Here is a 118,637-nt window from a genome sequence, read left to right as displayed (position 1 = left end):
CAAGGCGTTGATGTGCGTCTCCATCTTCCTTGAAGAGAAACATAGCTTTGTTTGATTGGCATTCTTGACACATTCAGGGCTGCGTGGCCCTCAACTGGAAGTGAACCCCTGACCCAGGGAGAGCTGGCAGACCCTCGCCACACAGGATGGCATTAATAAAATGACTCTTCAGCTGCAGGCATCAGCTGCCGGCAGTGTGCGCCAACAGCTGCCCCAGCACTGTCATTTTGTGTGCGTAAAAAAAAAAAAAACAAATAAAGACTGATGGCAGCAGGAGCCCATCGGGGCCGCCGGGCCGGGTCGGAGCGGAGCAGACGGTCGTGTCATTTGGCTGCAAGCATATGGTGAAACTCAAGTGTGTAATTTAGCCCTGACTACGGGTGGCCCGGCGTAAGCATCCACTCACACATTGCCGCTTGTACACACAGTGACAGGACGTAATTTACCTGAAATCTACGGGTGGCCAAGTATCCTGTTGCGCTTGTCATATGTGCTGAAGGCTCAAACACCGTGTGCACCCTACTTCTGTGTAAGAAAGCACACAACGGCTGATGCTATGTTTATTTGCACTGTTTAGGTAAGCTGCTGCTGTAGCTTGCACTGTCCCAATATACATGCACGGAAGGGTCATGGGCTGATTTAAGTATGTGAATGGGCAGCTGGTGGTTTACTTTGTGTGAATGCGAATGGACGGACAGATGCTTACATGTTGTGGGTAAGCAAATGGACAGACAGTGTGGGGGGTCAGGCAGATGCTTTTACATCTACTATGTACATGGATAGACACGGCTGGTTTACTTATGTGTGTAGATGATGTGTGTGAGTCAATGGACAGTCGGATGTTTTCTATTATGGGAATGGACGCACTGGAAGGTCAGAAAGATGTTTATGTTATGTGTTTGTTGGCGATTTGTGTATGCCATTGCCAGACTGGCATTTAAAATATGTGACTTGTTAATGGACGGACAGATGTTTACCTGGTGTGTATGCAAAAGGACAGACACGTTTGCTTTGTGTTTGTGTATAGATCCGAAACTTTTTTTCATCAAGGGCCACACACTGGATGGACGGGCCACTATGATGTTTTACTACTTCTTTTTTTTTTTAACTACTTCATTAGTATACATTTTTTATTAGTTTTTTTCCATTTCTGCTGATGTTTTTTTCCAAATATTTCAACATTTTCTTGTAATGTTCTGATTTCATTCCCGTAATACTTTGACTTTATTCTCATATTATAACTTTTTCCCAACCTAATTTGCCCAGAACTGAGTGTGCCACGGGCCAATAAAAAATAGCCACGGGCCGAAATGGCCCCCGGGCCGCACTTTGTACACCCCTGATACAGATGGATGTTGTGTGTATGTAAATGGACACACGGTATGAAGGATCAGACAGATGTTTGTGAATGGACAGGCCGATGCTTACATTGAAACAGTATGCAAAATGTTTACATTATGTGTGTATGGGAATGGGTATTTACACCGTGTACTTGCCAGACAGTGTGGATGGTAAAATAGACAATTCATGATGTATTATGTGAATGGACAGACTGTTTAACTCAGCCTTATTCATCTCATTTTGGTTTTGATGAACATAAGCAAGAAGTATGGTGGCTTTAAGGTGCATCTCAGAGGATGAGGGTACCCTCCTTCACAACCCAGCGCCCACCTTCATTGCGCCACCATCATGCCGGCCCACCACGTTTTGCTTGCACTTGTTCTTCAACAAGTTATGTCAAACAAACCTGCATGCCCCGCCCACCGATCCCACGGGCAAGCGTGAATGGACCGTATCCGGTTTCATGACAAGACAGGCCGAGCCAGACGTTTACAGTTGAAGTTGTTCGTGTCTGTCTGTCTGCAGAGGCTGATATGATAGCCTGTCTTTGAGCTGTAGTGTGTGTGTGTGTGTGTTTGATCTGCTTTCCCAGCCTGGGGGCTTTAACTTCACTCCAGGTGCAGAGAAGTCAACCTAAGGGCATGAGAGGCGCACACAGTTGAGCTATAGCTCTCTTCCACACAGAGGAACTCTCCTTGAAGCAGAAACTGTGTGCTTTAAACTGGTTTGCCTGTTGTGGTATGCTTATAAAGATACTGTACTTGGCAGCGTGCTGCAGGATGAACATCCCGTTCCCGCCTCTGCACGTGAACATCAATAGGGGAGAGAGTAAAAAAGCAAAATAAAGAGACGTGGTGGTGGAGGAATGAGAGCATGCAGGGTGATTTACTGTACACAAAAGCAGCTGCAGATCCAAACAGTTCACTTTTAGGCGGTTTGACAGGTGCGTATTTAGGAGGAAAACATTCCTCGAAAGGCCGTGTGTACCATAATGCTAAAAGTGCTTTTAAAGCCGTTAACTGTCACAGCACATGATCACCCTCGTCATGCATCTCCACGCGGCCTATCGGTGTGGTCCGTAATGAGCTGGTAAACATCTGCTACTCCCGTATTAAAGGCCATTTTCTCCCGGTCTCATCCTGTAATATAGAGAAATTAGAGTGCAGGCAAGTGTTCAGTGTGTTTATACACACATTCGCTCAGAGCAGACATAACATAAGGAGTCTAAGTGTTTTTTATACTTGCCGAGTGACGCGCTAACATACCTTCTCAACACCACAATTTTCCATCCACAACAGTAAAACACTACTGGGTGTCCTTGGTGCATTTGCCCTGAATACCGCACTTACATGGAGGCAAATCTGCATCTTCTACTGAAAGGTTTCTTTTATGGTTTCACACCTATGGAAGGCACTATGCTTACTTTGTTTATGCAACTGCAAAAATCTGGCAAGAGTTTTCCTGCTAGCACAGAGGCTTGGTTATGCAACTGCTGACTAATGCTTCACGTGAAGAGAAACAATGCCACCTAGTGTGAGGATTACATTACTGCATGTGTGGCTGAATAACACACACATGTAGGTAGAATGTGAAGTAGCATTTATTGTACAGCAAATACACCGACACTGAGCGGTAATTACTGCAGTGAAACCACCAACAGAAATGAAAAACTGACCCCAGTCCAGCTCAGCCAACGTCAGACCATTAAGTCATTTGTCTCCAGCAGGGGCATTTTGGCATCTCAGGCTGCTTTCAACTTGCTCATCTCCTGCTGGACCTCGCTGTAAATCTGCTCCTCCGCCTTGGAGGTGTCGTACTCCTTCAACATGTCATACTCCACCCAAGGCATCGCCCACTTCTGAGCGTTCTCCATCCTCGCCGGGGACATGCACAGATCAAAGCGTATGCCCTGGACGTTGTACTTGGGCCGCTCCCAGCGTTTGGACCACGGCCTTGGACGCATCTTCACTTTGAGCTGGTGGGCGGAAGAAGATTTGAAAGATGTCATGACAAAGACTAGAGCCATTAAAATATGTTGTATTGCTGTACCTGCTAAGGAACTATAAGTGTAAATTTAGCTGTTGTGCTGACTCTGATTGAACCTTAAAATTCACGGCACCTATGGTTATACGGTTTAATACAGAAGCCAACAAACTTTTTGGAAAAATATGCCTCAAAAGTCGCACAATATTTTTTGCGACATTACACAAGACTTTTCAGTTCAGTGAGCATCTACGTAATTAACTTCACAAGGGTGTTTTTGCTCGCATGGAAGGGTGTCAGTGACGGCAAGGAGGAGAAGTGACCACAGAGCTGGAAGTTGAGCCTGTGACATTGCATTAGTGACAAAAGTTTGTTTCCGTCCTGGGTGTTCAGTACAATACGGTTTCAGCAACTAACACCCCCCCCATAATGAATCTCACCATGTTAACAGGTACTTCTCCAGCTGGGGAGTAAGGAGTCGGCTTCATGTCCGGGTCCACGGTGCTGTACTGAGGCAAGGCGTCCCTCAGGTACATCAGGTTGTCATCCAGCCGCTTCTCCAGCTTCAACACCTGGATCTCCTGAATGCGCGGGTTATACATCTCATAGCAGAGCTCCACACCTAGACAATGCAAACACACGGTTAGCATGCACACTTTCTATTATGAGGGAAAACTGCAGACAGAGGAGCTGAAATGAAGTCACCTTGATTATTAATGATGTTCCTCAGGACAAATGTAGCTCCAAGACCCTTTCCGCCCCTTTGGATGCATATACCAACAAAGCGGTTTGTTTTGCCACTGGCATTAGGATCAGACATGGTCACGGCAAGTATGCTCCCTGGAAAAATCATTTGAAAACATGGCAGGAATGATGTAAACGTGCACAATACAGACACCCCGTTGAGCTGAGTGACTTACCCACGTAGAATTCAGGAATGTTCACCACGCTCCTCCTGCGGGCCATGTCTTTCCTCTCCATGTAAAACTTCAGCCGGTTTGTCCTTTGACGAGGTGGGATGAACTCTGGGCTCAGGAACCTAACATTTAAGCGCCAAAACACACACACATAACTAAAGGTGGTGGACGTGCGTGTCTGTTAGTGTTAGCATATGTTTGTAGCGTTAGCATACTTTCGCAGCGCAGCCACCGTCTGCGTTTTGTCGATGATGACAGGCTTTGGCGGAGGGGTGAATTTCGGTGGCTGCTGGCTGGCATTTCCAGCCGCCAGACGACACACAGACGTGGACAAGAACCCTGGAAACAAGTAATAATTCACGGCTTTTGAATGATGCTGGAGCTACTAGCTAGCGTTAGCAACATTAACTTACAGTTAGCTCGTGAGGACACGTAGAGTATGTCCCACAACATTATATTTTTTTAAAAGATAAATTAACTTGCTGTGAGTAGTAACTTACGTTCATGTTGTAGCCGAACATTTCGTAACAACCTTGATGAAAATACACATTTATCGAGCCATTTCGTGCAGGCTGCCATCTTTGACCTTCTGTGTCACATGTCTTGTAAGGAAGCCTATGAGGGACACAGTACACACACCAGGCCCTGGGAGTTGCAATGTGCTATAATGACCAAAAGATGGCGCAGTAGTTGCTTTTTTCTAAACCTGTGTTGTTCTGCACTACATTTCACAGAAAATAAAGACGTGAAAATTAAATACTCGTAATTGACTAGGTTTAGAATATAAAATAGGACACGCTTCACTGGAGTGTGGTATGTTTTTTTAGTCAAAATAGTGAGTAGTGAATAGTGAAATGAGTCCGGTGTCTTACATGTTTTAGTAATATCTAATCACTTCGGCCCAGTGTGGTGTCAAGATGCATGCAAAGGTGGTTGCAGTCCTTCAGGTGGGCAGCTTCCTCCTCCGCCAAACTAGACTGAGTTGTAGGAAGGGGAAAAAAAAGCGTGCAGCAGCCCCGAGGAGGAAGAAGAGGAGACTCCATCCCAGTCTGACGAGCTTGCAGCGTGCTGGGACAATTGGACGTCGCATGTGCGCCACTCTTGTCATCCATGCTTCTTCTTCTGCCTCCCCCTCCAATGTGGACTTTGTGGTGCCAAGCAGGATCTCAGATGAACCTTTGAGGCATCAAGGATGTTCCACCTCTATGGGACTCTGTCAGCCGTCACTTCTGCGCTCCTGTTGGGAATAACGTGTCTGGCCGTCGTCTGCGATCTCGCCAAGGGCTCCCCGGACTTCTCAGGTCGGATAAATCGTGATGCTTATATTGTTTTTAGAACTTAATAGTCTGAAAACCTGTTTTTAGGGCTGTGGAAGGAAACAACAACAACGCGACATGTGCGCGCACTTGTTTTCTTGCGGTAGTTTTGCTTTGCATGCAACACTTTGTTTGACTAATTGAAGTCGAGTGCTGCGGTATTCACAAACTTACAAACCCAATCTGAGAGCTAAAAGATGGAAAAAAGCTCTATTCACTTGCAACGCACTTACAGCAGGTTCATCCACGCAAAGCCCCCAGCTAGATTCACTGTTGGTTGATAATATGGCAGAATTAGTTGTTTGATACACCACCACAATGGATTTGAACCAAAACCATCAATTCAAACATGTGATTGAAGTGTAGACCTTAAGCTTTAATTTAAGGTGTCCCACTCGGGAATTAGGGCCAGTTAAGACAGAGTACCTCCTAAGAGTAAGTGAAAAGAAGATTCCATAGTCCATTTATTTGTTGCACAAATTAACATTTTCTTCCATTTTCGCTCTATATTGGCGCGCCGGTGTCCACTACTTTTGCCCATGCAGCCGGCCCTCCAAAGTCAAACTGTTACTATCAATTGTACAGTTAGTGCGTTCACTACATGCTAACATACAAGTGTAAAAATAAGGTAAGCACTGAATAATAATAGAATAAAGTAAAAGTGGTCACTTTTTGAAGACACATAACAGCGCGTGAACACGTTTGTTGGTCATTTTCGTGATAATCACTTGTCATTGTACCCTCAATTACATGGTATTTATTTGATATATTAATTATCCCGTTGACCCGAATATAGGACGACCTCTTGTCTCGGAAGAGTATTTTTCAAGGCAAAATCATTAATAAGTTTTTCTATAAAAGTCAGTGAAATAACCGATAGATTGCAATAAATTAAAAAAAAAGATCATATTTCTTAGCTGCTTGACGCTGTTTGATGACTCCTTATTTGCTTCTTATTGTCTTAAAAATTAGCATCATACCTCCTTCATCGTAACTTACCCAAACTAAATGTGAAGCCCCCTTTTTTTTTAAGCGTCTGTCGCAGGTCACTGGTGTGTGTGAGTGACAGGAAGAAAAGCTCTGGCTCGCTTGGGGAAAAGTCGTTTGGCACGAGATGTTTTTTTATACATAAGATGACCTTTTTTTCGTCGTATATTTTGGTCAGTGCAGCAGTTTCATCACCTTCGCCATCACTTGTGTTCTTCTGTGGTGGCATCACGAAAAAAGCCAAAGAAAAAACAGTCGCGATGATGGTTTGAACTCCAAGTTTTGTTTGACTTTGGTGGTTCCACTGTGTGTGTATTTATATGCTGGCAGAGCCTCCGAGGGATGTGAATAACCACTACTTGTGGTTAAAGTATACGATACCACGGTTGCAATACAGTGCATATGATTTTTTTGCTTTGCATTGAATTACTGTCAAAGTAAACTGCAAGTAGTTATATTATTGCGTCAAACCTGACAATTACCTAAGATTTATGTGCACGGCGGAATCTGCGAGCTTTTATGTCCGTTAGGAACGACTGGTAGCTTAAAATTAAACGGAGGAGGTAAACTTAAACTAATGAGCCTTTGTTGTTGCATTATAAGCTACTGAGCCACGCTGAGCCCAAGGCAAGCCTGTTGTTTACTGTGCCATAAAGCAGGAAGGGAGCTTTGTGTCGGTGTTAATTGGTCTCTAATGGTTGTAAAGCACGCTGCTGGGGAAAAGGCGCAAAGGAGCGCATCCATGTGTCTCCTCTGTATGGTCGTATGTGCGAAAACGTCAGCCTGCAATGAAAGCTGTTTACAAGCTTGCTGTAATTGCGGCGGTTTGTGATTGTGGTTGTATACACAATACGATTGGATAAATCAAATGGAGGTTAATTGGGCAAGAAGGGAAAACTGATTACAGATTAGAGTTGGTTTACCAATACCGAGGGTTCAGACCAGATTATTCCAATGCTGTCATAGCTGAGAGTTACTGATTTGAGATCTCAGCTTTGGTGCAACATGTTCTGAAATACTTGAGTCGTCCATTGTTTTCTTGTTTGCTCACGCAGTTATGAAGCAAGATCTGCTGTCATTTGGGCTTTTTGCTTCAAATCCCAGACTTTATCTTTAACTACTGGCCCAGTCAAGGTGGTGGTGACTTTGCGTTATGCCAGGGGTGTTCAACTTGTGGCCCACGGGACAAGTCAAGTCCTGCCCGTGAATGAGCAGCAGGTTCAGTTCGCAGCAGGTTCGGGAGCGACTAACATTTTTGCAACAGAATCCTAAAAACTTATGGGCCTTAGGACAGAATCGCAGAATTGGCCAATAAAAACAGAGTTTACTGCTATACACGGAATCTCGAAATTGACATAATGTGAATGAAATGCTGTCATTGTGAGGAGAAGGAACGTTTGTGTTGGGAAGTATTTCCCCGGTGATCCTCACCACGAATGCTAACCCGCCCTCTCCTGAACTAAACACGACAAAACAACCACCTGAAGCACCGGCAAAAGTTGGCGATAAAACTTTGAAACGCGCCTCTTAGCTAGCGAGGTTAGCTTAGTTTAGCAGAGCATGCTAGTGCGGCTGTGTGTGCGCGACTCAGGCTGCATGAGTGTGTTTACGCCGTGTTGTGTTTTACCGCTTGTTAATGCAAACGAATTGAGGATAAAAAGAATAAGGATGAGAGGCACGTTTATTCTTGCTCCAAGCTCGTCTTCATAGTCGACGGACATTCTCAACACACAAAACACACTTCCCGCCTTCAAAATAAGAGTGCTGTTTGCCGCATGCTGTCTAATTGTGTAAACAAAATAAGGGTGTCATAAAAAGTATCTTACATTAATAACACAATTGGAATTGCACTGGTGACTATGTCTTCCTTAACCACAAGTACGGGTATTGCAGTTTGTAGCAATGTGTGCAGAGGCTGACATTCCATTAAAATAGTTAGCAAAGCTACGTCCGTTTCTGAAATACTTTCCAAATTTGGCCAATAATGTATCACATCAATAAATGTAAGGATTTTTGCATTTAATTAAAGGACATTTTATTTACTGTCACAAAAGTACACACTCTATGCAGGTAAAATAAGTGTAAAAGGTTAAAAAAAATGGATTTCATAGGACCCTAAAAACACTTTGCAGCAAAAAGCAAATAAAGAATGTCTGACTAGCATTTTTGCAGCAAGTCCTTAGAAACATGAGAGGGCCTTAACCTTACACATGTTTAGTTTTGGGTGAAAAACCCATGTCGACATTGAGGTTTATTCCCTATTCCTTTCCTCCATCACCAAAGTGCTTGCTGATGTGTTCAGTTTCTGTAATTTATAAAGAACACGCTTCTAGACCTTGACTTACCAAACTCTACACAGAAAGGCCCCAAAGTCTCAAAGCCAAGGCTAGAATTAAACCAGGGACCTTCTTGCGGTGAAGCATCAGTGCTTAACACTTGCCATCATGCTGCTAGGTATTTACTCCCCTAGAAATGCTGACCTGACATCCTTTGGGATGAATGGAGGAAAGGAGGGGACAGTCTCGGCATACCACAGCCACAAAGACATCCTTTAGTTCTCACATTCTTGACCAGCTGGAGTCTCCCTGGAGAACCGAGCGCTGCGGTCTGACAGACAGGTACTGCCAGGCCTGTCCTGCCAGGCGGACATGGCACTGTCCAACATCTGTCAGGCTCAGCATGTTGAATTAGTGGTGGTGAACAATCTGGCATCAGGTGCACCGCTAAATGAGGGCAATCAAACCAGTCATTACCAAGTGATTCTACGGGATGCGTCGTGTTGTTTGTCCTGTTTCAATCTTAACAGTTTTTTGGAAGATTTTCAACATTTTGGAGCGTCTCTGGTCTGCTGATAAATTCTACCTGATTCCTGTAACGGCACAGCTCAGTGTGTGGTCTTTGGGTCCTTCCAAATAAAATCCAACATTTTGACAGTTTTGTTGATGAACCTCTGACACTGCCAAATGGCTCCTGGGAAGGCTTTTCTCTAGTCACAAAAACTATTTAACCTCCAGTCAATGGGATGTGAGGTTTCTGAGGGGCCGAGGGGTTAACTGAGGTCGGGACATCGTAACCGTGAGCATGGTTGAAGGCAGTTATCCGCCTTGGTCTTTGTATCCCCCCTGCCATGTGACAAAACCTATAAAAGCAATGGAATTTAATACAGCTGGTGTATCTAAAGCCTAAAACTAACAGGGTTCTTCCTACAGGGATCCTTTGCTGCGGTAGTTACCAATATACCTGTACCTATGTCACAAATTAAGACTACCAAGCTTTAATCTGCCTACTTTTGTACATCCATTCACCGATTATCAAGGCCTTCTAAATCTTACCTTAGGTTTTTTTTGTGCTCTGAAAATGTGCAGAATATGTTAAGGAGTGTGTGCTGCAGCATGCATGCCAACGATCCAAAATTCAAAGGCGTTTGCCATATGTCATTTGAATTTGTACAGTACAGTAGCAGTCAAAAGTTTGGACGCACCTTTTCATTCAATAACATGACAAAGTGTCTCCATACTTTTGGCTGATACTGCATGTAGGTGCGACATCTCTGCAAGGTAACGTGGTAAAAGTACATTATTTTGTGCAATAAAAGTAAGAGCAGTGCTGCGGTCCTACAGCGTTGTTTTTTGTTGTGAAGTAAATACTTGCCTTAGATAATGCCAACACTGCATCATCACCTGTTAGGTGGAGCAATTGCATGAATTATTCAATATTTCTGCTTTGTGCGCCTTGTGCCTTGGCTGTATGTAATATTACTAATTTCTAATGGTTATTTATCGTAATTTCCAGTGTAGAAGCCGCTACTTTTTTATCACTCTTTGAGCCCTGCGGCTTACACGGTGATGTGGCAAATTTGTGATGGCATTCTCGTTTGCTTCAGAGCAGTCATTTTTTCGTGCGTGCGCCCTCATCATGGAGAACACACAGTTGCATGTTGATTGGCTTCCGGGTTGAAGGTGATCGGTCTTGGTGCTTTTGCTCAGGCGTGTTGGACCTTGGCAGCGTGGAGCATTGACGGGAGGTCCATTGTCAGGGTCGGGGGCTGATTTGCCTTCGGCCAGTGGTGGCGCTGGGAGCGACAACGAAAGAGGGAGAGATACTGGCGGGGTGTGTGGCGAGGGAATTGTGGAGCCGTTCAGAAGAAGACTTTACTGGTTTTAGTTCCCAGGAGGAGGAGGAGGACAGCGATGAATGACTTTTCTGGTAGGGTACTGTTTAACTAGCCGTAGTACACGCACTGTTCAGTACTGTTTGGGAAAAAGTATTTAATTAATTAAAAGTTTGAAAATTCTGTCTGCGTAACATCTCAGTGTACTAAATATCCCATGTTACTGCTTGGACACCTGCGGCTAGACTGGTGCAGCCTATATATATATATATACTGTATATATATGTGTATATGTATATATGTATATGTACATACTGTATATTTATATATACACAGTATGTACAAATCTTTTTTTCCTCTTTTAAATTTAGTGAGTGTGGCTTATATTGTGTTCTGTGTGCTCTATAGTCTGGCAATTCTGTTAAGTGAGAAGCTCAATGGGTCAATTTCAATTTTCGAACAATAGGCACTGTGAGAAAATTACCTTGTATGCCCACATTTTCATTCCCGTTCCCAGTTTTTGCGTAATTCTGCTTATTAACTAAAACGTTGGTAAAAACAATAGCTCCCGCCTTTTTGCGTGTGCGCCTGGTGGAGGTGACAATGCCGTTTTTAAAAGCCTTGTGAACCATTGTTTTCAAGTTGTAGTGTAAACCAACAGCCAACAAAGTTACAAAACATGCTTGTGTAAGTGGCCCCTTAATCCGCTCTGATTTTTGAGTGGCGCTGGATAGGGGTTAACACGCTGACCCCCATGCTCCTTCTACACGAATCCCCTCCCCCCACTCACTCACAGAATCATCAGCTCCGCCTTCATTTCTACTCACCGCCTCCCCACAGGGCTCACTCGCCTGAACGCTGTCTGTCGCCTGTGTGGGCCAGGTGAGCGCCATCTAAACAAATAGCACCTCTGACTTGTTTTGTCTAATTCACTGCAGGCAGACAGTGAGGCAGACACTCAGGGGCGGCGCCTCTTCATAGTTTACTTGTTCGGAAGAAGATGATGACGTCGGTGTTTTCATGGAGTTATCAGATCAGAAGGCGTACAGATAGATGGCAGTTGGAGAGAGGCTGTTATTTCCTCTTTTTTTAACTTGATGATTTGGAATGAAAGTGGAAAGGAAAGCATAGCTCTCTTTGACGACGTGGTCATTTATTACAAAGTATGCTGCACAACACAGCGGCAACAGAACCAGTGTTGTAATAGTGGTAAGCAGCAAATTGGTCAGGCAGCATTAATACTGATTAATACCGACGTCGTTGTAACAGTCCAGCAAGAGTGTAACATACGTATGGAATCTACTGTCAAACGCTGAATCTCGCAGAAATTGACAGAATGTGATCGAAAAGGAAAAACAAACCAAAGATTTAAGCAGAAAAAATGGAATTTGGGGAAAAAAATAACAGATTTCTTTGGGCCCTGTTTGACTCTCACATCAGTGGATGAGTAGCACGACCAAGATTTTAAAGCGCATGCAGAGCTATCGGATGCTGCCCGCTCATACAGTACTTGGACTGCAGCTACTATCACCTTGTTAAGTCATGAAAAAACTACATCTGGAGGTTGCCTACAGCCACAGCTGTTGATGTTTTTTGACCTAGCGCTAATTAGAGACCCTGGCGGTTATTTGCTTTCGTGTACCACAAACCTGGCGACTACAGTATATCCTACAGATCTGCAGTTAATTGAACAGAGGCACTATTTGGATCATTTACAGTAAGGTGTTTATTATACAGTGTTGCTGTCTTGTGGACTCATTATGAATGTGGGCTGAGACCTAAATAATGTGAGCGATGGCAAATGTGTGTTAGGAACCTTTATGTGCCCGTTATGCAGAAGAATGCAGACATAATTTAATTGATATTTATGTACAACCAGACGCCCAAATATTTGTTATCTTTGTGTAAGTGGCACAAATGATAGCGTTGAAAAGGCAAAGGCTCCTCCCTGTGGATACACAAAGCACACACACGAATACATAGAGCAGACATTGCACCTGTGTGTGTGTGTGTGTGTGTGTGTGTGTGTGTGCAACAAAGCGCTATTGAAAATGAGAAGTTTTGACAACACGGCATGGGTTTTTAAGTCCTAGCTTCATTTAGAGCCATTAAACCATTTACTGCAATGTATACCGAACCACTTGAAATATTCCAGCCTGTAAAAATCTAACCTGCCTTCAAAAAGTCTTTGAAACAATCTACTGGAAATTCCTGAGTGAAAAGGCAAAGCAGCAAGGAAAAAGAAACGCGTTGACGTGATTAATGTGAAAATATGTTCAACGCAAATGTGCCTCAAAGCTTTAGTGTCAACTCAAATCAAGTCCGGGCACACAGGCTACATTAATGTGCACCAATCAAAGTCAGTCATTGTTGGCCTCCGACAGTACTGAGGTAATGCACCATAAATATATCTCGTTGCCTGGGTGATACTGAAACAATGTTGTATTCTTTTACTTGTTCTATGATTGTATTGACTTAGTGTGATAGACTGGTTGCCTTACAGACACAACCATTCTGCTTCTACTATGATAACTGTTTCACCGAGATTAGCAAACAAGCCCCATCACCCATTAGGAGTCAGTCGGACTTGCATCATGGGTAAACGGTCGTGTTTTGGAGCCAATGTAACTAGTACACCTTCACATTTAGAGGAGCCAGTTGAGGTGGCTCAGGCATCTAGTCCGGATGCCTCCCGGACACCTCCCGGTGAGGTGTTCCGGGCATGGCTAGCCGGGAGAAGTGCTCCGGGGCAGACCTAGGACCCGCTGGAGGGATTTTGTCTCACAGCTGGCCTGGGAACGCCTCGTTGTCTTCCTGGTGGAACTGGAAGAGGTGACTGTAGACCGGGAAGTCTGGACTTCCCTACTGAGACTGCTACACCCGTGAGCGAGGCCCGGATAAAGAGAATAAAACAAATGGATGGCTATCAGAAATGGTCAACAATGATTTTAAAAACTGCTTGTGTGGATTTTTTGCAACACACTTCCACAAAGAAGGAAACTTCCATTGTCATCATGAATCCAATTCCCGATACATAGACCTATTAAATATACCGTACTGTATATTTATGGAGTTTATTAGTTTTTTGCTTCATTTAGAGTGTACGGAACCTGGAAGACCACATGGATGAATGTTTTTCTATTTAAAAATGTTTCTGTCCTTCAATGAAATAAAACCTGTAGACATAGGTCTAACATCACCGGCCATTTTCTGATGTTAGGTAAAACCTTTCAAGATGGCAATATCATGTCTGACAGTTGGTTTTGTATGAGAACTAGCCCACCGTATTTATTTATTTATGCAGTGTGATACAGTGTTATGCAAACACTGGTGTTGCAAGGTTCTGTTGATGCTCTTATGTGTAATGTAGACATTGTAGCTGCTTGCACTTGCCCTCTCTTGAGCGGAGCGCCAAGACAAACTAGCGAAGCTGTGAGGAGGATTCCTAAGTGACACTCCAAGCAACATGCAGCCAAGTTATCTTTGCGTTTGTACAATAAATTAGGAATGCATACGTTTGTGGAATCCTGTGCACTGAAGTCTACAGTATGTTCCAAAATGTACTGAAAAAGGCACGGTTGAATTGTGCCTAATTAGAGTGTTGAGGATGAGCCTGGTGGGCGTGTGCGCCAGCAATTATCTCCATATGTCACCCCCACTTAGGTTTGCTGTTGAATTATGCGCTCACATCCTCACACACTGTTTTTGCTCTTGTGTTTTCATGCCTTCTCATTTTGGGTCCTTCTCCCTGTTTCCTGGGAGCTGATTTATGTTCCCAACATCCGCCTCGATCTGCCTGCCTTCTATTTTTTCCTAAGTATTGCAGAGTGCAAGAATATTTTCTGTTTGATACAAAGTTGGCACAGGAGGGGGCCAGTCTGAACAACGAGGCTTTGTACAGCCCCCCAACTGTGTCGCCCTGACAGTCTGCATTACAACACGCTACAGCAGCCCGCCCCCCCCAAAGCAACGCTAATCTGTTATTTGCTGGCCCCTCAGACCAGCTCAGGTAAGGAGCAGTCGGGACTTTTTCCAGCATATTTCCCAGCGCATAACAAGCTATCTGTTGTGTTATTGTTATTCCAAGTATCCCATGAGAACACAGAACACATTTATAGCTTACGTCTTTCTTTTGATACAGCAACGATTATGTAGCTCATCAGGCACGTTGGTTCATGCTAAAAGCTTAAGGGGCTTATGGTTGATGCGTTCAATGAACCACAAGCTATTTCTAATGAGAGTAGCAGACAGGGGGCTATTGCTAGTGTAGTGTTTCACATAGCTGGCCGGAGGTTTGTTGTGCGAAGATCCCCATGCTTTCTAATGCAATGCATATGCAATAAAACATATATTGGGGAAACAGGGAGGGAATTTAATATCAGGAAAAAGGAACATAGGACACAAACACAAAGCAGAGCAGGAACAACTCAAATCCCAAAACCCATTTCTGAGCATTGCAAAAGCGGGAACCATATTATGAATTGGAATGGAGCAAAGAGGACAGAGGACAACACACACCACCGTTGGACCAAAGAACCGGGACAAGGGGAGCCTTTTTACTCACTTACACCTGGGCTGTTTTCCTAAAGAAGTCGGACAGCAGATGGCGCTGTCGCCCTGCCTTCTCTGGCAGGAAGACAGCCCAACATCTGTATAAATCAGCTGATTTTGTGGTGTTTTTCGGATGCGCGACGGGGCTGGTCGTGTTGAACTTCCCCGGTTCTGTGCTACCGCGGGGGACTCATGCATGGCCGGTTTTGCACTCGGCTGCAACGTTTTTTCCGAACTTCGACGTTTCCCCTGCTTATGTTGGTGCACGGTGTTGTTGTGATCGCGTGGGCTCTATCTGGTGCTGCTGGATAGACGTGCTGCAGTGGAGTTTTGAATGGACTGCATGTATAGGAGTGCTAATATTGGAGCTTTTAGATGTAGGCTGATATAATCCGATACGACTTCCTGGTTTGCTGAGGATGGCATAAGACAATGGGATCATAGCGGTTTTGGTTCTCAGTCGGGGGTAAAGGTTCCACGACACAGCAAATTATTCCAAAAAATCGTGGCGCACCATATTTCTGTTTGTTTTTTATTTGTATGTTAGAAAACCACTTCCTGTTTCACAGCAGATGACATAAGACAATTGGATTGTACGATTTTCTTGGTTCTGGGGGGTTATGATCGTAACAAAAGTGAAAGAATCCTGTTGATTGGTTGTGTGACCGTTGGAGAATGGTGTAAGACTTCGAAATTTGTATTTTAAAATAGTTTCTTCTCCAAATTTGTGTCTAAGTTCTTCCTCAGCAAATATGGCACCCCTCTGCTACCTCTTACATGTAAATCAGTTGGATCGTTTTGGCGTAACCCTGCCGGAAATAGCCAGTTACAATCATTCACTACTTGACTGCAGTGATGGAAAGACAGTATCACAAGGAGATGCATCAAAGCCTTTGAAGCAGTTGTGAGAAGTCATTAGACGTGTGTGAGGAGTAAATTCCAAGTGCAGCGATGTCTGCCCAGCCAGACAAAGTCTTTGTCGAACTTTTCAATGACCACCAGCAAGGTAGTCTTTGACAATTAATCTGGTCCTTCCCCGACAACCTGTCTGGGTTCGTTGGAAATGGAAGCGGATCTCTTTGCTAAATCCCACTGGGGCGTGCTTGCAGATGGCTTTTCTCTCCCTCGACCACTCTGGGGGTTGTTCTCGTGCTTGTTTTCACAGAGCAGCTCCTGTGTTAAGCTTGTTAATTCTCCTCAAAGCTCACAGCCTTTCAGCTCCCACCCACTTGTACCTTTTTTTTTTTTTTTTGGAGGAAATACCTCCCTTTTCTTCACGGTGCATTCTTGGACCTTAAAATGAGGCATGCTGTCTTGCAGGTTAATACGGCAAGACTCATTCTTGTTTTGGTACTTGCAGTGGTTCTAGGTACTAGGTACAAATCACGTCCTATCCTGTATTGCTTCTTATTTGAAAAATATCTAATTTAGAGTCTTGGATTAACCTACCAAACAGAAGGCAAACACGCAAACTCAACACAGAGAGATATTCCCACCCGTTGTACTGTTCTGAAGAAAAAGAACGACTGTTGTTGAATAAGAAACACCTTTTCCAAACTGTTACTAAGGATGGCCATACGTATCAATTTATCATTCATATGAAGAATGTGGTCAAATGTGTGGACTTGCAACCCGCAGAGACACTGGTGATTCAGCCTCAGCTAGTTTGTGGTCCAAAGAAGAAGATGTAGAAGTTGCAAAGCTCCTCGAGGAAGCATCATTCTGTTCAATATGACACTACAATGGAAGCAGGAGTTCAGAACATTCACCCAGACCTATTGGATTATTATTATTTTTTTTTTTTCAATAACAATTCATTGTGTGTATATATATCCATAGCATTCTTTTGAACCTGCTGACTAAAAACAGTACAAGGGAGTCAAAATTGAAATTTGAGGTGCGCTCAAAACGTGCTTTTTCCTGCGGCGTTCAATCACAGCCCCATCATAAAAAATAATTGTAAAATTTTTAAGCAAATGAAAAATAGTGTCAAATAAAACCGTGCACTCATAAATGTCACTGATAACATTTGTGATGATTGGACACCACATGATTTTTTGATATCAATACATCACGAGAAAAGCACTCTAGAGAGCGCAGACCCCCACCAAGCGCCATAGTCCCCCCCCATTGTGATTTACCCCATCAATATCAGTCCTACATTTATTTTATCTACATATTTTGATTACTCGACCATGGAAACATACCATTCGCAATGGGATCCATCGTGATATCAATATTAGTTCAGTCGTTATTCACAAAAATGGCATTTTCCGTAATGGCAGTTTTCCTCTGGATCGAGCTCCATAGCTTTTGAAGATACAACACATCCGTTGGCACGCTCCAGATTCCAGTGTCTTTGCTATATACAGTATAATGGTGTTTGTTGCATGTGTATAGAGATTTCTTTAAATTCCTTTGGAACCGCATCCAGTTTATCTCCGTGTCTGATGTGTCATAGGCTACATGCCAGAAAATGACCTCTACTTTTTCCGGCCTCAGGCATCACATGACTCCATATTCGTTGCTTAAATCTGTTCAGCTGTCAGGCGAGGGACCGCGTAAGGATCCATCTGTTGTTCGCTTAGTGACAATAAAGACACACTGCTGCATCTGTCTCTTGTCTGCTGGTCTGTCAGCGATGAGGCCGTCTGGCAGCCACTCAGCTCTCGCGGGCTCATAAAAGTGACCATTAAAATGATGAATCTCACCTCGCCTTGCGCTCTCGCTGCATCTCTATCTGTGTCTCGTGAGTGTGTCTGGACATGCACGCAGACACCATGCAGGGGGCTTCCCGTAGACCGCCCTCCTTTCACCTCTTCTCCCCCTTATCCCTTCTCATCAGTGATAAGCAGCGTTCTAACGCACATGCACTGTGAGTAAAAGTGTCCTCTTGCAGAGTGTCCTTTGACCTAAAGGGGTCATAAAGGGAGGCACGTGCTTAAAAGGGGGTCGTGGAAGGGCATGGGTGGGACTCGAGTTTGGCTCAGGGAAGATTCTGTGCCTTCTATCCAACATCTTTGCCTGGCAGATGTTCTCTACCCACTATCACCCCCTGAGGATGAGCTTATAGAGAACAGAGGTGACCTGTGTCTTGTTGCTATCGCCACTTGGGTGGCCTTTGGCTGTTAGCACACAAGCTTGTATGGATTGAAAAGAAGGGAAATAAGGCACATGTTGAGTTCAAGTTCTCACACTTCATGTGACACCTCATCAATTCGAATTATGCAGTCCTCTGCATTATCTGCTTTTCCGTAGATAAAACCAATGTTGATTCTTGCTTTTTCTTTCTGGCCGAGTATCCAAAAAGAGGTTATGTTATGTTCCCGCCTGTTTTCCAGAAGGATTACGCAAAAAAACGGTCAACTGAGTTCCATAACAATTTCTGTAAGAAAGAACCTGGTTGGTTCAAATTGAGTAATTTACTTCTCGGATTGACCCCAACTACCAGACAACTATGAATATAAAACGAACCCTCTTTTTCAAGACCAGTGTTTGAAAAAGTAAGTAAATATTTCATATTCAATGAAGGAGTAAGATCTCCAAGTACAAAATGGAGGAGGTACACGACACACATAGACGTCCACAAGTGAGACGTAGGAAAAAAATTGACCTTTTTCCCAAACCTGACACCAGAAAAAAATACAGACGACGCACAAAGACATGCAAAATGTGTAAGTATGTCTTGCAACTTGAAAAAAACACAAGCGCCTGCAGAGTTTGTTTGACATGACAAAGAACCCCTGCGGCCAGTCTACCGCTTGAAAATCAGCACATCACACTTGCGACCTCCGTGCATTTCGTGCGTTTTTTTTTTGCGCGTAGACTGGCCGTTGCAGCCCACACAACCGGTTGTGACCTAAGCTTTACTGGGGTGTGAGAGTGACAGGAAGGAAAGCGCTGACTCACTTTGGGAGAGGTCGTTAGCTGCCACCTGCTACATTGCATGTATAAATCGCTATGTAAATGGGAAATGGACTTCCACTTGGATAGCGCTTTTCTGCCTACAAGGTACTTAAAGCGCTTTGACAATGTCATCACACTCACCTGCTGATGACACAGCATCGGGAGCAACTGGGGATTCAGTATGTTGCCCAAGGGTACTTCAACATGGTCATACCAGCAACCTTCAGGTATTTCTAGTGTTGAGTTTATTAAATGCCTGCTAAAAAAAACCCCATCTTAATCACTATTGCAGAACCTGTAGAGTTTCACAACACAAATAATGCGCATTGTCTTAATCCCGGGACCAGACCCTGGTGTTAGTTGGTGTTTGATGTTCATGTCCAATGGGTTTAGGTTTGTCTGTGCACGCTGGTGTGCGTAGGGGTGAGAAAGATAAGCCATCTCGGGCAGGAGGAAAGGACCTGGCAATCAGAGTGTTTGTGTTTGTTTCCCTGCTTTGGATTATTTCAGCTGCTCTGTTTCCGCTCTCAGTCTGTCAGGGGGAGGAAGGCGTTGACCAATCTGCCATTCAAATTAAGGAGACCATCATCAGTGAATATTGATGTCAACCAGCGAGCCAAGCTCTTGATTTGTTTGGGAACAAAGAAGAAACATAACGGACATGTTGGAACAGCGTCAGCTTTTAGACTCGTTTGGTTTTACTGCTTTCATGGGAATAAGAACTGAAGATTGCTGTGTTGACATTTCACATAAAAATGCCCGCTATGTTCGCGTTGAAGTGAGGGGTGGGGGCATCTTGGTGGATTTTGGGGGGCAGGGTCGCTCAAAACTCAATCGGGTTTTGGTCTGAAGTCCTAGAGCAAAAATCCAGGGGTAAGCCCCCTCAGGTGACGCCCCCACTATTAACTGTGCCAAATAAATGCGTGTGTATGCACAGTTGAATGTGAAATGGGGTGCCAACTCCAGCAGACACTTCATGTGCCAGGCGGTTGTGCTGTCAACACCTCAAGCCCAACACTTTGCTCAATGGCCCTCTATGCAGTACAGCTGAAAGCAGTACAGCTTGGCTGTGCAAACTCTTGTATGAGCCGGTTTTCTTGTCTGACTGATCGCTTGATTTCCCTATTTTTCTCTCTGGGTGCTCGCACAATAGCACACTTTAGTCCCGTTCATTACAACTCCACTTCATTCCCCCAATTGGTGTGAATTAGCTTGAAAAAATGTAACATGTTTCAATACGACAGGATTTACCGCATTGAGAAAAAAAGTCTGAAAACGCCGGGCCGTCGTCTTTTGCAGATCCAAACCAACAAGTGAGTCAGAGCTTTTCTTCCTGTCACACACACCAGTGATCTGGAGAGATGCAGCTGTAACACAAAAACCAGCTGAAAAAAAGTAACTCATAAGTCAGGCAAGTTAGCAAAAAACAGGAAGCGTTAAGATGCTAATTTTTATTTAAAAAAGGTTCATCAAACAACTATGAAATATGATTAGAGCTTCCGCAATTAGACGATCTGGTCGACCTAATCCACTGAAAATTAGTCTGGCAGTTTTTTTTGTTGAGGCGTCGTCCTACTGTTGACCAATCAATCAAATGTCCGATGGCGCTAAACATTGCGACGCTAAATACGACAGACAGACAAAAGAGGAGAGAAGTGAATCAAGCAAGAGGGAGGAACTGGTGGGAAATACAAGGAAAGAAGAGCGAAACCAGTGATGATACGGAGAGAAAGGGCAGCCAGGCAAGCATCTTGTATCTACCTGTACGTCAGAGGTGTCCAAAGTGCGGCCCGAGGGCCATTTGTGGCCCACAGCTGCTTTTTTATTGACCCGCGGTACATTCTAAAAATAGAAAACTTAAAAAAAATAAATAAATAAAAGACATCAAAAATGAAAAATCAGCAGTAATTTTACAACAAAAAGACAAAATATTTAAAGAAAAAGTTGCAATATTATGAAAAAGAAAATAACAAAGTTGTAATTTACAAAAAATATTAGGTTGCGGAAAAAGTTACAATGTTAGAATAACGTAAAAATATTATGGGAATAAGGTCGTAATTCAGAAAACTTCCAAGAATAAAGTTGAAATAGTTGGGAAATTAAAAAAACAAGCTGTCATTTTACGAGAATAAAGTCCAAATATTAAGTGAAAAAACGTACTCTAACAAGAAAAAAGGCTCAATTTGACAAGAATGGACATGTAATATCATGAGCATAGAGTTGAAATATTAAAGAAAAAATATATGATTTGTTTTTCAAGTCATACTATTATGAGAAACAAACAAAACAAAATAAAGTTGGAATTTATGGATAATTAGGTTAGTCGTAATATTAGCGGAATGAAATCATCATATTATAAGAAGAACATTTACCAAGATTATTTAAAAATCAAAACAAAAGTATGCCAGTAAAATAACGTGCTTCCGCCACAAAAGTTACGGCGACAGAAGAGGGATTTGTACCTTAGCTTGACGAAATTGTCTGTATCTGGACCTGTTTGAATTTTAGTTGATTATCTCTGATTTAGGTCGTAAGCCGGTCCAGTTATTTCACTATTTGAAAAAATGTGTCGTTAGAAAATGAGTGATTACTGGCATCCCCCTTTTTTGTTGGAATCTAACAGTTATTATTTCAGCAGTTCCGGGTCTTGAAAAGCCGAGAATGGTCGTCTCATATTGGGGTCAGTATAGTATCATGATACAGTTGCTTATCGTCTGCAGGCTCCAACAATGAGTGTTTACCAGCCATTTACAAAAGAAGGTATTGGGCTAGCTAATGTACAGTATAGATGTGTTTACACAGTCTGAGGTGGTTTCGCTCCAGACTCAATGCAGCACTTGAAAGAACTTGCAGTGAGCTACCCATTTACCGTCCCTAAGTAGTTCAAAAAGTAATCCAACCCTGACTTTGTGGCAAGTTGAACTCCGTCTGCTCCATAGTGTAAAGGAGAAAGAAATGGGCTAATCCCAAATGTGGAATATTAGCAGATAGGCGATTGTACTGTAAGTGGAATGTGATGAATTCATGTCATGTCAAGTTAAATCAGGAGTTTGAGAACTGAAACGTTTTTTGTCGTGCAGTCTTGCAGCACACCTTATCAGCGTGGCTCATGCAGCGCGTTTATCATCTGTTCCCGTCTTTAACGGTGAGTTTAGCGGTATGGCCGCATGATTTCAAAGTAGAGGGGCTTTGAGTTGTTTTATCTCAACGCTCCAGGGCCTTTTAGTGGCTCCGCGGTCTGTGGGGAGAAGTAATTAGTACGGGAGCTAAAGCCATCCCATGTGGCCTTTGGACCTTTTGCTGTCACTGTTAAATGCGGCCTCGCCTGGAAAGATGGACGCTCTTTATCTTTTAAAGTCTTTTAAAACAACAAAACACTTGATGAGGCTGCGTACTGTTACTGCGTTCGTTCTCCTCTTCAGTTTTTCTTCTCTCAAGTGGGCAGCGTGCGGAGGGAACCTCCGCTCTTCCCGGTAATCACCACTTGAAGGGGATTCCTTTTGCAGCAGCAGGCCTGCAGCGCTGCTTTTCTTAAACTTTTTGATGGTTTGACAGCTATAATTTTCTTAAAATAACACCAATAAAGTCGTGAGGCTGTAAATGCACAAGAGGCTAATGTAGCGAGATGAAACGCAAAGCGGCCTTTGATTTTTGCGGCGTTCAAACAACATCTTGGCTACTTGCTGGAATGCGTTTTGAGGTCTGGTTACAAATATATCATTATTATGAGCGCAAGGTCTATTTCAAGACCTTTGACTCCCATTCATACAGTGTGTGGAATATCTAAATGAATGACAACTACACTCGTGATGCCATCAACCACTAGTCTCATCAGCACTAATATGAATTTGTTTATTTACTTCATATTTGGGATGGGCAATATTGCTTAAAATCCATATTGTGATATGTATTACACTGTAATTACGGTAATCCCTCGTTCATCGTGGTTAATTCGTTCCAGACCTGACCGTGATAAGTGAATTTCAGCAAAGTAGGATTCAGAAAATGAGTAAAATAATAAAACCATTGAAATAAATGATTAATTATGAAGAAGTACTCGTAGAATGAATACTAATTCACACGGTTCTGTTTACGATGGGCCATTGTTTCCCCAGACGGAGACCGACTGGCCGAGCAGCGTCTTGCTGGTCTTATACATCACGGTCTTACGCAGGCTGAAGAAAAAGTAGTTCCCACCAACCAAGTATCACTGAGACAAGCTCTCAATCATTTAGTTACTTTCCACTGTGTTCCTGTTCATGATACACATGACCTCAAATGACTGAAGTACCAGAGTAGCGATATTTTGATCCGAGAATCGATTTTAGAGCGTAAAGATGTGGTATCGGCGGTATCAATATTTCAGTATTCATCCGCACATCACTTACTTTGGGAGTTGGATACCCCTGTGGTTGTATGGCTCACAATTGGACCAAAAATGCACCTCGGAAAGTCGCACAAAGCCTATAAGTTGGAACCGCCATCATGCCACACAAAACCTCAGCTCTAGAAGCAGTGCTTTTTGGCTTTTTGTGGCTTTAGGCTGATCCTAACCAGTCATTTTACTACCTGTATGGTTTTTTTTTATGATTACAAGAGAAACTACTTGTACGCGTGTGAAAATAAATGTTACCACAGATGTTACCTGCACAGTAATAGCAAATGTTTTTATGATGGCAACAGTTTGACCCCAGAACGGATCATTTATATTTCCGTGATTTACTTTAGGTTAACTTAGTAAAGTCTTAGCATTCGAGCTTAGAGGTTCCATTGTACTGCAATAAAAATGTATTTCCTGCAACATTATCATTTGTAGCACAACATTATGGTACTTTTGACAATTGAATCACACACAAAAATAATTTGCCGTTGGTGGAAGGTGGTTGAATAACCTGTCATTTCCAATCCCAATGTGTTCATTCCTCAAACCCAGCCACTAAAAGAAGGTGACATCTTTCAAGGTTGAGGAAGCCTTAAGCAGAATTTATGCTCCAGCTGCACTGCCTCTGGAGTTCAATCACGACCACTCCCCTCCTCCTCCTGCACCTGTCAGAAATATTTGTTGTGCTTCGGTTTTAGAATTAACATCCCGACATACGTGTTACCACACGCATGGGCATCGCAGTTTTGGAGAAATTTCTTGGCCGTGGTCAGCACGTAGAGGAAGTAGGGTGTCAGATGGGTTGCAAGTGTGTCGTACTTATGGAGGAAGTGATTCTTGACACCCGCGTGCTTGCCGCTCGCCCTCCGTTGGTAGTTTTTAGATGGGGAGTGCGGCGTGCGACTTGTGCGTGCTAGGTGCGCTTCTTGTAAGGCTGTAATACGTTTGACTCACTGGGGACGTACGTGTGTGGGCGTCTTACGAGGCTCGTGCAGCCCGCTCACTTCCATTGCAAGATGGGCATCCTGGCTTCCTACGGCCGTCGTGACCGGGAGAACCAGAGTGTACAGCGGGAAGATCCGCCCGCCTTGGAAGGTGCATGTTAATGTCGGATACGCTACGTGAGCAGCCGCCGTGCATCCACGGAGGTCGGGAGAAGCAGAGTGTACAGCTGGAGGAGTCGCCCGTCGCATGAAACCCCAAGTCAGATGCTGATTCATAAGCTTTTTAAATTTGTTGAGAAGCATGAAAACCATTCAGAAGTGATAACCTGCTCGTTGAAAACGTGAAGATGAATAATGGGCGGATAGATTTGTGTACGGTATGTCCAAGGAATACCCGTGTGCTGCCATTCGAGGACCTAAGATGCTTACTGTGGACATTTTTGCAATTGTATTCCAACAATGCTCTCTACAGTTAACCATTAACCTCCTTGTTTAAACAGAAGAGAAAAAGCAGTACCCGTAAAGACGAAAAAGCCTCAAAGGTCCCGAGCTAAACATGCACACTGAAATGCACAAACAAGACTACTGTAGGCAAATATCAAGGAAATCCAGTCTCCCGATCCTGATTACAGAAATATCAGCATGTTGATTGAAAGTCAGCCCAGCTTCCGAAAAACAATTTAGAGTTCAGCTTTTTTAATTACAGTCAAGAGAATGCAATTTGTCTGAATGGCCTGTCGGTGATACACACTCTTGTTTATATCGGAATTTAGGTGTTAAATAGAGATGCTCGATATTGGCTTTCTTACCGATATCTGATATCGTCCAGCACTTGATATCGTCCAGCACTTGAACACACAACACTTCTTCAAATGCGGTATCAGTCCATTTAGAACATAGAGACATAATCCCTAACAGTTTGCTGTAAATTGGATTTGGTATGCAACCCTTAACAAGAGGCTCTCGTCTGACTTTCTCAGGGAGGAAATCCTTCTCTTTTCTGTGTCATGTTGACACAACACTGTGGGCCGTCACTAATCTCCATCATACATGACGCTCCCCCCTCCACCCCCTCCCTTCATTGCAGGGTCAAGCTTCGGGGTCATCACATGACGCCTCGCCAGGAGATTACAGCTGAAACTCGAATATGACAAGGAGCATGTTAAATGCGTCACATGACTTGATGTCCCCTTTGCCGTGCAAAAAACAGCTGCGGCTTTTGTGTGGGGGGAAAAAAAAAACCTTTGCTGTGGCTTTATTTGTGCACGAACAGCATCTACTGTAGACCGCAACCTTTTTTAATGGGCAAATACACAAACCAGCACGACACACAATAGAAGAGCGGTGCTTTTGTGAAGAGAAAGGGCAGTGTGCTAGTTAAGGAAGGCTGGTGGTGAAAAGAAAAGGGGAGGAGACGCTTCTGGGTGTTCTTCTATCTTGTATTGTTTCGCCTCTGAGGGACACCCGCCATTGGCTAGGTGGTTTACACAGGTGCCGTAACCGTGCCTGCTTCTTTGGCCTTGAAAGGAGGCTTCAGTCACCAGGTACCATGAAGGGGACAATGATGGAATAGATGGATGGAGGGAAGAGATTGATGGTGCAAAAAGAACATCTATAGAGAGTTCCTTTGCGTGAGATAATCTACTTGCCTTCTAATTCCTCTTTTAGGAATGTGTCCAGGGTGGCCACCCCTGCGCCACACACTTCCAATCATCTTGTCGTCTGTTTCCCTCGCCTGTTTCCATGGTTTCACTGCTGCACCCAAGGCATCGTGTAACTGGAGGGCGCCGAAAACTCCTGGTCACGTGGTCCTTCTGGTCAGTGGCTCTTGGCCCAGACCTCGCACTCATGATCATTTGATTTGGCAGCAACACCACCTTTACTACCCTTAAGTGCAAGCACTGCGTTGTTTTTGATTGTGTATGAGCTGTCAAATGGACGTACAGTATCTATAGATATACTCTAGGTTCCAGCAAGGGCCACATAGTGAAAACTGAAAGGATGCAAAGGCTTTGGAAGTTTGTAAAGTAAGACATGTATATATGCTCAAAAGTTGTATATATTTGAAGAAAAAACTGCATTTCGGCTTTGTGATGTAGGTGAAAACTCCTTTTTCCCGTTTTAGCTGATGTTTTTTTCAAATTTTCCAAATATTTCAACGTTCTTTTTAAATAATCTCTGTAAATGTTTACTTTATCCCAGCAATATGACTTGACTTTATTCCATAACATTATAACCTTTTCTCCAGCCTAATTTTCCCAAAACGACAACTTTATTTTGTTTGGTTTGTTTGTCATCAAATAAATAAAACAGATTTTTATTTAATATTTCAACTTTATTAAATGACATTATTTTCCTCATATTATTACAAATTTACACTCGTTTTTCTCTTTACAGTACGACTTTTTCTCTTAATATGTTTTTTTTAATTTTGTGACTACTTCCACTTCCTTCTTTTAAATGTTCTTTTCCTACCATAATAACGTTTTCCGCAACCTAATTTTCCAAAAATTACAGCTTTTTTGCTGTTGTTTTCTTTGTTTTTCCTTTCATTTTTCTTTTTCTTATTTCCTTTCTTTTACTTCATTACATGACTTTAAAAAAAAGACATCTTTCTTTAACATTTCCACTTTATGCTACTAAAATGATGTTATTTTTCCACTTTAGTAGAGTTTGAGTTGCACAGAGAGTAGTCAGTCAGTCAGGCACACTTACCCAACCAGAAGTTGCCCAGCATACCTTGTGGGCTATGAATTAGTATAAAATAGTATTGTTTTGGATCTATATTAGTGTGTAAGCGTTTATTTGGATACCCACATAGTCCGTGTGGTGCAATGTGTGTTTCACAGTGTGTTATGTTTGGCTGCACCATGAGTGAGGGATGTGTTTGGGGGGTGGTGACCTTGTTGGTTTGATTTGTGAGAGTATGGGTGTCAAGCTAATGCATTGCAGGTGGATGGCGTTTCCTCAGAAACGTATGTTATAGCCTTGCTTAGATTGTGATAAGTAAACATTTATACGGGCATCTCTATTATTCCCGGATTTTTGCCTTTGAAAGCGGAGATCTACTGCATACATACGCAAATTCCATGAGCGGGGATTGTTTTTTAACTTTGATGTCACTGCAAAAGAAGAAAAACAGTTTTTGCTCGTTGGTTCTTGTGCAAATGCACCCTGATTCTGTGTTGTTTTCTTTTGTTGTTTGAATGGGGCTTGTATGCTAATGGTATTTATTTTGTACGTATCGCAGCCAGCCACAGGTGCGTTGCTGTGTAAATGTGTTACCGAGTATTGGCGATGTGATAACCATCCATACTTAGACGTGACCTTTGGAGGCGTCACTGACCATGTTTCCCTTCCATCTTGCGGCCGTGGTGATAAGCGGACAATGTGTGTTTTCCACCTAAGCATGTGTGTGCTGGGGAGCACCGTTTCAATGTAATCCCAAGCAAAGACGAACCAAATAAAGCAAATTGAATCACACCGTGTCTACTTTGCGAGTGTGTGCAGGCGTGCATGTGTGTTGACTCTTTGTAAATGTGTTTGCGCAGCACTTCAGCAGTAGGCTCGAACTCAGCTTGGAGTTTGTTTTCAGCTGTTTCAATACACCTCAAGCTTAATTCATTCATGACCGCAATCTGATAAGCTGGTAAATCTAGTAAAGATAGTGTGCGGCTGTTAATTGTTCCTCTTTTGCATCCTGGAACAGCAGATAAATGCAGTGTTCCCAGTTATATGGTGGTTGCTAGGGGAATCATGCCTTCCCTTTATCAGTGTGGAATGTTAATGGTGGCTCTACGGTGGGTTTGGTTCTGCTTTGTGACTGGCAGCTCTCGATTACTGTTTAGAAACTGGATAAGTTGAATTTTATTGTATATTTGTACTAATATGTTGAAACAATACAGTACTGACAGCATATTTAGCATAAAGAGTACCTGTCTTGTCTATTAATAGCCATCATGGCATCTTGTCTCACAGGCTATTTGTCCAAAGTGTTAAAGAACTACACCGAACAGGCCTGTGACGGAGACCTCCTGTCTGTTCGCTGCCCACCACGCACCACCATCACCGTCCAATCTGCTTTTTACGGAAGGAAAGGCGTCTCGGACCACCATCAGTGTCCTCAGACCTACCAGGCCTTCGTAGGTTATTATGACGCTCGGGAGGATGACTATTGCTCCGTGTCCACTGCACTACAGGTATTACATCTTCCATTTTTAGCAGCACTCGAGAGAAATTGTCCTCAATCTCTGGCCAAGGGTTAATTAACATTTGGAAGCCTGCTGATTATGTAATGTATTGTTAGCGTGTTTTCCGGCAAATTACACTCCCTAAAGAGGAGACGGGCTTGTGTGTTTTCTCATGACACAAAGCGATTTCATGGGCCTCAGCATCCACTCCCAAATTAGAGCCGCCACTGGAAGCGCTGTGTTGCAATACAAACACACACTTGCATTTTGTCCGCTATTCATTCAGTGGTGTTGTGTATTTTTAGTTACACCCCCCTCCCCTGCCTTGAAGTGTCGAACAACAGCGTGTCCCATAACATCAGGACCTCCATGAATGCACTGACACAGAGAGCACATTGTTTTCAACTGGTGTATTCGCCATAGTCCTCAATCCATCCATCCGTTTTTGATGCCGCTTGTCCTCAATAGGGTCACGGGGTATGTTGGAGCCTGGACTTGAACATTTCAAGACTTCGGACTCGACTCGACCTGTCTTGTCATGAGTTGAGACGTGACTTGCCCGTTTTTCCTTGAGACTTGCAAAGCACTGACTTGCTCCCACCGCTGGTATATATGTATCATAAACACTTATGGTTCGACTGTACTATGCAGATTGCCTTTCCACTTTCCAACAGTACACTTTACTTTAGTTCACTTTCCAGCCTAAAGGCTTCCAAAATATCTGACCCATACCACATTTTAGTACAGTCCTCCCTCGTTTATAGCGGTTAATTGGTTCCAGACCTGACGGCAAAAAATGAATTTACACCATTTAGGATTCAATGTTAATAAACAGAATATATTTGTAGTTAGAGCATAGAAAACCAATTTATGACTTTCTAGATACGTTTTTTAACATTATCACTGCCCTGTAGACATGAAATAACACGACTTTACGCTCCTATTATTCATTGTTTACAACACATTGCGGAACTGTTATGCTGCAGGGACTCAAGACGGCCGCTAGCTAGTAAGCTAGCAAGCTAACCAGTTAGCCTAGAATGTATTTCTTCTGAACATAAGAAGCCAAACACTTACTACTTCCACACGGAATGGGAGAATGACTTTTTTTCACTCTATCATGGCTATCTTCATGACTTCATGCGGTGTTAAGGTAATGTTATGAAAGGTAATGTGTCAATGTTTTGTGCCATTACTGTCGCCGTGTGAGCAGAATGCAACATATCACTTGTATTTCAATATGTTTTGACTAAAGATAGACCATAGTCTACCACAAAACAGTGATCATTTATTAATTAATTTCTGGGGAAAAAAGGGGTAAAGCAAGGAGGCGATAATGGAACCATGATATCGCGAGGGACGACTGTCTACTTTTGTTAGGCACAGGTAGCAGTAGTACGATACGGTTAGCTTATGTGGGGTGGAGCTGAACACTCCGCTACCATTTCATTGGTTGACAAAGAAATGTCAGTTTCTCCATATCACTACTTTCCTTCATCTGTATGCTGTGATCCATCTTTTTTGCTTGATGCCCACACTACACCATTAGGACTTCCTTGTGGAATGTAGGTGACTAGAACGTTACATGTTAGGGTGAAAATTGAGATGCAAAGGGATGAATGAACAGAGCGGACCTTTCCGGATTTTTCCTCCCCCCCCCACTCCTTCCCCTCCCCAGGTTCTAATGGTTGTAAGCCCCCTGTTTGAAGTGGTTTTAGGTTTGCATGCTTCTGGCTTCGCCGCATTCGCCTCATTGTTCACCTACTTGTTGTGGTCCTCTCCCGCTAACCTGCCCCTGTTTAGAAAATGCTGGATGAGTGCCAAGACAGAAGGAGCTGTCAAGTTCTTGTCAACAGCCGAGTGTTCGGGACGGACCAGTGTCCTGGCAGCAGCAAGTACCTCTCGGTGTGGTACAAGTGCAGACCCAGTAAGTCCAGCACTACTTTGCATCCTCTTCACTGTTTTTTACCATTGAAACTTGCTGATATTACATTACCTGTATCAGACAGATTTGAGATGTGTATTTGACCCATGCACATTAAAAACACAGTAATAACACTGAGCAGTGAAATTCTTACTTTGCTAGGGTTTCTCCACTTACACAAAGAAGAAGACTGATAACCCAGGGACCAGACAAGGGTAGAGATGCTCGATATCGACTTTCTTTGCCGGTATCTGATACTGTCGTTCCCCGTTTATCGCAGTTAATTGATTCCAGACCTGACCTCAAAAAGTGAATTTCCGCAAAGTAGGATTCAATATTAATAAATGGGATAATTTTCACAATTACAGCATAGAAAACCTTTCTAAATACGGATTTTAACATTATTCGAGCCCTGTAGACCTGAAATCGTCCCTATTATACTCCTATTATTCTTTGTTTACATCACATTGTGCAGGCTACGGGATCACTGCAGGGACATAACAGCTAGCAGCTATCTAGTTAGCCTTTCCAATTTACTTATTCTAAACTTAAGAAAGTGTCTCAAACGGAGTGGGGAAAAAGGACAAAGAAGCCAAAAACTTACCACTTCCACACAGAATGAGAGGAGAACCTTTTTTTCCATTTGATCTCAGCCATGGCTCGTTGGCTCGGCTCTACCTGCTGCGTAGCCAGTGTCCATGCTGTGTGAGCGGTATTGTAACTTAACATCAAGTCTCATAACATGACCGATGCCTAGTGACCAGAATACTACGTTTAACTTGTCTTTCATTTTCATTTCTTTCACTAATAATTGGTCAACCACGAAACAACGATCATTTATTAATGAGTTATTTTTTGAAAAACCGTGATGGAGCAACATTTGAACCGCAATATATAGGGACGGCTGTATATCGATACTGTCCAACACATCAGTACCGATAACGATATCCGCAGCAGCTCTTACCTCATGCTAATGTCACCTCATGCTTCTTTTTCTGTGGTTTCTCAAAGACGCACTGTTTGTGCAACATAAGGCAAATACTGCAATATACTGTTTGATACAAGTTATAGAGAAGTCCCGTGTATATTGTCAACATTGTCATCAAAAAATCATGTCCTACTATCAATAGCAACAATAGAAATTTGGAAATTTGGAAATTTGTGTGGTACAAACATCCTGATGAACAAAAAACACGGTCAAGTGCAAAGTGTGAAATGCTGGACTAATACAGTCAGCGAAATTACAAACTGCGCTCATTCTCAGTTTCCGCAAGTTGCTGACTATTTTGCTGCATGAACGCTGCATTTGAGTTGGTGTGATTCCTCCTGAGGTGTGATATTAAATTAGGCGTATTGAAAGAGGATGCCTTACTACCCCCTTGTGCAAAAATAGTGCTTTACAGTCATTGAAAACTGCATATTTACTTGGAAATAATTCCAGACCACGGGCATGCTGAGCTAGCCAACAAAGTACAGTTTGATGAGGGCCCACTTGCATGCCGGTATCAATATCGGCATAAAAAAGGGCCGATTTCCATTTTTATCCCAGTATCGGCCAATTCGGACATCCCTAGACCAGGGTGTAGTCCGTACTTCACCCTAAGTCAACTGGGAGAGGCTTCAGCCCCTGCTTTGACTTTGCTTTGCCTACAACCACCACAGGGCCTTAATCCCACTCTCATCTTCATTCAAGCCGCAGCACTGCAGTTCACGGAGGAGTGAGCAGAAGTGGAAGAATTAATCCACTGATCCCTCTGCTTTCACTACTTTTTCCCCTCCAATCAACAGCTCTTTGTTCACTGTCACTTAACCAATGACTTGTTAGGGTAGCAAAGAAAGGCAGCGTGGGGAGCAGCAGGATGGTGCCACTGCTCTGAAAGAAGAAGCGGTGTATGGAGGATAGAGGGAGGAAGTGAGCGAGAAAGGGTTGGAGAACAAGAGTGCATCCATCACCAGAAGGCATAACAAGCCATTCTGGTTACCTTTTTTCAATGCATTCCTGTTCCACTCCCCACATCAATGCCGGCTGTTTTTATTTGCCGGCCAGTGGAGCTGCTCTGGTGGTCACAGGTCACCATGACTGGATGTGTGTGAGGAATTCATCTGCATGGCTCTACTTGTCCACCTAGCAACTCTACCTCTGTGTGTTTACACACCGTCATGCCCTCAGGCTGCTGTTGCAAGCTTATTGAGGGGAACACCTGACATTTTATACTCCATTTTCGTACTCGACTAAACACTGTATTAGTGGTGGTGGCTGATGTCATGTTTACCTTCTTTACAGTTTTTAGTAGCAAAACTATGCAATGTTTTAACTTGTCTAATCCTTCTTTTCAGATGAATACAAGAGCAAAGTGGTGTGTGAGGAGGAGAGGATGAGGCTGAGCTGCAAAAGAGGGATGCAGATTGCCGTTTACTCCGCCATGTTCGGCCGAACCCAACAGGGCGCCCTGGAGTGTCCACTGCATCACAGGAGAGCTCCGTCCGTTGGTGAGCAACCGTAGCACTGCACCACCCTTTCTTCATCTGTTGCTCAGTTTGAACTTATTCTACTTCCAACACGCTTTTTTCACATAGAACAACATATTCACACATGCATTTTTCATTATGAAGTACTGCTGCACGGCACTCCAAATATTATTATGAATTATGCATGTTTTTATGCCACACAGTCGTCCCTCGCTACATCGCTCCCTCACTCAATCGCGTTTTTTCAATAATAAATTATCTGTGTTTCGTGGTTGAGTATGGCCCATTATTAGTAAAAAAAAAATAAATATTGAAAGTTTTATGTGGTATTGTGGCCACTAGGTGTCAGTAATGACACAAAACAATGATGAGACATGACATTACATCACATTACTGTCACACTTCATATAGTCAGCCATAGCATGTCCGACATGATAGAGTGAAAGGAAGTTCTCCTCCTATTCAGTGTGGAAGTGGAAGTGCCTTGAAAAAGAGGGGTGGTCTTATATCGAGGTCAACACAAGATACAGTATTTCAAATTTAAGATATCATAATACAAGCCCATCCCAGGATGCTGTTTTACTCATGAAGTTATTATGATGCATCATATTCATCGTGCATTATAACACTACCTTTTATTTTGTTTATAGGCTGAGTTTGGGGGTCAGATAAAGGTTAGCGGAGGAGTTCTTGGATTAAACCACAAAGGTGGTCAATGCAAATCAAGTCTTTGCATGAGATTCAAATATGTTTCCTTGTACTGTAAATGTTCTGCCAGACTTTCTCTCAAAGCAAAACATACCAGGTGTCATAATGTGTCTGGCTGAGGAGGAAAAGCTCTTTTTATTGATGACTCGTACGTGTCGGGGCTCGAACGCGTCTCGAGCACACACTCTGCCAGGCTCTCAAATCCTCCAAGTCTTTTTTTTTTGTGTTGTTGTTTTCTTCAAACAGGCATGGTTTTACCAAGTTGTGGCTTTTGAGGGAGATTTACAGTTTCCTCCAAGGATTTATGGCCTGGGGGGTGGGGTCTGACACGCCCGTTCGGGGTTGATCAGCTCTTCAAAGCAGGGACTGATTTATAATTTCAACCAGTTATTTCTTTGCTGTGCTCTAAAAGCATCCTGAGATATATAAAACCACGGGTGATGGATACACACACACACACACACACACACACACACACACATGCATTGTGGGGTAGGAATGTAGATCGGATGTCATCCAAAGCTCAGAATTGTGCCGTAGAAAAGGGACAGGATTTTGTTCCCATGAAGAATGCATGTGAGCATATGGGACAGCCCGATGTACCCTCACTATATGCTTATCATTCGTATTGTCATTTGGTCATTTCTGTGTAAATAGCATTCACAGTTCAAACAATGCGCTTCTTGGAGTGTATTTGTGTGCGTGGCCTTGATACGACACAGGGTTCAAAAGGCTAACTCTGGCATCATATCACATGGTAATTAGAGACAAATATACAGTACAGAATCCAGTGCAGGGTAGCAGGTGGTTGCGGGGTGAGTGGTGGTGGGGGGTGTCTAATATCTGGTTTCAAGCTCACCATTAAATACAGGAGCCGAGTTGTGATGAACTCTACTGTTACAGTCATACAAAGGCCAGATTAGATGCAGAGAGCTACATTGTTAGCTGTCAAATGGCATTAGCATTGCGTGTGTGGTTACAATACACATGCATACACCACCATTTTCTATCTCACACACACACACACACACACACACACTGCTCCAGACTGTGTAGTGGGATTCCCCCTGTCTCTAATGTGGCTCCCATGTCACCAGGAGCAGGAAGCGAGGGTGCCTTGAGTGACAGCTCAGACCCAAACCGCTAATTATTTTTCCCAATACTGACCTCCTATTCTTCTCGACTTCATGGACAAGAAGATACAGTGATGTGTTTGCAGTATCTAAGCTCTTTTGTACATGTTTATCTCCGTTTTTCACGCCGTTTTAGGTACCAAGAAAACTTTTTTCTTTTTTGTTTTAAATTCTCCAGTCCAATGTTTTTTATCTATTCGTTCCACAATGAGGAAATACAGGTTTTTACAGCAGTGGTGGGTTTTAATTTATCAAAATTATGTAAGTATAAAATCAATGTCATACATAATTAGAATGAGAATGAATTCACACAAAATATGAATGATGTATTAAAATGTCTAATTAAATTGGCACTAGAATTTGAAATAATTACATTTATTTAGACATGTATTCATTTATTACATTTTTTTTTTTTTTGCATATTTATTTCATGACTGCTGCACTGCAATGAAACACGCTATGAAACCAATAAATCTGCCACGGTGAACCTTCAAGAGGAGTTGAGTGGCATCAAGGATCTCATTGGTTGCAATGGGATTTGGCGACTTTATTTTCATTTGACCCACAAAATAAGTAGTGGCACACAGGAATAGAGTATTTGAAGAAAATATATTTGCTGTATAGGGTAACAAGAATTAAAAAAAACAAAACAAAAAAGTATACCCTGGAAACCGCTGTGGCCGAGTGGTTAGTACGTTGGCCACACAGTCAGGAGATCGGGAAGACCTGGGTTTGAATCTCTGTGGGGAGTTTGCATGTTCTCCCCATGTGTGCGTGGTTTTTCTGGGGGTACTCCTCCCACATTCCCAAAACATGCATGTTAGGTTAATTGGAGACTCTAAATTGTCCAAAGGTATGAATGTGAGTGTGAATGGTTGTTTGCCCTGCGATTGGCTGGCGACCAGTCCAGGGTGTACCCCGCCTCTCGCCCAAAGACAGCTGAGATAGGCCCCAGCATACCCCCGCGAGCCAAATTAGGATAAGTGGCATAGAAAATGGATGGATGGAAAGTCTTCCCTTGCTATAAGGCAGTTTGAATAAGGCTCCCTCACTATATGCCGTTTTCTCCAAAATAAGTAATAAATGATGGCTGTTTCATGCTTGGCTAGGGCCCATTATTAGTCAAAAAATATTGAAAGACAAGTTATATGTAGTATTCTGGTCACTAGGCATCAGTATGTTATGAGACATGACGTTAGATTAAGTTACTTTTCACACTGGCTACTGAGCCAGCAGAGCCAAGCCAACATGCCATGGCTGAGATTGAGTGGGGGGGAAAAGGTTCTCCTCTCATTCCGTGTGAAAGTTCTGTTTTTCCATCCATCCATCCATTTTCTATACCGCTTCTTCCTCATTAGGGTCGCGGGGGCATGCTGGAGCCTATCCCAGCTGACTTTGGGCGACAGGCGGGGTACACCCTGGACTGGTCGCCAGCCAATCGCAGGGCACATATAGACAAACAACCATTCACACTCACATTCATACCTATGGGCAATTTAGAGTCGCCAATTAACCTCACCTGCATGTTTTTGGAATGTGGGAGGAAGCCGGAGTACCCGGAGAAAACCCACGCGCACACGGGGAGAACGTGCAAACTCCACACAGAAATGCCCAGGGGTGAATCGAACCCAGGTCTTCCCGATCTCCAAGCTGTTACTGTGTTGGCCAACGGGCTAACCACTAGACCACCGTGCGACCCGTGGTAAGTTTTTAACTGTGATAAACAAGGGACAACTGTGTATTGTTTTTTCTGTTGACTTTACATTAATGTGTTATATTTAAGAGTTCCAGCACTTGAACTTGATTTTTCCATTGTTGTTTTTCCTTTTCCGCAACTGACTCTCTTGAGGTTGCTGATTGGCCAGATTAAATAGCACTAAATCATACAAATAGCATTCAGGTGAAATGTGTTGGGGAAACAAAGACATGGCCGTGTGCTTATGTGCGTTTTTTTTTTTGTTTGTTTTTTTTTACATCTTACATGCACTTTTTATTTTTAACTTACACAAGGTTATAATTCTACGCCATCTTCTTGCCAAAATATGCTTGTTTTATTTTATAACAGGCCATGTTTAGCTTGTTAAATTTGCACGTTTTTACAGTCACGGAACGCTGTGTGGGTAGCTTGGCGAACCCACATGACCCGGAATATTTTGGAGAGAAAACGCACATGAAGAAGAAGAAGCGCAAAATGTAGGACGTCGCACATGTTGTTTGTTCCTTGGTTTTTCTAGTTGGACAGGTCTTAGCTGTGGTGGAGGAGCCTCGAAGCAAAAGGGGACCTCTCTCATCTGAGCTATTATCATCACACAAAACCCTTGACATCTAAATTACTCCCCTTCTTATCTTGTCTGGTATCGCTTCTTTCTGAGGGCACTTTCACTAAATCCGTACTGGAATAGTCAACAGCATGCCTCATAAAAACACCGAAAAACATAATTACGGTGAGGTAATTACATTTAGTATGGCTGCCACCACCATGTGGACGTCATTACTACTCGTAAAGCTGAAGTTTAAAGATGCAGCATTGAACATTGTGCAGAAAAAGGTGCTAAACATTTCAACATTAACCCCGACAAGCCAGATAATCTCTGCAGTTGAGTAAATAAGCATCCCTGGCCTATATACAGGTGGTCCTCGAGTTACACGCGAGTTCCGTTCCTATGATGCGTTGTTAGTCAAATTCTTTTGGAAGTCGGAACTCATACCTGAATGAACAATTAACACTTAACTCACTTAATGGAACACTTGAAGCACATAAAATACAGTCACAAAACACTAACTTAATACACGAATTAAATGAAAAAGTAATTTAAAAAAAGAGAACAAAAAATCCTTCTGCTGCTTAGTTATTACTGTCACTTTCATAGGAGCAGATCCTTTCACATGCTCAAGGACACTGTAGCGACCTGGCAAAAAAGGTCGGCCGTCAGTTATGACTGTGTGTGTGGTGGTGTGGTAAGAGGACGGCTGCGTGCACAGAGGACAGTTGACTTTGCTGATGTTGTTTTGGCATGGTTGGTCAACACTAGTGTGTATTGTTTTTGCAATGAAGCAATTTCTGATCGTCCTCACCACGTCCGGGTAGACATTGCAGTACGATGTTTATCCTTAATGATGGTTGCGACAGTCGAGTGTTGAGAGCAGTGTATAGTAGTAGTAGTGCACGTTGTGTATTCTTCCACTGGAAGTAGTTCTCGAGCGAGTCTCGTATTGTTTTTAATTAATTTATGGGAACGCGTTTGTAACCACAAGGCCACCTGTATAAAGAAATACATGTTTTTGCTGACTGAAAAGTACACATAGTGTTCCAATATGAAGTGATGTGCTACTCATGTCATATCTTGTGCCTCTGAAATATTCCCCTATCACCTTACAACCCCATGCATGTCAGATGTCTGCCATACAAAGACTTAAGGTGTCCAAAGTAGTGTATCAAATGATACGTTGCACGTATGAGTCATATGAGCAGAGGAAGAGATAAAATAGATCCTCCTATTGTACATTCCCGGTAAAATGTGTGTGGGTGGACGCACAACCTGGAGCTTTGTGGTGGAGCTGAATAGTCTGGGAAAACGGCCATATCTGACCCCTCACTGTCATCAGTCACAAGTGACAAAAAGTCTGAGTGTTTGTACAAGAAATGAGTCATTTAGCCCCATTTCTCTTGACTGTGGACCTGCTCTGGTGAGCCACAGGCCTGTCCTTGTTGGCTGTGTGCGGACCGCATCGGGTGGGTGTGGTGGCGGCGAGGAAGGTGGTTGAGGATAAGGTCGGAGGTAACAGGGGCTATTCATGTCAGTGACTGTGTGTGTGTGTGTGTGTGTGTGTGTGTGTGTGTGTGTGTGTGTGTGTGTGTCTGTGTGTTTGCATGTAAAAGAAGGCCCTTCAGTGCTTGTCTGTCTGTGGTAACGTTGTTAATGAGAGGAGGTTGGACCCAAAGGAATTCTCATTTAAACTCTAAAACTAACAGCGGTTAACTTGTTTTTGCACTTGTGTGCCTGTTAACGATGCAAAACTGGGCGCATAATGTAACAAATTATTTGTAAAATTGTAAAATCTATGTTGACTATCCATGAGCTCACTTGAGTTTTTAGAGTTGAAGGATGGGAAGTTGTAAAATGTCCTCATCATTCAAGATCAATGGAAACTGCCACAGTCGCTGAGGTGTCTGTCTGGACAATTTTCCAGTTCCACGCTGGTTTCCCGCAGTCTTTGACCTCCCTGTGTACCGGTCAGGAATTCCAGAATGCTGGTTCCTGCTGGGGAGTGTCCGCTTGCCCCCTCCCGGACCATATCCACATTGATTAAGGGGAACATTCTGGGCAAAAGGATTCAAGGAAGCTTATTATCATACAAGCACACATTTGCACATGAGATGGGACACATTTTCAGATTTAGCATAAGAACCAAAAAGAGAACTATGTGTACAGTACAATACTTGTAGAATTCTACGATTGTGATACTGTCGTGCAAACATAGAAATCTAACTGTGCATTCATTTTATGTATTAATAGGGAAAAAACTACGGTCGGATAAAATGTTATAATCCTATAAGATTGCTGGTCCTAATGTTGACAGGGGCCCTAACCGATTACCGCCTTTCACGTCCTGATGGGAACATTTACCCTCTGACCTGTGCCACCATTCATTGTGGTCTGTGGACATGTAAAACCAAGCTGCTCTCTCACCTTCTTACTGATCTCTGCCGCCATGGAGCCTCACAAGGGCGGCACAGGTGAGAGCCCAGTGTCCACTTTCAAAGGCTCATCTCTTTGTGTTGTTCTTCGGGGTGAAATGGACTCTTTTTAATGATTTGATGCACTGTGGGGACCTCCAAGGCATCCACAAGGACCTCATCCACATTCCCATACACTTAGCAGAAGTTTTTTCTTCTTTAAATGTTGGAGCTGACAAAATCTTATGTAGCACTTTGCAACCTGTCAATCAAAGGATTCACCCCCTGCAGCAAGTACCTGAGTAGCCTTCCTTTTCAATTCTATTCTCATCAATTGGTAAACTTGCATAAAATTGCACTGAAGTGTCCTGTGATTGACCGGTGAGCAGTCCAGTTCCTGGGATGCTCTCCAGTTTACCCATGACCCCTGAACAACATCAGTGGTAGAAAATGAAATATTGAACATCTTGATGTGTGCTTTTCTGCCAGATTGCCAGTCGTCCATTGCCCTGCAGGTTCTGACCTCCCGCTGTCAGGGCAAGAAGAGTTGTGCGGTCCGGGCCTCATCCAGGGAATTTGGGGATCCCTGTTACTCTGGCACCAGGAAGTACCTGAGTGTCATCTACACATGTGGTGAGTCATGAGCCTCTTGCTCCACAAGGGGGTGCCATACACTCATTGATCAACTGCAGTGAGGCTTTATTTGCTCTTTGAGGTTAACACAATTGTTCAAGGAGGGATGATAATTATGATTGATGTAAATGATTTGTTTTTTAATTTTTTTTTAAGCAAACGGAATATGGTTTTCACATTTGCCACAGTTCATGGCAACCCCTGTGGCATGATTATGGTCTGGTATGTTTATTTGTTTCAGACATGCGTAACAAGTTACACGAAGGAACATCACATGGTTGCATTTGCACGATTCAACATGTCTGAAAAGTAGCGAGAAGAAGCGGAGCTTATATTTAAATCCTACCCGTTGCACATGTCTATTACTGATCATTCATTCACACCCTAACTTTTACTTGTTGACACTTGCAATATTTTGCTTTCCTACGCTTGTTATTTGCATTTTTTAAATTTCCTGTAAGAAAGGAAAGGGCGGTATTTAAAAAAAAAAAAAAAGCAAAAAGCAAACAGAAGTTAAAATAATGACACTATAAAACCTTGTGCTATGTTAAAAAAAAATGGAATAAAAAATGCTAATTTGGGAATAAATAGTTAATAATAAATAGGAATAAATTAGTATTAGTGAAGACATTAAATAAATTATTACTGTATGTCTTTATGCAATAATGTGCTTTATGCAATCAATTGTGTTTCTTTGAGAAAAAAGAAAAAGAAAATACATTATTTCTTGTGTTTTCTTTCTTTTCTTGGGAGAATGAACAGAATAAGATTTTCATTGCATGGTATAACTGCTGTTTTACCATGCACATGACAATAAAACTCTCTTGAATCTTGAATCTTGAATCTTATTTATCCATTGGGCAATGAATAACATTAGGTAACTTTAAAAAACATTTTTAAAAATGAATATAATGTCACTATAATTAAATAGCATTATAAAGACCAAAAAATTAAAATACAGTGTTCCCTCGTTTATCGCTGGGATAGGTTTTCAAAATAGGCCGCAATGATTGAAATCCGCAAAGTAACCAACTGTATTGTTTTAAAATTATTCTAAATGTTTTAAGGCTGCAAAGCCCCTCACCATACACTTTGTACACTTTTCTCAGAGAGGCATTAGCATTTTCTCACATTTCTCTCTTGTTGAAACACTCTCAAAGTTCAAACCTTTGTTGGAATTTTAATGATCAACCAATGAGGTTTGACACAAGAAATTATTAAGTGACTCGTGTATTTCACTCCTCTGACCGCCTGCCTCTTTGTCCTGGCACCCTTTCGCTGTACTGTAGCGTTTTTGTATCCTTGTTAAAACATATTGCTCCTGTCGATTCATTTATTCCGTCATGGCGTCTTACATCCGCAACTTCTACCATCCTGCAGCATGTCCAGAAGTCCAACTTTTTGTGCGATGGTTAGCATCCTCCTCTGACTTCCGCGTGCGACTGCGGGTTGCCTTTGACGGTGCAGAGCATTTCGTAGACATTGTGGGTGTTATCCGGGATAAAACTTGCAAGCATACAGCACTTCAGAGTCACACTGCAAGCGATCGAACATTTATGTAAATTTGGCACGCCGAGCGCATTCCGTACTGCACAAGAAGGCGCAGAGGAGAATGATTGACAATGGTCTACAGTCCCTTAGCCAATCAGGATGCAGAACACAATGCATGGGTATTCCCTTCGCCAGCTGCTACAGTATAAAAAAAATTCTACGAAACAGCGAGTCTGTGAAAGGTGACCAGTGATGTAGCGAGGGAATACTTTATCAAATATTGCACTGTACTGCAGTGACATAATATAGTAATAGACAATTACTATATTAATGTATAGTATATAAAACAACTTAAAAAAATAATTACAAATAATTAAGTAATAGTTCAGTAATAATAATTCCACGTGCAAATAGAATGGCTTTTGTTTATATTTTGTGCAGATGAGGCTGAATGATGGACTTATTTTTATCAGTAACACACCCTTGGGCTAATCCTGACAGGTCAAGGCTGTAATTCTTTAACTGTTCTCTCAGACACACACCCATTGTCCAGATGCCTCAACATCCGGGATTGATCAATCATCTAAGTGACCTGGAGCCTCTCAAATCCACTAAAATCACCAACCATAGACAACTCACTCCAGACCTTTCTCACTCCGATGGATCTGTGGGTGTGAATATGAGGCGTTAGAACATATCTTTAGCTTTAACGACTGTCAACTTCTCCTCCAAGCGTCCGCTCAGCCGTTATCTCAGTAAGAACAGGCGGACGCAGACCAGAACACCCAGACTGTTCACCTGTGTTTATGGAGTCTTCCATCTGTGTCTGACCTCCCTTATCTGTCTCTGATAACCCATCACAAAGTCGCCAAACAGCTCGATAAATGAGCGAGTGTTTGCGAGGAAGAGAGGAAGGAAGCGGGATGGTAAATGTTCAACAAAAGGGGCGCGCTGAGAGGGCTTCTCTGGTTGAGGGGGGGAGTTGAGAGGATTGAACTTGAGTAAATCACTCTGTAGACGTGAAGTCAGTGGTTGCCCCAGGCTTCGTTGGTGGTTGAACCCCATGATTGTGTGGAAGAATGCGTGTGGTAGAACTGTGATGTTTTATTCTAGGGTTTGTCTGCCTAAAAGAAGTGTCACCCTTAAAGTACTTTTCCACACTAGTAACACAGTATCCAGGCCAAAACTGAATTCATTGTGTTAATGTGCTGTACTTCAATGTAACTTTGTTAAGCATTTGTGAAGCACGTTACCATTTCCAACCAAACAAGTACAAATTGCGATCAACCGTAGAGATTCCGCTGTGTTCTTCAGACAGCCCCGAGGAACAACTCAGCAGCAAATGGTCCAGAACCCACCATCAGTCTCCCTGCAGAAACACACATACACAAACAAACACACACCTCCTACACATTGGTCGCCAGCATAAGGTTTCATTTCCAGTTCGTGCTGTTTGTTTCCAAAAACCCTCAAGGAGTCCCACTGCAGACCGGATTACGGTCACAGTCTTTTTGAAGCAGGTTCTGATTTGTTCATCATCAGAACCTTGAAACATTCATCCTTCAAGTGACTTTTTGGACGAATGATGAATGAGAGAGCTTGGGGCAGTTTCTTGGAAGAGCCAGATTCCAATGTGGAAGCTTTTGAAGTTTCTTTTTGACCCACTAAAGTGAACAATTCAGATTCTTCACAGCATTCAACTATAAGAGCTTTTATTCTGTCTGATTTATGATTTTTAGTGCCTATGAAAAATGAGAGTGGTTGATTTAATCGTAGTTATTAAGTTTGTTAGTCACATTGTAGTCTGGATATGCATATGACGCATTGCCATAATCGCACATGATGATGTTTTTGTTTAGGATTGTTTGGAAGTTTGGCAGAAGTCTGCACTCTAGTCGGTCACCTTCTTGTTGCTTATGTGATCCAGTCGTGATCTTTTTCCGATCTTTTTCCAGTTTTTCAAGCAATTGTTGCTCTCAATTAGTTTCTGTCATGACTCCACTGGGGGACAGAGGCTGAGGGTGCGAGTTCAATCACGGCCCTGGATATATAAAAGAAAAATGTATTTTGCACTAAAAATAATTTATTGAACAATTTGTTTCCCATGTATTTGTACCACTCCAAAACATCTAACTGAATTCAGGTTCACGTCAAATAGCATAAAAATAACTTTTATGGGTCATCTGGGTCCTAACTAGGGAGTGGGGGCACCTCCAAATCATATTCTGCTTTGAGCCCCAATTTGGCCAGGTGCGGCCCTGGATTTTTTTTGCATCTGACTTATATTCTTGAAGGCTTGGGAGCTTGATTTGTCGTTTTGAGACAACAAGTTCTCCAGATTTTGAATGATATCTTAACATAGGATGGCCAATCTACAAATCAAAATGATCATTTTAAGAGCCGTACGAGACGTACTTTTAAGATTTGTGGTTAGATTTGAAAGATTTGACACAAGCCGACCAGGGTAGACGAGGCCAAAAGATGTCCAGGAACAGGTTCATTTTTGCTCTCTTCTGGCCCCCAGTTTTCAACCAGTATCCGTCCAGCCAAACAAGAAAAAGATGGGTTAGAAGCCACTCCGATCCTGTGTTAGTTTTGTTCCCTTCCTCCCCTGAGGTATCTGAAAACCTAAATCAAGATAAAGATAAGGCACCCCCCCAGTGCAACTTCCCCTTTGGAGCGCCGCAGTGTAATGGATAGCCCTCACGTGCTGCCTCCTTTCAAGCATACACAGCAGACTGTTTGGGGGAATAAAAAGTTAGCCAAAGCCTAATGAACAGCACTAATGGCTGAGGAGGAAATGGATTAATTGCAGCACTTAGCTGGTTAACATGGAGTCTGGCGTTGTGGCTGAGCAGATTTGTTTACTTTAAGCCAGGTACTAATTTGACGAAGGTGAGGGAGTATACTGTACATTACCTTTGTGGCTTTTAACAGATGAAAGCAGCCATTGCACAAGGTACTCATGTGACTGCTGCAAACCGCACATCCCCCCTCCACTCTCAGCCACACATTAAGAACCCATGCGGGTGTTTATACTGGCCTGGTTATGTGGACATGCGGTCAGGACGTATTGCCTCAAACATCAGTCTTATAGCTACAGGACTGGAAGGCACCCCTGAGAAACGTGTACCTATGTGCATATTAATGTGAATAAACCCATTTTTCAGTAGGAGAAATTGTGCCACACAGGCTTGTGAGTCCTATCACTTCTACACAAGCGAGTCCTGCACAACATCCATTATAATTCAACCAGGCTTCCAACATGGTCCAGACCTCAAAATGTAGCCTTGTTTTCTTTACTTGAAACCTCTCCTATAAAATATTTTTAGATGCTTTCCAACTGTGGTTCAAGGTAGGAAAACACTGTTTGGGTTTTATGTGCTGCCTGCGATTTGTCTTTAACTTAAGATCAACAATGAAGTTGGTTAGAAGTGCTTTTTTGTAAGGATTGATGGGGAAGTCGCTAAAAAAAACATCCTGTGGTTGACTTTTCATAAAGTTATAGTGATGCAGAACTGGATTACAATCGAACCTCTAAAGTCGTAACCCCAATTCAGAATCAAGGCTCTAGTGATGGGAATGTTGGTTCTTTTGGCTCGGCTCACTAAAAACAGCCGGCTCTTTTGGCTCCCAGGTGGCTCCTCAGATTTCTTTGTTGTCTTAAATTAATTTATTACCATATTATGTGTATTGTGTAAAATACATGATATCTAATGTTTATTACTGTACTTAAATGGATTTATTTAAACCTCAAAGAACAGCTACAAAAAGAAAATACAAAAACAAAGACCCATCTCAATAGACAAATTAGGTCAAAACATGCACAACATGCACAAACGGCTCTAAGAGCACCCCCTGCTGAGTGTGGCCACAGAGACGCTGTCACACATCTTGACCAGTGACATTCGCCTTTAACAAAAAAAGCCTAGGAGAAAAAAACGAATCGGCTCCTAAATAGCTTCCAACGATGCGAACTGGCTCCTGTCGTTCATTTCAAAGAGCCGGCTCTTAGAGCCGATTGGTTCGCAACCGACACATCACTACAAGGCGCTAAAGTTGCATAAAAATTTGGAAAAACCAGCATGACGTCACACAACACTTTAGCATATCTTGGAGCACAAGATATGCAATACAAATGTGTTTTCCTTGTTAGTTGGGCTTTTTTGTGTTGCCACAAATAGACACTATTGGTTTTGGCTTTCTTACTGATATCCGATCCAACACTAAATTACAGATACTGATATCAACCGATAACAATATAGGCAGCATCTCTTCCCTCAAATTAATGTGGATATCTAATTTTTATGCCAATATCGGTCAGCCGATATGATAAGTATACCATTGGTTGACATAAGAAAACAATATGCACATCTCTGTTCTGGCTGCTCGATACAATAAGTCAACAATAGGTTGACAGTAATGACAAAAAAAGAACGCACCTAGTAACAGTCTTGATGTGAAGCAAGTCACATCCCGAGCAGTAATCGGCCACAATCTGCCATAATTCAAATGTTACTAACAGCAGTGGTTAACTTCTCTTTACACTTGTATGAAAGTGAATAATGTGAAAATGGCAGCTGACCATAGCCTGTACAGTTGATAATGGCGACAGTTTGACGCTGGAACTGATGACCATAAATTCCAGACTATTAAGCCACACCCACCAAATTTAAAGAGAAAAAAAGTGTACATTTTTCGGCTGCACTTGTCTATAAAGCCTTGGTCACAACCGGACGTACTATTTTTTTTTTGGCCGTGCGATTTTTGGCATTCCCAAAATCGCTGTTTTTTGTTTGTTTTGTTTGTTTATGGAGAACGTAGTTGTGGTGACCATGAAGGAGTAAGATCTTGATACGCATTGAGGATGTACGAAATACTTACGTATGTGGGGTGCACCGGCAAAACATACGACAGACACGCTTTGTAGTTACTACAAAGTGCGTAAGTTTGTCTTTCAACCTGAAAAAAATATAAGCACTCATAGAGTTTGTTTGACATGACAAAGAACCTCTGCGGCTTGTTTGCGGCCAGGCTACGGCTATAAAATCAGCACATCACACACGCGTCCTCCGTGCGTTTCTTCATTTTTTTGCAAGTAGACCGGCCGTAGGAGCCCGTGCAACCTAGGCTTAAGCCGCAGGTGTCCACGTTGTAACATGGGATATTTACACAGAAAGACACACACTATAAACCTTGCAATCTTACCTACACTCTGTGTTCCCAGCGTTGCTCATTAGCTTCGGTCATGAGACGTGAGACACTTTTTTTCATCAGTTTAACAGCTGTCACGGCCCATGCAGTCCGAGCAGAAGCTGTAGTAATTCTACACGTGATCCAACTTGCTTAAGATTTGTCAGATCAAAACATGACTGCGCGTAAAACTTTGAAACGTGATATTTGTGTTCACTTAAAAAGTCCACTCTTTCCTGACTCCACACTCTAAACATCATGAGACCTGTGGTTCTTTTAGCCATGAATTAGCCGCATCATTGTTTAAGCCGCAGGGCTTCAAAGCGTATGAAAAATGTAGCGGCCCATAGTTCGGAATTTACATTAGTCGACCAGCATCCCATTTTGAGGTTTTGCTGTTTTTTATGCTGTCAATTTTTCTGTCTGTGTGTTAAACCCCTGTGCCTGTGTGTGTTTTTGGCGTAATTGCCTCAAACTGGAATCAAAAGTACATCTTGGTCTTTGGTGTGTTTGATTTGAGCGAGCAGAAAGGAATGAGGTGGCCCCTACGAATGCAGCCCCGAACCTGACTCGGCACAAAACAACCGCAGCTGGCACTCTCAGGAACACCGCTGCGAGAAAACACGTGACCCCAGCTGACCTGTGCATGTGTGTTTGTTGCTGCATTAATTGCATGTGTCTTGCCAATACCCATACAAGGCATTTTGTGTCTTTGTGCGTGTGTGCGTGTGTGTGCGTGTGAATACCTTAGCCCTCTCTTGGCGAAAGTTAAAAATTAAACGTTTCTGGCAGCATGGTCTCCGCAGCGAGATGAGGACCGGCAGGCGCCAGCAAGGTTGCCATGGTGATTTGCTGATGCCAGGGCTTGCGCGATTGTGCTTTGCCAGCATGTAAAAGTCAGCTGATGCGTGCCTCATTGGCTCGCGTCATCTGGCATCTGCTGGATGTTTTGGGGCACAGTTGCAGTTAAAAGTCTGGCACTTTTCTCTTGTTCAAGCTCCGATCACACTCAAGCTTATGTAGTGTGATCGCTTACACGTCGAGATAAAGATCACGAGCCCGCTGGGAACATTTTCAGCCAGTTTAATTAGATTAAAATGAATTTAGAGCAAAGTGGATTTGGCTTGAAAAAGAGCGTTCAATTCCCTTCCCCTTTTTTGCTTCACTCCATCCTTCCAGTCACACTTTCTGTCAGTTTGTCTGTTTATGCAATCATTACATTTTTTCAGCCTCTTCTGCATGCCTGCATGTCTTTCTGCTGGAGCTCGGGATTCCTGCTAGTATCCTTATGAAGGGTTGAAAAGGTTACGTGATAAGTGTTAAATGTGCTTGGATGGACTTTGAGGGTTGCACTGATCAATTCATTTCAGATATTTATCTGAATGATGCAAAACGGTTAAGATGGAAAGATGTTGCACGGTCCGACACCACCGTAAAACACAATAACAAACCTCTTTATTGTCTTTGTAAAAGGCAGAGCTCACCATCGTTGGTGCTGAAAAATGCAGAATAAGCAGACCTCAGGAGGAGAACTGGCCGCCAACCTTGTCAGCTTTACAAAGTCGTAAACTGCGAGCGAACCCTTGTCGCTCTTTCTCTGCATTTCTTCATTCTTGTTTTACGTCAAGGGTGTTCAATGGGAAGGTGGTGGTGGCTTGGGGGGGGGGGGGTCATTGGGGGCTGGGCTACAGTCTAATGCTTTTCAGCTTGTGGCTGGTTTCAGTTTTCCCCTTGTGGTAGATGAAGACAGAGGAAGAGAATGAGGGAAAAAATGAGATGGAAGGATTATGGTGTGTGTGTGTATGTGTGTGTGTGTGTGTGTGTGTGCATGCATTTGTGTTTTTACATGGAGAGGCTGTCAGTTGGAAGGGCATCTGACTTTTAAATGTCTTTGCAAATCTGCACGTTGTACTTTTGCAGCAACACACAAAAAAATGTCTTTGATTAGTTATAGTAGCTAGAAACATTAGATTACATAAGAATGGATAGTAAACGCTTGCTCTGCACAGCTCCAACACAGTTATTTGTTGATGACATACTTTTGGTTGGGAATTGGTTCAGAAAACAACCAGCCATTAAATAGACCATCCCTTACAGACCACGGACCTGTTTTCCATAGATATTATAGATTTTTGCCTTCACGTGTCTTCCTCTTTATATTCTTCCTCTCTTCCCACATTCTTTATTTCTGAACCTTGTGAGGCCGCGTCTTCATTTGGAGTAAGTTTCGTATGTGACTATGGAATTTTAAAGTGTTGCACAACACAAGGCACATTTTCCCAAAAATGTTGAATTCCAAAATCTATACTGTATTCAGTTTTAGAGGTTATACCGGGGTGGGCAAACCTCAGCCCGTGGGCCACATCAGGTCCGCCAAGCATCTTAATCTGGCCCAACGGGTGTTTCCATATTCCTTTTTTTAAACATTTAACATCAAAGCCGTATCCGGCAACATGACTTGCAGTGCTATTGTGGCACGCTTGAGTCGTACAGGAAATAGTCAAAAAAAGGCAATCTAAACAACACAAAACTTTCAACACATAAGTGACGCACAACGTAAGCTACCTAATGCATCATGTGTGCATACAAATGAATATCTACGCAAAATGCCCATGCCAAAATTACACCCATACAGTCCTGCCGCAAGGCATGCTTTATTTTTTTTTACAAATATAACACCATGAACTATTTACAATTTTCACATTTGGAACTGAACTATGTGTGCGCACGTGTGTGCGTGTGCATGCATAAAAATTCCCAACAATGCGTGACCTTCTGCACGCTACACTCCTCCACGCTCTCTCACTTCCTCCTTTCTGTCATGTGTGATTTTTCCTTCACTTGATCTCTGCCCAGCTTTTATCAAATGCACTCCTACCACCTTGTGGCCCTTTTTATGGCTTAAAAGTGCTCTGAAGTGAAATGCATTAGTGGAGAGTTACGTCATCACCTCTTTTTGTCTCTTGCGCCAAAAAACGTAAAAGACATATGAATACGTTGTTGGGATCGGGCATTCAGGATTATAAAAATGTATACGGTAAATACGTCTTTGGTATTGAATTAATTTTTCTATAACTTACATTACATATTGCAGTATTTGTCTTATTTTGTATTTTGTGAAATGCATCCAGTGGCATTAAGTAAAATAAATTAAAATATAGAAAAAATAAGCATAATGTATTCATTACATGAAGAGCTGCTGTCAATATCGGTATCAGTAATGAAGGACTGGACAATATCGGTATATTGGCTATTAGTAAGAAAGCCAATATTGAGGATCTGTAACTTATACCAGATAATAAACATATCTTTGACACATTTGATTTCAGAGAATCGTTGAATAGGTATGCATGATAAGAAGCTGTAACATTAAAACTAGTTGCATCTGGATCTGATCCGATTGCACATTTGGCATGCATTTCGAATAATCTATAGAAAATCCCGCTTAACATGTTCACTCTTAGCTAATTAGATCATGTTGTAATTTTGTAGTAATAATAATTAATACTGTAAGTAATAAGTAAAGCAAATTAATTAGTAATAGTAATTGATCCAAAACCAATTCTGTAGCATAATTGACCTTTTTGCTTTTAAAATTGGTTTCCGTTGATGTCTGCACTCATAAGAGTTCTTGATGGTGTCTTACACGCATGTAACATTGGTGTGTAGTATTATATTGTTGTTTCTGTTGTATTGTTGTTGTTGGAACATAACATGGACAAAATGTGTGTTGGGCCTGATACATACCACATTTCCAGTCTCATCTGAATGAAATTCTCAGGTCATTTCCTGTAGCTGCACACAGCCGCGTCTCTCTAATACACACACACAGTTCCCCCTGCCTCGGTCTCCCTCCCCTTTTCAGGTCCGTCTGACTGCTCACTACTCACACAGTAGTGTGTTGTGGAGGTGAACACCACTACATGTCCAGCCTATGTCTGCTGCCTCTCTCTCTCTCTCTCTCTCACACACACACACACACACACACACACACACACACACACACGCTCCCTCACCTCAGTCTCTCTTGCTGTCACATTCCTGTTGTCTAAACCCGGCTTTAACTTGGAACTGGAAGGAAGGACTAGTCAAAAAAAAAAAAAAGAAGACGCCTTTTCCTACCCCCGAACACTGGATAAGAAGATAAGCAAAATTGTACTACAAGGGAGCCACTCTGCCTTCCTAAAAGGGGACTATTCATTTGTTCCCTCCCTCGCTGGCTACGTCCCTCTTTCCCTTTTTTGGGCTCCGCTCTCGTTCTGGTGGGACCCACGGTGGACTATTCACGTGAGCGCTTGTTTTCACGGAAAAGCTCTGGGAGTTTGACAAGGCACTCTTGAGAAAGTTACTGGCTGGATCTCGGAGGTGTTTCCATTCAACAGCAATGCGTGTGTGAGTGTCACCTTGTCTTCTGTCTGAACATGCTGGGCTTGTTGTGTTTCCATGTTGCTACTGTCGCTTGTGTGTGCATTCATGATTGTGTTTACCCACTGGCTTTTTTTAGGGATACGAGTACAAGTTAATTGGAGTGTGCGTGCTAATTGTGTGTGTGTCATTGCTGTGAAACATGAGGTAACAAGAGCTGAAAGGGAGATTTGCCAGGTCTGACTCACTGGATTAGACTTTGTTGACGGGGAAATGCAGGTTTCACGTGTGGATAGATGAGGTAAACGTAGGTGTGGGTGTGTGACATCACCCACGACATAACACACCTAACATAACACCCATGTACCTGAAGTATCGTCACTATTTTATAAATGCTTCTGCAAAGATTTGCACATTTGAGTGAGATTACTCTGATTTTTATGAAGCTTGATGGAGCGGTAAAGCCTGAGTGAGTGAAGTTACATCTAAAAAATGATATCATTAGAGGAATGAGGAAAAAACCACTGCAGTGACTTTAAAGCCGCCCTATGTAACAGTTGTACTCATGTTGATGATGTGCCAGATTGTAGTATGTCATTGTCATGGCAACCCCAGGTCATCGACTTGAGTGGCCTATAGGGGTTGCGGACCAGCCAGGACACCTCATATTCTTAGCACTGGCATTGATGGTAATGTTCCTGAGGGGTTCTTTGATTTTAGCAGGTGTAGTCAATTCTTTGGCTTAAAATTTCACTCTAAAATTCTGTATCATTGTCACTCGTACTTAAATATGTATTCACGTGTCATTCATCTCCCCTGTGAGGTTATACAATGTCCCCTTTTTTTACTGCATGATACTTACTCAGTCCAACGCTGCAGTTATGTAGTCCAGTCTCCACTTTCTCGTAGTGGTCCGTTTTCTTGCAGCCCTCAATCTGCTCTCGAATGGAACACCCTGTTGCTATGCCCTAGCTCGGGACGCTGTAGTACAGTCAAACCTCGGTTTTTGTATGCCTCAGTTTTTGTATGATTTGGTTTTCATCTAAAATTTTTGCCAAAATTTTGCCTCGGTTTTTGTACAATATTGCACGTACCAAACTTGTCCATTTGCCCTCTGTGGGATTTATGGAAAATGTACTATGATCTCTAAAATTATTTTTTTGTAAATGTTTTTGGGTGTCTGGAATGGATTATTTGGATTTGCTTTATTTCCTATGGGAAAAATTGCCTGGGTTTTTGCATTTTTCAGTTTTCATCAAACCTTTTGGAATGAAATGAATGAATGAATAATGAAAAACCGAGGTGCCACTGTATTATAGTCCATAGACTCTACTTTGCTTCAGTGGTCCATTTCCTTGCTGCCCTCCATCTTTTGGCAAATAAAACACCCTGTCGCTGTGCCCTAGCTTGGAACGCTGCAGCATTGTAGTCCACAGTCTCCACTTTGCTGTAGTCATCCGTTTTCTTGCTTCCTCCAGTCTTCACTTGAAAGGCCAACAGCCACATGCTGGGTGGGACCTCTTGTTCTCCTCCATTGTGGTTATTTTTCAGCAAGTCTCATTTGGACTAACACATTTAAATATGCGGGTTTTCACCCGTGGTTCTGTTTTGAGCTGACAACATTGAAAGCACTTTATGCATCTTTCCAGTCACTCAACCTCGCATTCCTGCGTGTGTCTTCCAATGAAACTTTGCGTAAAAACACGTCATCCCCTGTAAACAGGGCCCATGAAGACCAAAAAGAGGTCCTATCCTTAAAACACGGCTTGATTGCCTACCAAAAAGCGTGTTATTGTCAACACGTGGCTCTCTTTTGCCGACGCCTGCAAGCCTTCCTCAGCCAGGTTTCCCTCCAGTTGACGGCGTAACTGTTCAGCGCTCACAAGTCCTGGTTCCTCCCAAACCACAAGAGACGCTTTGTTTGTAATTTCTGAATTAGCCTGTGGTTTAGGTTACGTGAAGAGAAAGGCAGGCCTGAGGCAACAAGAATAAACCCAATTGGTTTGATGAGCACATTCTGATGAGTTGAATGTAAACTCTCTTGTGTTTATTAGTCCAAAGTTGCTCTCTGAACGTCCTCCAGAGATTAAAAGAGAGATTGACATAACAATAGTGCTTGTATTGTACACACAGGCTATTACGGGCACACAGGCAGTATAACAATAATAGCATGTAAGTCTGCATCTGACCATTAGATAAGGGTGACTGCTCAGTCGTAAAAACAAAAATTGAAGAAAGCCAGTCCTTCATTTTCACAGCGCAACAGCAAGCCATATCTCAACATACTGTAAGTATTTCGAAAAAGCATACTGTCATGATACAATTGCTTCTATTCATTCTTTATCATCAAGTGCTTTATTTATTTATTATTGACTTATTATTTATTTACTTATATTTGCTATACTAAGCGTAGCTCCGTCTTCTCCAACCACTTTTCCCCTACTTTTGTGTGATTCCATGTTGAAGTTATCGGGGAGGCTAGAGGGCCTACTGATGGTCAAAGCAGATGCACTCCCATTAAACATCGCTGGGGGTGGAGGGTGTTTTTGTCTCCCACTACTTTCTCCTGTCATACATACAGTACAGCCTCCATTCTTCATCAGAGTGGCCTTGACCGCTACCACTTCAAATGAGACTCCAAGACTGTTTTTGGATGTCAATATTTTTGCAGTACCTTTCTGTTTACAGCCATAATTTCATGACAGATGCCACTCCCAAATCTTGAACGGTGGGTACAAGAACTTCATGAGATTTCCACAAGATCTTTTACATTTTTTAGGAGGTCCCTTCATGACAGCTTGCTGGGTGGCCAGTGGTAATCGCCGATGGTCGCTTTTTCTTGAAAAAATTCAACCATTGACGCCTGTCAAATTGCAACAGAATAGGCGTGGTCGGGGAGCAGGCTTCAGAGTTTGAGCATCTCGGCCAAGAGGAGAAGAATGCACATCTACTGTAACCTGTACACTACTTGAGATGTATGGAGTATGTTATTAATAGAAACCCCACTGGGATGCAATATCATTGCAGACGTCCCTCGTTTATAGCGGTTAATTGGTTCCAGACCCTACCGCCATAAGTTCATTTCCACGATATAGGATTCAATGTTAATAACATGAATATTTTTGTAGTTGGAGCATAGAAAACTTGTTGATGACTTTCTAAATACGGTTTTTAACATCATTAGAGCCCTGTAGACATGCAATAACTTGCATATATTGCAGTAACCTTCACACTCCTATTATTCTTTGTTTACAACGGCATTGCGCAACTCTTATGCTGCAGGGACTCGAGACGGCCGCTAGCTAGTATGCTAGTGAGCTAACCAGTTAGCCTAGAATTTATTTCTTCTTGATAGCTTTCCAGCTAGCGAGCTAACAAGCTAGTGAGCTAACCAGTTGGCCTCAAATGTATTTCTGCTAAACTTAAGAAGTCAAAAATGTACCACTTCCACACGAAATGGGAGAACTTTTTTTCACTCTATCATGTCGGACATGCCATGGCTGACTTCATGACTTTATGCAGTGTTAAGGTAATGTAATGTAAGGTGATGTCTCATCAGTGTCATTACTGAAGCTTAGTGACCAGAATACTACATATCACTCGTATTTCTATATGTTTTCACTAAGAATAGACCTGAAGCCTACCGTGAAACCGCGATCATTAATTCAGTAATTAATTAATTTCTGGAAAACCATAACATAGCGATGGAAGAGAGCGATGTCGAACTGCGATATTACGAGGGACGAGTATATATGTCAATATCATAAAATACTCTAAAATGAGCAGGAAAGGCCTCTTTAAGAGGCCATGTTTGCCATGGCTTTTGCCAGCTATGACATTTATGAGGTCCTAAGCATAGCATTTGTTTCCTTCCTTGAGGTTACATACACATTATGTGTATGTATACATATATACATGTGTATTTATATATATGTGTGTGGTATGTAAATGGATAGAGTGATGGACAAAGGCACAAAGAAGTGCAGTACTGCACTGGTGAAAAAGCCACTGGGGTAACAGGTCTACAGGTTAAAGTGTGCAAATATTTAAGTAGCCTTGGACATCAAAGCAACTAACTGAGGGTCTAACTAATAAAACTCAGAACAGTATCAGTGAAGTGGTGCTGGACTATTTTAAACTGGACAGTGGATGGAATAAGATTCCCCAGGCCGGTCAAGTCAAGACGTCAGCATCTTTACAACTTATCTACACTGGAGTGGTTATTTCCAGCTGCTCATATACATTCTCAAGAAGAATCTGTTTGAATTTGAGCAGGTTTGGCTTGGAGCCGCCTCTCAATGAAATGTTTAATGTTTAAGAGAATAGTTAGTGTGTACTTTCCTTACTTGGTCCTTCGTCTCAGGGCTCATTGTTTTGCAGAAAAAGGGTGTTTTTCCTTCTCTGATGTCTGTGTTCTTGCCGGACTGGGGGGTGTGAGGAGTCCCGTAGCTATGCAGGGTCCTTTATCTCCCAGTACGATCACTGCTGAAAGTTGTAGATCCTTCTGGATTCTGGAGGTCAGCAAGGTGAGGTTGAGGGTGAAGAAACTTGAAGGAGGGTCAAACATTTGTGAGGATGCATGAAGTATGTGAAACACACTTCCAAGTGAGTGATTAGGATGGTACATACTGTAACTGTATTCACTGATAATTGACATGAAAGAAAAGCAGTGAAATGAGGAGCAGTTATGGACAAGAGGTAAGATGTTTTGGCTACACAAAGCAATGCTTCGTTAAAAATTGAAAGACCAAACTGTAGGATTAAAGGCTACGATTTGAATAAAAATTCAAAGGCTCAATTTGTGAGGGGTTTTTTTTGTAGTTGAGTCAAGTGGGTTTCGGGGCTCAGTAATCGTGTTTTAGGATCATGCAGCTTTCAACGTTTTAATACGGCTTGTATTTCAGGTTGTCAAAATTAGCAGACGTGCCTAATGATGTGGATTTTACAGTGCGGCGGCACTACAAAACGAGGCATTAAAATGATAAGCTGCAGATGTCGACAGGGATGGGGACTCTCTGCTTCATGTTGAAATGCAACACAGTATAAGTCAACTGAAGTCTGTTTATGTAGCTCTTTTTAAAATATGCACTTGCACCAGACTGTTTGGCTTCATGCTACTCCATACCAAAATTTGTGGTCCAGTGTAAATAAATCTCCATCGACTAAAGGATTATCTTAAAGTTTTGGAAGCTGCTTGAGAGTGTCAAGATTTAGAGCTCGTAATATCTTTTCTTTCTTAATGCCAAGTTGTGTGTGGTCACGCTGTCAAATATGCTACTACATCCTGGTGATGCTCTCATTTCTATGTACTGTATTTCTTTAAGTTATGCGGAAGGGTTTGTAGACTTAATGTACAATCGTCTCTTGTTTATCGAGGTTAATTGGTTCCAGACCCGACCGCGATAAGTGAATTCCCGCAAAGTAGGATTCTTCATTCATAAATGGAATATTTTTGTAGTTACAGCATAAAACCTGTTCTAAATATGTTTTGTAGCATTATTAGAGCCCGCTAGACATGAAATAATACTCCTATAGTCACTTTTACACTTGTATTACCAAATGTAGTTGACGCATTATTAGAAAATAAGACTTTTTATACATAATTAAGATGTTACATAGACTCACATGTTAGCATTGACAGGATACTTGGTGTAGTAGAATACTACTGCAATGGCGCAGTGAATATTCACACAGGAGCTGCTGTCAGCCACAGTTCACGCCAGTCACTGACACTCTCCATGCTAACACTCAGCAACTCTACAGGAGCTAGCTGACATCACATATGTCACTTCCCAGACCCTGCCTCTTAAAAGCGCACAAAGTGTCACAGATATTACACTACAGCACATATAACACCTTCTAAAAGCCTTATATTTGTATCGTTCATTTAGCCATTTTTACGATTGAAAATGCTAAATTTGAGCCAAGAACATGTACAATTTGCTTATACATGCATATGTTTTGACTAATCATAGGCCGTACAAAACAGTGATCATGTATTAATAAATTAATTTTTGAAAAAACATGAGAGCGAGGGAGTGATGTTCAAACTGTGATGTAGTGAGGGACGACTGTACTTCGTTAGAGATTGAAATTTGGAGCAACTGATGTCATCAAATGAATCATACTCAATCATATTCACATACCTTAGAGTTTTAGCGATGATGACAGGTTGAAGAACAATAGAACAAAGACAAGGTTTGACTGAAATAAACAGCTGAGTGCTTTGCAAATTCATCCAGGGTCAAACCGCTTGAGTGATGACCCGACTCAAGTCAATATTGGTCTCTGATTGCTGATTTCAGGGTCAAAGGTTATATTCCCTGAGCAGTTCATGAGTCAGTCTTTTGTACCACACGAAGGTCATAAGGTTGCTTTTGGCAAAGTCAACTTTTTGCTGAAAAGCGTCTGTGTTGCTTCTCCACTGAACAGTACCGACTCGGCTCTGTGGGGACTTCAAAATAGAATCGTTAGGAAACTGCAAAAACAAGTTACACTGAATGTCTCCTTCACGCTGTCAAACAACAATAGAGGAGAATGAGACATATGTCTTATCCAAGAGGAGACTGAGGGCAGTCCTGTAAGTGTAGCAACTGGAGACTGTGGAGTACAATACTGTATTTTAAGTTATTACTGTATGTGTTTATTGAAAATCAAATCAATAGTTTCCATGAATCAATGCATTAGACCAGCAGTGAGTGGTTATGGTCGCCCATATCGTGTCGCTTGGGTCACTTGGAACCATAGCTGACAAAGTAGTCCAAATAGTACATGGTAGTACATGGATTTCAGTTGGTGCAGCTGCGCGAGAGTACGTTGGTAAACCTCATTCCCTGCCTTAAGAGCGGTGCTGGGCATCGAATGCCAGTCCAGGCTTTAGCCCTCCCGGTTTGAGCCTGAGAAGAATGCAGGTCTGGTTGGACCAGGCGGGTTACAGTAGTATAGTGGCGTGTTTGTATAAGTCATAAGATTGTATGCCAATATTAAGAGCAGCCAAATACGTGCCTCAAGTCTGGAAATATTCGGTCACCTAGCAGGGTGTCGCACAGTAGCTTTTAATAGTATACAGGTCCAGCAAGTCGTGCTAGGTTTGAATCTCCCACGGAGCTCCATCACTGTGATCTGATCCGGTCCCCCAACACCAAAGCAGCCTCACTCTTCTTCTTCCTTCCAGCTGAGGATGGAGAAATGCAGGCAAAAAAAACAAAAACAGAAAAGAAGTCACTCGCGCTTGCCTTCTATGGCATTTGGCTTTTTTCCCCTTTTTTTTTTTTCCTCGCCACAGCGGACCATCTGTTTCCTGCCTGCAACCTGACACCCAAGAGGGTTCTTCTACTCATGAGGTGTGTGTTGAGGGTTGGCATGTTGCTGCTATTGTAATTCTACTGGTCCGTTATGCTTGCATGTGATGAGATTGTGACCAGGTGGACAATGGCTCCTCGGACATGACAACAATGTATCATTGATTGATATTGGCTTCTTTGTGTGGTGATTCATTACTTTCTCCACACTATCAAGTAGCAGGGTTCAGTTCGGCTTCCCATGGTTCCCAAGTTTAGACCAGTAAGCCAGAAACCAAGCATTACTGCTTGCTTTCTTTGACCCAATCAGTGGACCAATGTGTCTAGCACCGTCCTGCCACTCTTGGACCATTCTGTAAAATTGTCCTCTGTAACCCAAAGGGTGTCTAAAAGCCATCCAGATCACTCATTATGTCTTTGACTCTTTTTTAATTTAAAAATTGCAGACTGTACCAAACTGTACATAGTAAACAGGAGTGTGGGAGTGTTTGTATGGTCAGAAAAGCTCTTAATCTTGGTGAATGTCAGGTTATTGTTGGAGCATAATGAGATGCCTGGTATCGATTTAATTTGCTACCAGTCCCCTGTACATGAATGCTCTTCTGCATCTGTTGTGCTGTTTTAAGACTTGTTACCATTAAACCATAGCATGCATTCCTGTTAGATCGTTGATCAGTTGCAGCTTGAGCACAGTGGCTGTTTTGTCAGTGTGACAATTTCACTTGTATACTCTTGAGCAAAGTGGTTTCTATTTGGATCTTGGCATTTGGCCACAAAAAACACGCTAGGATGGGCCTGGATCAGCTCTGCAGTCGTCTTTCGCGCCAATACGCCGAATACGGTGAAGTGTAATTTGAATGGTCAGCTGTAACTAAGGCTCCTTCAGTTTTGAGGCCCTCCTGGTTTCACCGTCAGATGGGGAATTTCCATCCCTCACTACCCCCCACCGCAAACCTGGATGTCTCTCTCTGTCGCAGTGTGTTTGGTTTGAATTGAATTGCATTATAACATCCACAAGCTAAATCCAAGCCAGACCTCCAATTTGTGACACCACTTGTAGCTCTGCTCGCAGCCCTGGCCCACCAGTTATACAGTATAGGCTTTGATTCTGTTAAAATTGTAGTGAAAAATGCAAAAACTTATAGCAACGCCAGATTGTACACAAAGTTAACGGAACCAAATGTTACCACCGCGTATCTTTTTTCACATGTCTTGTTCACTCTGCAGGGTATGATGTCCAGTTCAGATTTTCTGTTCAAAAACTGACCTTGACAAGTGAATTTCTTTGAAGTAGGGTTCATTTTTGATAATATAGAATATTTTTGTAGTTAGAGCATAGAAAACCTATTTATGACCTTCTAAGTACAGGTTTTTACTTTTATTAGAGCCCTCTAGACATGAAATAACAACCCTATAGTCAGCTTTATCCTCGTGTTAGCAGTGTAGAACACTACATATGTCTTTAAATGTGTCTTCTGAATGCCTCATATTTATAGTTAGTTATTTGTTTGTTCATTAGGACATTTTTATGCTTGCAAATGCTTAATTTAGGCCAAAAATATGTAAATTTCGGTTAAACATGCATATTTTTTTACTAATAATAGGCTGTAGTCAACCACCAAACAGCAATGATTTATTAATATACTTTGAAAAACCGTCATGTGCGAAAATGCGGTGTCACATGTGGACCAGTTTGTTTATGGAAGTAAACATGGCCCCAATTTGTGGTCTGAGTCCTGGCACATTTGTGGCGATTTTAAGAATTTTACGCAACCAAAGTCAGCATTTTCTTAACCAAATTATTTTACGTCAGAGTTTAAGAAGGAACAGGGAAAGGAATTTTGCTGCGGCAGCTCGTGGGGTACTTGCTGCGACATCTGTTCCAAGGAGCGTGTTGGTGACCAGTCGGAGCCAGGGCTGGTGGGACATCGCCGTGACTGTTTTCTGCTCCTTCGTCCACCATTTCTCTTCTCTTCGTCTATTTCGGCAACAAATTGTGATGGTTTTTGCCTTTCGATGACGTATAGGTCAGATATACACAACCTGCACATTTGGACTGCAGTAGCATCAGATACATACCGGAAAGAGGCGTGCGTCGCATTTGAAAACGTTTTAATTGTCCTGTTCACACTGACATGAAAAATGAGATGCAGGTCACATATGAGCAAAAAATGGGAATTGACCTGCTGTGTGAATGTAGCCTTATATAGCCGAAAAATATCAGCTTTGAACCCTGAACTTGATTCTGTTGTTGCACATGCCTCTAGCATACTTTTCAGCAAGGTCTGGACTGAATAAATGGAACCAAAATGATTTCTTTCCTGGTAAAAGTACAAAGGATTGACAGATGTTTTAAAAATCTGGAAGAGGGCAACCATATGTGCCACTTGTGAGCGTCGTATGTCTTGCATTCACCTCATAAAACGTCTTTGAAAAGAGTGTTGATGTGAGATTTGCCCCATAAAGGTCACCCATACATCAATGGGGTGGTTCTTGAAGCGCTCACCGCCTTTACTGCACACGCTCACGTTTTTGGAACGTCCTTGACCGGTGCAAATCATATTAAAGAAAGACTGCATTTATCAGCTTTACCAAATCGTTTTTTTTTTAAATTTGCCTTTTAGCAGGATTATGCCAAAACTAGCACACTAACTTTCCCTGAACTCTGGAGAGAGTTGAGCAAAGTGAGAAGCCAGTGCTTTTGGAAGCAGATCTGTAGGCCGATAAACAAATAAAGCCCAAAGGAGTGCGAAGTTGGATGTATGACGAGGCTGCAACTCAGTTAACAAAGCGCACACACACACACGTACACACACACAAGCTAGCTCTCAGCACTCTGGCCTGTGTAGATGAAAAGTCTCAGAGTTTGGATGTTTAATCCTGCAGACTAGATCCAGATCCCTAATTAAGGTTGCAATGTCAACATGGGGAAACACAGCTGGCGTGTTGTGTCGTTTTTGATGCTATTATAAAACTACAGTAGCTGTCTGTTGCAACTTACATTGAAAAGTTAAGATGTTAAGATTCACCCACCTCCCATTCCTCCCTTGTGTCCCACTCTGTCCCGGGCATTGATCTAAACAAGGGGTCGGGAGCCTTTTTGGCTAAGAGAGCCATGAAAGCCACATATTTTAAAATGCATTTCCGTGAGAGCCATATAATATTTTTTAACATTGAATACAAATAAATGTGTACATTTTTTAGCAAGACCAGCTACTTTAGAATATAAGAAGTCTCTGAATTGATTCTTTTTGGTGTTATAATGACGCTAGCCAATAATAAATAAAATGCTTCTTACCATTAATGCGACTTCTGGTGCTGCGTGGTTTTGCACCGTACTCCGCATCTTTCTTTCTTTTCGCCATCTTCTTCGTCAAAAAGAGTTAGCTCTGCTGAATTAGCTAGATGACTATTTGATTAAAGGAGGGAAGTTTACTTCTTGACCTCTTGATGACCCGGGTAGGCTACCGCATTGTCCAGTAATAATCGATTTTTGGTGTCTGACCCTGAAAATATGAAAAGGAGCTGGCATTGGCTCTGGCCGCCCGCTTGGAAAATGGATGGATGGATTAAAATGCATGAGAAAGTTTTATATTTTGAATGTTATTTTTAACACTGTGATTTCTGTTTTACTTTAAAATGTCAGCAAAAAAAATTCAAATAAATACATTTTATCATTTGGGAGCCATAGTTTCCCTACCCCTGATCTAGACACAGTTCTGCGTAGTGTGTCGGAATGAAAGTGTCAGGTGTCCACCGTTGTGATAATGTACACTTGAGCATGTCTGTTTAATGTCAAATGTAATGTGCAACCCCACGCACACAGCGAAACTCACAGATCAAATATCATTGACTGACTGTCGTGGTAGAAATGGAGCCTTGCCTCTGCTTGAGAGGCTCTGTGGATGTTGTATGAGGAATACACCCTCACCAAATGAACAAACGCTCAAGATAAGTTTGTAATACAACTGTCAACATACTGATGTTGGCATGCTTGCATTTTTGAAGTGTAAAAGCAACACAATTTTGCCAACTAGAGTCAAACGTCACCCATTGGATCATTTGGGAAAAAAAGTCACAAGGTTTCCAGCTGGCAGCAAATTTGTGCTCTTTTATTTCCCATTTTTCATCTTAAAAGAATGTGTATGTCCACAGTGTAGGACGAAGTAGAAAGAGATATTTATCTTAAAAGCTTTTTCAGAGGCGTCTGTGTCCGTCACGCTTATGTCTGTCTCCCTCACGCCTTCTCGCTCCAGTCCTGACCCCCCAGGGCACCAATCAGCATCTGTTAGGGCTCAAGCTGTTTTAAGACTGCAGCTAAGTGGGCAGGGTCAGAAGAAAAAGGCCGAGGAGGAGGAGATGGGACATAAAATTGGACTAGCTGCAAACAGTGTTGATAATGCCAGTAGAAAACGTCCCACTGCCATTAACAGGAGGATACTGTATGTGCCATATGTGGGGTTCATTCACAATAGCTGCATTTGTTCATCTTTTTTTTTATCGCTCATCTGTCCTCCATTTTCGTGTGATGGCTCACAGCTGTGCCATATAGCCACCCATCAACAGCTACTTCCAGTGGCTCTAACAATAGCCCCCAGCAGCGAATCTCAAATCAAAGGTTCCCACTGGTGTGGGACTTGGCACCAGTCCTCAACTTTTAATGGTAGCTTTTGAATGCATAAATTCTATGTCAGTGCTTCTTGAATAGTAGAGCGAGGTGTCAGGGCACAGGGGACTTTCAGTCTCAGTGTTGTTCTGCTCTCGTTACCTTTTGGTTGCTATCTCAGTAGACCGATAACAGGTTCTCAATAAAGACTCCACTTGAGTTCCGTCTCAGAGCCTTTACTTTGAAGCACTGTAGAACTGAACATACAGAAATAAAGCATGTCAATCATGACTTGCATAAGACATGCATTTATTGCGCTAACAATTAGCACTGGTCATTTCGAAAACAAACATGACATCTGATTAAACACTGAAATGTACATTCCACTTAAACAGATGGTGCATGACAAGCACAACATATTTTGGGCCGGTGCTTCTCAAATAGTCGGTCGCGGTGAACTGTCCTGAACTGTCCTACGTTGTTGTTCTGCCTGTCGACAAGTGCAGTAAATCTTATTCTCAGGCAAAATTTAAATAAAACTGATGTTTATTGCAACTGGGCGCATAAGAGGCATGTGTCTCTGTGGCGATACGAGCGATGACAGACCAACCCAGAACTCCCGATCATTACATCTGCCGAGCTCTGACCACTAATACTCCCCTGCACTGTCAACACGCTATGAGAACGATAACACGCCTCCCGACTGTGTATCCGTGTTAAAGACTCCCAAACTTCATGGGCGATGCCTGGGCCACTACCTGTCTGGCTGGCTATCACTGAAGGCTCATCTAATTACACAACAACGATAGGGCTCCAGAAGCGCGTATGGCAGACAAGTGTTACCAAAGTGTTAAAGAAGGCCAACGTTAAATCATAGGGCGATGAACGATACAGATGCTGCTGTGGTATCTGGTTCACACCACATCTTCTTTACTTAGAAACAATGGTTAATCTATTCCAGTCATCTGTGGTGTTCACGACAAGGCCAATCTGATATGGAAGGAGACTTTTATCAACTGACTGAAGTCACTTTCCAGCAGACATTGGTCACATTTTCACACACAGTCATCTTGATTGTTTGGTTTTACAATTATGTGGTGTCCCACAGGGTTCACTGCTAAGGTTTCTGCTTTTCTCTACATATCTGTTGCCATTGGGGCACATAATGGTTGTTATATTGCATATCATTGACATGCTATGAACTCTAAAGAAGAGGGACAAATGCATTCCTGGTTGGCCACCATGAAATATGCTGAGAATGAAGTGCAGACATTTCTTTCTCATGGGCGCAAAAATAACCCTTCCATGACTTTAATCTGTTATCAGAGCGTGTTATTACTCTGTGGAATCTTAGTCGCCGTGCCCCTTAACTAGCTTCTTCATTGAAGTTTGTCCTATCAGTGAGACGCATTTAGACTGTGACCTTGTCAGCTTCTGCTGTCAGAGGAAATACAACCACTGCCTCTTTTTGTTTTTTTTATCCCACATACATTTTTGGTCAAATGTACAATTTCCTGGGTTATATAAGAAGATGAAAATACTACAAAGAAAGCATCATATTTGACGACTGTATAAAGTATATGAACTTGTTTGCTGACTGCCCCTGCCTTTGAATGCTGAAGTCATGTAAATACCCGCCATGACCTTATCTCCTGACGCCATGTTAGTGACAACAAATGACTGCTTTCACAAGATACTGTCATTTGATGGCCTCAGCAAGTCCCTCTTCCCCAACCCTAACGCCGCATCCCATCCATGACCTCATAAGTCTGATACAGTATGAAGGAGTGAGTTTAGGCACAGTGTGATGAATCAGCATTGGTCACATCCTTGTTGATCCACTGGCGCGTTAGATAGCGGTCAGGGTTTGCTGACGCTTAGACCGTCCACCCACCTCGCTCACGTATAGCCAATAAGCACGTAGAAATACAAACAAGGCAGCTTTCATCTCTTTTCTGCACCACGGGACTTGCAGGGTCAAAAATTGAACAGTGGAAAATGTCCTTTTTTCTGGAACGCCTTGCCTTTATCCTTTGCATCAAAAAAGACCATAAGACTCGGCAATTCAATGTGCTGTATTTGCATTATGCGTTTGTGCTGTAATTGGGTCCTGGTCATGTTTTATTTGTAGCAGAACCCCCTGTCCTCATCCTACATTGTAGTCCTGCACCTCTTGAACCCCAAATTCCACCCCAAACCTCTCTTCTTTTTATAGCCTCCCCAAAGGCTCTCTGTTGCTAATTTCCTTACAGAGTTTGACATCTGCCCTCTGCTCAAGTTTGATGGTGAACGGTGACATCGTAAATCTACAAACAGGTGCGGCACAGGTCCAGATGTTAATCGTGGGATAGTTATTGCTTGCGTACATCATCCACACAAAGAACGTCTTGAATGGCAGCTCGTAAATCTCAACATCAGGGTCTCCTAAATCTTTTAGCTCTTGGTTCCATCATATATAAAGTCCATCATGTACAGAATTGCTGTAAAGTCAGCATAGATTCATGATGAGGTACACAGAAAACATTACATTATTACAACCGACATTAACCACCTTTACTTTGAAACTGCGTGGCTGCTTGATGAGCAGTGCAGGAGAATACAGCAATAGGTTGGCAACCCAATAAAAACGGAATCGCACTCTGTGGTGGGTCCCTAACATTGGGAAACCCTGCTCTACATCAACGCAAGTCCAGTCCATCAGCGCAATCCCAGCCTGAGTAGAAAGGCAACTATGAATATTAATTATATGTGGTAGTCCAGTGTTTCCCATACATTCATTCTGCCACCATTACATTTGGACAGCTACAGATCCATTTGGCACTACCTCTTAATATTTATCCATGTTTGAAACCTGAACTTTTTTACTTTGAAACTTTTGTATTTCCCTTATTTTTTGGAAAACCCCCCTTATGTTCTAATGCAATTCTAATGCAATATCATGGCCAGTTATGCAACTAAGAAGGCACACGATCCACAGCCACAGTTAGATTGCAGTCCTGTTTGACAATGTGTGCTTGTTTAGCACCAGAACTAATATAAAGCATACCATGCATGTTGAGGACATTTTGTAGTGTTTGTAGTCCGTGTCTTTTTGTGAGATCAAGCCACACAGCTGAGTGGTTTTGTCACCGATTGTTATGAGCGCACGCTGTCAGCAATGCGACTATTTTCTTCTGCATCGCCAATAATGACGCCAACTGTTTGTGTGTTTTTGCAAGTGTGGTGTTGGAGGAGTGTTTAGATAGCCTAAACAGCTGTGGATTTTGGAGCAGAAGTGATGATTGTGTTAAAGTGAGAGTGCACATGCTGTGTAAGCATGCGTATGTGTTCCTTGTTTTGGTAGATCTGTCAACAGAGGGAGGTTTGTTAACCATTGAAGTAGATAATGCAATCTCTAAATATAGGCTGCATCTTCTCCCATTCCTGAACCCTCATTCCATGCATTTGACTGTGGATGCTTTTAGACTGACCCTCTTGCTTAGTTTGCATTTTTGGGGTCCCCGTATTAAATACAGATTGTACAGCTGGAAGCACGGTAATACGTATTATAACAGTGTGTCTTCTTCACTTTCGCCACTGTGAACTTCATCCTTGCAGTTGCCATGTTTGCTCTGCAGGCGGTGTGTCTTCGTCTACTGCGACACATGGCGGTATCAGTCATCGTTAAGGTAATTAATGCCACCTTATGGCACCACCTGTTATTTTGTTCCTGGGGGAAATAAAGGAGGCATCTTTTTGCGTGGATAACACACCCAGCGATAAACTGACGCACTGCATCGAATATCGTCTTTCAAATTAAGGATCCGATAAATTCTAAAAGCTATCCGATAAGTTATAATTGCAATATTCTTTCAGCATGCCAGTGCAATTTATGAACAATGTAGCTGGGGCCAAAGGTTGTTCTTGCACATCAGATGGGGGCTTACAATTTGTGGCTTTTTTTTCCAAGATTCTTCTTCATGCATTTACAACTAATCACCGTCAATAACTTCCTTGCTTTCCTGCCAACAGCGTCAGATCATTTCCTGCAGGGTGAATTAAGGGCCTTGCTCGGTGGCAGTTGTCCAGGATGGAACATTCTAATTGTGGCTTCTATATATTGGAGTCCCCTCTCACTGCGCATTTACATTCAGTGTCTGCAGATGCTTTTTAATGGTGTTCGGTATCTGCTGGTTCCAACTTCTCGTTGAGGGTACACATTATGCTGTTTTCCGTCGGCTGGAATAGGCAAAGCCGTGTTTCCATAGCCACATGAAAATGGAAATGATTATGTTTGTGATGTATGGCTGTCTTGAATATGGCGAATTAATTAGAAACATTTAGTGCTCTTTGGGAGACAGAGCAAAGATTTAATTGGGTTCGACTTTCAAAGCCACAGCTATAAGCTCCCCTTATGTTCCAAAGTGCACACACAGAAGAGTTGTTTGGCTTCTCCGTAGAGACTCATGCTTTCAGAATGTGATGTTTACGTCTCTGCTTGGCTGAAGTCATTTAATGATGCTATCCTCCACTACAACAATGCGCCATCTTGTTTATATATCAAATACATGCCATCTTGTGCACAAAGCACTGCTGTCAGCTGGATGCTGTTAGGAGGATTTCAATGGGGGTTGAGGAGTAGGAGGGACTGCAGGAGATACCTTGAGCTACTGCACCCTTCACCCATTGTGACTGTTGCGTGACTGGCGGGTGGGCCTTGGACCAAAACAAGACTGTGTTATGATGTTGGTCCATAGAAAGCACTCTAATATTGTGCATTTAAGTAGGCACTGGCTGTATTTGCTGATTGAAACCAGATGTTGCACCGAATGCCAAGTAAGTTTATTTTTATAGCAAAAAAAACATTAAATTGCAATTAAATTCAGTGGGACCTTCAACGTTGAGCACCATAAAAGTAGTACAATTTAAAAACCGGCTGAAAATGAGATCATGCTACTCCACGAGCCTTTTTGTTATGTATCAGTGATGGCTAAGAGGAAAAGTATGATGATAACCATAGAATTGGAAATATAACTTACTGTGGACAAGCATCAGTGTAGTCCATATCCATCTGTCCTAACTGTAACTGCTCAGTACTACATGGCTTAGGTCAACCATGATAACAAAACAATTTATCCCGCAGTGTTACTGTAGCTGTGTTTAGTCTTAATTAAACTCACCTGCATGCTCGTAGTCCTCATCGGGGGCTCAACCTGACTGCAGTTCGTTGTCGTAACATTACAGTCAAAACTTCACATTTTGGAGTAGACTTTTATTGTAGCCAGTGCAGTAGTCACGCTGTCTGAGCATCTTGACATGCTACACCTGTGAGTTGGATGGCTTATCTTGGCAAAGGAGAAGTGCTCACTAGCACAGGTTTAGACAGATTTGTGAGCAATATTTGAGAGAAATTGGCCTTTGTGTTGAGCAAAGGTGTTTTGTTTATATTTTTGTTGGGTGTATTTGCATCAATATTAAAAGGTTCACTGCTAAACATGACACGTAATATTTCCTCCCCTGTAGTGTGTTTATGTGGGCTAAAGTAAGTTTAATTTCTTGGCCTTGGTCTGATCTCATTTCAGATTTAGCCTGGTTTAATATTTCACTATATCCCCTCAGGCTTACAAGGGCTTTGTCCAATAGTGTTCTGCACTGGTCAGCACATGGGCCGTGATCTCACACACACACACACACACACACACACACTGGTTCACAGAGAGAGCGCCCAGGGAAAACAAAGCAGAGCTCTGCCAGTGTAAACACGGGCCATTGTTACGAACGCTCTTTTCTCGCCTCGTATCTTCGCGCCCAGTGTCCATTCAGGGCTGTTGCTGCCAAGCTGGGTACGTCAAAGCATGGTTTCAGAGAGTAACTACCCTGATCTTGTGTTTTCCATTTTGCATTCTTTTTTTCCGGCCGATTATTTCAAGACGAAAATCACCATGCATGTTTTACGGTTGGTGTCATATGTTTTAACTTGTGTATGTACCGGATATGTGTGTAAGGAAAAGTGTGTGTGTCATGACATCTCATCGCTGTGACCCTGGGCCACATGTGTAGCCAATTAGGGCCAATCAGAAGGCTGTAATCAGGGCGTGGTGTGGGTGACGGTTGCAGCGTGGTAGCATGGGGATCCAGGGGAGTTTTAGGAGCCGTGATTAGCATGTCGAACTGATGAGGAAAGCTGCCTTTTTCACCTCCACTTTAGTGGAGTTGTTGATTTAGTGGGTTCCAACCAATTCTGAATGAATTGGCCCAACAGATTCTTGAGGTTTTTTTCACCAATTTAGGTGACAGATTGTGTGGTTCAGCCACATTACAGAAATGTAAGGAAATCCGTTGGTAGAATGTGCAACTTCCAGGACCTGACCGTACTCAAGCGTGGTACCCTTCTCTGGTCCCCAGCATGCTTGGAAGAGGTAGGCTAGGGCCTGGCACATGCACTTGCAATGTAGATTGTTCATATATTTAAAGTGACCGCTCCTTTCCATTTCATTTCATTCTATTTTCTTCTGCTTATCCGGTCCGGGTCGCAGGGGCAGCAGTCTCAGTAGGGAAGCCCAGACTTGCTGGACTAAAGCCACCTCCTCCAGCTCCACCGGGAGGACATCAAGGCGTTCCCAGGCCAGCTGTGATACATAATCCCTGCAGCGTGTCCTTTGTCTGCCCCGGGGCCTCCTGTCGGCCGGTCATGCCCGGAGCACCTCACCAGGGAGGCATCCGGACTTGATGCCCGAGCCACCTCAACTGGCTCCTCTCGATGTGAAGGAGCAGGGGCTCTGCTCCGAGCCCCTTCCGAATGACCGAGCTCCTCACCCTATCTCTTAGGGTGAGTCCAGCCACCCTACGGAGGAAACTCTTGTCGTTCTTTCGGTCACGACCCAAAGCTCATGACCATAGGGTGAGGGTTGGAACGTAGATCGACCAATAAATTGGGAGGTTTGCCTTCCTGCTCAGCTCCCTCTTCACCACAATGGCCTTCCCTCACTCGGAAACAAGACCCCAAGACACTTGAACTCCTCCACCTGGGGCAAGACCACCCTTTTCGGACTGAGAACCATGGCCTTAGATTTGTAGGTGCTGAGTATCATCCCAGAAGCTTCACACTCAGCTGCAAACCGCCCCAGTAAACGCTGAAGGTCACAGCCTGATGAGGCCATCAGGACCACATCGTCTGCGAACAGCAGAAAGGAGATTCTAAGGCCTCCAAACTGGACCCCGCGACCGCTACTTCCACCCGCTGTTAGCCACCTCTTGTCCAAGTCTGACAGTTGCTTAGTATTTATTTGTATTAATTCACTGTTTAAATCCTACACTTTAATGTCAAATGAAAGGTAAAGGTTGTCTTTGATAGCTTCTGTTGGTTCAGATTATATTAGTCATTATGTGTTGCACGTTGCGTTAAAGGCAAACCGTTGTTAATAACCAAATTCCACGGTGGTCGATGGCGATGTTTCACTTAGCAGCTCATCTACCATTTAGTGGCTAAATGTTCCAAGCTCAGTCCAAGCTGCATTAAAAGAAATGTTTTCAATGTCTTTTCTCACTAGTTGACTCTTCCATGAATATTGTTTTTAAAGCACTTTTTGACAATGATGTACACGACCCTCTTGTTGTATTAATATCACACACGTGTTTAACCGCAAGCACAGCTGATGTCAGCAAGCAGCTGATTTGTCTTCATTGGCCATTTGTTTGTCCAGACACTCTGCAGAGGTGTAACTCGCCATTAATTTGACAGGGTGCACACAAACACTGACCGGCCTACAGCCTGGGCCCGCCAAATCCACATGAGAGCACGGTAGGAATGTATAGCCCCACTGCATTATGGAAAGAGTGCAGACTCCCTGACTCACTCGCAGGACGCTGTGAGGATTGGAGGACGAAGGAAGGGGGGGTTTCGGGAAATAGAGTGCAAGCTCAAACAACTCGAATGTGAAAGTGAATCACAGCATTGTTTGAGAATGTCAACAAGTGAATGTATTTTTAATGAAAAACACAGTCTTGGTGAGTCAGCATGTTTGGGTTTTGCTCGATGTTGGTGATTCAGGAATCTTATCATAATTCACCGGATTTGGCAGGCAGGCTGAAAATCAGGCGGTGCACAGCACACATCCTGTGCCTTGCTTTGCGGGGTGCTGCGCCTATTTGGCTATCGGGGTGGTCGTTTTTGTTTTTGGAAAGCCGAGACCGATTTGTGCAAAGACAAATTCGGAAGAATCATCGTGGGGCTTAGCTCAAGGTCACTTGGTCACCGTTTAGCTCCAGACTTTTTCCACCGAGGGCCGTATAATAAAAAATAAAAAGATTTGGGGGCCACTTTTACATTTTTTTTTTTTAAGCCAACCCATGTAGATATGCTCAGATGCTTTTCCTTATTTAAACAGCCTACATCTCAGCGTTGTTGTTGGCGACTAGCATATTATTAGTATGTTACAGTATGTTATGCTTTTTTGCTTGTTTTTCCATTTTTGCTGTTTTCATTTTATTTTTTACAAACACTTACAACCTTCTAAATATGATTTTTAACATTAGAGCCCTCTAAACATGAAATAACACCACTATAGTCACTTTTATACTCGTGTTACCCGATATAGTAGACATAATAACAGAAAATAAGACATAAATAACACATAATGTAGACAATGTAACATTACTGATGCCCGGTGACCAGTGTAGAATACTATATATCCTGTCTTAGAATGCGTCTTCTGAGTGCCTTATACGTGTATTTTCCTTCAATTAGCCAGTTTTATGCTTGGAAATGCTTGGTTTAGGCTAAGAATACATAAAATTTGCTTAAATATGCACATTTTTCAACAATAATAGGCTGTATTCAACCACAAAACAGCATGATTTATTAATTTAGATATTTTGAAAAAGCGCAATGTGTCGAGGGACGACTGAACTTTGGTTTATTATAGCATTCTCTGATGCTGAATAGTAAAGACAGTGCATGGCACGCCGCTGGCTGCTCTTGCATAACTACAGGCAATCTCTCAAAGCATCTACAGACCAGACTGGCTTCCCATTTCCCATTTCCACTACAAGATACCTACTCACTGGTGATGCTTTTCCACTGGCAACAGCAGTTACTACTAGGTACTATTCAGACAGGGCTCCAAGTATGGCGACCTGACACCATGTGGGTGGTGTCAACCACTGTTGGGTCACTCATTGATTGAGTAGGTGGTCCACAGTCTCCATATTGCTGCAGTGGTTTTATCTTGCTGCCCTTAGTCTCCTTTTGGATAACATTTGTGTTCTTACCGCAAGTACTTTTGAAGACATATTCTTACATTTGCATAATTATCTACTGGTAGTCGCTTGTATTGCTCAAATATGAATGTATATTATTGATTCTGTCCGTTCTTTTCATTCTCCTTTGTCCTCTTCTTTCCGTCTCTGTGAAGTCCCAAAGAAGTTGCTGCAGGAACAAAGCTCCAGGCCGCCCGTGTACTCCCCCCCGTCCAACGCCCATGACCCCAACGTAGTGGGAGACAGCCCTCCTCAGGGGACCTCGGCCAAACGCCCCAACGCAGTTCCAGGTGAGCAAAAGTGCACACTGCACTTGTACGTGGATCAAGCCCTCACAGCCCCCCATGGAGAGCAGTTAAGCAGTCCCTAAATCAAACCAGGGCATGTATGTATATTTAAACCACGGAGGTTCAACTGTTTCCATATGGATTCTAGCTGCGCCATATATGATCACCCGCCTTAAAATATGCTAAGTCAGTGGATGCACTTATATGCGACCACAGGCTAAATCAGTCGGCCAAACTCCCAGAAAGAAGGCGGAGACACGGCAAGAGCAATGAAGAGAGCGAAAGCGGGAGACTTGAACAAAGATGCATTCATGAGGGAAGGCAGCCTGCATCCAGAGCACTAATTGCTCTGCTCAGCTACCGCTTGTGTGCAGATGAGGAGAATGGAGCAGCAAATGAGGATGTTTGCATCAGCGCTGACAGTCCCGCATGCTCGACTGGCCTTCGCTTCCTTGGAACCGCTTTCAAAAGCTTCCAGCTCATCTGGACAAACCAGTTTACATCTTTGATAGAGTGATACTGAATGAAATACGTCGTGGTGGAACATGACACGTGTTGTTAAAAAGCTACATTCCTGATCTTTGACGTCTTGATATACAACATATCTGTTTTCCGATGAACCAACCGACTCGAGGAGGTGTTCAGCAACACATGACAAAAGCATGTAAGCATATGTTTGTTGTATTCCTTTCTTTAACATAAACTGCAAATGTAAAAAAACAAAAACTGTGCTTTTAGCGAAAGAAAGATCTTTTAAACACTTAGCAACTTAAGCTAATGTTAGCTAGGTATATTAAAACATGCCTAACAAGTTATCAACATTTTTAGCATTAAATATGTTTGCTTACAGCAAGAGGTATAAATTTGTGCCGTTTGGATTTTTCTCGTTTGGTTTTAGTGCTTCTCTTAAAACACACTTACATAGCAAGTCAAGCTAACACTTAGCTTAGCTTTAGCTATTTATATAAAGCTCTTTATATTAAGAATTGGATTACGCCGTGTCATCTTTTGCAGAAGGGAAAAGGAGAAACCTTTTTTCCATCGAAAGCGCATGGACTATAAATTTATCATAACCTCAATGACACAATCCAGAGAGGAGCAGAAGAATCCGGGAAAAATCAAAGTTAGCCATGGATGTCGTTTCTCCTCGATCCATCCAGCAACTTAGAGCCTTGAGGAGTTCCAGAGGAGTCCGTCGACCCGATGCAATTTTCTTTTTAAATAACATAAAAGAGTATCACCCCGAGTCAGTATTGTTCGAGACAATTCCTTTTAGGTTATTCCGGTTATATTAAAAAGTACATCACCAAGAGCAACTACCCATAAGAGGGGGAGCAGCTGTAAAGTATCACATGTTGGCGTTTTCCTCTTGCCACATTATTGTTTGGTGTTGTGCTATGAGATTTGTCTCATGTAAAATGTGTGCTTTGGCTCAATGAAGGTTGGGAAACACTGTAATAATGTATAATAACAATAATAATACGTTGGCAACATTGCATACAATTTTCCATTGTAATTTGCATTAAAATTAAACTACATTTTGGGGCTGCACATACAAACAGAACTGGGATTTGTTTTAGTATTAGTTTGAAAGTAGCTTTAACTGTCAGTCTTTCCTTGCAAACCCTCACACTGTTGAAAGCAGCCAACCAAATGAGGATGATAATGAGCCATAATTACGTTTACCTGTTTATTGTTTATTTTAGACTAGCTTTTATGCATGTGGTTGTGAATTTTTCGGGGTGTATGACGCAGCAGTGGGTCCAGGTGGAAACATTTAGCCGTTCAGTGAGCAATTCCAGTCTAAACCATGTTTATCAGATATGAAGTCTGGCTTACCTTAATTGAAGTGTCTACCATTACAGGTCACTTTTGTGTGACATTTCACTAAACAATGACAAAAACATCATCACAAGTCATTAGAATTATTCTAGCCGTGCATACTTTTTACTCTTGGCCTTTATGTCTGGTTTATTTCCGTGAGGCATTGCTTATTTATGGGGTAAAAGGTACACTTGTTATAAGAGCCCACCTCAAAACAGGCTGTTACAGGGGTGGGAGGATGCATGGTCTTACAGCTGCATGTGGGTAAAATAACTAATACCCACATACGACGCTGCGGATGACTCACATGCTGAGAAACACTGCACATTCTTAACCGTAAATGACCCACATGTGCTACAGTAAATGCGGTGACTGAGTCTCACTGAATTCAACAACAACAGATTCCAAGTCCACGAGGACTCACATCCTGTCAACCTCCCACTCGTCTCCTCTCAGTTGTCCTTTTTTTGTCTTTTTTCTTCACTCGGGCTTTCCTGATGTTTTCCTCCCATTGCAGATCGGAAGCGTACAAGAGAGACCAGCGCCAACCAGGAGAGGTATCCGGAGGTCGGAAGAGGAGAGGCGGGGGAGACTCCGTCGTTGCGGCCCCCGGAGATTAATCCTATTATCAACTCCACTTCCAGCTCCAGCATGGCTCTCATTAGCAACGCGCTGGCGGCCTACACATACGCATCAAGTAGGACCTCGTGCATATCATCTTTTCTGTTCTGTTGTGTGGGATGCTTGATGATAGAGCAACATCTGTCAATGTAAAACCAGTATTTTTTTCTTAGCATTTTTGTGTCTCGGCTAGCGATATCATACATGAAAACCAACAGGTGGCGTCAAACGACATCTCCGTCAGAGCTTTTCTTCCCGTCACTCACACGCCGCAGCCAAAAAATGTAAAAAAATATTTTTTTATTGCAGTCTACCAAGTTGTTATTTCACTGATGTTGGCGGTGGGGGGAGATCTATTTTGTTCTTTTTTGTCTTTGAGTTTGCACATCTTGAAAAATATGGGCTTTTACGGTATTTTGGCCTGGCGTCAGTCTTCGCAGCGGGTAACTTCCGCATTAAATAACTGGTCGTGATTTTTCCTGTTCACTGGTCAGTCCATCTGCGGGTGTGCGCTCGTCGTTTGAGTTTGCTGCAGGTGCATTGTCACGTAGACGCGTATCCAACATCAAGACATGTACAGTATTTTGCTTTCGATTCTTATGTGTTTTTTATCCAATGAGAGAGGCCTGATTGGGAGCTGAGGGTATGTGATTCCATGCCTTTGCCAAACCAGCCTTAGTAATGGAGACAATAAGTCGAAGCAAGAAGTCATATGAGCTAAAGGTCCGGTGAAGCAGATGATATTGTGGAATATTTGATATGAAACAAAAGGAAAGCAATTATTTTCAAACACATGACTCACTTTCTTGGTCGTTATCTCTTCAACAGACCACCCAGAGAGGGCAGCGCTCTTCTTCGTCTGCGGTGTCTGTCTGGGCCTTTTCCTCACGCTCTTCGCCCTGGTAGTCCAGATCTCCTGGCGCACGGACTGCCAGCCCCGCCAGCGGCCCCCGGCCAAAAAACGAACGCGCCCTGCTGACTCGTCCTCCGACTCCAGCGACTCGGACTCGGACTGGGACACCACTTCGGACCTGTCGGCGCGGCGGCACCGGCGCTTTGAACGCACACTCAACATGAACGTGTTCACGTCGGCAGAGGAGCTGGAGCGAGCGCAGCGGCTCGAGGAGAGGGAGCGGATCATCAGGGAGATCTGGATGAACGGGCAGCCCGACATCCCGGGAACGCGGAGTCTCAATCGGTATTACTGATGACTGCTTTGGACTGAAAGCTTACTTAAACTTGCTTTGCAGTGGGTCGCTCGCACCTGTCCACCTGCAGACTTGAGAAGATAGAATTGCCTCTGTGGTCTTTCGCCTTCTCCTTTGGGTACCGTAAGATAGAACCCATCTGCACGAGAGTCCTTATGGCAAGCTCGCCTCACCACCGGATGCGAGAGGTGAAAGGCTAAACTGCCTTGCCGCTGACCTCAGGAGGCCGTTTTTGAAGTGGGCTGTTCCGCTTTTCGCTGCCTTGGACCCTCAGAGGCCTGTGGAGACTTCACGGTGATTGAAGGAGCGAGGCCTGCAGGCAGCTGCAACCCTTTGGATTCCAGCGGAACCCCGTACAGGACAATCTTTTCCGCTTTTACAAAAAAACCAAAAGATATTTTTCTCAACCCTTATGAAATCTATTTTATAATATTTAATAGTTGTTTGTTCTCATGTATTGTTTATTATGAGATATTTTTATACTTAGCTGAAGGTTGTCTGGCGCCTCAGGGATACAATCCTAGTGTCTGTGTTTGGTTTTGCCTTCTAAGAGGGGGGGGGGATCAACCCTTTTAATCATGTAAGTCTGCATTGAAAGAGTTATGATACAAAGAACCTCAAAGAGGTTTTAGTGGTTTCACCTTATTTTTGATACAGTATATGCAGTGCCTTTTCAAGCTATGAGGTCTGATGACTAGAAATACCAAATAATTCCAAGTGTACTTCCTTTTAGCCTTTTTGCAAAAGTGGACCACGTGCAGAAAAGGGGTCAGAACACTTCTCTTGACTCACAACCATCCACCACTGTGAGATAACATTGAAATCGCATAGCCCACAATGATATAAGCTATTTACAATACAGTTCTGTTTGTGCTGCCCTGGATTAAAAGTGTAAAAATGACAATGTTTTTCATCAAAAAATTGTTTTTGACTTGATAGCACGCAGAACATATGAAGGTCACCCACATTGGGAAAGCCTGTCTAAGCTGTATCATTTTTATTTTAGAATGGTTCGTGTTTCAATTTGAATAATAATGCGCCATTAACTGGCAAAGTGAGACCAAGAGATGACTCCCTTGTTTGGAATAAACTGTTTAAAAATAGCACGTCTTCTGGCTTCTTAAATCCAGTTGTACATGTATGTTTTTATATTTAAAACCCAAAAGTCGAGCTCACTATAGCTTGTTGTCCTGCAGAAAGCAAGCAGTCTTATAGTTGGTCGCCCCCTGGTGGTCAATTACAGTTCCCACCACTCGGCAAGAGATTTTACACATCAAAATAAAAGCACTTTTAACGACTATTCATTTCAGCTGCCATTGTAGTTTTATTAATTTATATCATATTCTACGTATGTATTGTACATTTCGACACAACAACTCAATGTACCTGTGTGCAATTTACACGTTTTAGTAGGCTACGGAAACGTGGATGTTTCCATGGATACCGTAAACTTCCCACTGAGGAGCAACGCATTTAGCTTTCAAATATAATGTTGTAAGTTCCATTGAAAATACTGATAGTGCAATGAAAATGTAGTACAAGTTTTTTTTAATCTGTGTTATCCGATAATATAGCCAGCAAGCACGTCGTCATTTAGTGACGTCACTCATGCTGTGACGGTTACGCCGACGACGTCAACTTTCAGCGGTAGCATTAGCATGTTTGAAACAAACGTCTTAAATGACGACTGCGTCGCACTGAAGCTCAGTTTCTCTTCCCCTCCTGGCTCTAACGTCACCTTTGTTTCCATACACCGCGAGGAATGATGCAGGCCGAATGTTCTACTTGTCATTTTAGTTCAAAAAAAGGAGCAGTCATATCCCGGAAACGACGCCGTTTCTCCAAAATAAAAGCCGCAATATTGCCCACTTGATAGCGGCGTCGCTTTCCCTACTATGGGTTATTTTGTCCGAAAAACAAACTACCTCGCAACAAAACTTTGCTATTAAACTGTACCACTCGTGTGCTCAGGCTAAGAAACATGTCACGCAAGTTGGACAACAACGGGTTACCTTTCTTACCCGGCTTCTCTTTCCAGGATGTAACGGTAAGGATGTGGGATTAAGTGAGAGAACTTTCTTGTTATGCTCGGTGGTTTCATAACGAGTCTTTAATTCAAGCCAGTCTGACCTGTTTTAAGTGAGATGGCGTTTTATTTGTTGTATTCCTGGCCTACTTAAATCCAACAGCATGCGCTCATTTCCAATTAGAAGGATTTCTCTCAATTACACAATCCTATGCTAGTTTTGTAGTTTTCAACCCACGTGTGTTCTAGAATGTTCCATTTGCATGATAGTTTTACACTCCAAAAGCACCTTGCAGTTAGTAAACGTGCATAAATAATAGTTTCCAGATGAAATGCGTGGAACAAAAGGCTAAAATCGCAGAACGTGTCTCATGGGCTACACACCGGGGTCATCAGTAGTGTAGTGTTTCACGTAGCCGCCATTCGTGCGGCTTTGCTAGGCTCAATTCTTAGTAGGTGGAGATTGGTGGCCATTCCCGCAGTAGAGGTAAGTAGTGCTCCACTTGTCACGCTAAGTCAACTGGGAAAGGCTCCAGCGCTAGTGGAGTAGACAATGTACGTATGTCAAGGGTTGCACTCTGCAGTCATTGGTATGTAGTGTTTCACACAGCTGATTTTCTGCTCCATTCACAACCAAAGATTGACTGACAACCGGTCCAGGGTGTAGTCCATTCTTTTTCCCCTAAGTCAGCTGGGATAGGCTCCAGCTCCCGCAGAGTTAATCTGGCAGAATGTGCACACTGGCCTCGTCGGTGGTGTTGTGTAGTGTTTCACATTGCTGACATTCATGCAGCTTCCCTAGGCTCAATTCCTAGTAGATGGAGAATGGTGGTCATTCCTGCATTAGAGGTAAGTGGTACTCTGGGATAGGCTCCAGCTCCAGTAGGGAGAATGTATATCAAGGACTGCACGCTGGGGTCATGGGTAATGTAGTGTTTCACACAGCTGATTTTCTGCCCCATTCACAACCTAAGGTTGACCGACAACTAGTACAAGGTGTAGTCCGCCTTTTCACTCGTAAGTCAGCTGGGATAGGCTCCAGCATAAGCAGTATGAACGACTGGATGGTCTGCACACACATTCCTGATGTATGTTAACCTTTTTCCTTCACAGAAAACAGCATTCCACCGCCCCCAGACGTTGTCATATTCCAGGGGCCTCCCACTGGCCCGTGCCCCTAAGGTGGGCATCGGACTGGAACCTCTTTTATCAGAGCAGATGATCAACGAACAGCTCAGTGGCTACTCCTATGAGACACCAGACGTCCCCTTTGGCGCCATTGACTCAAAATACTACAAAGACTTGCTAAATTTGACCTACAACTCAGGTGTGGCTGTCAACCCAAGCCCTCCACCTTTCATCCCAGCTTACGTCACCCTTGACAAAAAGGTATGGTTGAGTATATTTTTGTTGCCGTGGTCCGTTCGGTTCATTGCGTTCTTGTGTGTGGACAGGTGCTTTGCTTCAAAGCGTACTTTGAGGAGGAAATCATCAACAGTCGAGAAGAAAAGACCTGCGTCCGTCACGTGGTCATTTACTATTACCTGGAAGACGACAGCATGAGTGTCACTGAGCCCTGGGTGCCCAATTCTGGGATACTCCAGGGTGAACGGATCAAACGCCAACGTCTACCTAAGAGGGAGCATGGGAAGTATTACCACTGGAAAGACCTCAACCTTGGCGTTGACCTGGACGTGTACGGTGTTAAGTACCATATCGCACAGTGTGATTTATTTACACAGGTACGACACCTGTATAGTCTTGTGTTTTCTTTGGTATTCTTGGACTCTAACAAGTTCTACCCAACGCGCAGAACTTTATGAAGCGTCAGGGCATTATTCTGAATGAACCCGAGGAAATGCCAGAGGATTCATACATCTCGCGGCGGCTAAAAGCTCCGCCTACCTACACGACACGCTCAGAATTTGACAGCAGGTACCAGTTTCTCCACATGGATCGCAAGGTAGAGCCCTGCAACATAGTTGTGATTTTTCAGTCAAAAAAGAGACATGTAACCACTTCCCCATAAGGTGCTGCGCTTCTTCGCCCTATGGGACGATACGGAATCTGAGCTCGGCGAAACCTTGCCTGTTACTATCCACTACTTCCTGGTGAACGATACAGTGGAGATCAAGGAGGACCACAAGCCCAACAGTGGGCGATATCCATTCCCGGTGTTGATGCAGAGATTGAGGATACCCAAGAAAATGAAGCCAGGGCACGGTAAGTCGCAGCGCCGGCATGAGGCCGCATAGAACATTTGAACTTAGCTTTTTTATCTTCTGTCATTTGTCTTTCCAGATCAGTTCCCCAGCTGTGTGATGGAGGATTCCAATGAGGAAGTGGAGGAGTTCTTCTCCCCGACGGACTTCCGGGTCGGTGAAATGGTGAAGATATTGGGGCGGCGTTTCCTGTTGTATGACTGCGATGAGTTCACGAAAGAATATTACCAGACGAACCACCCAGAAATCAACATGAAGAGCATCGAGGTACCGAGGAAGATGGGCAAGTTTGAGGGGATGAAGAAGGTGAGATGTCTGCACGTTTATCGTCCTGGCTTTGCGTCGCTCCTAATCTCTGACGCTTTTTCAACCACATTTCCAGGAGATCCCCCCCTATAATGGCTTTGGATCACTAGAAGATTCTCTCCAGAGTTGTTTATCCCTAATACCCGCACCTCCCAAAAAGAACGTGCTAAAGATGCTGGAGAACGGAAACAAAGTGTTGCGCTACAGTGTCCGAATGATGACGCCCGAGGACGCCCCGCAATCTAAAAAAAACAGAGATGCAGACCGACGTTTCATTCTGTCCTATTACCTGTCCAACGATACCATCAGTATTTATGAGAATCCCCAAAACAACTCCGGTTTCATTGGTGGAGGATTCCTGAAAAGGACACGCGTTCCTAAACCTAATTCTCCTGTGGACAATCCTGAGTTCTACTCACCGGCAGACTTCTCTATTGGAGCTACCGTTGATGGTGAAAGGCACACACACACACACACACACACACACACACACACACACACACATACAAAGTCTTCCAGGTGAGGCTCCACCACCAATGGAAGCAGCTAATAGCATTTCTCTTTGCACTTTCTAGTTTTCGGCCACCGCTTTGTACTGACTGACGCTGACCTATACGTGTTGAAATACATGGAGACAAACCCCAGCCAGGTTCCCCTGGAGACGCTCGATACGTTACGGCAGAAGTTAGGGACCGAGGTTACCCTGACAGCTGAAGAAAATGGTAAAATTCAGTCTGAAAATAATAAAAACATTTATCAATACGATCTTGATCGCTAACTATTTTTCTGCTGTCTTCGTGAGGTGGGGCTAACACAGTAGAGCCATCCCTATGATGTCCAGCCCAATGCGCCACGTCACCTTCACGCGGGACCAGGAAGGATCTAAGGGATGCACCCTAAAGATAAAAAACCCAACAGACTTGGATTGTAGGAAGTATTTTTTTATGTTTGGCCACACTGCAAAGAAGAAGTAGAAAAGAAGTTAGACTTACCAAATATAGTCGTATTGTACTAAGTAATTTTATGAGATTTAAGTTGACATTTTTCTGTACAAGTTCTACTACATGCACAAATACCTTTTTAGGATATTTTCCAGTTATATTTTTGTATAAGTTTTTTTTCCTCATATATTACTATTTGTCATATAATTATTTTTTTCTCATAATATTGCAACTTTATTCTACAGACATTACTACTTTTTCCCCTCATTTTAATATAACTTTTTTGTCATAGCATTAGGATTGTTATTCTCATAATAGAACTTAATTCTCTGGACACTTTTTTCTCATAATGTATGTTTTTCTTCATAGCGTTTTGACTTTTTTCTCTTAATATTACCACTTTATTGTCCTTACAATAAAGTTCCATGTACATAGAGAGACAACATAGCTATTACATAGCAAAGCACAACATAAAAATTAATAGAGAAATGATTGGTGTTGTCTCTATTTTGTTTGCCTTTGAATATTCTTATGTGTCCAATGTTTAATTCCAAATTTCTTGTTTAGGATGATATCTGTGGAATATGTTTCTCTTGTGACAGAAAATTAAGACCGCTGAACCAGTTTGTCAGAAAACTGCATTAGTCATTATTGATATTAACAATTCATGGAATGGCATGCAGTAACATCCTGTATACATAATGATGCACATTTTGAATGACAAATGCAAGACATGATTTATTTGGAGGAACTTTGGACACAAATCTGATGACCAAAATCCCTCCCCTTACCTTTGACAGGTGAGGGCAAACATTAAGGCTGGCTTACAGTAAGCGTGTATGATATCTTATCAGTAACATTATCCTGCCCAAATGGACCCGAGTGGAAATAGAAGCGAAGCTGGCTCAACGGCAATCAGACGAGCAATACAGTACTTATGTAATGAGGATATACATGAACACATTCAAAAGTTGCTACACAGTAACATGTGCTACATACTGTGTTTGCTGTACACTTGTCATTCTGCACCCGATGGTGCTGCTAAACGTGGGGAAGCAGGTCATGTGGATGTCTTTAAACAAAGAAATACTGATATGATGAGGAGAGGAAATGTCTCTTGGGCTCAAGGAACTTCCTTGGAATTTCAGTTTCCAGCATTCAAGGCTAAGTCTGTAGTGACCGAGTCCCTGGAGCATGTCAGGATGGAACTCAACCAGGAATACACCAGGTCCCTTTGTTGTGTTGAGCATCCTCAGCTTGCACTGAGGTCACCGCTCAGCTCAGTCCGAGTGTTTTCTTACGGGGATTTGAGTTTTTTGATCCGAGGAGAGGCACCATTCTCGGCTTTAAGAAGTCCGTTTTCATAATGTCCAACTAAATGGAGAAAAAAAAAAACGCATGAGAACGAATGGAAAGGTCGTAATTGGACGAGCTAACAGCGCTCATTTACTTACAAGAGTCCCGCTTGAGTGGCCGAAGAGCCTGTTTGGTGGCGGCCTTCTTGCGAACGGCCTGATCGTGTCTGAACTCCCTCCAGCGCCTCAGCTGGAACCGGATAAACTTCCAAAGCAGCCAAGATTGTGTCAGGCATACCAGGAGGAGAACAGTCATCCTGAAAGGGACGCAAAACAAGCAGATTAGTGACACCTCATTACTCAACTTGGCTGAACACTTTTAAACAATCTGCCATTTGAATCTAGCCTCCAGTAACTCAGCTGAGCTGACTTTTATTTACTCAACTGCAGAAAGTACTAGGTGTCTATTAGCAGCAATATACAAACCGACTTTTAAAATAAGTTGAAATTATACATGTTTTTCCAGTATATTTACTCTATTTGAGGTGAGCTGTTTATTTAGACAAGCGGGTGATGCTTTGATCTCAGCAATTTTGAGGGCGATTCAGGAGCATAAAGTTCTTGTTGGGACAGTGATCAAGACCAAAAACAACTGTGACCAGTTTTGAGGTTGAAACACAACCTGATCTTTGAACTGTGATTTTGGGTGTCATTCAAAAGCAGTGGGGGTTCTTTTTCTGACTCAGACTAATTGCGGTCAATTTAAAAGATGGATGGAAATGGAAAATTGTGAGCAGTTCACCGTCTTGGGTGCTATTCAACAGAAATAGGGTTTCTTTAATCATCTTTTTTGTGTGTGTGGGTGGTTTGTTCATATAACGCACTCAGAACGATGAGCAACTCTGTTTCTGTCTTTCTTCCTCCTAAGCAATGTGCGCCCTGTGCTGATGAGGTGTTCATGTTTCCTGCATATTTCTGAATGTTGTGTGCCTTTTTTTTTTGTATGGCGCTAAAAGAAGCCATCATGACGCCAAAGAAAGTTGCACGTACCAGAACTTGGATAAAGAAGGTGAGAAACACTTGTCAAGATTGTAATGTAAAGGTAGGAAGGAAGACATAACAGATGATAAGCCCGGCCAGGTTGTGTAATGACGGCACCTGCCGCTGAAGTTTATGATGATGTTCAAGTGTGAAGTATACAAGCTCTGTTTAAAGTTTGTAACAATCTAGACAGAAACTGCATCTGTGGCTCTTCCGTCCCCGCCCCTCCTCCCTCCACTCATCACTGTGTTCACCCAACAAGTCTTCGATACAAGGTAAAAGTGATATTAAACGTTCATGTATCCATTTCATTCTTCTGCATGTAAAGTAATTCTCTATAAAATGTGTTCTCAGTGTGAAACAGGTTCTCCTGCAGTTATACATGTACAGTATATTCCCATTCATGCTGCTCCTCACCTTATTAGCACAGTGTTAAAGTTGCCCGTCTCCCAGTCCAGCACCTGGTTCTCAGAACGAGCCAAACCGAAACCAACGGCGAGAAACATGAGCGTAAGGGTAGACATGCGAGTAAATACGAAACTGACCGCCCAAAGGTCAAACCTAAAGGAGGCAGACACAGTGCAGGTGTGCTGATTTTAGCGTTCTCCGGTTTGAAGGAAAGCTGTGTAAATCACACGGGGAGGTCAACTTGCATTTTCTGGTGGTTTTCGTCTGTAAAGTAGAAGAGTCTGGCGATGTGAAAGCCCAGCTCGGACAGATACTGGAGGAAGAGGAGCACCACACCCACGCGGTTCAAACTACAAAAAAAACACACATTTAGCATTTAGTAGGTTTTCTTTTTAGGCATTCTGACCAGACCTTTTAAAATGTATTTGCAGGTTGTGAACAAGATGCTTACTTTAATAAGTATGCTGCCAAGATGTGGAGCAAATACAAGCTGATGTATTGCAGCTGACGAGAGATCTCCTCCTGGTAAAACAAACACGTCTCTGCATGTTTGTACTACACTGACAAATGAATGCACACGCACCCAACACACACACACAAATCTTGAAATACTCCTTGGCTTCCATACTGACCTTGCGCACTTTCTGGAAGTAAAGCTCAGGCAAAGCATGGAGCCAGTAGGCCAGCTGAGTGAGGTAGAAAAACTTCACCTGGAACCTGGAGCACGTGAAAGCGACATATACACTTTTTTTTAACCTCTGCCAAGCACAAAATGTTTGTTCTTTAGCAGGATTAAAACAATTTTACATCAAACTGTGGACAGGTGGCAAATGTCGCCAGCGAGAAGCCATTCATGGTTGCTTCAAAGCTGGACAAAAATGTATTTTCGATGGAACCGCCGCAGTACAGCCCCATCAAGCAGCGCCAAAAATAGATTTGGCACTTCCTGTTCACCCTCGCTCATAATCACACTATAATGGGACTCTCTGTAGCATGTCGAGCCAACTCAGTACAGTAGATGGCATCGTAATCTCTTATGCATGTGGTGTGCCAAACAATAAGATGTCGCAGGAGGTTTATATGATAAGTTTTGCCAACTTAAACTTTGTCACTACAGTCGTCCCTCACTCTATCACGGGTTTTCAGAAATTATTAAATTATCCCTTTTGTGGTTCAATACGGCCTACTAGTCAAAACACATGCATGTATAAGCAAACTGTATGTATTATTCACCCAAATTAACCATTTTCAATCATAAAAATTGATAAATGTAATTACAAATAAAAAAGGCATTCAGAAGATGTGATATCTTGTATGACAACTGACATTTTGTGCATCTTTTAGAGGGAAGTGACGTGTGTGACGTCAGCCAGCTACCCTAGAGTTGCTGAGTGTTAGCATGGTTAGCAGTGTGGAGAGTGCCAGTGACTGGTGTGAGTTGTGGCTGACAGCAGCTCCTGTGTGAATGTTCACTGCATATGTGTTCTCTGCGCCATTACAATAGTATTCTACTACACTGGCCACTAGGTGTAAGGAATGATGAGACAATAGCCACTAAGTATGCTGTCAATGCTAACGTGTGAGTATGTAATGTCTTGTTTATGTTTTATTTTCTATTATTACATCTACGAGATTGTTTAATACAAGTGTAAAAGTGCATATTGGTGTGTTATTTCATGTCTAGAGGTCTCCAATAATGTTAAAACACGTTTTCAATGCTCTAACTACGAAAATATTCCATTAATAAATAAGGAATCCTACTTTGCGGCAATTCACTTCTCGCGGTCGGGTCTGGGACCAATTAACTGCGATAAATGAGGGATGACTATATTTAGCAAGTATTCAGACACCTTTAGTTTTTCCAAAAAATGACTAGCAACAAATTTAGTGACTTTTTCTGGTCTTATGGGACACTTTGGGAGACTATCATGATAGCACGTATCGCTCTTCTCAACGAGCAACGGTTGCTGCTGTGCCCCCGGTCCTCCCCCTCCTCTAAGAGCACTCACATGTGGCTCAGTCTTGCTTGTGACATAAAAAAAAACACAAAAAGAAGCAACAGAAGAAAGTTCATTTATATTTGTAAACATGCAGTCGTCCCTCACCACTTTGCGATTCAAAAACTGCGCCCTCACATGGTTGACTACAGCCTATCAAAAAATATGCATATTATCCTAATTTTAAGCATTTTCAAGCATAGGGGACATTGATGAACTGTAATCTACACTGGCCACTAGGTGTCACTAGTAACACACGCACCAGACTTGATCGCTGTCGACAATTACTGTATTGCAGGTTTGGCTATGTCATATCCAGCTAAAACTCAACTCTGAATCCCGACATCACTTCCTGTCCACAAGTCCGGAAGACATTTCTTGAAAAACACACAAGCACAAGCCTTATGTCTTAAATGACTTATTTTCCATGGTTATATCTTCTATGTTAGGTAATATGAGCATAAAGGTGACTATACTGGTGTTATTGTATGTCTAGAGGCCTCTAACAATATTAAAAACGGTATGTAGGAGGTCGTTAACAGGTTTTTTTATGCTCCAACTACGAAAATATTTGATTTATAAATAAGGACTCGACAGAAATTCATTTATCGTAGTCGGGTCGATAAATGAGGGATCACTGTATTTGTTTTCCTCTTCAATGTTTTTGCTCACTTTTTGTCTACAAAAAGAATGCACATTTGTCATGGCTGATTATGCAAATTAGACGATGACTCCCACTTTGGCGGAGGTCTTTTCATGACACTAATTCCCGGTGTGTCTAGACACAAATGTAAGAATGGTGGGCGTGACTTTTTAAAAACTATTTTTGCTACAAGACCCCTGACTTTCTTCAAACATACATACAGCCATGCAATTTGTTGTACCTGAGGTGTGCGTGTGGATAGTTTTCCCAAAGTCTGCTGGGATGCAGAACATAGCCTTCCTGTGTGAAAAGATGCGAGAGAAAACTCTTAGAATTCCCTAAAAAACATGCACAATCTACACATGAAGCGTGCGTACCACGCACCGTGATAAGAACGTAGAAGCTCCACACACTGGACACCAAATGAAACACACACAGTTGACCCGACTCGTTGAACTTGGTGTTTTTGCTCTTGGAAAGATGGAGGCGTCTGTTGATTTTCTGCAGAGTGGGAATGATTCACATTGGGTTACAGGATTTGCTGACTCGACAATTATACGAGTCATAAAAATAACCAGGGCAAGAAAACAGACCGGCTGTGCTATTTGTGGCTGCTGCGGAACAAGACAGATGTTTACATGTTTAAAGATACTGTCAGTCATGTGGTCATGGTACTAAAGTTTAAATCAGACCACCACCAGTGCACTGAGCCACAGTGTCATGCAGTACTCACATCCAGCAGATACTCCTGCACGACTGCATGGAGGATGATGGCGATGAAGAAGTAGAAAAGGATAGTGGCACAGTCCTTCCATCCGTAATGATACAACGTCACTTCTCCCTCTTAAGACAAGAAAAAGGTGGCTTTCAAACGTTGTAAACACTACTAAGTGAGGTGTGCACAATGCAAATACCTGGTGACAATGTGGTAACATTGTACTGCGGCTGAATAAATAATATAGCCGTCTTTGCTGTTGCCTGAAAAGAAAGATTGAATGGCAGTTTGTTAAGTTTGTAATGGTACAGTATAACTACGAAGTGCCACAAAAACAACTTAACTGCAGCCACCAAAAAAACACGATAAGAAAAGGTCGGCAAATCAAACACAAAATTTGTAATGATTCTGAACGGGCTTCCTTCAGGGCCCTGTTAGGACACATCCATGGAGCCAGCAGGTGACACGTCCGCTTAGGACACCTTCACGTGTTAGAGACAAGATCTTTTGTCAACACTAAAATGCATTTTTCTACGACTAAAATTCTAACTTTTAAACCGTTTTTCTGTTTTGCCCAAACTAGAAAGACGAGGGAAATCCAACACCGGTCAGCTGTGAGCTCTCTTGGAGCGTTTCGAGCGAAACTCGCTATTATGTCCGGGATGACGTGTACGTGATTTTTTTTTTTTTGGTAGTAAAATTGAATGTAATATGTTCGTAGGTATGAGACGCGTGTACTTTGTATGGGGCTATTTCTTTAATAAAACAGCTAGGGGCGCGATAACTGTTTAGGAATTGAGACGTGGCAGTTAAAAAGTAATACAGTCAAGGGGGTAGATAGAAAGGCTTCCGCTTCTCTTTCATTTCGTTCAAAATAAAAGCTTCAACTCGCGACGTGTACACAAGTCTTATCAAAAAAGGAACGCTGCGCTTTTACTATGAAGGAACGTTGACCACTGCTTCCTTCTCAATTTGTCTTCCCTTTTGTAAAGTGACGTGATTCTTGAACTCAAAAGTTACGTTTTGAAGGTAAAGGTGTTTATGCAACTAACTTGATGCACCGCGTTATGTAAAAGTAGTCAATTAATGGCTGTGAATGCAATCGTTTCTGTAGTTTTACTTTAAAAGCACCCTGGAATCAAATTGCTTGAGTGAGAAGGCGAGCGCTTCCACCTTAGCAAGAAATTGAATTCAAATCCGACTGTTTAATCTGCACGATTAATCAACGTTGTGTTATTAAGTTAGCTTGCTACCTTTCCACGGACTACAGACACCAAAAACAAAAACTTGCAACAAGCTGCATCCGCAAAATACAGTCCATTATCCCTTTCCCCCCACACACATAAAAATAGAGTAAACGGTGGTTTCGCTATTGTTTACATGCGTTGCCACCATAAAGCAGCTGATGAGAGACGGAAAAAGAGAGTTGAGTCCATCTCACCTCAAACATCAATCCAATCAAAATGAAAATCACCAAACTGAACACGATGTCGGCATGGTTTTGGATGAGGAACTCCTGGCTGAAGAAAGGATAACTCTTGTTTCTTCGGCGAAATGCCATGTCAATTCCCTGCTATTAATGTATTTCTGCTACTTTTCCCCCTCTCTTGACTACGAAGTTCAGCTTTAACTTTGCCACTGGAGTGCGCATGCGCGTCGTCTTAAAGGGCGACTGACATAAATACCTCACTTGAGACCATTTCCACCAAAAACCCAAACCACATACAGTACTATCTTGACCCGAATATAAAACTTTCAAGAAAAAAATGATATCATTTTTCTTAGCTGCTTGTCAGTTGTTTGATAACTACTTCATTAATCACCGTTACCTTAAAATCAACATCATAACTCCTCCGTATTACCTTGTCCATCTTTTAAAGCTGTGACTTCTTATTATGTGATCTACCTTAACTACCGGTACTCGCCCAAATTGTTAGTTTTTATAGTCTGCTGTTTCTACCAGCTCACAAAAAACTTCTCAAGTATACTTTTAAAGCGAGCAAGCGATTCTGACATATTTTCTCTTACTTAAAACACTAGACCCTAAAATTAAGACAACCTGTCTTTTTGATACTTTTTAAATATATATACTATAATTACTATTAATTACTGTAATTAACTAATATATAAAATACAGTAATTTGTTCATGAAACATCATTTAATGTGCAAAAAGTACTTGAATTGAGTTGCAAAAGTTGATTTGAGCCTAAAGATGGATGCTCTCAAGTCTTAGAGCAGGGGTGTCCAACGTGCGCCCCTTGGTAAATGTGAAAACAGACCAAAAAGACACAATTTAAAGAGAAAAAGCTGAAATGTTGACACTAATAATGAACACTAACCCAAAGCTGTATTTAAATATAAAAATAACCTTTTTTGTAGTCTATTTACAAAATGTAAAAAAAATATATAGTATTATAAAATATCAAACTGGGCCACCCTGCATTCTTTGATTTCCTTCCTTCTCAGTGGAAAAAGTTGATTAGATTTATCATATAGCATCCCTTGGCGCACCTCCTGCTTCGCAGCATGCTTTGCTGTACTGCTTTGTAAATAGTTGTTAATATTACGTGTTTAATATTATGTAAGTTGTTTGTCATTCCATGGTGTGTTAGTAGTTGCACTGTGTGTATTCACTTACAGTATCTGTTGGTCAGGGGCGCTGGATAGGGGTGAAAAGTTATGATAATTCCAAGGGCCCATGACTGCACGTTCAATTATCGGACACACTGTTAGGCCACCACAGTGTAGTTGTAGTTGTTGTATTACAACTTTCCCATGTTTCATGCTTCATTAGATTGTCTTGGAATTATAGCCATTATTATATACTGTAAGAGTAATTCATCTTAAAAGTGAACATTTCCAAGGCCCCATCCAGAAAATGTACGTAAAACCCAAACTAATCAAACAATGTAATACATTAACGGAACGGATGAAGAAAAACACGTCACTGCATATTCCACTTACCTCAATAGTTTTGCTTTTTATTGCTTATTTCAAGCCACAGGCGGCCTTGCACTTCACAGTTCAAATTCCATACAGCGCTCGAGTGAAAGAGAAAAACTCATGTCTGCTTTTACACGCGAGTAAAAAAGAAAATTGCATGTATTTTCAGAAACAGCTGCTGAGAACACATTAGCGAACATCACTGCCAGTATGTAATGACAGAAAAAAAACTTTCTTAAGTGGATGTTTTTCACATCTTCTAAAGTCACACATTTGAAATGAAAAAGAATTCCAGGCGACACTTCAATCCTGCTCAATGCACTGCACGATGATATGTTTATATATATATATGTATATTTATATATACATATATATATATAAATAAATAGAGTATATTGAAACTGAGGATTCCTTTTTTTTAATTGGAATGATAGCTTAAAAAACACCACAACAGATGTATAGTACAGGATACTTGTGCTTTAAGGAAGCCAGTGAAGCAGAGGCTTGTGCTATTTAGAGGCTTGTTTTCTCAATTCTCTTCTATTATTTAATAACATCAAGTTATATAAAGACCAAGTTATCCAAGATCAGACAACAGCTCAGCAGATCTTAATGATACTTCTGAAGAATGCAGAATAGCTTATGTTGTGGCAAAACAAGTGTTATACAGCAGTATTTTGTGGCTGCACTTTTATTGAACTGCTATAGTAAATACAGTGTACATGACCTTACCTTGCAGCCTGTAAATGATCACAAATTGTGGATATCCGATCTTTTTGGATTAATGCTGGAACAGTTTGCAGCTTTTGCTGAGGAAAGCTCTCAGCATTACAAAAGCACTTTCTCTGTAAACAGCTTTACAGATGCCATGTTTGCTCTGCAGCGGTGCATGTTGTGGCAAAAAACGCTGGTGTACCAGATGTCACAATAAAGTTCATCACAGCCTAGTGGCACCCCGTGTTCGTCCAAAGGGATGTCTATTTGAGGTGTAGCACCCGGCGATTAATTGGTGCATGGTGCTTATAAGCGTACAGGCCACTATTTGAAGAAATACGGTCGTTAATTAGTACTTGTAACTACGAGGTCATACAAATTTGTATGGTATATTGAATGTGGTCCAAACACTAATTACGGTAGCTTATTAATGGTGCTTTTAAAACAGCATTAAATGGCTCCACTTGCGCAATGTATTGCTTTTAGAGAATATTTCAATAGAGATAAAAACACACTACTAGCTCAGCATGATGTTCATTTGGTTTGTGTATTATATGTCTGTCTCACCTTGTTCCTTTCACTTTAGGATGGATGAACTTGCTGAAGTCATCCTACCCCCGAATCATGTCAGAAATGTTCATCTTCATCTCTGCGGGACATTATGAGCTGCCTCCTGGGACCACTGAGGTGAGGGACACTGGAGGTAGAGTCCAGCACTCCTGTGTCCAGTTTAGGGGTGGACGTGTAGCGTGGCCCAACCCGACCTATCAGCCCTCGGACATCCCTGTGAAGAGCGGGATCGCTTGGGATGGAATTGAGACGCACTCCCTGCTCCAGACCCCCGATGTCCCGGTCCAAACGGGGGTTACTGGAGCTGCTGGGGGACTGGGGATCAGCGCTGAAGTAGAGGGTTGAACTGGACTCCGTGGGGCAAAAGTATGGCTCCGGGCTGTCTCCAAATACGGATTTGCCCTCTGGTGAGCTGCGCTTGAAATCGGATGCGGGTGACTCCAGCGGGCTCTCCATCTCCAGACTGTCATCCTCTGCTTGTTCGAAGGACGTGGGTTCACTCACAGTCTGAAATTCGTCTTTGCAGTCCGACAGGGGTGCCAAGCCTTTCCCCTGAGACTCAGACATGGACACACCCTCGCAGCTGCCCCCTGCCGTGGTGTTGATGCCTTCGTTACTCTTAAACTCCTGGTTGTACTCCTCCATGTCCAGTATGGCTGCCGCACCACCTGCCCCATATGCTCGGTTGATCTTCCCCAGGTCGCCTGTTTTCAGGGCCAGCCGGATGAGGAGCCAGTGATGGTGGTAGCAAGGGCAGGAGCTGTTTGGCCTCCCTCCACATGAGCTCGGATGCTCCAGCAGTGAACCAGCCACACCGGAGAGGGAGAAGCTGCCGTGGTTTTGTACACCACCAACCGGCAGGCTTTTGTCCCCAAGTGAGAAGGAGGACTCCCCACGTTCTATGCACGTGCTACCCATGTGGTTGCGGTTCAGACCTTGGGCGATCTCTGTTGACTTGGGGTGGAGAAACCGGTAGTAGATGACCAGGGAGGTAGCGCCTGGTAACCATAGAGACAGGAAGAGATTTTTAGAAGTACATATTGATGAGTTAGCAACTCGGTTTCTCACACTGGACAAATATGGTAGTAGGAGTTATACACAATTAAGAAAACTGAGAGTGACCCACCGAGGATAAAGCTACTCAGGACACTGATGGGGAGCGTCATGTTGTCCCACGATGCTTCGCTCAGTAAGTCAGAGGCGGCCAGCAGTAAAGTGGCATTCTCAATCAGCATGAACTGAAAGAGAAAGACAAGGTAAAGCCAGATGTCATTATTCAAACATTTAAAATCACTTCTCACCGCATAAAAGCTGGCCATGCGGAAGCGCGAAGGTCCGTCTTTGACGTTAAGAAAGAGGAAGACATGGACGAGCCCCAGGAGGCCGTTAAAGGCACGCCAACACCAGGGACCGGTGCAGATGTCTGGTTGCTGCGACACCAGCCAGAAGGAGGCGGTCAGCCAGTGAAAGCCTGCAGGTGGTGTGAAAATAGACATATCCTCTTATCAAGCTATAGAAAAAGTTCTGCCTTTGAAATGATTATAAAGCTTAGTTTTGATTGACACTGTCAAGAGGAGCATTCATTTACCGAAGTTTATCATTGCAGTCCGCTTGCATTGGGGCCATTGGTGGCAATGACCTACTAGATCCAGCCAGTATGCCATGTGTGGCAGCTGCACATTACTTCAACCAACAGGACTGGAGTGGAACAATAACACAAGGTATTGCTGAACAGCATTAGGCCCACGTTGGTTCGTTTTTTTGCCAAAATTTTGCCACGGTTTTGGTACAGTACATAACAGACTAGTAAACCGTATTGTTCTGTGAAATCGAGTGCCAAAACAAAGCACCCTGTACTTGGTCACTCACTGTCCTTTCATTTTTTATTTAATGCGACGGCTAAATAACCCACCATGGGGCCAAAGATAGTTGCGAGTGCCAGCAGTTTGATAAAGAAGGTGAGAAACACCATTGAATTCTATCTTGGTAGGATGGACGAGAAATTCGTTCCCTTGCTTTGCATTGTTTTCTGGACGTAAAGCTACAATTGGTCTCTATAAAATGTATTTCTTGTTATTATTTTTGTGTGTCTGGAATGGATTCATTGGATTATTCCTATGGGAAATATTGCCTCGGTTTTCATACGTTTCAGTTTTCGCCAAACCGAGGTACCACTGTAGAGAATTCTGATGCTGTTCTACACAACTGCCAACACTAACCACAAAGAAGATCAAATGAATGCATTGAATTAATATGCTAAATGAACATATGTTCGTATATTTTCTATTATATTGCGCTAGTACCTATTTAATGATCCATTCACAGCACTAAATAGTTTCATTCCGTTTACCTGCCACTCCGCAGACCCACCAGTTGAACACCCTGGCGAAGAACATGAGGCATGTCACCCTGGCACCCAGCATGCCAGCCCGCCACACAAGCTGGCACAGCAGGGCTGCCGGAGGCATGGCAAGGTGGCCTGGCCGGATGAGACAGCAGGCTCGGCTGTACAGCACCAGGGCCCAGGAAATAGACAGCACGCAAAGACCACAGGAGTAGGCCACTGTAAGATATACACATCACAAAAACTGCATTATATCCTACTATGGGTGATCGCTACAGTATATTAGATGGCATGTGCATTATGCGTAAGCTGTCACCTGGGGACATGATCCCTACATCAGTGGACACCACGATGTACGCCTGCAGCAAGCTCTGCGGCAGAGAGACGACCAGAGCCTCCAGGAGCCAAAGAGCAGCAACATCTGCCTGCTGCATGACGACAGCGCCCAGCTCTGCCACTGAGCCTTGCATGCGGGACACATACCTCATGCAGTCCCATAACCTACCAGGAGAGGGTAACATAGACACACACCACTGAAATGACATGACTTTTGCTGACCACTATTACAGTAGATGGCATGTTGACTTCAGGTTCAAAGGTCAAATTGTGGACATTACAAAACCTTTATTAACAGTACAGGCAATGTTCTTTAATTTCATAGAAGTGAGAAAATAAGTGAACCGCTTAGTCTTGACGTGACTGAGGGAAATTATTTTTGAAGACTCTTTTACAAGTGTAAAAACAAGCTAGGCAATCTATAACATCATTTAAAAAACTACCTGAACTTGTTAAAAAATATTCAAAACATTCTACTACTTTTGTGATGGATTTCTGTCACATTTCGGTCAAATTCTGAACAACCTAACATTCAACTTTAGAGGTGCCACTGTACAGTACAGTGGACGGTACTAAAATAAAAGCAGCAATGATAAAGAAAAACAAAAGCACACAGAACAGTCAGAAATATGCAGTGCGCTTGAATGCCTCATCAGCGCAGGGCACTCATTGCTTATTAGGAGGAGGAAAGGAGACAGAAATAGAATTGTTCATCGTTCTGCGTGCGTTCTATGAACAAATAAACCACCCACACACATATAGTAAGATGATTATAGGATTCCCTGGCTGGGATCTGTCAGTAGTGTCCCAATTCTAAAAGAACCACTACCCATTCTTCACAGAGACCGAGTCACCAACGTGTGGATGCTTTGTTTGGCACTGTTTGGCAGTACGATAAACAACCAAAAACCGAATCCTACAAAAAACGGGGTGTCCAAACCCGAGGTTCCACTGAGTAACTTAAAATTCGATGTGTCTTATTTTGTTTCAGGGCAAAGACGGGTCTGTACCTTTTGAAGATTCCCAAGTGAAGAATGTGTATGGTAGAGAGGTACCATCGCCTGTCGTCACCGTCATCATAATACCATTTGACGCTTAGCAGCTGCACCGCCGTGCCCGGGAGAAAGAGTCCGAGAGTGAGGCCGGCCCACCTTGTCTCGTCGTTCCAAAGGTAAAACCCTATGCAGTAGATCACTTGAAACACACATGCAAGAGAAAATGCACTAGTAAGAGGTGACTAATGACAAATATAGACTTTTCAAGCATTTTTAGTATTTTATCAAAAATTCTGGCACTTTGAACACACACATTTTATGCATTTATAGGATTTTTAAGCACCCTTGAGAACTCAGCATGTGTACTTTAAACAGTGCTGCAGTCCCTTTTCCAGGATAAAAGCACCACACTGAGGTGAGTTGGTCCTTTAATTGAGTGGCTCTGTTATGTAAGAACAGACTTGCTTGCACAGAGTTATAATCATTTGCCTTTAGTTACACAAGAGCTGCTTGCCAAGGACAAAGGAAGGCTACTTGTTGTCATGATTAGTGTGATTAGAAGTGCTGTGACACACTGACCCCTGTGTGCAGCATTAGGTGTTGTTTCATTTAAGCATGGTGTCACTAGCAAATTCTATTCTCCACTATCAGTCACTGTCCTTGGTCCGTTGAACTGCTCTCTTATGGCACACTCTATTTGTGTTTTTGGCCGTGTAAGTTTAAAAATGCATCATTTAAATAGAAATGAGTACGTTTCTTAGAACAGGGATTCTCAACTGGTGGGTCGGACCCAAAAGTGGGTCACGGAGCGGTTTTCAGCGGGTCACGGGTTTATGCCTGGACAAAAACAATAATAATTTGACCTGATGTCTGCACCTTGTATTCTTGTCTGTGCTATTTGCTTGCTACGCCACCACGGGGGGCGTGCCGTGTTTATGGGCGACTTTAGCTTGAGCTGAAGGGGAAGAACATCAAGTGGGGACTTGATGTGCTGTTTGTCCGACACACAGCTGCAGATATCTGCTGGAGAAGAGCGTTCCATTAAGCAGGGGTGTCCCAACTTTTTCTGCATAAGTAAAAGTCAAAGGATGCAGGGGCCATTTTGATACTTTTTATTTTGTCACAAGGCTAAAAAAAATACTTTTATATATATTTAAAGACACAACTTTGTGTTAGCTTTGTGTTACAGGTGATAACGCATATTATTATAGCTATTATTACACATTTTTGCTCTTTTTTCCATTATTGTTGTTGTAGTTTTTTTTGTGTGTAAGTCAATTTCTAGAATGTGCCGGCGGGCCAATAAAAAAACAGCTGCGGGCCGCAAATGGCCCTCGGGCCGTAGTTAGTACACCCCTGTGATAAAGAGAGGACCGTGTCTGACCGCTGCAGCTCACGTGTTGCAAACAGTCCCTTTAAACATGACACAGTTGAGTAGTTTGAGTTGAAAAAAAATTCCGCAATTTCAATCGCCGCTTGTCAATGATTTGACAGTAATTATACATTATACACTTTTTTTGAAACATTAGATTACTTTTTAAATTATTAAGCTCATTACTCATTAAACACTGATTGTAGATGGTAACATGGAAATATTTACTTGACTGAATATACCTGTGACCTGTATACATACAGTATAACATTATATTTCACAATTTTGTGTAATATACATGTACTGTATATACAGTATATGTTTGTGTGTGTGTGTGTGTGTGTGTGTGTGTCTGCGTTTGTGTGTGTTTTGGGTTTAAAGCAAATTTTACAACAACTTTACCAAATTTGACCAATTTCATTTAGGATAGTATGACTGTAAGTTGTATGCTTGACATCCTGATGGAGGGCTGTACTCCCCTAAAGGTCAGCTCCTAGAATCGCCCCTGCTTGCAGCATCATCGTCTGCATTGTGGGTCGAACCAGCAGCACCAAGCAAGCATCCTGGCTTCATTTATTGCGTCAAACGTCATCAGTATACCTTAGTTTGATTAACAAATAATAATCGCTGCGGTTCAACGCCATACACCTTGAGCATGCCACGTATCGATGCCCACTTACGAGCGCTCCGTTCGGCCGCGATGACCAGAGCCGACACGCCGAGGAGAGCCGCCTGGCACCATGCGATCCAGCGCTCGGTCCGCCGGGCCGCCGACGGCCTCCTGCGGGTCACCGCCTCGGAGGTGTTTATCATGGTACCGGTCGGTGGGGTAGGTTCCAAAGCGGCGACATTATGCTGCGCATCCTTCGCGCTCAGTGCATCCGCTCCTTTCTTCTCCCGCTGCCTGCCTCCTGTCAAAATACATGACGTCACTGCGCACTTTTTAAAGGGCCATGCTCACCCTCACCGTCAATGTGGGTCCTTGACCTCCTCTCCTCCTTTGACCCCAAACCATAACAGCAGATGTTGCAGAGGGAATATACCTTGAATTCCCTGTATTCCCCTGCATATCAATGTACTCTTGCATGGTTTTGTGCAATCGTTCAATATAACACACGGTGTAACTGCCATTCCTTGCCCACCAACGTTCAGCTAGACTCAAATTACAACTTAAAAGAGTGTCAGGTGGCCTATTGTTCAAGCAGGCTATCCAGTGATATGATGGAACACACACGGTAGCACCTGCAATTCACTTATCATTAATGCACAGTGCTGGTAACGCACCATCTGTTCGGGAACAAGCCCCTTTTCCCCCTCAACCAATTCATTAGGTACACTCGCACAATCTAATAACATCCAGCAAAAATATAAACACAAGCTCCTTGTACAAAGATGTAAACGACACATTTCAGACGGTGGTTGTACAGTAATTGCTATATTTTACTGTACAATCAATTGATAACAAACTAAAGCTACTCTTAGAATTTGTTATTTTTGCCCCTATCCAATGGCAACCATTGTTAGCCGCTGTTTTGGTACTTCCTAAATAAGAACCAGTGCCAGGTTTTATATACTGTATTTTCTTTCATTTTTCAGTGATTAATGCATGAATGTTTATGACAAATAACAGGAGGTGTGTATCCGGAATGATGCTGATCTAAATTAAACTCGTTTGACCTTGTTGGAGGTTTTCACCCTTTCTAGTTGGAAATCAGTCGGAGGGTTTTGCCCTGAAATAGACACCCAACTCCAATTAATTGGCCACACTTCAAATATATGCTTCCAACTAGGTGCCTGTAATTACCTTACCTTCCACAAAGCCTGCAGGGCATCTGTAAAGCTGACATTTATGGTGGAGTTTGATAAAGACGTGCTGCATAATACGCCTTAAATTAAGTATCATTACTTATTTGTGGGGGGAAATTATTCCAAATGAAAGGCACCTGATACTAACACACACTCCTGGCCACTGCATGAGGAAACACAGTCTACATGTCTAAAATGAGCTGCAGAAGGTAAAGAGTTGACACACTCTGTTGTAAGTATATCCCTGAAACCATAACAGGAAGTTTATCCACGTCATCCACCCACCCACGTCAGCATAGCTTACTCACAAAAGGGGCACTGCTGCACGAACAATGGAGGCTTCCTCTTTACATGTGTTATGCCTCTGCTTTAATTGTATCTTTAATTAGAAGACAGATAAACCCAACACACACATTCTCATACTGACATTGTTTATATAGAAAACATTTTTGGCTGACATTGCATGACATGACAATGAACCCTGTTTGTATAGCTGAGCGACGTAATAAATTAGCAGCATTTTATACGTTAATTCAACAAGAGTCACCGCTCCCAGGCCGTACTGGTGGAGACTTGATTCTTCACATGCAACAGTCTTTTATGGATGAGGCTTTACCTCAAATAGGGCAGTGCCACACAGCTGCTGAGTTGACCTGTAAGGATTATATGGCTGGATTAGCAAGGCCGTCTTGGGGCTCTGACATGCAGCCTGACTCCAGTTTGATGCTGCTTGGATGAAGAGGTAGAAGAAGCAAACTCTTTTTTGCCAATTCAAAGAGTTCAAAGGCCTCTGTGGCACCATCCTGTTGGCCGGAGGTCCGACTGTCCATCCTTTGTATGAGATCAAGCACGTCTCCTTTGTCCAGCTTCGCCTCCACCATCATTGCTTCCAGCTGCTCCGCCGCTTCGCTCGTGTCAAACCTCTCGATCTCGGCGTTGACTCTGTGGAGCTCCTCCCTGGAGTGCCGCTGCAAAGCAGAGGGCGACAGAGGACAGAATCCCTGGAGGTGCACCTGAAGGCTACACTTGTGGAAATAGGCACAAGGGCAGCGGGGACACCGGTGCGGACGCTCTCCAGTGTGCAGGCGCTTGTGGAGCTTCAAGTGGATGAACTGAGTGAAGCGCGCCGGGCACAGCTTGCACTGGTATGGCCTCTCACCGGAGTGCAACCTCTGGTGGGTCTTCAGGTTGCTGGTGCTGCTGAATCGCTTGTGGCATACCTGGATCAAGCAAATGCACATACTTCTTTCAATCAAACGTACAATATGCTATTCCCAATGTTTATGCTAAGATAAGCTAATGGGTCGATTGTGCCGTCTGAGTTGGGTGTAATGGCCGTGTATTCCAATCCATGTGGGGTACAAAAGCACAACAGTATGTTTAATAAGGCTACCTTGCACTCATGGGGCTTTTCTCCAGTGTGCACCAGGTAGTGTTTTTGCAGGTGTGCCAGCTGGGTGAAGTTTTTGCTGCAGGTTTGACACCTGAAAGGGCGCTCTCCACTGTGCACTCGCAGGTGAACCTGAGAAAAACACTTCAGTTAATACCCTCCAGCTAATATCAGTGTTTTCCCTGTCATGCTGTGTTAATATTGTGCAAGAGTAGTCATACCTTAAGGTTTGACAGTTGCCCAAAGACCTTCCCGCAGACATTACACTCGTATCGGATCTTTCCGTTCTGCCTGGTGAGCGGGTACGACAAAGTCTTGTAACCGATGACATGCTCTCCTTGTTTGGTCTTCCTGAGGTCCACTTCGTCCTTTGTGTTGCTTTGATTGGCAGCGGTAGGTTTTGAAGGGACTCCATCCATGGAGGCCGCTGTACCCAGTAGCGGAGAGCATCCCCCGGGAAGAAGTGAGGGCTGTGCTCTGCAGAGGGAGGTGACCACGGATGTGGCGCTGGATGTAGACGGCAAAGGGAGCTCTGTATCTTCCAGATGCCGGGAAGGAATCTTGAGGTAGTTTTTGGATACATGGTTCTTTTGGTCTTTGGTCTGACTAGCTGGTGAAGGAATGAGGTCTACTTTGGTATTTGATAGAGCAAAGGAGGAGTTCTTGTGTCCACTGGCCTGATGATGGAGAAGATGTGCATAGCCATCAAAGGGCAGTAAATGAGTGGAGAATGTCAGGTAGGGTTTTAGTCGATCAACATAGGACAGGTAGGGATGAGGTACAATGCTGTCAGGTGAGTAGTGAGGCAGCAGATACGAAGCGTGTCTCAGAGCAGGATAAACCTGATCCGGTACAGAAGCTTCTTGGTAAGGCTTCCCTAGAACGTGACTTGGACTGTGCTGAAAGCTGAAGTGCAAACTAGAAGGGACGTGGCTACTTAAAGCTGGTCTTTTGGCAGCTGGAGGACTGCATGATGGTAGCGGGACCAGAGGTGCATATCTATGGACAGATTCAGAATGAGGCTGAATTGGGTAGACAATGGGGAAACCTGATAAACAACCATCCATTTGCCGGGGGAGGCTAGACAGGGATTTGGGCTCTTCTTGGAGGATCTCAGTCATACTGTGTCCTCGTTTTGTCGTTGTTTTCCTCTGAGCTGGGCGACGCTCTGTCAGGGAAATAAACAAGGCAGATACAACATTAGACATTGCATTAAACAACCAACAGGCCACCACACCTTCTGACACTTAACCGTTAAGGGCCACAGGGAGATGGAGCCTATCCCAGCTGACTCTGGGATGGGGTACACCATGGATTTCAACTTTATTAGAGGTTGGGGGTTAGAGTTAGGGCTGGGTCAGACGGCAGTAATGCACATTACAAAGTCTGTGTATTTGTGTAGAATTCAGACTGTCTCATAATTGTGATCATAACAATCATTATCATTCAATATCATAAAAGTCTTCCTCTTTAGTTGTATTGTGTTTTTTCCCCCCAGTACGGCCCCAATACTCCTTTGATAGTTAGTTAGCTAGTAACTAGGGCCACACGTTTCATTAAAACCTTTTTCTCGTAATTTTACCACTTTTTTTCTCAGAAATGTAAGAATTTATTTCCATATTAGAAGGAATTTATTAAATTATTAAAACTCAGGCTTTAAAATTAAATGTAAAAGTTAAATATGAATTTTAGTTTTTTTCATTATTATTATAGAAAAAAAACAATGTCACTCAAAACATTTTTCAAAATAATGTTCTAATTCCTGTGCATTACTTTAATATTACATTAATAATCACAGATTGGAAAAATAACACTTAATAGGATAAGAAGTTACACTATTTGACAAGTGTGTGCATCTGTTCCATGCCAACAATATACTGCCTTGCTGACCCACTCCAGCAGTGAATTACACAGGTATGCCTGCACATTTCACCTATTCTTTAACACGGTTAACCCACACAAACACACAATGGAACCCTTATCTACTGTTTCCCCGTGTGTGACCCCCCTCCCTCACCCACTACCCTGGGCAAACAAACAGCCGACACTCAGTGAGACATTAGTCTGTCAACGGGTCGCCCCGTCAGGAAGTTCAAGTAGTCACTGAAGCGCTCCCTATACGTCTCCTCCTACTTAAGAGCCAAATAAATAAAATGAGTCGTGCCAGGATGCTGTCAACAACCCAGACGGCCCGACACTCATTGGTGTGTGTGTGATTGAGCATTTTGGTGTGTGGACACCTTTCCCCTCTGGAAGCATGCGTGCTCTTTGTGCGTGTGAATGGAGGGGCACATGCATTGTGTGCCAATGAGCTGACAGCTGTGTTTCTCTGTGGTGTTAAAGAAGAAACTGAAACAAGACCAGAAATTGGTCTCGTCTTACCTAGAAGGACTATAGCTGCACCTGGGGACAGGTCCCTGCATTCAGGGTTCTACTCTCCTCTTTTGTGTCGCCAACTAACAAAAGGGCTGTGGGCGTGACTCGTGAGTCGCCCCTCAAACACCCGCACAAAGAATGTGTCAGTGCTTCTTTAATTGGGAGCATCATTCCTCACTCTCAAGTGGGCACAAGAGCAGTTCCCAATATGGGGCTTTGTTCATGTTCAAAATATGGGGCTTTTGTTTCATTTTTTTAAATAGAATGAAAATGAAAACATTGGAATAACATTTCAGTGTAATTGCAACAAAAAACAAAGCAAAAGTGTATGTTAGCAAAGTGGATTTACTGCACTACTACTACGACCAGTGGAGATGCAGTCCGTACGAGTACATAAGACAAACGCTACAAGTTATATAACCAAAAGGCATTTTCCAGAATATACTTTTGAATAAGCAGTTGGTGACCATGTGCATGCTGTTTCTTCTCCACACAAAAAATGGGCACTAGCCATCAAGCTAAAAGCTCAGACCGTCAACTAGATGTCCAGCACGACTCTTAAGGTGTCAGAGAGTGAGGTTTACCAATGTACATCCGCATGGCCACACTGCTTATTTACTACAAATAATGTATCTTTGTTCTATCTACCTGTGCTAGCCATGTATAGTCACAGGCGCAGCAATGAAATGCTCTTCCACTAGATGGCAGAAGGTACATAACTGACCTGTGTACAGTAAGTCATTCATACAACACAATAAGTCAGAGCGTGATTTTTTAAATATGTACCTCGGCTCAAGAAAGTTTGGGAAACACTGGTCTAGTGGATATGCATTCAACGTAAAGTGACAAGGTAATACAGTCGTCCCTTGCTGCATCACGACTCGAACACCACGCCCTCACTCCATCGCGGTTTTTGATTAATTCATTAATTAATTCATTAGTACTGTTTTGTGGTTGAATACGGCCTATTATTAGTAAAAATGTATATCAATATTTAAGCAAATTGTACTTATTCTTCACCTAAACTAAGCATGTTTAAGCATAAAAATGGCTGAATGAACTAACCGAATGAGCTAAAGTGCTCATACAAGGCGGAAGAAGCATTCTAATTGTGAATGTAGTATCCCACATTGGCCACTAGGTGTCAGTATTTTTTTGGTGAAACAAGCAATAGATGTAATCGCCAGAAAAGGCATTTATTGCAAGTTTAAATGATCCCACAACAGCCACAATAATAATAACACGGGCTACTGTTGGGGCCATAACCTACGACAAGCTAAAACTTAACTCTGAACCGCCGACGTCACTTCCTTTCCTCCACACATCTGTCCAGCTTCTACTAAGGTTGCCTGGGGAACACATTTACTGTGACACATACGAGCAGGAGTTTTATTAACGCCTTCACTGGCTTATTTACTTATTTTGTCTACTATATTGGGTCATACGAATGTAAAGCCATTTAAAGCCACCATTACAATTAACTGATGACAGTATCCACTGCAGGAAGTACGCTGGCCAGAAAAAAACAAGGAAGTATGAGTCTGTTATCTTATTTATGTCTAATATGTCTTATTTTCTCTGATTATATCTACTATATTGGGTTATGTCAATGTTAGGGTGACTATATGAGTGTTATGTCTAGAGAACGCTAATAATGTTAAAACACATATTTAAAAGATGGTAAACAGGTGTTCTATGCCATAACTGCAAAAAAATCTATTTATAAATGCTGAATAATAATATTGAATGCTAACTATTAAATTCACTTATCACGGTTGAATCTGGAAACAATTAAAAGAAGGGATTACTGGAGTGGAAAGAATAAGTACATGCGTGGAGTGTTTTATTACAAAGTAACAACGCCCACGAGTGGTGTGGTGTGCATATTACAGCATTTTCTGTCGTCTTTGCAGATTAGGTCACTTTGCCAACCCAGTGACTCTGAATGGATGGGAATTGTTGGATGTGATGCATGATGATGATGATGGCAACTCACCTGCACAGGTCATAGTGAGCTGTCCAAGGGGAGGGTAGTTACAACGTTGGGCCAGTTCAGAGCAGTACCACACCAGCAGCTCCTGGCCCGGCTGAAGGGGCCTAATGGTGTAGAAGTATATGTCCAGACCACTCTGGCATGCAACCAGGTTTTGCTCCTCCACCCCGCAGGCTGGGTTTACGTATCGCATCCAGTTGCTCTGCTCTTCATTCAAACCATCCAGGATGTGGTGTAAGGTCCCCTCGGAGAAGACCTGCAGCGGGATGCAATCACACATGTGTTCAGCGGTTGATGACTAATCAGCTTTATGAGGGGGTCTGAACCTGAAACTATGAAGTCACAGGCTGCCTGAAGCTTTTATGGTAAATGCGATATAATCTCTCCGAGATAGGCGCCACCCGTCTTTATGGCAAAAAAGTAGCACAGGAAGTGAATATAATGCGTACTGTTTACACCCCTGCTGTTTCACATCTGTGAATCATCATCATTTCTCAATTTCAATGTTTTTCCTCAAATTCATGCATTTCATCCCTTAATGTTGATTTTATTTAATACATTTAACTTAATTTGAAGCATTACTTTAGTATGCAATATAAACCACTACATTGACATACTCTACAGCAGTGGTCCCCAACCCCCGGGGCGCGGCCCGATACCGGGCCGCACAGAAAGAAAAAATAATTTCCATGATGTTTTATTTTGAAAAGTGGCCGGATTTTCCATTGTGCGTGTGCTAACTTTATCTCATGCCGCCCAGATAGACTACTACTGTATTTTTACCATTTTTCTTTCACCTCATATTTGGTGTCAAATGCTGATACTATGTGGGAATGCATAAAGGTAAGTTTTGATGGCTTATTGAGTGCTAATGTGCACATTCGTCTCAAGTGAATTCATGCTAGCGCACTACCTTTACCACTCACGTCAAACAGCCATGTAATAATCTCTCTGGAAAAACTTGGCTGGAACTTGAACTGGTGGATGGTGGGTCGGCATTCATTTGGTGCTTGTAATTTGATGTTATTCATGTCTTAGTTTTACACAATACATAATAAATAAGATAAATTAGATCGCTATAATGTACGAAACCCCCTCCCCCGGTCCGTGGGAGATTTGTGGGAACACAAGCCGATCCGTGGGTCAAAAAAGGTTGGGGACCACTGCTCTACAGCACACCGAGAAACATGACATGTACATCCACTGAAAAACATTGATCTCCGTTTTTTTATGTCTTTCAGAAATTCTAATTAGTATGTTTCCTCCTTTAAAAAAAAAAAGACTTCAAGTTAATTTTATGTCGCAAATGGCCCACTTTTACTAGAGTATGTAAGGGCACTATATGTATGTAAACTATAACGGTCAGAAATGGATGCGTATGCTTTACATATAGACCTGTCCAGTGAAAAACATGTATCTCCAATGTTTTGGTTTTTTATTGGAATAACAGAGGGGAAAAAAAGCCCATTTTTTCCGTGGCTTGTGTTACACCAATGACGTGATGATAGAGATGCTAATATGTGATGAAAATAATCAAATACTAACATGAAACAAATAAAAAACATGCCTAAATCTACACCAATAGAGAGCAAGTACGACAAATTTGTTTCTTACAGTGATTAGATTTAGCACATCTCTGTTCGTACAATGAAATGAAACTATTAGCATACCGTATATATTTATTTTTAAAAGTACTCATTTGGTTGCAAGCATGTCACAGTGGTCTTGCCATTTGCTCATATGTGAGAGTCTGTAATGAAAGTTGTCCAGCTGCTGCACATTCGGAAGGAAGCAGTTCTCAGGTTCAAAAGCCACTTCCTCGCTTCGTCACGCCGTGAGCGCTCGCTACTCTGGAAAAGTGAGGACATTTGTACTGGTGTATTTACTGGCAGAGGCGAGCGCGCAGAAAGGAGAAGCGCTGCGTCACTGAAACCAAACAGCTGTGTGCGTGTGACCTCAGGCAGCCGCGTATCATGCTGGCGATGGCTGATAGAGTCATAACTTCACGAGAGGCACGAACCCACAACAGCTAACCAGTCCCACAGCGCGGTCGCCTCAACGTCTCAGATGGAGATAGAGGAAGTGAATGGTTTTGCAACAACACATGCTTACTTACCCTCCAGAAATACTTTCTATCCGCGTCTTTCAGCAGCGTTTCATTGGTGTACATTTCCCCTATCAGAGGTCCAAAGCGTGTCCCTTTTGGAATCAACTCCTTGCTGGTCACCCCAAGCACCTGTCCAATGTAGAAAACAATAGGTTAGCTTACAATTTGAAGGCCTCCGTTAGTAAAAAAAAAAAAAAAAAAAAAAAGACTCTCCACACCCGACAGAACATGCCTACAACCACGGTGCAACTACTACTACTGCAATACGGAATAATAAACAACGCTAAAACAAAATGCCGCAAGGCATGCTGAGAAGCAGGAAGCACTCCCAACGATGATGCAGTATATTGTAGTTTTTTATTTCTGTTCGTTTTTTTTTTTTTTTTTTTTTTTTAAGACTTGAAACCCCTTTTTTTGTGGAATACTTGATGCGCCTCATCTCCCGGGGGAGAACCACTGGTCTAAGGTATATTGGATTTTCTCCACAAAAAAAAAACAGAAATCAGCCGATCAAGTAGTGGCGTCGTCCAGGCAGACGATGACAGACTATCCTCCTACTTCTCTTTACTTGCTGAATATTTCAAAAGCCAATCAGCCACATTTTCTTTGTCCTCCTTCCCGGCATTAAAATTTCACCACTACTCATGTTCTGTCACATCCAGGTGTGAAACGCACCCCTCTTGAGCCTCCAGGGCGGTTAAACAAAGATAAAGTATCACGGGTTTCCCCCCCTCCCCGACTAGTCAAGTGTTCATACCCGTCTAAGCAGATCTTTTGTGACATAGGTTACGGTAACGTATCTCCCTCTTTGGTGTCCGCAGACAAGAGGGTCAACATAGCATTTTTGCATCCTCTCTGATCTTGTCTGACTCTTGACACGACGTCTTTAAAGTTAATCTTTGACTCTCTATGATGTCCTCACTCTTCTGATACGGGTTAAACATAAACCACCTTCCCCGTTGCGAGCAAATAAAACTTGCTAATGCAGCTGACCAATAAGATGGGGTCCTCCGGTGCCTCTCGTTTGCTTTACGGTATAATTGAGCGCTAGGACAAAAGGGCTGAGAATCCGTGGTAGCTACTAATCACAGAGACCTCAGGCTATGCGCTGAGGGGCTCTGCAATTGTCTCTGGCTTTGCCTCGACAAAGCAAAGGCTGAAATTAGACAACAAGATGTCAAGTATTTCCCGCCTGATGATGGATGAGTGGATGCAAGGTAGCACCAAAACATGTCAGGATATGAGTCACTTTCCCCAGCCCAGCCACATGACCGTACCTGTGCTGAGTCCAGGCGCCGTTTCAGGGCCAAGTTCCTGGGCAAGGATCGCTCCGCTCGCGTCTTGCTGCACTTTGGGGAATCTTCCTCCAGGGGCTGGTCCTTCACGATGTACGTGCACTTATCCTCAAAGTCCGCCTCGCTCCATGACGTCATGTCTGCACCCACCGACTTGGCTGTCGCCACCGCCACGACCCCTGTGCTGTGCGGTGACCCTTCTGAGGTTAACATGACTGTGCTGCACTCAGAGGACGAGGCCTGATGGGAGGTAGCCACATTTTAAGATGGGTTGGTTTATGCTTCCTAAAGTTTCAGGTTTTCAATAAGTTCAAATTTGAAAAATGAAGCTTTTTTTATTGATTTTTAACCAAAAGGTCAGTTATCTACTAATTTTGTCCGTTACTAAACAGTCATGTGCTTAGGATGTTAAAGGCTTGTATTTAAATGACTAAAAAAATGTAAGTTATCTACTTTTTGGACAAAATACTACTAAATAGTTGTGTACTTTTACAGAGTGTGAACAGACCAAACAAAACATAGGTACACTTGTGCAAAACTACAAAAAAAAGACAAGTTATTAATCGTATACAGTCGTCCCTCGCCACTTCACGCTTCGAATTTCGCGGTTTCACTCTACCGCAGTTTTTCACAAATGTATTAATTAATGAATCATGCTGTTGTGTGGTTGAACATGGCTTATTATTAGTCAAAGAATATGCATATTTAAGCAAATGTTACATATTTTTTGCACACAAACACCAGACTTGCCAGGTTTGAATAATCTCACAAGAGGCACAAAAATCTCTAATAAAAACACAGTACTTTTACGGTCGCTCAAAACTGAAACTCAACTCTGAACGCCCGACGTCACTTCCTATCCGCCACTCTTTCAGGTCCTCGAGGGAACACATTTTAAGTCTTTTTTATGTCTTAAATGGGTTACGTACTGTTATTTTGTCTACTATATTGGGTATTAGGAGTGTAAGTGTGACTGTAGGGGTGTTATTACATGTCTAGAGGGCTCTAATAATGCTAAAAACTATATTTACAAGGTTGTTTTCTATTCTCTAACTATGGAAATATTCCATTTATAATGACGGAATCCTACGCCGCAGAAATTCACTTATCATGGTTGTGTCTGGAACCAATAAACCACAATAAACGGTGGATTACTGTATTTCATTGTAAATATGTGATAATATAAAACCAGAAAGAACAGACTTCAATGATCACATATGACGCCTGTACCGATAAGTGCCGTAATTCTTATTCTTTACAACTGTGCTGTTGCAATTACAAGTGAACATTGGTAAACATGCAAATGGATGTATATTATACAGTATGTATATTAGCCATAGAAAGCTATTAAATAGCTAAAAAAAATATGAATTATTTACTAGTTAGGGTTAAGGTTGCATGTCAGTGATTGATTGATTGATCATTTTTGCTAGGATAGCAAACAATGAGTGACAAAGACATGGTCAAAAGCTAAAGAAGCAGATGTACAATATAAACACTCCACATGAGAGGTGTCCTGGCTGGTCCTCCAATATTGTAGACCGTTAAAGTAGACGGCGCCAGGTCGCCATGGCAATAACAGAGATGCTGGTCTCCTTATTACGAGCCAGTGTGCCATCAAAGGGATTTTGTAAGATCAAATTTCTACATACTGTTGCTTTAAACCGGGGGAAAAGGAGGAGAAATTTTTACAAGATGCAGCGGAACTAAAATTACAGTGAGGAGGCAGCAGCCACTTTCCCAGCCTCGGCTACTACCGGACAAACAAACTTCAAAGTGGAGCCCTCATGCTCGCTGCCCCCTCTGCCCCCACTGTCCCATACATCCTGTGAAAATCCGAGTCACAAACCCCGGAGCTGTATGGGAGGTTCCTGTGCACGTCATTCTCCCTGGAGCAACACCACTTTCACAAGGAAGCCGGGGCCAGCGCTCCCAGTGAATCAAGCAGACTTCCTTTGGACCAAATGAGGTTTCGGCCCTCAAACAAATCCATCCTGTCTTCCTCTCTGTGTACTGTCTCTCCAGTTCACATGAAGATTGGAGCCAGATATCGCACCCCCACAACTCCCTACACCCCCAGCAAAGTGCCCCAACTGATGGGATGAAACGGTGAAGACAGAAGAAGCTTTGATTAAAAAAACAATAGTGGGATATGCCCTCTCCAAACTGCTTCCTGTTCAGGCTGCTCAGGTTGCCACTCAGACGGTGATAAGATAATATTCAGTGAAATGAAAGCAAGCACACTTTTGTACAGTATTAACACAACATGTTAAATGTGCTGGGAAATTGCGCCAAGCATCACACCTCAGTAAGGTTCTGAAAATATACCCAAATACATCAAAAAAAGACATCATATATTGCCACAACATTTACACTTGTACACTTGTGACTAAATGGATATCTTTCAGCTGGAAATGACACAAGAAAAAGTGGCAAAATACTTTAAGGAGGTGTTTTCACCATTTTGAACACATTGTCTCATCTCTGACCTCTGACAAAGTCGAGAATATCGAATATCAACTACAAATGAACGCATGTATTGAGAAAATGAGACGTTTTGTTGAATATTCAAGAATAATAACATTTTGCAGTGTTCCGCCACTTTCTTGTGTCATTCCAGCTAAAAATATCCATTTTACAAATAAAAGAAAAATAATGAATAATGAATAATGTTGGACTTAACTATCGATTGAACTTTTTAGAAAACAAGGAACCGTATTTGTTAACTTAAACATTAGTCTCAATAACCACCAGACACTTTACTATAAGGCAGTAGACGACCCCCAGTCAATCAGCCATAATATTATTTTTTAGACTAAAAAGTTTAAAAAAGGTTATCACTTTTTTATGTACTACAATAACTTTCTGGGGTTAAAAATGAATGTTTTAAGTATTTAAATGTGTATTGACAATTTTATTTTAATCAACACAATTAGCATTAAAGCCAATAAATAAATAATACCAATGAGTAAGTGCAACAACTTTTCACCCAGTTTTGCAGTCAAAAGTGTGCACCTCGGAATGAGTGTCACAAGCGGTGCCAGCTCACTCTGAAACCACGGGAGCCGGGGGTGACACAGCAGAAAATATGTTGTGAAAATCAAGACATGAGTCAAAGGCACACAGCTGTAACTTAATGAAGACACCCTTTGTCTCTGTGTGGACACCTTGTTGTGTTGCAAAGCAAAAAAAGACATTTCCAAGCATGCTCTGGTACATTGTAATTGGCGTTAATTGTAAATGTAAAAGGACTTACTGTGAAGCCTTGAGAGGAGCCGCACATAAGTGAGGCTGGGTGGAGAGCTTGAGTGTGTGTGAGCAACCGGTATCTTGTGCCCCTGTCTAAATCTCTCTCTGTCTCTCATTCACTATCTCTCTTTCTCTTTCTACCTGTTTGTGGCTGCCTATACACTCCCTTTTCCTCCTCCCCTTTTGCCCTATGACTCCTCCTCAGAGTGTATGTGTGTGTCACTCTCTTGCCCGAGGCGTGAGGCTTTCTCCAGAGGTGGTGGTGGTGGTGGGGGGGCTGTCACACAGCTATGTCCGGATCAGACCACATACATCTTCATTCCTCCGAACATCTACTTCACCCAAGCATGCCTACGTCGTGTTTGGAAGTGAAGGCCGCTAATAGCAGATGACATCATTTTGGCGCCCGGTGGATAGCATGAAGTCGGAGGCAGGCATATGTCAATTCTCGAAGGTCTGGCAGAGGTCGAAATAATAAACACTGATGAAGTCCGACGTGAGGCACAACTGCGACAACACTCAAGAAATTGGTAGGAAATTGTACAAAAGGTTTCAACCGCCACGTTGAGCATCACTGTAGGGCAGGGGTCAGTCTCAAATTTTATGTCAGGGCACTTTTTAGAAATAATAATAACAAGGTGGACATGGACCCCCCCCCCCTCCCGGGGAACTGTAGTCACCACATCTTTAGGACCTAACTGACCCATTGAAAGCTATTTTTATACTATTTGACTTGAACCTGAATTTCGTTAGATGCATGTTTTGGATTATTAAATTGTTCAAAAAATGATTTTTACTGCAAAACAATAAGTTAAAAGGGCAGCAGCTGTACCATTACACCACCAAGGTCTGAGAGGGGAATGGATCAATTCTGCCATTTTTTTTCTCTCCTGCTGTGTGCTGTCAATCATTGTGGCAACGAGCGCAATGTCAGATTACTTGTCTGTCTTTTTTTTCTTGGTGCTCTATGCCCCATGGCAGCGAGGCACGTATTTGCCAAGTATGCACCCCCTTGTGCAAAACGGGGCCCCCATGGATCGTGGGGCCCTATGCACAGCGTGTGTCCTACATGTAGGGAGGGGCGGTCCTGCTCATTATGCAACACTGTATTACTTTCCTGACTTTGTGGTTTATTTTGAGTCCTTGTCTTTATTTCTACTATGTAAGGTGACAACTATCATTAACAACTAGCGAGAGGACCGGCCGCATTTGTTCTGTGACTGGCTTGTTGTTTTGATGCACACAGCGAGGTTTTACACTTGCATGACACAATAGGATTTTGTTCCGTGCTGTCTGCTTCCATTCAGCGCAGCTTTCGCTCCTGTCTCCGCCGTCCTTCCAAAAGCAACATTTACTCTGGCACGGTGCCAACCCATTCAAGAGTCCGAGTTTCCCCCACACATCATTCTCGCGCTTGACACGCGACACGAAGCAAACAACCCGCCTTGTGTTTCCATTCCTTCTCCTCGCGTGCTGGTTCTCCTCTCGCCAAAGTTCACGTAGTGTCTTTCTGTTGTTATTTTTTTTTCTTCTTTTTTCAAACACATCCTGTCCTGTTTGCCACACCTGACTAAGCTACTAATTACACCTGCTGACATGAACCACCGTGTAATTTAGAATGCACTTCTCCATCTTACTGTTTGGCTCTTTCTTCTTGCCTTGGGGTCATCTCATTCATCACCTTCTATTCAGCTCTCCTCCTCTTCCTCTCTAATGCGTCCCTATCGGAGCCTTCTCTCCCACCACTAACTTTAATAGTCACATGCATTCTGTCAAGAACAATTTATATGCAGTATCCAGGCCAAGACTGCTTTCAGAGCTTTTAGCACCGTGCGGACGGAGGTGTGTGATTATCGTGTCTGCGTGCTCGCTTTGGGAGACGATTTGAAGGGCTTGATATTTGATGTAAGAATGGCATGATGATAAGTGGCTTTAAAGAGACGTGACAACGACCAAAGGTGCAAAGTTCACTAAAATGTAATTCAATTTGTGGTGTTTTTATACTGGAAAAAGTACTGTGACTTACTTCCCTCTGATGTTCAGTGACTTTCATCTGATCAGTGGTGCCAACAATACAATTTCACATCTGTACTACTTGTTGCTAGGCAGCAGCTGTACCATTACACCACAGAGGACTAGGATTATTTGTCTGTTTTTTTCTCTCCTGTCTCAGGCTCTGTGCTCTATGCGAGCCTTGCAGCAGTGATGCATATGCTTTGCGCATTTGCAGAGAATGCGCCCTCTTGTGCAAAATCTCCCTCTGCCTCTTTTATTATACAGTGGTTAACTTATTTTTACATTTTAAACAGTGCCTGCACATTGAATAAAGGTTTTATGATAGTGACTGAACCAGTTCCATTCTGTTTTCAGTATTTCCTATGGAAGAACATGCCAAAGATTCACCATTTCTCCTCGGCGCTGTAGAACACCAACACTCTGGGACTGGTAATGTCACCTGCAGTTGGATGATAATGTAGCAACCCATCACTCAAAAAGACTTGTCAGACCAACTGTTCATTTGTATATTACAGTTAAATACCTCAAAAGCTGTTTTGTATCACTTTATTTTTACCAAGGCTAAATGTACCATGCAAATTGCGGAGGTAGCTTCGGGCCTCAATTTCCATGCTTGACTCTGTACCTGCCTAAGGGTTATTTCTCATCAGCGGGGACTGACGGTGACCGTCCTGTTCCCTGAGGATGACACATGGTGATCTTCAACAGGGATGCTTGTGACTGAGCCCAGTTTTATAACCCATGAAATGTTTGACATGCTCGGCTTCTCTTTGAGTTTTATGGCTGACTCTAGGAGAAATAGTTGACATTTATTCTCGCGGGCCCCTCACTTTTTTCCCTCCTAGCCATCTTGCACCTTGGATCACTTTACAGCAGTGGCTCTCAACGGGTTTGGCTCTGGGACCCAACATCGCCACTCGTGGGACCCACCATCGCCACTCGTGGGACCCACCATCGCCACTCGTGGGACCCACTATCGCCACTTGTGGGACCCACCATCGCCACTCGTGGGACCCACCATCGCCACTTGTGGGACCCACCATCGCCACTCGTGGGACCCACCATCGCCGCTCAATGACAAGTGGTGACCCAAATCGCAAATTCTTTGCAACTCAGACGTCTGAAATATCTTCTATTTAAAGGGACTATTTGCAACAAAGCGTACAGCGGTGAGTGGTGAGATGCTGTCCTCTCTTCCTGGCGCGCTCTTCTCCAGCAGATATCTGCAGCTGTGTGATCGGACGTGACCCACCCACTCAATGTCTTTCTCCTCCTACTCAATCTTAAAAAGTTTCCCATAAACATGGCATGCACCTCATGGCGGCGTAGCAAGCGAATAACACAGAGGTGCATTCATGGACATTAATTGGTCATTAATTATTATTTTTTTGCCCATGCATAGACCAGCAACTCACTGAAAGCGGCCCACTTTTGGGTCCTGACCCACGAGTTAAAAATCCCTGCTTTACAGGACCTCTCTGCCTGTTTGCTCCTGTTTTTCTGTAGTCAAATATGGAAATGTTTTCTGCTGTTTACGTCTCACGATAAAGCAGTGATTTATCTCAAATAAGTAAAGAATGGTAGTGATAATGATGCAACATCCTAATTAACCACAATGAAATCACATAGTTATTAGGGATGTCTGATAATATCGGTCAGTCGATTTTATTATCGGCCCGATATTGTCATAAAAATGTAATATCAGTCAATATTGGTATCGGGTTTTTCCTCTATAATGAAAACCGATTTTAAAAAATGCTGTATATAGGCCTATGGACTCCCGTATTTTCCTGAAGCGTGTAAACAACCGTGGCTGGCTAGTAACAAGCTTGCTCGCTCCTGACTAACGTTACGTCTGCGGTGTCTCCTTCGGTTATTAAACTTGCAATTTGCAATGACTGCAAAGCTTTGGTTATGCGAGGCGGAACCAAGACTTCTTCCTTCAATACTTCCAACTCCCAGCGCGAGAGATATCAATCGGGAAATCATGGCGCGTAACCAGCCCTTTTGTATTGTGCAAGACGCCGGATTCACCAAACTTGTGGAGTTCCTCGAGCCAATCGCATGCCCAATCGCATGATGTTTGCTTACAGTTGTACAATGTTGTTTACAGCCACGTCAAGAAGCTAATTGCTGATGCTGGATCCATTAGCTTCAAAACAGATACTGTACGTGTTTATACAGTATGTGTTAGTTCCACGACAGGAGCTTAAACCTATTGTGCCGTTATTGTGCTGTTTAGCACAGCAATACAAGCTTCATGAAAATGCTTCCAATTCCAACATAAAAGCAGTCACCTGACATATTTCCAGTGTCTTTTTGTTTCCAGTTTTCCAAGACAGGGCCGTGTCAGCCGTGTCAGCCATGTCAGCCATGTCAACCACCCACCTCGCTGTCCACCAACCACCGGTGGATGATCTCCTGTTGACAGGTTATTATCATAGTTCCGAGGCTAAGAGGAATGCCGCTGCGCTTCACACGTGTTCACTCGCACACACAACACATGTGCTGTTCAAATCTTATCAAGCCAGCCGCAGAGACGGGGCCAAAACACATCACGGTGCTTCCCTGACTGGGAATGTAAAGGCATACACTCAGCAAAAACACCTCTGATTGCTGCCATCTTTCATGAGCTAAAGTCAAAGATGTAAACGTGCATCATGTTCTAAGTGCATCTTTTTCACAAATCTGTCTCAATCTGTGTTTGTGAGCTTTTCTCCTCTGCCGAGATAATCCATCCACCTCACGGGTGTGACATAAGATGCTGATGCACAAATACAGCTGTGATATTATTATAATTATAATGATCGGTATTATTATTAATTGATTAATACAGCGTATAGCTTTTCATAAAAACAACAACTTTTTTACTACTTTAGTTTTTCAAATAAAATATTCCTTTTTTTTCATAATATTCCAACTTTATTCTCATAAAATGCAGGCTTTCATATTTTTTGTAAAATTACAACTTTATATTTATATTGTAATAGAATTAGGATTATGCTGTAATAAAATTAGGGTTTTTAAAATGTTTTGTCATGATGTTACAATTATATTTTTTGCTAAATTAGATATTTTTTTCTGATAATATTATGATTTTATTCTAATATAATTACTACTTTGTAGAATTTCAGTGTAACTCTCATAAAATGTAAAAGTCTTCAATGATATATTCTGATTATCTTCCCAGTATGGCCCTAATACTTTTGTCGATGACAGTTTGTCGCGTGGCCACGAGTGCTTCCTGCAGACGTTTGTTTTGAGGCGTGCAGCACTGTAATTTACCCTTGAGCAAGACAGCAAGAGGAGAACAATGCAGTGCGGCCATTCAAGGCTTTAGTGTTCAGGAATGGAGTGTGTTGTAAAAGCGGAACTTTGAAGGCACTTGGTGACAACATCAGTGACATCATCAGGTGCCACGGTGTCTGTCTGTGACACTTTTACACAATCACGCAGCACAGACGCACTCTCCCTCTTCTCTTGGGACCAGTCAGACAGCAATGTCTTCCACCTGTCTCCATGTCTTACCTGCCCTAGTCATTAACAGGGTCCCGGAGCCCCACTGTAAGTGCACATGTCAACAGTGAAATTACAGGGCACACCTCGCACACATATTTGTTTTGCTTTTAAAAGGGTAATATCAGTCTGCACGCAAAGCTTTACGGCCGTTTTGCTCGCTGCCCTGTCCACCTTTTTACCCAAACCAAAGTGAGGTTCAAAGACAAAAGAAAAGGAGATGAGGCGAGGGGATGGTGCACACTTTGGGGAGCATCAGTGGTGTTTTTTAGTCCTGTTATCTACTGTTACGGAAGGATAACTATACTCTGACTTGAAGCATATAAGACATTCATTGGAATTACTCAAACTTATTGGGGGACAAGAATCTTTTTGACTTGTTTGAAGATGTTATGGCTATTTGGTGCCATCCATTGCTTGCTCTTCTGAGAGGGCACGCTGCTGATTGCAGAAACTGCCGCTGGCAACACAGTTGACGGACTCTTTATGCTTTACTGACTGCTATTCAAATTGTGTGACTTTAAAAAATGCATTATTAGCGCTTAATGGCATACCATTTTGATACTTTCTTATATTTCATTATGTATGTTTCTTTTTTTCCACAGTTTAAGTGGAAAAACTGCAATTTGTCTGTCCATATGCTAACTAGCAGGCTACTTCCTAATTCACACAGAGCGACATAAAAATGACAAAACTGTACCATTTTGGATTCTGAGATGGCCGAAATGGTTTTATTGTGATTCAAATGTCAAAAAGATCATATAAATTCCTCAGACAAAAGTGAAAATACTGTGGCACACCCTATTTTTGTTGGTTTCTTTGTCTGTATGCTAGCTAGCAGGCTACCTTCTGGTTCACTAAAAATTATGTAAAGTGACAGGACCGTACCATTTTTTATTCTGAGGTGGCAGAAATGTTGTCATCATCATTCACACAGGAAAAAAAGAAAATAAATTCCCCCAAAAACAGTGAAAACATTTTGCAGCTCCATTTTTGGGTTGGTTTATCCTCATGTTAGCTAGCAGGCTACTTCCTGGTTCACACAGGATGACGTAAAATGACAACTGTCCCATTTTTGATTCTGAGATGGCCGAAATGTTTTATTGTGATTCAAATGTCGAAAAGATAATATCATTTTTCAGACAAAAGTGAAAAAGCGCCATATTTGTTTTGGTTTATCCTTATGCTAGCTAGCAGGCTACTTCCTGGTTCACAAAAGACAGTGTAAGATGACAGGAATGTACCATTTTTTTATTCAGAGGCGGCAGAAATGTTGTCATCAAGACTTTTGACTTTTGTTGTTGATTTAGCCATAAATTAGCTACTTTCTGCTTCAAGACAGGCTACAAAGGACGACAAGACCATACCACTTTTAATTCTGTCCATTGTCATTCTGACTCAAACGGCAAAAAATGATACTTAATTCTTCCAACAAAAGTGAAAACATGGTGAGTGTGGTATTTGTGTTTATTCTTGTCCTAGCAAGTAGGCTACTTCCTGGTTGCTTAGTTTTTGCGTACCACTTCTAACAAACAACATCAGAGCGAAATAAACAGCTTAACCTGTGGCCATATATAATTAAATTAATTCCCAAATTAAAACAGTCTCTGGCAAATGTCTAAACACAGTTTTATGCAGGCACACTGACGGGTTTGACGAGGCACAACACTGTGCCAAGTGAAGAAGATACAAATCAGTCTGGGCTGCAAAGCTCT

At 42.7% G+C, this 118,637-nt stretch overlaps 6 protein-coding genes and 1 long non-coding RNA gene across 18 annotated transcripts; 3 read left to right on the top strand and 4 right to left on the bottom strand.

Moving 5' to 3' along the window:
* Positions 1–2,923: 2,923 nt before the first annotated feature.
* Positions 2,924–4,893, bottom strand: mrpl19 (mitochondrial ribosomal protein L19). Its single transcript, XM_054761345.1, has 6 exons — positions 4,742–4,893; positions 4,457–4,580; positions 4,245–4,363; positions 4,030–4,164; positions 3,765–3,946; positions 2,924–3,316 (listed from the first exon to the last, which is right to left on the bottom strand). Exons 1-6 carry the CDS (start codon positions 4,818–4,820, stop codon positions 3,083–3,085), a joined length of 873 nt encoding a protein of 290 aa, XP_054617320.1. The 5' UTR covers positions 4,821–4,893; the 3' UTR covers positions 2,924–3,082.
* Positions 4,894–5,418: 525 nt separating this feature from the next.
* Positions 5,419–77,541, top strand: LOC129172020 (protein eva-1 homolog A). 5 transcript variants are annotated; one of them, XM_054761339.1, is made up of 8 exons: positions 5,419–5,542; positions 28,416–28,636; positions 30,431–30,554; positions 32,889–33,041; positions 40,029–40,172; positions 72,521–72,655; positions 74,994–75,173; positions 75,926–77,541. In XM_054761339.1, the coding sequence occupies exons 1-8, from the start codon at positions 5,434–5,436 to the stop codon at positions 76,303–76,305; spliced, it is 1,446 nt and encodes a 481-aa protein (XP_054617314.1). In that variant the 5' UTR covers positions 5,419–5,433; the 3' UTR covers positions 76,306–77,541. The 5 variants fall into 5 exon arrangements, with proteins under 5 accessions (XP_054617314.1, XP_054617316.1, XP_054617318.1 ...); XM_054761341.1 differs by lacking the exons at positions 5,419–5,542; positions 28,416–28,636; positions 30,431–30,554; positions 32,889–33,041; positions 40,029–40,172 and adding an exon at positions 50,766–51,248 and having other exon boundaries at positions 75,926–77,539; XM_054761343.1 differs by lacking the exons at positions 5,419–5,542; positions 28,416–28,636; positions 30,431–30,554; positions 32,889–33,041; positions 40,029–40,172 and adding an exon at positions 51,281–51,522 and having other exon boundaries at positions 75,926–77,539.
* A 403-nt stretch (positions 77,542–77,944) lies between these two features.
* Positions 77,945–82,262, top strand: efhc1 (EF-hand domain (C-terminal) containing 1). 5 transcript variants are annotated; one of them, XM_054761948.1, is made up of 10 exons: positions 78,455–79,180; positions 79,306–79,348; positions 79,445–79,720; positions 79,786–80,073; positions 80,145–80,294; positions 80,362–80,554; positions 80,633–80,859; positions 80,936–81,311; positions 81,435–81,581; positions 81,662–82,260. In XM_054761948.1, exons 3-10 carry the CDS (start codon positions 79,550–79,552, stop codon positions 81,691–81,693), a joined length of 1,584 nt encoding a protein of 527 aa, XP_054617923.1. In that variant the 5' UTR covers positions 78,455–79,180; positions 79,306–79,348; positions 79,445–79,549; the 3' UTR covers positions 81,694–82,260. The 5 variants fall into 5 exon arrangements, with proteins under 5 accessions (XP_054617921.1, XP_054617919.1, XP_054617924.1 ...); XM_054761946.1 differs by lacking the exons at positions 78,455–79,180; positions 79,306–79,348 and adding an exon at positions 77,945–78,352 and having other exon boundaries at positions 79,786–80,034; positions 81,662–82,262; XM_054761944.1 differs by lacking the exons at positions 78,455–79,180; positions 79,306–79,348 and adding an exon at positions 77,945–78,352 and having other exon boundaries at positions 81,662–82,261.
* Positions 82,263–82,318: 56 nt separating this feature from the next.
* On the bottom strand, positions 82,319–89,557 carry tram2 (translocation associated membrane protein 2). The gene is made up of 11 exons (XM_054761950.1): positions 89,341–89,557; positions 88,099–88,162; positions 87,918–88,027; positions 87,569–87,685; positions 87,426–87,484; positions 85,177–85,261; positions 84,996–85,066; positions 84,790–84,894; positions 84,554–84,697; positions 83,255–83,412; positions 82,319–83,174 (listed from the first exon to the last, which is right to left on the bottom strand). The coding sequence occupies exons 1-11, from the start codon at positions 89,458–89,460 to the stop codon at positions 83,098–83,100; spliced, it is 1,110 nt and encodes a 369-aa protein (XP_054617925.1). The 5' UTR covers positions 89,461–89,557; the 3' UTR covers positions 82,319–83,097.
* On the top strand, positions 88,341–115,098 carry LOC129172331 (uncharacterized). 3 transcript variants are annotated; one of them, XR_008566980.1, is made up of 7 exons: positions 88,350–88,389; positions 88,483–88,568; positions 92,144–93,604; positions 93,734–93,848; positions 94,492–94,692; positions 95,799–95,978; positions 113,761–115,098. It is a non-coding gene; the product is annotated as an uncharacterized LOC129172331 (long non-coding RNA). The 3 variants fall into 3 exon arrangements; XR_008566979.1 differs by having other exon boundaries at positions 88,341–88,568; XR_008566981.1 differs by lacking the exon at positions 113,761–115,098 and adding an exon at positions 96,133–96,333 and having other exon boundaries at positions 88,341–88,568.
* Positions 90,866–98,098, bottom strand: xkr5a (XK related 5a). 2 transcript variants are annotated; one of them, XM_054761943.1, is made up of 7 exons: positions 97,855–98,098; positions 95,818–96,001; positions 94,788–94,972; positions 94,478–94,690; positions 93,429–93,598; positions 93,254–93,365; positions 90,866–93,125 (listed from the first exon to the last, which is right to left on the bottom strand). In XM_054761943.1, exons 1-7 carry the CDS (start codon positions 97,985–97,987, stop codon positions 92,185–92,187), a joined length of 1,938 nt encoding a protein of 645 aa, XP_054617918.1. In that variant the 5' UTR covers positions 97,988–98,098; the 3' UTR covers positions 90,866–92,184. The 2 variants fall into 2 exon arrangements, with proteins under 2 accessions (XP_054617918.1, XP_054617917.1); XM_054761942.1 differs by having other exon boundaries at positions 93,254–93,598.
* Positions 99,323–111,511, bottom strand: prdm1c (PR domain containing 1c, with ZNF domain). The gene is made up of 7 exons (XM_054761941.1): positions 111,398–111,511; positions 108,124–108,381; positions 106,856–106,975; positions 104,743–104,995; positions 100,592–101,538; positions 100,374–100,502; positions 99,323–100,200 (listed from the first exon to the last, which is right to left on the bottom strand). Exons 1-7 carry the CDS (start codon positions 111,422–111,424, stop codon positions 99,643–99,645), a joined length of 2,292 nt encoding a protein of 763 aa, XP_054617916.1. The 5' UTR covers positions 111,425–111,511; the 3' UTR covers positions 99,323–99,642.
* Positions 115,099–118,637: the final 3,539 nt, after the last annotated feature.

Source organism: Dunckerocampus dactyliophorus, chromosome 19, assembly GCF_027744805.1.
Source record: "Dunckerocampus dactyliophorus isolate RoL2022-P2 chromosome 19, RoL_Ddac_1.1, whole genome shotgun sequence".
Lineage (NCBI taxonomy): Eukaryota > Metazoa > Chordata > Actinopteri > Syngnathiformes > Syngnathidae > Dunckerocampus > Dunckerocampus dactyliophorus.
This window is presented reverse-complemented; position numbering and strand designations above follow the sequence as displayed.

Coding starts and splice junctions, on each gene's coding strand:
- mrpl19 (XM_054761345.1), bottom strand. CDS start 4,820: ATGGCAGCCTGCACGAAATGGCTCGATAAATGTGTATTTTCATCAAGG. Junction 4,165..4,244: donor CATTCCTGAATTCTACGTGG/GTAAGTCACTCA, acceptor TGATTTTTCCAG/GGAGCATACTTGCCGTGACC. Junction 3,317..3,764: donor GAGAAGTACCTGTTAACATG/GTGAGATTCATT, acceptor TCCGCCCACCAG/CTCAAAGTGAAGATGCGTCC.
- xkr5a (XM_054761942.1), bottom strand. CDS start 97,987: ATGATAAACACCTCCGAGGCGGTGACCCGCAGGAGGCCGTCGGCGGCC. Junction 94,973..95,817: donor CACTTGGGAATCTTCAAAAG/GTACAGACCCGT, acceptor CTCTCCTGGTAG/GTTATGGGACTGCATGAGGT. Junction 93,599..94,477: donor GTGGGTCTGCGGAGTGGCAG/GTAAACGGAATG, acceptor CACCACCTGCAG/GCTTTCACTGGCTGACCGCC.
- efhc1 (XM_054761944.1), top strand. CDS start 78,287: ATGTCACGCAAGTTGGACAACAACGGGTTACCTTTCTTACCCGGCTTC. Junction 80,074..80,144: donor AGTGTGATTTATTTACACAG/GTACGACACCTG, acceptor CCCAACGCGCAG/AACTTTATGAAGCGTCAGGG. Junction 80,860..80,935: donor AGTTTGAGGGGATGAAGAAG/GTGAGATGTCTG, acceptor CCACATTTCCAG/GAGATCCCCCCCTATAATGG.
- prdm1c (XM_054761941.1), bottom strand. CDS start 111,424: ATGTGCGGCTCCTCTCAAGGCTTCACA. Junction 108,382..111,397: donor GCTCCTCTCAAGGCTTCACA/GTAAGTCCTTTT, acceptor ACCTCCCATCAG/GCCTCGTCCTCTGAGTGCAG. Junction 101,539..104,742: donor GCTCACTATGACCTGTGCAG/GTGAGTTGCCAT, acceptor TTTCCCTGACAG/AGCGTCGCCCAGCTCAGAGG.
- LOC129172020 (XM_054761339.1), top strand. CDS start 5,434: ATGTTCCACCTCTATGGGACTCTGTCAGCCGTCACTTCTGCGCTCCTG. Junction 28,637..30,430: donor CCGTGTCCACTGCACTACAG/GTATTACATCTT, acceptor GCCCCTGTTTAG/AAAATGCTGGATGAGTGCCA. Junction 30,555..32,888: donor GTGGTACAAGTGCAGACCCA/GTAAGTCCAGCA, acceptor CCTTCTTTTCAG/ATGAATACAAGAGCAAAGTG.
- tram2 (XM_054761950.1), bottom strand. CDS start 89,460: ATGGCATTTCGCCGAAGAAACAAGAGTTATCCTTTCTTCAGCCAGGAG. Junction 85,262..87,425: donor TATCCACACGCACACCTCAG/GTACAACAAATT, acceptor CACGTGCTCCAG/GTTCCAGGTGAAGTTTTTCT. Junction 83,413..84,553: donor TTTAACACTGTGCTAATAAG/GTGAGGAGCAGC, acceptor CGTCCCTTTCAG/GATGACTGTTCTCCTCCTGG.